This window comes from Aplidium turbinatum, chromosome 1 (assembly GCF_918807975.1).
Source record: "Aplidium turbinatum chromosome 1, kaAplTurb1.1, whole genome shotgun sequence".
In the NCBI taxonomy this organism is placed as follows: Eukaryota; Metazoa; Chordata; class Ascidiacea; order Aplousobranchia; family Polyclinidae; genus Aplidium; species Aplidium turbinatum.
Genome location: NC_137472.1, coordinates 47149367 through 47293545, shown reverse-complemented (window position 1 = coordinate 47293545; position 144179 = coordinate 47149367). Strand labels below are relative to the sequence as shown.

Genomic DNA, 144179 nt, shown 5'->3' with positions numbered 1-144179 from the left:
TGCTTTATTTATGTGTTGCAAACTGATACCTGATTTAGACTGTGACAGAAATTCATCCCAAAGTTATCAAATGTTATTATTATTATGAAGAAAGGTCTTTAAAAGTGATTTGCATGCATCATTGCACGGCCACATGTATACTATAGTAGCAGCTGTATAGCATCAGCTCAAACAAAACTTCTTAATGAAAATTTGATACTTCAATAGTTAAATTCTCTAACACACGCAAGTGAGATAAAATTCATGAATAATATGAAGCTGGAAGTAATAAAACATACCAAATAATGTAAACTTGAAATGAGGGTTGCAATTACTGTTTTTGCTAATTCTTTCTTCTACATGTTTTTCTCCAAAAATGCTTGCCAAACCAATGAAATTTTTTTAACAGTTGCAGATGATAGCTGATATTGACCTCGTGCTGTTGTAACTTTTGGTGTCTCAATCGGACATAAAATATGATCCACTGGAACCCAACAAGTGTCTTGCTGTTTTGGGAAATGAAATGACGTAGCTGGGCCTTTTGGATGCAAGAAATCCACTTTAACATCTCCATTGTCCCGATCCACTTCAGCTACCACCCCCACATACCACTCTCTATCATAAACAGCCACTACATATCCACACTGCTTGATAATCTCTCTTTCAAGGTTTGGTTTACAAAAATCAGCAATGTATGTGAAGTGTTCATCATTTCTTATTCTTTTTGTGGCAATAACCGATTTTGACAAGGGTTTAAAGTGATGGAAACTTCTTGTGCCTTTTATTGTATTTGCCTGTTTAAACCTTGACTGAAGCATCTCTCTTGTTGTTGCCAAGCACTGTTCATCTAATTCTTCGAAATGAATACTCGGCATCGATGTCTTGCAGTGTGATAACATATCCTTCACATTTAGAATTTGGTTTTGATACGGTCTTCTTAGGCTTTCTAGTGCTGTGGAACACTTTACTGTCCCACCAATACCATCACACGCGGACTTCCCGTGGCTAGTGGCAAAGAAAGACCATATTGCATCAACATCAAAATCTTCTTTGTGATAACACAAGTTGAGGAAGTTCTTGCTGTTTTTGTACTGAGCAGCACAACCATCTGTGAAATATTCTAGTCTTTTTATGTGCTCAAACTTCTGTTTTAAGTAAGCAATTGTTTGATTTTGAATTTGATACACCAAACTGGGTTTTTTTTTTCGCTCATTTATCGGTCATTGACGGATTTTTTAGCAAAATGTCTGAAAAAAATATAGTCAATTCGGTCAAAATGTCCGAAAAAATATATAGTCAATTCACTATATATGACCAAAAATGACTAAAAATGACCGAAATAAATAAAATTGACCGAATTTTTTCAAGTCAATTCGGACAAATGACCGAAAAGTCTCAGCGAAAAAAAAAACCCAGTACACCATACAAACATCATGACTTAAATTTTCAGACAAAAAGCACAAGCTCACATGAGACAGTTCTTCCATTTCCCTGTAGTAGCATACCACTGGATGCACGGTGCAGTTGTTGTGCGTCCAGTGGTAGCCTTGCGCCTCGTCCTGGACATGAAATGAATAATTTTCGCTGAAATCCATTAAGCATAGAACATCTCCGTTTTCCAGTGTGTCTTTTCTGTTTTTAAGATATATTGACTGCTGTTTTGCAATAAACGAATGAGGTAGAAGCTTGTGAAGTTTGGCTACAAGCAGGTTGAGATATTCAGTGACTGACAGTGTTTGTTGGATCATTTCTGTTCGGTCTACTGTTACCCATTGATTGAAAGTAATATTTTCATTTAAATCATCAAACTTGCTTTCCAGGAAATTCGTGACAATACTATCACCAGGACAACTTTCACATCGTTGCAGCATGCAATTTGTACTGCCTAGATCACACACCATCATTGCCAGTAGATCATGATATTTCTCTTCAATTTTGGTGGCATTTAGCATTAAAACAACATTTTGATGGATGGTGCATACACAAACTGAATGTGTTCCAGATGATCCCGCAAGCACACACCATTTTGGTCTTAATGTAGCAAAGGTCGAAAACCCAATTTGAACATCTGGATATCTCCGTTTAAACAATTGATAGAGTTCTTTGAGTGTACACAAAATCAACCTTTTTTGTTCATATACATTGGGGGCTACACTTACTCTGTCATGAGCACCAGGCATGATCCTTGCATTTTCGTTATCGCAATAAAAATCTTTAACAACCTTCTTGACATGTTCACTTAAATTTTTACCTTTTCTTGGTTGTGGCATGCTGCAAATACCGTGGGTTTTAACCACTGATTTAGCTGCTCTGACCATATAAACAGGAACTTGAAAATAATCAGCTATTTTATCTCGTGGCCATGAATCCGGAGAGAAAGTCAGCAGCTGTATTTTTTCTGAGCGAGTATATAGCTCTTTCTTTGTGTATTTTTTCCTTTATCTTTCCCATTAATATGTCAAACTCATTAGCTTTCCTTTGAATATCATCGAAGTCACACTCTTCTTCATCATCAGCTTCAACAACACCAAGTGCAATGGCAACTCTTTTTTTCATTTCTTCTTGAACGAAGGAAAGCTTGCGCTTGGCATAGATAGGTCTGCTACTGGAGGCGACACCATGTACTTTTATTGGAGACTGCCCAATCTTCATCAAGCTTGTATTTAGGGCACTAGTGGACAATTCAGCATCATAATTGCTTGCTTCGCTGTCGGTACTGTGACCTGTCAATTCAGCGGAAGATGAACTTGAAGCCTCACATATCTGATTTAACCGAATTTTGCAGTTGCCACAAACTTTTTTTCCAGGGATTATTGCATAATGTTTTTCTCGTAAAAGCTTGGCAAATTTTGTAGAGATTACTTGTAGCCTTACTGTGATATCTCTCTTGTGGGCTTTAAACGGATCACAGCACTTTCGTTGCTGCATTTCATATTTTTCAATAAATTGTGCTTTGTGGTGTGCACAAACAGTTACAATGTCATCCTTTTTGTTTTCCAGTTGCGTCCGATAGAGAAGTTTTTCTTTATCTTCTTCTTTTATTAAGACACTCTGTTTCCTTATTGATGAGGATTCCAATACTGCAGCTCTCCAGATCCATGTTTATTTCAAATCAAGTTAGGTAATGTAGTTTAGGCTGTTAGTATTAGGAAAGTTTATCTGCAAGGTCGAAAAAGAAAGCTGATAAATTATACATGGACAGTAGACAGCAACTTCACTAAAGTGTCATACACTATACGAAGGACCCTATAAAAACTGAAGTTTTAGGCAGTGTGTGACAATTCAACTTTTGGCATTCATGTACAATTTTCAGTTTTGGGATGAATTTCTGTTACAGTCTAAATCAGGTATCAGTTTGCAACACATAAATAAAGCAGAAAAACTGCTTGGTGCAATTTCAGTGTACCGAGGAAAATTTTTGTCGAAATTTTGGTAGCTTGTGTTTTAACCCTCATATGATCATCATAACATTTGATATGAGCAATGGGACCAGTGTGAGCAGAAAGTACATGAAAAAAGCTTTCCAATGAAACCTTACTCAAAAAAATTGAAAGATATACTTTTGAGAAATTAGACGTTGAACTTGTGTTCCACATGAGTGATTTTGAAAATCACATGAACTTTGCAGCCATGTATGACCTTTGACCTCAATTAAATATGCATAAAAGTTGTTCCTAAGTACAGTTTAGAGACTAACCTATTCAAAAAGCTAAGTTTCAGGTTTCACCTCCAACTCAAAATAAAGTTGTGGCAGTTTGTAAACAACATCTCAAAAAACTACTACTTTTCACGGTTCACTGAGCACAAAAACTAAGTATTTTTAAAAAACCGTAACATCGCAACCACTTATACGATTTTGATAAAACAAAGTTTATTTTGCTCAGAATTAAATTCTCTTTTAAATAAGCATAAATTCAGCAAAATCTGAGACTTTGGGTTGAATGGCCTGGTTGAGTTGACAGAGAATGACCCAGGTTTGATGTTTGCTTTCTTGCGCCTTGCGATCATATGAGCGCTGCTAAGCTAAACAAACTTCTTTTATATTATCCTTTGCGACCTAAAAAGCGAGTGACTCGTGACCTATTATCTTTAAAGTGGCGCCTTCGGATTTGCCGCAAAATGTTCGGACATGTGACTGCTGACTGTACGGATATTGCGGTTTTGTACCGCGCCAACTTCCGTTGGTCTGCGGCAGATAACCGATTGTTTCCGAGGCCCACAAACAGCAGCTACAGTAACAAGCACCATCAGGGTTAAGACGCATCCACTGAAATTCGGAAAAAAAGCTTCCTTTGCAACACACGACCTTCCCGAGCCGGAAGCTGATCCGGCAGCATGCTAACGTCAAATGGAACAGGTAGAGACCCATGGCTCATGCTGTCTTCTACAACTACCGGTGCATTGCCTGAGACATTGATTTCACCAGTGTCCATCCTTGAAGCATTGCTTTCTTCATCAATGTCATCTCTACGTTCGTGCTGGACGTGGCTTCTTCAGCGTTATCATCTCGACGCCTTTTGGAAGCTGGTTTTAAGAATGCGCGAATAGATGTTTGACATTGCTTCATGTTTAACTTTTCAATAATGAAATGACAACGTCGCGCGATGCCCCCATTTATACCCAGCAACAAGTTTGGGGGAAAAGATTTGTAAAAAGCGATTGTTTCAGTACGTCTTTAGCTTGTATCGGTTATTTTATTGCCATGTTCATTATGATGTCATATTCATATTCCCTTACGCTGACCCGGAACTGAAGTTTGATTATGACGTAACGAAAGTGAGACCATTCCGAGAAAAGATCAAACGTGGCTTTCTCTCACCAGGAATTGCCAGCGTGTGGCAGTTACCATAAGCGCCAACTTTTCGAAAAACTTTGGTGGGCGAGAAAGGTGATGACGTCATAACCATAACGCTATTTTAATCAATTAAAATAGTCTTTGATTCAGCTTACCGTCTTGTTTATATTGACACCTAGGTCGTAAACCGAATTTATTAGAAGCGCTGCTTGAAACGATTAGTTTTACGCATGCAGTAGGGCTAGTCACAAAAAAAATTGATATTATTAGCTCATAATCGAAAGAGTTGGAATTTGGAAAACAAGCCGATTCATTTTCTTTTGTGCGAGTGAATAACAACGATCAAGACAGTGAAGTTATCCAAATAAAACGCAAAAAAATCATGATCTTAAGCAGAGTGGAAACCCGCTAATCCGCTATCAGTTTTATTAACCTAATTTCGCTTGTTTTGCTAATTACTTACCTTCAGAGCGTTAACAACGGCAAAGCGTTTTCTCTTCTGTTTTTTATCCATTAAGTCTAATGTCTTTATAGTCTTTTATCGAATACCGTACACACGAGATCGACCTATACTGGAGTAGGCCTATACGGTAGTGCAGGAGTAAATATACTGTAGATGATGAATGTATATTGATGAGTGTATGAGATGTATATATTTTCATAATCAATGCAGTGCTTATTGAAGTAAAACCCGGATGACAGTTTCGAAAAATGCATTTTTTCTTTAAGTATTCACGTAATTATTCATTGTGTCGTAGTTTCAACTCGATAAAGTTTGCTATAAAATCGATTTCATGTTTGAAGGCACAAAAAATCTAACGGACGTTTGGATAACTCGTGAAATGAGAATAAACATTTAACCTCGCATTCGCTTTTTCGCTACCACGCGTTTTGACTTTAAAGTTGTTCCTCACGCGCGGGAAGATAAGCAGCATGTGACTGTGAGCGTACGTGCCGTGCGCATCTCAGTAGTAATTCACGTTCCAGAAAAAGCCATGCGATCAGCTGCTGTTTTGCGGGCAAGAGCAACGTAGGCTGTTTTTCGCTTTCGGCATTCTTTAAGTCCGTTTAAATGATCTAAATCTCTTTTGCGAAGTATTTTATCTTTGAAACACCACTTGTAATGACCATTTTTGTTGCCCCTCAACCATAAATTTGCGGGGGGCGCCGACCTCCCTGGAATTCGGCGCGTATGGCAGTTACCACAGGAACAACAGTACCGAAAAAACAGTACCACAGGAACAACAGTACCGAAAACGGTTTGCAGATGCTGATTTTTGTTTCTAACCACGACGATATTCAATATGTAAATAGAGGAAACACATGTCTTTTTAGAAGAGAGGAGTGCGGTAAACGCGCGCATCCGATTTAGCGTTTCAAGTACAGACAATCTTGTCAGCGCAATTTCGATTACCACGAAAAGCTAGTCCACCCGGATTCTAATTGTCTTGGCTTTCTGCTCTAGACAGGTTTTCGACGTGCGACATCCCAAGAGAGAAATGAGTTCGACGGTTTTACAGCGTATTGGCATGATATCAAATCGTGCCCAAACGCCTTTTTTCAACGCAGCGTTGTTGTGGAATTGCTTTGTTCTGTCGCATACCTAGCGAGAGACATAGCGTAAAACAAGTAGTTGCGCTACAATTGGTTGGATAATTCAGCTTTTAACAAAAACGGAAATAATTGTAACGAAGACTTCATAAGTGTCATGAAAACAGGGTGGGCAAAACATATTTTGCCCACCCTTGTTTCACGGCAGGGTGGGCGTCGCCCACCCTGCCCACCCTATTTCGACGCCTATGTATATATATGTTAATACTCATTTCACCCCACCCTATTCAATATTGTGGCTTTGTGGAGACTCTGATTTGGAGATATCCCAATTAGGAGACAGTCTTTTTAAACATTTTGTACAATGACTAAAAAGTCTTAGCAAAAAAAAAAAAAAAACAGCTGTAAAACAGCATCAAATAGCGTTTCATGATTAACATGCAAAAAAGGCTGACTTCGAATTGGGTTTTCTCCAAATCGGAGTCTCTGAATACTGTGAATAGTCCCAGAAATATATATTACAATTAAAACAGCACAAAAATGTAAGCAGTATGCTGTAGGCTATCCATTTTTTTAAATTGAAACAATTGAACAGTAAATCCAGATTAGCCTATAAGCAATGTAAAATCCAAATCCGGTTAAATTCCACATGAAACTAACACTATAAGTGTGAAAGTGGGGAATTACAATTTGTTTTTATTTCTGACAATCACAATTATAATTGGGGTTAGGCTTAAGATTATGATTCAATAACCCATAAAAATGCTGACAATGTGAGGCGATACCTGACATTTTTCAAAGGTTGCTAAATCCGCAAGCTTTGCCTGCAAAACTTGGTTAGTTTGGCTTTCCAGTTATGAGACATTTTTAGCAGTAGCAATTTGTCGTATCATTGACTTAGAACTATGATTTATTATATATATTTCAAAATCAAATGGACTTCAACAAAATAATTACTATTTTGCATTCAAAACAGTATTGCCAGACTCCAGTTTGCTCACTACCATTTCAACACCAAAATTACACTGTAGCAAATCTGTAGCAAGCAATCAACTAACACACAGAGGAACTAAGACCAGGAGTGAAATAAAACAATCAATAAGAAATAAGCCATTTGAATTAGGCCTATTCAAAAAGCTTTACTAAAATACAATTTTGGTAAAGAAGTGACTTTCTTCAACCATAAACAGATGAAACCAAGTAACCACACGGCATTCAACATAATATATTAAACTGAACATAAACTATCTACGAACGTTTTCGTCCATACACATGTTAGCCCTTTTCAAGTAACAAAAAAATAACTGATTTTACTGTTTGCCTCGCGGAATTAACCGCCATGTGATGTGCCTTTCTTCTCTGCTTTGCTGTTTCATTCTTATGCACACTGGTGCTGACTTACGGAGTTACGGGGTGGCCACGCCATCCCGTAACCGCTGTGGCGGGTGGCAGCCACCTTGTTTAGGTTACATTACTTACTGCAAATAAATGTAATTTGAACAGACGTTTAAATCTTTTTTTGATCGTTGGTTTTTGCTTCAAGTTAACGTAAAGCAAGAGATGAACCAATACAGTATTGCGAAGAAAATGATTGTTTTTGTCACAAGCAAGATACTCGCGTAACATCAAGCAAGCTACATGAAGATTACGCAACACGTGGCTACGAGTTTTTTTCCTTGATAGTTCCACCCCCTTAATGAATAAATTCTTCTCTCGTGTTGTTGCTATATGTCAGGGCATCCGTTGGTTAGCCACTGCCTGGTGTCGTCATCGATGGAAACTAGGCCTTCCATACCATGAGGTGGTCTGTATAGCCGGCAATCCTTGATAATGTGGGCTGCCGTCTGCATTTCACCACACTCACAAACAGCACTTTACGGACGAAAGCAAGTAGCTACCTCCACGTGGTCGTCCCCGCAAGTACCAACTCTGGGAAACTAAACTTGCAACAACTGTCGCTATAAATGAATATCTATTTTCAAATTTCATTAAAAAAATGCAATTTTTAAAACTTTTTGAGTTTTATTTAAAAAGTGCACAGTTTAGTAAAGTAGCAGTTTTAACGTTCTGCAAATTTACACGTTTACATGATTTTATTCGAGGAAAGCTACACCCCCTGCCAATTCCCAATGATAAAAGAAACCTTTTTTAATTACCCAAAATTTTGCATTTTGAATTATTTTCCAATTTCAATTGGAGTGTACTGTCATCTACTTCATGTTTTAATTTCTACTTTGTTAACTACTTCATGCAGTAATATTGCGTGTCAATGCGTGACAAACTGTGAGGCGGGAATTTATGAGTTGCTTGTTACATCATAGAAAAAATTACAAAAGTTGTCCAGTAAAAGTTTTTGCCGACATTCCAGTTTTATTCAGCTTGCAGATGCCACCGAAAAAGCGTTCAAAATTGCACTCCTCCATTGAGTCATTTTTTGTTGCGTCTAGTCAGGATTTCAGCCAGCATGAAAATGACCAAACGCCTGAACGAAACGAAAGTGTGCCACTGCCAAAAGGTGTTAGCACGATCAGAGAGGTGGAAGAACCGAGCACGAGCAAGATAATCGCTGTTGAAGGGAGGAGCTATCAAAAATTGTGGGAAAGCAAATTCTCGTCGCTAGAATACGATAGATGCAAAGATAGAGCATTCTATCCGATTTGCAAATGGGCAATTTCGCACAAGAAAATAAATGTGGCGTCGTTAACTCCATTAATTCAGAACTCTGTAAAAGTTTGTACAGAAACCGGGTATTTGTTTCAACTATGTCGCAACTGCTTGATCTATTGCAAGCAATGAAACAATTTCATTAATGCTTCCAAACGTGGTCTGCATTGTGAAAATATACTTATCGTTGCCTTCCCCCGCCTGCGAGGTGGAGGGATCGTTTAGTGCACTCAGGCGCATAAAAACCTACTTGCGATCTACCATGACGCAACAGCGATTGAACCACGTCCTAATTTTAAATGTGTATCAAGCTCAAGCTTCACGGTTATAACTTGACCAGCTGATTAACAGTTGGATTGACAGAGCTGCTGTTCGCAAAAATACTTTTGCCAAATGTTAAGTGTCAGAGCAGCAACGTAACAATAAAATTCACGACATACTTCCTGTGCTTTGTTTTAAAGTTGCTTTGTAAATTATCGAGCTACAAATCAGGTACGTGAAAAGACAATTGCATCTACCAAACACGCTTAGTAAAAATCAAACAAAAACATACAGTTTGAAAGTTTTTAGGTTGCCATATTGTGCTATCCGCCACCCCGTGCAAAAATAAAAGTTGGCGCCTATGCTTATGCATTTCGTTTTCAATTTAGTGTGAAGATCAGTTATTTGTTTCAATGTAGATGTAAAATCAGTTGTTTTTTCGTTACTTAAAAAGGGCTAACATGTGTATGGCTGAAAACGTTCGTAGATAGTTTATGTTCAGTTTAATATATTATGTTAAATGCCGTGTGGTCGCTTACTTTCATCTGTTTATTAAAATATTCTGATAAATTCTGCATCAAACTAATTTACCTGTTTAAATAACGTCCAAATAATTAACTGTTCAACTTGTTTAATGTCATATTTAACAGTTTGTATTTGTTGCTTTAGTGCAGTGATTCCCAAACTTTTTCTATTAGTGTACCATTTAATAGTTTCACACAGTGTTCGGCGTTCGCGTACCAATTACGCTACAACCAGAAAGTCTCAAAAATATAATATACAATAAAAGGCAAGAAAGTTTAATAAATTTTAGCAAAGCGCTTCAAGATAAAAGGATTTTAACATTAGACTGAATATCATAGGCGCCAACTTTTCAAAAAACCTTGGGGGGCGAGAAAGGTGATGACATCATAACGAGAACGCTATTTTACTCAATTAAAATAGCCTTTGATTAAGCTTACTGTCTTGTTTATATTGACACCTAGATCGCAAACCGAATTTATTAGAATCGCTGCTTGAAACGATTAGTTTTACTTTTACGCATGCAGTATGCCTAGTCGCAAAAATTTTGATATTGTTAGCTCATAATTGGAACAGTTGGAAAACAAGCCGATTCATTTCCTTTTCGTGCGAGTGAATAACGATCAAGACAGTGAAGCTATCGAAATAAAACGCAAAAAAATCATAATCTCAAGCAGAGTGGAAACCCGCTATCAGTTTTATTACCTCGTTTCGCTCGTTTTGCTAATTACTTACCTTCAAAGCGTTAACAACGGCGAAGTGTTTTCTCTTTTGTTTTTTATCTAAAGTCTTAATAAGTTAGTCTTTTATCGAATGACCGTATATACTCGAGATGTTAGCAAGTAATTTTTACCTCAAAGACAGGTTGGTTCAACTTATACATGGGACAAGCTGTTGTCTCCAGCTCTGCAGTTTACAAAATGAACACATTTTTGCTGCAGAAAAATCATTGCGGACGTAGATTACGGAGTAAAAGGCTGAAGTAAAAGTTTTGAATACCTGTATTGGCAGTGGTTCAAACTTAATTTTCATATTCAATGATTTCTTGTCAATTCTAAACTTTATGCACTTGTTGAGCATTGAGCAATATATGCAAAGCCCACGAGACAAAACAGCAGAAAGAGCTGTTTGAAAAGATCAATTTTTTTATTATTGCGTGTAGGATATACAGTAATTGTTTTTATTACGTAACATTCCATGATCGTTGAAGTCGATGTCTAACCTTAGCGACCGCATAAAACAATGATGTCAGGTTGGCTAGGTGATAATAGCAGTAAGAGACGACGTTAATGCAGGCAATATCTGCGACCAAGACCATAAAACACCTTTTCTTTTATCGATTTAATTCTCACACATTGTGAACAAAAAAATGCGTTCTGTTAAATCATAATTGATCTCACAGCGGGAAGACCTCGTTGAAAATAGCATGTCTAATTTAGCTGGTTTACTTGATATTGCCCTGAATAGTTACGTGACTATTCCAGCAGCATAAGTTACTCTAAGATCTACTTTGAAATGTCCTCCAAGTATGTTAATGCCAATACTTAGATGAACCATCGAATGGTAGTGTCGGAAGCTATTCGACTTATACACTGGAGAAGGAAATATCACCGATTTTCAGCTCAAAAGTAGGGGTTCGACCTATACTCGAGTACTATAGGCTACTACATGGTAGTGCAGGAGTGTATATTGATGAGTGTATGGCAATGAATGAGATGTATATATTTTCACAATATTAACATCAATACAGTGTTTATTGAAGCAAAACACGGATGACAGTTTTAAAAAATGCATTTTTCTTTAAGCTGTATTGACGTAATTGTTCGTTGCGTCGATGTTTCAACTCGATAAAGTTTACTAAAATCGATTTCATATTTGAAGTCACCAAAAATCCAACGGCCGTTTGGATAACTCGTGAAATGAGAATAAACATGCAACCTCGCATTTGCTTTTTCGCTACCACGCGTTTTGACTTTAAAGTTGCTCCTCACGCGCGGGAAGATAAGCAGTGTGTGACTGTGAGCGTGCATGCCGTGCGCATCTCGGTAGTAATTCACGTTCCAGAGAAAGTCATGCGATCAGCTGCTGTTTTGCGGGCGAGAGCAACGTAGGCTGTTTTTCGCTTTTGGCATTCTTTAAGTCCGATTAAATGATCAAAATCTCTTTCGTATATATAGTATTTTATCTTTGAAACACCACTTGTAATAGCGATTTTTGTTGCCCCTCAATCATAAATTCACGGGGGGCGCAGTCCCCCGGAAGTCGGCGCGTATGCTGAATATAACTACAGTAAGCTGTTGAGCTTTCAGATTAGTAGAAGACCAATAAATAGGGTGCACTACTACTGCTGCTATTATTCATCGCAAGAAACACAAATAAATAAAAATGACTGAAATTCCAAGTCCAACAAAATTTTTCAAAAATGTTACAATGAAAATAGTTTAAGAGCCACTGACCTAGATGTTGGTTGGGTCATAGGCTTATAGCCTATTAATTGTTTGAATCTCCTACGAATAAAATGAATTATGATACAATATATTATAATGCACTTGTGCAAATTGCATTGTTCTATTTTAACTACTGTCAATTGTGGACGTCCAGTCGTCCACGTGTCAACCAAAGGCCAAGTGGTACCAAAATGGCCCGTTTCGGCGAGTCCGATTCGGCGAGTCCAATTCGGCTAGTTCAATTCGGCGAGAGCCCTTTTTGGCGAGTTCCCTATTCGGCGATTTTTTGAATTTTTTTTTAAATTATCGGGTACCGTAGCCTAATTATCATTGCCGTTTTAGGGTTAGGGGTTAGAGGTTAGAGTCTTATTTCAACGTTTAGTAACGTTAAAATGATGTAAAAGCGGCAATGATAATTAGGCTACAGTACCCGATAATTTTTTTTTTTTAAATTCAAAAATCGCCGAATACGGAACTCGCCAAAAAGGGCACTCGCCGAATAGGACTAGCCGAATTGGACTCGCCGAATAGTAGCAGACCCAAGTGGTACGCAGAGCATAGTTTGGGATCCACTGCTTTAGTGTCTAGGGCAGGGGTCACCAAACTTTTTTCTCTGAGGGCCTGATTTCTGTGAGATTAACAGCTGCGGGCCGGATGTAAATTGCGAAAAGATATACAACTATTTAGAATCTCCATTGACTTGAATTGAGCACAATAAATAACAAAGTCAACGATGGAATAGCAAAGTCGTGATGAAAATCGAAAGGTTGCTAGAAAAGTTATCCCCTGCTGTGATACACTACAGGGCATTGTGCTCTTGAAAAACATTACATCTTTCCAAATTTGGCCTAGGCTGTCCCTATTTGTGGTGGCCTAATGATAAACAGCAACGTCAGTTCTTTACAAAAGGTTTGGTAACTTTTTTCATTAACAGTTGTAGTGCAGCTGTTATTTCCGCAGAACGTGGTGGGCCGGATGAAATCAGTTCCGGCGGCCCGTGGGCCATAGTTTGGTGACCCCTGGTCTAGGGCTAGGCTATCCGTACATAACTTTTTCACTGTTTAGTATATTTAACGTTCAACAATTTGTGTGTTTTTGTATACAAGAAGCACTTTGACCAGAAAACTGCAAGGTTTGTTGATACTTCTTGCCAGGTGCAACCTATTTTATCCCCTGCACACTCTGTCCGCCGATTTCGTCCCATGAAAAGATTGAGAAAACAAAATACTACAGAGCCGAAATCGCTGATCAGAGTCGCAATCATTTTAAAATTTTTCCCTTAAAAAGATCGCGAAAAAAAAAATACAGAGAGAGAGAGAAGTTCATTTATTTGCTTCTCTCTCTCTCTGTATTTTTTTAGCCGCGCCGAAAATCGCCGAAATCGCTGATTGGACCTGCCGTTGCCGGAGATGCCGAAACAGTTTATCACAATACCACGCTAAGTAGTATGTATCCTGAAATAATACGTAGTTGATAAACCAAATTTCAGGTTAGGGTTGGGGTTATTTTGATAAACCAAACCTCACTTTCAGGTTAGGGTTAACGAATTAAGCTTGTAGCCCCTCCATAACAAACGATCACGAGCTGCCACACTGGAATGATCTATTTACTTCCAACTAACATTTCTAGCAGTGCTTCCACTTCTGACAATTGATAAATCCTCTTCAGTTTCCTTTTTTATCTGGAAAATCCTTTTTTTCTCAGTCGGAAAGCCTTTAAAATTTTCTTCATAGGCGAGGTTATTTTTGACGTTATTTACGTTAAAAAAGGTGCTAATACAACTTTAAAGTTATTAGAATCTCAATTTTTTTAGTAGCACTGGTAGGGCTATGTCGAAGCAACGTTGTTTTTATCGGAACAGTAGGCTGCACAAAAGCAGCACATATTTTACAATAACATGGTTTACTTCCTTTGTTCACTGTCCAGCCAAAAAACTGCTTGTCAGTTAGTCGGTTCTGGGACATTTACCACCTGGAGTCCTGGACATCATTTACCAATTACCACTCTCATCTTTTCTACCCGGACTCCTAACAGGCTATTCCTAACACCAAAAAATGTATAGGTGGTAAATGTCCAGAAATGAATTAGGCTGTGGATATATTTACACTATATAGTAGCCTATAATAATAGCCTCAATAGTGTTGCCAGATAAGGAATACTGCCCTAATTTGAGAAAAGTTTAAAGCTGTTGAAAAAAACTTGTTTTTTGTTTTTGCACTTTTGAGTGGGGCCCATTTTTAGTACTAAAGTAAAAATGTACCAACTAAATAATCAACAAATTCTTAAATGAAGTGCGTAGTTCCAAGTATTTCTTAAGCATTGTAAATGTCACTCTCGATGCTTCTCATCAAGAACAAATCATTTTCGTGCTAAGGTAGGCGATGTTGAACAGCTTTAAGACGTGAAATCTGAAGCTGAAATGATTTCTGTATCACTGAACAGTTTCGATTGTATTGATAGTTTCAACTTGAAAACTGGTGCTGTTTTAGCTAAGCGGAAACTATTTTTGCTTGACAACTGAACCTTAACTTCAAAATCTGCGTTGGCCAGGCATAGGATGTTGTATCCAACATAAGTTATCTGGGAAAGTTAAAGGTATCAGTCCAAGCACGATTAAAGAAAGTAAATCCTGTATATTTTTTGTTTATGGACCATCATCAGTCATCATCTCCGCCTGCAGCAGATTGCGCATCAACATGAGTTATTTGCTTTCAAGAGTGGCGATTTTGAGCCAGCTCGCCCAGTGTCTCCAAGTTGAGTCTGGTCCATGATTGGATGTTGTCTTGCCATCGTTTTGGTTGTCTGCAGGGCCGGATTTACCAATAGGCTAGGCAGGCTGAAGCCTAGGGCCTCAACGTCCAGGGGCCACGAAATTCGGTTTCGAATTTTGAAATTCTTTTAAAAACTTGACAAGTTTAAACCCTACCTAAAGTATCAGCCTTATAACAAGCTTTTTAGAGTAGAAAATTTTATACACAACTGGTTTGACAAAATTTCTAAGCGAAATTAGAGATGAGATTGACGAGTTTGATCAGCAAGCAAAAGCAACCTTTCCGAATATTAACTAGTAGCCTACACAGCTGTCACTAGGAGACAAAGAAATGCACCTGACGCTTTAAGAGAACTCTCTTCAAAGGAAAGGTTTAAAATAAATTCCTTTATCCCTATGCTCGACGCACTTGAAGCCAATTTAAAAAGAGCTAATGTGTACAGTGACATTGCAGAAATGTTCCTCTTTTTTGCTAATCTGAAAGCAACTAAGGTAGAAATTGTACGAGGAGTAGAACTTTTAAAGGAAGCGTATCCTGAAGATGTTGACCCGAAACTTACTGATGAATTTCTACATTTTCATTTGTACGCGAGACAAACACAAAACCAAGGGCTTGCCGGTACAGAAGAGCAATCTATTTCCTTGTCTGATGGAGACCTTTATGAAATTATGTGCAAGGAAAAAATTAACACTGCCTTTCCTAATGTGGAAGCAATATTAAGACTGTTTCTACGCTTAATGGTCACTAACTGCTCAGGAGAGAGATCTTTCTCAAGGCTCAAAAGCATCAAAAATAAACCGAGATCGACAATGTCTCAAGAAAGGTTGTCCGCACTGAGCATTGAGAGTGACAAACTTAAACAGATAAATTTTGATGAACTTTTGCATGGTTTTGCTTTGACGAAAGCTAGAAAAAAAATTTGTAGCCTAGTCTTACTCTATTTGATGGCTGTAACTATTTCTTATATCTTCGTAACTAAATAAACTTTACAATTATTGTAACGGTTGTTTGATCAAATAAATTAAAAGCAAAACTGCCTTAACTAAATTTTTATTCTTTTAACTAAAAATTTGCACCCATGAAGGTGGAAAATGAAAAGAACGAAGAGTTTAATGCACTCATATTTTTAACATTAAGCAATGACATGTGATGTTGTTTAGAGAGAAATTCTGAGCTCAAAAATAGGGATGGGCCTCACAAATGGAATAGCCTAGGGCCTCTCATGGTCTAAATCCGGCCCTGGTTGTCTGCCACGTTTTCTTTTTCTTTCTACTTTTCCTTCTGTCTAAACTTTGCTGATTCCGAATTGTGATATTTTAGTGTGGCCGAACAGTTTTAAAACTTTTGATTTTATTATTGCTGCAATTGGATGTAATTTTGTCATGGTTAAAAGATCTTCTGTTTTCGTATAGTCAAGTAGCCTTTTGTTGGTCATGCTTCTCATGATGTGATTTTGGAAGGTAGTGAGTGTTTTCTTTATTTGAGTTTTTTGTTTATGGATGATGTGATGTTGTTTGTTGCTTAAATCTAGTTGGAATTCATAATGTTGCCTACAGACAGCGTTGTTCAAATGTCTTATCATTTTTGGAGTAATTGATTATCTGTAAGCTTGTAGCATCCTAAAGTTATAGCCCAGTCAGAGGGAAAATTCTGAAAAATCTAAAGAAAGCTGTCCTATCATCTTGCCAATAAAATTGACTTCGAGAGGGTAATCAAGGCGTGGTGCAGTCAAACCCAATGCTTTGCATTACCTTTTTGCAATTGAAGCTCTAAAGACGTTTCTTAAATGCATCAAGTTGAAACCAACAAGAGCTTGATCGGAAGCTGAGTCAATGCTAAAGTAGCCTACAACTAGCAGTTTTAAGTTTGTGACTGCTTTGCATTAGCCTATATGGATTACAGTCCTCAACAAGATTCACTGATGGTTTTAATGAAATTAAAGGAAGGTGTAATCTAAGTAAGAGCTGAGAAGAGTAGGCTACTGCTCGCAAGCTAAAGTTGCAGTGGCGATTATAAATTTAAAAGAAAAGGATTTTCTTTTCCTGAAGACAGAACGCTTTTATAACTCCACTTAACTAGCTGAAGCATTCGAAGAAAATGTATTCTACCGTAGCCTACATTGCAAAGAATTCGATGGTTGTTGGAATTGACAAATGTAACCTATCAACAAACTCAAACATATCGTCGATGAGTTTGAAGTTCCATGAAAATTTCATCGTATGTCTGTTGTGCAGTTGTGGGCATGTGGGACAAATTTAAACCATTTGTAGGCTACAACAATGACATTTTTCAAGACATTTTGGATGAGTTGGTAGGCCTACTTTTGACAGAAAGCCACACAGCAAACTTCACCTGCAAACCAGAACGAACCACCCCATAATCAATACAAGAAATCATTGATTGCAACTTTCGAAAGTTTTTTTCCAAATAGTTTTGTTATGATTTTTTTTGTGTTCCGGTAGCTACCTCCAACGGTTGCGCTTTGAGAACGTGGTTTTAGCAATTAGCCTACTGAAATTTGTAAAGAATTGTTTGCGCTCCAGTAGGCCTATGACTCAAAACCGATTGAAAAGCCTAACTATACATGTTGTGCATCAATTCAGACGTCGCAAAATTTTATCATTTGATGCTGTAATCCGCAACTTTGCATTGCAAAAAGTCCAGAAAGGGTTGGATTAAATCAGGGATGTCCAAAGTCCGGCCCGCGGGCCAACTCCGGCCCACGAGACGTTTTTGCATTGCACGCGCGTGTTGTTGTACAATGTGTTATTTTTGGCCTGCAGACACACAAAAATCATATAAATTCAACTTGCAGTTTTCAGAACAATTATTGTGGCTGTTGGCCCGCGAACGTTCATTATCAAATCTTGCTCGCGTGGGAAAAAGTTTGGACACTCCTGAATTAAATGCTTGGTTGAACTATTTTCGTTGCCTGTAGGCTAAGCCTATTGTGTGTTTACAAAGCTTTCTAGACAAAATAGTTAGCCTCAATGGCATTTTTGCTGCAAGTATAATCCAGTGATTATTTGATGATTTTTACATTGAACGAAGTTCTTTTCATGGTGACACGAACATGCAACGCAAGATACAAATTAGTTGTATATTTGCTAAAAAATATTATGGGGCCCATTTTTCGTATTGTTTCTCGAGCAGTGCTGAATTCTCTCGGAGGCCCTGAGGGTGAAACTACTTTACCTTTGCTTTACTGTTCACACACTTTAATCCACATGTTTTGGTCAATTCCTGTTGTCATGATTTACCAGGGGGGGCCCCATAAACATTGGCTCGTAAAAACACGAGAAATATACGTGTATTACGGTACACGAGTTTCCTCAGAATTTCACGTGTTTTTCACGACCAATGTTTATGGGGGGGGACTTGTAAATCAGCTCCCTTTTTTCTCCTTGTCAGTAACGTCTTGACGATCATCTGACACTGCTGAAAAACTTCAGGATACTAGTAGGGGGGTATGTTAAAATACGAATTTTGAGTACAAACTCTGAGTACCCCCCAAAAATTATGTCACTTGGAGTAAAAAAAACATATTCGGAAAAAAAATTGGATTGTCCCTCCGGGAACTCCCCGCTACCGTTTTTTTTATGAGCGATTGTCAAAATATATGGGATTTGATTGATTGAATCTTTATCCTCGGACAGGAAAAGCTTCTTGCAGAGCTTAATCCTGGCAGTTTCGCATAGGCTACTTGTAGAGGCTTTGAATCACTGACGCAGGCCCGGTCACCGAGATTGACATAGTGAAGTTTCCGATTGTTGAAGTCTTGTTGGCTGGGAACTATTCCATCCATTAGATGCCGCTGAATGGAGAGCAGTCCTTAACGTGCGTTGCTCAAGCGCACACCCCGAGAGTCGAACCAGCGCCGCTTAATCTTGAAGCTTCTTCGTTCCAGAAGTGACGCGCTAACCAATTGAGCTATCGTGGCAATTTGATACCTAAAATTTGAACTGGCTGTCATAGAAGGCTGGGACCAGTCTCAAAAGTTTCGCTTTGAAAAGTTCACATAGGAATCGTCGTCGTCGTCTGAGCTTCTGGGGCCGAGGGTCTATCCTTTTACCACCCCAGATTCACGATGTTCCAGAACTACACTGGAAGGCTGCTAGAGAGCAGCCAGTCTTTAGTTTCATCATCCATGACCCGCAGACCTTCCACTCCGTTAGGTGGCTTGAAGATAGTAGAGTCATTGATGATGTGGTCTGCGGTCTGTTCCTCGGCACCACATTCGCAAGAGGAGGAAGAAGCCATTCCCCATTGGTGTATGGTTGAGCGAAAAAGCCCGACGCCCCTACAGAGACGGTTGAGGCGCACCCATGCCTGTCTCTGTAGTGTCAGGCCGATGGGGCGTGTGTCGGCGTCGGGGATGAATGAATGGAGTTTGGTGGTGCTTGACCTCCATTCAGAATTCCATTTATGGTCCGCCCAAGTAGCCGCAGAGATGTCTTGTTCATCAGCTTCGTTGATCAGAAGCCGAGCGGCTTGCACGAAGGGGTGCCCGTTTGGGAAGGCAGAGATCTTGTGGTGGAGAAGATGTTTGGGCTCCAGTGCCCGTTGACCGAGGGACAGAGTGGCTTCTTCGCGACGAAGCTCAGCAGGTTGGATGCCAGCGAGAATGGGGAGATTGTCCAATGGTGTGGGACGCAGGCATCCGGTCACTGTGCGCAGGGCGCTGTTTATGGCAGTGTCGATGTTGTGGCAGTGAGCACTGCGGCACCAGACAGGTGCACAGTACTCTGCAGAAGAGTAGACAAGGGCTAAAGCTGCTATTCGCAAAGTGTCAGCCCTCGCCCCCCAGCTAGAGCCTGCTAGGCGCTTCAGTAGTGCAGCGCGGGATGTCAGTTACTTGCGCAGTGACACCAAATGGTGGCGGTAGGCTATGTGAGCGATCTGCCTAGTGTCACCCTAAGATACCTTGGCTCGAGGCAGAAGGTTAGAGGTTTTCCGTTGTTGTGGACATGTAGCTCACGATCAGCTTCCCGATTGTGGAGGTGGAAAGCTGCTGCCACAGTTTTAGTTTCGCTGAGTTTCAGTCGCCAGTTCTGGAGATACGCTGAGATGGTTTGCATGTCCTGGCTCAAGGTGTCTTCTAGATTTTCCCACGACTTTGTGGAGTGGAGAATTGCCAGATCGTCCGCATATCGTATTTTGCGGAGACCGTGGTTGGCAGGTCGTGGGTGTAGATGTTGAAAAGAAGCGGAGCCAGGACCGATCCCTGTGGGACGCCGTTTTTCAGGCGTCTCAGTCTGCTTCGCCGTGAGCTACCGGTGGTGAGGGTGAAGCTTCGATTCCTGACAAGTTCCATAATCATATGGACCATATGTCGGTCAGGAAGCAGCTTGTAAGTAAGGCGCGATGCCATACAGTAGGCCTATCGTAGGCAGCTGTGAGATCTAGAAAGATAGCGCCGGCCTTCTTTTTTGCCTCAAAGCAGTCTTCGATGTCTTGGGTCAACAGTGTGACCTGATCTACAGTGGATTTTCCGCGCCGAAACCCAGCTTGCTCTTTTGGAAGGAGCGGGTCGATGATTGGGTTGACGCGAGCATAGATCAGCCTTTCGAGGATTTTGAAAGGAACGCAGAGGAGGGATATCTGACGATAACTTGGGTCCTCTGGTGGCTTGTGAGGCTTAGGGATCGCAACTGCTAGAGCTCTTCTCCAGATTTTTGGAATTGTGAGGTTGGTGCAGGCAGGAAGAGAGGAATCTATGTAACCAGGACTTGAGGGCAGGGCCAGCATGTAGCACAAGCTCAGGGCAGATCTTATCCGGCCCTGGAGACTTGTGTGGTTTCACTAGGCGGAGGGTGGTGGCAAACTCCTCTGGAGGGAAATCTCCAGAGATTGTTTCTTCTTGTGGTGTTACCACTCGCCACAGGGCAGACACTTCCTTGGCGACAAGGCGGGGTGTCTCGCGGTCCTTCGTCTTGTAGACCCCGTTCTGCACTAGCTGGGAAGCGATGGCATTTGCAGAAACGGGGCACTGGCGAGCAGGGGCGGCGCCAGCCAAAAATGGGTGGGGTGGACAAAAATATTTCGAGGTAATATGCTACCGTAAAGTATGGTCACTAATATTACCGATTGCGATGTGATTCACTGCAGCTCGGTTGTGAAATTTATTGAAAAATAAACAAAATAAATTGCAAGGGGGCAAAATCTCGTTTTCCATTGAGAGCACTCTGAATTATGTACAATAGAATAGATAAAACGGAAATGATCCGTTTTATAAAGTACGAAGGTATCAAAAATTACCAAAATCTTGGTGACATATCAAAATTCAGTTTTCGCTGGTTATAACCAGTGTTTTATAAGGCGTTTTATGGGCCCAAACGCTGCCATACATTTCCTCTGCGGTCTATAGAATTGCCGACTTTTCGATGTTGATGTTAGCAAGCATTTCTTTATTTCATGTGATAGAGCTGCTGCAATGATAGACGGCCTCATAAAAAATTATTGGGTGGCCCCTTAAACAGAATTTAAAAAAGCTTCGCTATTACCCAATAATACCTATAGCCATAGGTTAAGAATCACTGCATTCGCACTTAGGTCTACTGAATTCGCACTTAGGTCTACTACTGCTACTACTTTATATGTGAGTAATAATAGCAATATTAAACCATTTAAATTAGGCTGACATGTGCAAGGTTTAAATTTCTCCGACGACTAAAATAAAACTTTCCAGCTTCGCTTTCATGACTTTTAAAATGTTAAATGCATTTATACGCTATTCGAATATTATAATGCTTTACAGTTTCCTATCATTAGTTTGTTCTATTAAATTTCAGGTAGGGAGGTTGACCTACCGATAAATTGAAACTCGAGCAAAAAAATGCTGCTACATAAACTGTAACATTACTGTAGGCAGTGTTGGGGGCGATAACTCATTTTTCACTTAAGCGATAACGATAATCGATAAACGAAAAATGCCTAAAGCGATAACGATAAACGATAAATCAAAAAAAAGTTAAGCAATAACGATAAACGATAAATTATCGTCGATAATGTCCGATAACGATAATTTTTTTTTTCTTGATTAGCGCTGCCCCATCCCATGCAGCACGAACTGTTTTCATCAACATGACGAAAAATCGAACATAATGTACTGTAAAGGGACAAAACTTTTTGTAAGTTATGCATGAATAGAATCGCAACAGCGGCAGTAGGTATCGAATCTTCAACCTCTTGATCCAGAATCAAACCACTGAGGTAACCGCCGTGCTTATAATTATACCTTTAGATACCAGTTGGATGCTTTTATCAATTGAGTTACACTGCCGCTTACGTGCAGTAGGCAAAATAATTAAATCAAATGAAAATACCATAAACAATTCCAAACTTTGTATTTTGCTTTCTACGGGCTGTTTACAGCAAAGTCAGAAATAATTGAAAAAATTCCAAAAAACGCAAAATGCTTGAAAATTTATCAGTAATCTGAAGCGGTATTGGTAGTAAAAATGTGCATACTGTGAAATCCATCAAGCTTGTCAAATTAGTCATGTTTGTTCAACAACAATAACATAATTATCGTAATTTACTGATAATTTCAGATAAATTTTTCTGTTTTCTTTGTGAACAACATCATTAAAGCAATGGCAGAACGCTGAGTTGTTGAGATAAGAATTACAATATAGGCACTGTATTATTAGTGGGAATAAAAATATTTGATTGAGCGTTGGCTATGTCGCATAGGTAAATCGGCGTCGTATCCAGGCTTACGCCCGGTGGTTGAAGATTTAGATTAAGTGGACGGGAAGGCAAGGAAGCCAATCTTCATGTCCACCTTCAGGCATGCCTTTAAGTGTCCTGCCCTTTCGATTGTCGTTCCAGCGCTCTCACCACTCGGCTATGCAGCATAGGTAAATGAGAAAGGTTATAGCCTACTGTATTTAGCATAATTTTACCACGCAACTCGATGCGCCTATTGTCATGCAAAAACTACTACAAGATGCAAAAAGTGTGATGTCGGTCTGCATGTCAAATGCTTCAAGCAATATCATATTCTGCAATGACTTGTTTCAGTGATGGTGGCGCGAAAGACCATGTTTCCGATGTAAAAGCGGCCTCGTATTGCGACACTTTCATAAACCACTTGCCAATTTCTTTCGCTTCGCTTCAAAGGAATCTGTACCGCCTGTGCGCTTACATTTTACTTGTAAAATTCACTCGCGATTGCCGATTGCAGAAAAACAACAAGAGACTTGTTGCATGCATGTCATTGCATTGCAATTTGCAACTCTAAAAATTATTGTGTTATCAGGGTCGTCGCTGCAGGGGGCGTGCCCCTCCCATGACAACGACCTGTGCACACACACTTCAGGCACTGAAGAAGAACTGGTTTTAATTTTAGTTTCATGAACTAGGTGGCTAGTAAAAATATTACTTTTCATGTTTTTCCACTTGTGTGTTGATCCGAAATAAAATTTATCGGCGATTAATTATCGGCGATAATCAAATATTGCCTTTGGCGATAACGATAAACGATAACTAAAAAAATAATTAAGCGATAACGACAAGCGATGAAAATTTATCGCCGATAATTATCGCCGATAATGCCCATCACTGACTGTAGGTAGCCTATAGCCTAACTGGGATAACTCAATGCCATAGCGATCAGAAAGCGATAAACTTACCAAGCGTGCCAAAACATCGGCAAATAAAACAAAATGCAGCATCTTTCGAAGTCGAGTAGGCTACTCCACCCACCCAAACCCTGAGTCTGAATACCATTTCTTTTGAAATCGGTTATTCTTTTTGCACTGCTCCGACTGCGGAAAAACTATCAGTGGCTGAATCGGGCCAGATTTAACAACAAATTCGCGATTATCGCTGTGTGTCACTTCAGACGCCGGATTCCTTTCAGACATTTCCATAAATAACAAGACAGCAATATTCCAATTAGGCCTACCTCTTCGAGCCAAATAAAATTGCCCTTCACTTAAACTTTAACTCATGAATGATTACTGATTTAAGATTTTGACTTCTGAGGGTGGCCAGCATCGACTCTTTTCATTAATTCTATATTTTGATTGTTACACCACAATTATGGAACAAAAAAAAAAACGTGGTGAACTAGCAAATACCACAAAAGCTTGTGTCTCAGCTGTGACGTGACAAAAGCCATCACCTCCAAATGGTAAAATTAAACTATACAATCATCAATCAATACAACATAGCGATAACAACGAAGATTCTTCATTTCTTCGTATAAGTCAATGCTGCAAAAGTAATAGTAATTCATACGTAAGAAGTTGAAATTAATTCATGACGCTGTCACTAGGCTCCCCTAACCCCCCGCATATACCCCCCAAGTTTTCTCATCGGATCTCGACGAATTAGAAAATGACTCTAAACATGAGTGGGGTGGACATGTCCACCCCAGTCCACCCCGTGGCGCCGCTACTGCTGGCGAGGGGAGTTTGCTGAGCGCCCAGTGAAGTTGTTGATGATGCTCCATCCTTTGCGGCTTGAGTGTGAGAAGTCGATGGTTTGGACAGCTTCATTCCATCGCTCAAGCTTCTTTGTATCCAGCCGCTCAAGTAGTCTGGTGGCGGCGGTGTTAGAAGCAGTACCCGGGGTGGCGTTTAGGTAGGAGCGATAGAGAGCTTCACACTCAGAGTCCCAGCATGTTGTATAGCTTATGGTTCGATGGCCACGTGGTATTGTGGCCTTTGTTGCAATTATTATAGCATTGCAGATAAGTCCTGGTATGCCTCGTCTGCGTTGCATGTTTCAGGTGGTGGTAACTTTGCAGTATAGACTCATTGGTCAAGAGGCTGTATTGATTTCAATCGGCTTTTTTGAAGTTCCATCGCTTCACCGGTGAACTCGGGACAGGAGCCACAAGTTTTGGAGCGATGATGAGGGACGTCCGGTGTTGGGACCACGGGAACTTCTCAAGCACACGTCTGTCTGGAAGAGAGCTGTCAACACTCGCGAAGGCCAAGTCAGGGTTTGTCCCTGTTCCCCAGCGGCCGGAGTGGAAACTGGCTGGTTCCTTGGATTGAATAGGAGGGCAAGATGGTTTGTAGAGGCCCAGTCAGCCAGCAATTCTCCGTCGCTGCTTGTGTTGTTGTAGCCCCAGTCGATGTGCTGGCAGTTAAAATCGCCAGCATAGAGACTGGGGGAGGGGAACGTTGGAAGGGTTGATGGCAGCATTCGCGAGGATGGGGGCTTGCAGATGTTGACGATGTTGTAGTCTGAGATACATAAGTTATGCACACCCACTCAATCTCGGCATCAGTTGGAGATTGATCGACAAAGGTCCACTTCAGGCTCTCATGCACAAACGTGGCAATGCCGTGCTTCCTGCTTAAGGTAGACCCGGCTAGCGTGTAGTTGGGAATAGCTAGCCTATCTGCAGAAGTGCAGTGGGTCTCCTGGAGGAGAATGACGAGTGCCCGGTTGGTATGGGCAAGCTGCTCCACAACTTTGGTCTTGCTTGTTGTGTAGCCTTCTATGTTGAGCTGCAGAATGGTGGGGCATCTGAACTTATCAATTGCCCCTTGCAGCTGTGCGTCCGGGAGGAGGCTCTTTGTTGACAAATTTCGTTTCTCATCTGGTTGAAAGCAGATGGTACTCACAGATGGGGCACGAAGAGCCATTTGTCGTCCATCCCAATAGGAATGTAGCAGTTTCAGAAGTGTCAGGTGTATGGACAGGCCCATTTTGTCCCAAAACGGCCTATCGTGATTGTATGAAATTCAAAATTTTGCCTTAATAAGTTTGAAACCGGGATAATTTTTTGTTTAAAACGTTATGATTCGAATTAGTACTTTCAAATGAATCATATGCATGTCTAGTTGTAGAAAATTGATTGATTATATGACGTCATTACGTTTAGAATCAGAGACGTTTTGGGTAATGTCGTAAAAATTGAAATATAGGCATAGCCTACAGCTAGTCATTATAAAGCATTTTCAATTTTCTTGCCCATGTTCGCTCTTTTGAAATATATAGCATATATATAGGCTACATAGGCGTCGATTTTTTCTTAGAAGAAAGGAATTCTGGGTGGGCGAGAGTTTTCAATCAAATTTCATTGAATGTGTATGTTTGCAAATTCGCAATGGTTCAGTCTTTGAAATTAGCATATTTTTACTTCGGCAAAAACGTTGCCCAGGCCAAACGGCCTCGGCAATTGCTGTGAACATTAAGTAGGAAAAGATTGTAGCCTACTAAAACTTGTAAAACGAGAAGCGAAAAATATACTAGAGTAGTCTATCACATTCAAAGTAATTTTTCAAAATTTTCTGGCGGAGACCCCCCAGACCCCTCGCAGCTGGGTGTCGTCTTAGGATAAAACGCCGTCGGGCTTCGCCCGCCGGTCGTCAAAACCCCCCCTTTCAAAATTCCTGGCCACACTACTGTCAATGCCCCCCCCCCCCCCTTGAGAAAATCCTGCGTACGCCACTACCTGTGCATATGTTAAAACTTTCTAGCCTACAAGAGCAAAATTTTCTGGCATTTCATGCCGATTTTCTTCGTTTAAATTTTATTTTTGACAATTGGTAAACTTGTGAAATTAATACAGTACGGTACAGGATAGGCTATATTTAATTTCACTACCGTATAAAACCGTTTTGGAATGATACTGATAAGCTGCTACCTATAAATAACTTCTTCTCTGGCTGTCCTCGATGTAGCCTATACATCTTCAAGCTGGAGAGATGAATGAACAATTTGATGATAATTTTAACAATTCAATAATAAATTTAACGGCCGTGTGACACACGATGAAGAATTTATTGATCTCTGATAACATGCCTTATTAGGCTACAAGCTTTGGAAGCAGCTGATATGATCTCAATCAATGTCTGCAAAGTTTCAATCAATACAAAAATGATTAATTTGCATTTTGTTATTATTTCATAAAATGTTCTTTTCTAATTTGCCAAAAATATTTCCAGCTTAAAAAACAATTTTTTAACATCGTTTTAACATAGCTAAGCCTTGAAACGTTATACAAAAAGTGGCAACTTTTATTGTCTGGTTAGCTGGATTTTTACTTGTCTGTGACAAAATATAGCTCATCAATTTTTTTCTCATAGATTTTAAATTCACAATAGCCTACTAGCGTAGTGCTACGTGCAAAAACAATTTCTTCTAGCCTACCGTAGGCTACTGGAAAAGTAACTCATGTAAAAATTATTTTGTTTGCCAGTCCAAGGTTTGAGGGTATCTCTGCTTTTATTATTATTATTTATTTACGTCAGACAAAGCTGTCCATATCAAAAACAAAACAACGATATAATACACAAACTGCAAATGCACAAAGGTCACAGAGAGCCACTTTGGATGCCGTCGGTTTAAAGAGCTCACTAAATAGGCTATCTACTGTAGCCTCCTTTTACAAATTTACATACAACGAGCGTTGGAAGAATTGAAAGTATTCAGAACGATAAAAACAATCAATTTATCATTCTTGAAACAGTGGCAGTGACGGTTTTTACCACTCGAGTCTATATGTAGCCTAGCCAAATATTTCAAAACCAATCTGAGGCGGATTTTTTGTCCCTTCCATTGCCACATAGGCCTAGGCTACAGTTAAGTCTGAAAAGAGGTTAGGTCTATTTGTGTTTAAAGCATTATTTGTTTTGAGAAACAGTAGCTTACAACAAAAGCTTTTAAGAAAAAATTGCCTCCAAAGACCTGATGGCTTTGTATCTGCACTGTGTCATGCAGTGACGATCGGTGAGGGAAAGCAAGGAGAGCAGTGCTTACCTTAGCAAAAACTAAGCAAAATATAATGACTGAATTCTAGGTTTAACTTCTTATTTTTATCACGTCTATTTTAACTTGAAAATTACTGTATTCGTGACTAGAATTACTCGTAACGCTTGTGAGTAGTCTAAGTCCTCACCAAACCGCATGTCTTGCCTATAAATGCCAATTGACGCAAACGCTTCTGTCAGAAACAATCACTGAGGCTCCAGGTAAACAACTATCAAACTTGCTTTCCCAGATTCAAAAATGTAAAAAAACGCTTTCGTTTTAACCAATCCTCACCCGTTTTGCAAAACGTCACTAGCTGCTTAGCCAATCAGATGTGTTATGGTTATGGTAGGTTAGTTGTGCTTTCCCAGTGACGTCAATGCGTACATTCGCTAGAGCGACTAGACTAACTCGTCAGAATGGTCTCTCGTCACGGTAAACGCACAGCATCATAATGCCAAAAAGCTTGTTGCTGTTTTTCGATGTCTCCTCGCCATGTACTTTAGCCTACTGTACTAGCTTTCATAGTCATGCCTTTGCCCTTTTTACAGCGTTGATATAACGTTACTTCGCCAATGAACGTTCAGGTGCGGATGCAATATTTAGTTCGTTAAGCTTCTATAGGCTACGCAGGAGGCAAACTTATCCAGCTTTTTGTACAAATTGCTTGCGGTTGTAATGTTTAAGCCTAAGTGTTAGTTTTTGTAGTGTAGGCTTAACTGAATATCTGAGAATGAACATTCATGACGAATTAAACATTTAGACAACTATTATTCCATGTCTAACACAGGATTTTGGTCCTGCAACGTTAAAATTAAGATTGTTCATGACTTCTAAACATTAAATGGATGTATGATCACGACATAGGGGAAGCACAATTTGACAGATTTTTATTTTTGATTTGTTTTGGAAATGCTCTCAGAGCGCACCAAATTGGAAGTGTTTTTTCAAAAATTTCTGGGGAGGCCCCCCAGACCCCCCGCTGGAAGTGTTGCCTTCGACAACACGCTTTCGGGCTTCGCCCGACGGTTACGCCCTTCGTGCCTACTACCTTGCTGCAGCATGTTTTTTTTTGTTTGTTTATCTTTATCCTGCATTGCGGGAAAGCGGACTTGAGCGCTATGCATCGGTGTACGCCTTCCGACGTACACCTGACCCACGCTGCAGCCGACGGCAATGTCTGTTTCCGGTTGTCTACTTTACTTATGACTTAAATTTGGTACTACCCATTACTCGAAATCGATCACTGGGTAGAGGCAATTATCGTAATATAAGCATATTTCCAAGTTGCTTTCCCAACGGTAGCTCAATTGGTTAGCGCGTCACTTCTGGAACGAAGAAACTTCAAGATCAATAGCGGCGCTGGTTCGACTCTCGGGGTGTGCGCTTGAGCAACGCACGTTAAGGGCTGCTCTCCATTCAGCGGCATCTAATGGATGGAATAATTCCCCGACAACAAGCCTTCAACAATCGAAAACTTCACTCTGTCAATCTCGGTGACCGGGCCTGCATCAGTGATTCAAAGCCTCTACAAGTATGCGAAACTGCCAGGATTAAGCTCTGCAAGAAGCTTTCCCAGTCCGAGGATAAAGATTCAATCAATCAATTAATCAATCAACGGTTTAAGCCACGGAACGTCACTGGTGTCATGGTATGGCCGTGTGATCGCGATGGGGATTCGAACCAAGTACCTACAACCTCGGTCGGATGTCTCATAATTGGAACAAGCAGTCGCAGAAAAAAACGAAACATCGTTTCCAATGCAATTAACAAGAAAAATGCAGTTTAAGGCAAAACGTATCCAGGCCAAACGTTTAACCCAAGAAGTGTAAAAACATGAATAGTCTATATAGTCCAGTCGTTGAAGGGTTTTACCTTGACTTAATTGGTGTAAAGCTGAAATTTTGTACATTGGTTCTTTTCATTGTGTACAATGACCAAAAAAAAATCCCCGTGAAAATTTTTTGGTGAAAAAAAGTTATCCGCTTTTTTCGAAATTCCGCCATTTTTTTCAAAATGGCGGATGTCCAAATACTGAATTATTCAATTTTTGTGAAATTATTGTTAGTGTTGGTGCTCATTTAAAAGTAAATTTCATACTGCAAATATTTCACATTTGCAAAGTTGTGGTCCGCCGTGATTGCCGGAGGAAGTTTACGGATACACGGAAAAAGAGTTCAGGGAAAATGCCTGCAAAGAAATTACGATCTGTGACAAGGAAATTCAAGCTTCTGAAGCCTCCAGTATACTGCGTCAAAAGGGTGCTGATGGGATTAATGCTGCCAATACTAATAGAAGGGACAACACTGTTGCGACAGCTGGTCGAAAAGTACACATAGACTGTCGTAAACGTTATAGGCCTACTAAGCCAATCGATGTACAGCTTAAGAAGAACAGATAGGAAAGTGGGTCCTGCGTCACGAGGAAACAAAGTGTTCGAATTCTTGATGGCAATTTCCACAGTAAGACTCATTGTTTGTTTTGTGGGACTCGAGTTCTCACGGATAGACCTGGCTTTAGTTTTGTTAAAACAGATGTTTTTGCAAGGACTATATTAGAGTGTTGTGAGAGACGTTCTGACGATTGGTCATGCGCCGTGAAAGGTCGTATTGAATACTACGGTAGCGATTTGCATGCTGCAGACTGTTTATACCATCATTTTTGTAGTGTTACTTTTATATATGGATTTAACGTACCCTTGCAATGCGGCGAAGTACCTGAGGCAAAACGTCGAAAATTTGGGCGACCGAAGGATGAGGAACAGGACCAGGCATCTCTAAAGATGTGTTCCCATGTTGAACAGAATGATGAAGAACAGTTAACGATATCAGACCTCAGATCTAAAATGAAGGAGTTTTTAGCAAATGATGATTGCCTTCCTTATGGATCAAAATATCTGAAGACCCAATTATAGAAATAGTGCGGTGAATCTATTTATGTAAATGAAGGTCAGGGCCTTCATTGCTTTGTCACTATGAGAGAGAAGACATCCGAAATCTTCCGATCTCATTTCCTAAAAACAAGGCATGAGGATGATGAAGAGTCACAAAGGAGAGAAATAATTAAAACTGCGGCAAAGCTCATCAAAAATGGTGTTCCATCTGTTAATGATCACTATCCAAGCACAGACGCACTCAATAATAATAATAATCGTGTTTTATTTGCCCCCATTGCAATACATAACATACAGTAACACTGCGATCACAGATGCGATAGCCTACAACAGACGACAGGAAGCAGCGAAGTGACATATAGGCCTAGTCTTCGAGTCAGCTGCTCCCCTTATTTTGGCTTGCCATTAGGCCTAAGTGTCTGTGCCGAGACACAGCCGCGTGCTCTGGAGCAGTGTCGAACGTCGCGCAGACGTTTTCACCACTCGGCTACGCAACCGACTCTCAATCTCGGTCCTGCTCTAATGTAGCCCACTTGCCTGAAACTTTACAAACACTGTTAGAGTTCCTTATTAGTAGGAAAAGACACAAAGCAAAATGTTGCAAGTAGGCCTATTGGCCAAGTTGTCAGACCACGAGCGGTGATTGCACCATTGCAAATTGGTCTTGCTGTTCAAGGACATCATTTGTACAGGTCGAGATTGCTTGTTGATACTTTACAGTTTACACAGTAGCCTATGGGATATTGTTCTTCTTACGCAGAAGTCCTGAGGTTTGAAAAGAATGCAGCTGATTGTGTAGCGTCAGAATCCATTGTTCTAGAGAACATAGACCTACTCGAAAGTACAATGTTATTTGCAGCTGATAATGTTGATCATAATATTATCACCCTGGATGGGAAGGGGACTTTCCACGGGATGGGAATGATTGCTGCCTTGACACTGGGTCAGAAAGCAAACCGTGTGATTCCAAGGCACAACATATCACAACTCAACATCACAAAGAAGACTAGGATTGAAATCATGCAACTCCGCTTTGCCAATGAAGCGCAGAAGACATCACTGGCTGGTTATGTAGCCTACCTTTTTCTCAGGATCAAACCATGAGCAATATTGTGAATGGTGTGGCCGAGGATGACGTTAATGTGCATGAACATAAACAAACGAAAAAATGATCGACTTGATCAGTAAAACATTTCGGGGTAGTCTAAAGGCTGCAAAGTGATCAATGCCCCAGGGGATGCTGATGTGCCGATTGTGAAGGCTACTATTCTTAATGCAGTGTCACACTTGACAACGTTGATTGGAGAAGACACAGTTCTGTTGGTCCTGCTTCTTCATTATGCGCAACAAGCAAACAAAGATCTATATTTCCGTTTCGACAAGGAAAATGCTGACAAAGTGTATCAAAAATGGTGATGGGTGAAGAATTATGTTCCCAATTACTTTTTCTATATGCCTACACTGGATGTGACACAACATCAAGAATCTTTGGTGTGGGTAAGAAAATCTGTGCTTCACAAGCTGGTAAAGGGGGATGCTACTCTGAAAGACTGTGCCAATTACTCCCTTCTTCCGAAGCAGGCAGCAGCATCCATTGTGAACAAAGATTGTCAAGCGATGGCTGTGATTTTTGGGGGCACGCGGACGAATTCTCTCTCGTCAGCACTACAGAGTACTAAGAAAAAAAGTAGTCTCTTCCCAATCATTTGTGACACCAGAACGCCTACCACCTGCTGAGTCATCGACAAAATTTCACCGTCTATGGGTTTACTACCACTACCAAATAATGGTCTGGCTAGGACAAAAGAGTGATATGGAAACTTACGGGTGGGGTTGGAAACTGAAAGGCAGTCAGTTTGTAACAACAGAGTCGGACATAAATGCGGCCCCAGATTCCCTTTTATAGATTATCCACTGCAACTGCCTGTAGCACTGCCAGGTGTAGCTGTAGGCAGAATAATCTACCCTGTACCTCAGCATGTGGACAGTGCAACTTGATGCCTGTGACAATACGTACAATGAGTCATTACTGGATGAAGATGATGACCAGGACTTATTAAGCAACTGAATGTAAATAACTTAATAAGTGGTCTGCGATTCTTGTACTGCCAGTGTTTCACTATTGGTTTTGTTTCATATAAGTCTTTCCATTAAACTAATTAGTTAATTTCATTTTGAATTGTCTTATTGAATTCCTTACCTTTGAATTGTCTTATTGAATTGAATTCAAAATCTTAAACCTAGGGATAGACGCCAGAATTAGAGCTCTAGGATGAATATTAAGTGAAATATTGTCATTATACTGTTTTGGCGGCCATCTTGAAAATGACAACTTTCCGGTGCTCTGATGCTCCTATATTTTTAATATATTATTCTTGATGAAATATACTAGAAAAAAACTTTGGAAAACCTTTTGTAGCAATTTTTTGGGGTCAAACTATATATTTACCTGACTGTAAGTGAACAAAATAATCGTTTTTGGAACAATTATACATTATCGTACCGGCAGGCTATTATATAATATTTTGTTAATGTCACTTCGTTTAAAGTCAAATATAAATGTTATTGAGTACCTACTTGCTTATTAATTGTGACAATGATAATATCATATTTTAAAGAAGCCATAGTATGACGATACTTCAAAAAAATATTCAAATTTTGTTTATCCGCCAATTTGAAAAAAAAATGGCGGATTTTCAAAAAAGGCGGATAACTTTTTTTCACCAAAAGATTTTCATGGGGATTTTTTTTTGGTCAATGTACATAATCAACAGAAACAATGTGCAAAGTTTCAGCTTTACACCAATTAAGTCAAGGTTCGGCCCTTTTTTTCGCTTCAACGACTGGACTAATAAATTAACAAGCCAATAGATAGATTTTCTTGATTCCCTCCGAAAAAATTTCACCGATCCGATCTGGGTTTGATGTATTTTGTGCAAATTTAGAAAACATTAACGTTTCGTGATCATGACGCACATTTTGGATTTGATCAAATTTATCAAAACTGGATTTCCTTAGAAGTTTGAGTTACAAAGTTTGGTTTAAAATCGAAGTTACGTGACTACAGATAGATTTCAATAATTCATTTTTTGAAGGTTTTGTAGTAGGCTACCGCAGGTTATATGAGCTAATGTTTTGTCGTTTTTCAGTAAAACTTCGTAAATTTGTTAAAGTAACCAGAGCCTTTTGGTTGGTTTTGAATCTTTGTCTCGGACAGGGAAACCCTTTGATATGTTATTTATAATTTCACATACTTGTAGAGGCTTTTGACGCTGGGCCGGTTACCGAAATTGGTAAGTTACAGTGAAGTTTCCGATAGTTTTCGAAATGGAGTTGCTGAGGAATTATTCCACCCACTGGCACTATGTGCCGCTGAATGGAAAGCAGTCCTGAAATGCGTTGCTCAAACGCAAACCCGGAGCCAAACCAGCTCAGCTTGATTTTAAGTCGGGGACGTAACCACTGAGACATAGCCGTACGAGACCTAACCATTTTTTTTGGGGGGGGGGGGGGGGGGCAGAACGTAAATTTCCCAAATCTGCTCGCTTTTATAGAAATTGCCCAAATATAATGTATGTGGTGCATGATAACAGTGAAAAACTAACATAACAAGATCACCAGCTAGCTAGAATTTCTTACCAAAGTAATCAAGATAGAACAACTGAATTCATCTTTGAATATACCTTGCTTGTGCATTGCTCGATGCTTCTGCACTTTGGCATGGTAGGTAGAAGTAACATATTTCAGCAGTAGCATTTTAAATGTTGGTGAAATTAACATGACACAGTTGCATATACAAACTAAATATTTATTTTTTATTTTGGGGCGCAACTGCATCATTTTAATTTGGGTAGTTTTATAAGAGTAACCAAACAAAGCTAAGCAACACCACCACATTAACATTACATTTAACAGGTACGCTGGTACAGTATAACATTTTTTTGTTAAATGTTGTGGTGTTGCTTATAGCTATGTCCGTTTATGGTTGAAAAAGTACTGTAACCTCTCCACCCGAATTGTTTTATAAAAGTATTCACCAGATTTAGCCTATATAAATTTATATTTTGTAGTTGCCCAAATCAAGATGATGCATTTATGGATATTATGAAAAAAATTAAAGACTTTGTAAATTTTGATGCCGAGGCAACTGCATCATGCCAATTTGGGCAGTTTTATAAATAGGCAGTGTTGTACGTTGACGCCGTCAATTTGACGGCGTCATTTGACGGCGTCAACTTTTTGTTGACGCTGAGGCTAGCGCCGTCAATTTATTTTTCAGTTGACGGAAGTGATAGCGCCGTCAACTATTTTGCCGATTTTAAGCGTCAAGCGCTATGCGTCATTTTTTTTCATGGAAAATCTCGTTACACAATAAGAGTTTCACAATGTATTCTGGCCAACGCGACTCATCCGAATTACCGGCTTTTGCGTTGGTTGGAATGGCTCCCTGGAATACACGCGGAAGAAGTTTGCCAAATGGTGATCTACTGATCACACATGTATTGAGAACGAGGGATCAGAGACAAAAAGCGAAAAATCCATGAATGGCATCGCAGACGTTGAAGATACTTTATTTCAAGAGCTTTATGCCCCTGAAAAGAGCGATATTGGTGCAGTGGACCTCGCTAAAATATTTATACATGCTAAACTATCACAGCACGCTTGGAACAGTGATACCTTTTCGAGTAGCCTAAACGTTTTCAGCTTGTTTTTGAAATACAACACACCAATACCAACCAGCGCTGCTATGGAACGCATGTTTTCACTTGGAAAGGACAATACGCGTCCCAAACGCAGCAGATTGTCAGACAAACGTTTTGAAATGCTTGTTTTTCTGCAAGGAAATAACTAATAGCCTAAGCAGGGCCCGCAAAAGTCAAAATTTTTTAAGGACTTCGTTTATCCACAAATCAAAGAGTAAAGTTGTTTTCAGCACCTAAGGGACTGTTTCTAAGAAGTTTATAGGTCAAAATAAAGTCAAAATTGATAATAAAGTCGAAATTTGTCAAATTATGGCTTTTAACAAACTTAATTCTGTGTTTCTAGAGAGTAATTACGTTTGGGTCTGAAATCGACACATCATTATGCTTTGGTAAGTGGTATCAATTCAAGAAAGAACTGTACCCTCTATAAATAAGCAATTTCGTTAGTTCAAAATAAAGTCAAATTTTGATAAAAATAAAGTCAGAAAATTTTTTTTTAGGCTGGGTCAAATTAAAATGGCCCTACTAATAAGTTAAGTAGCTAATTACAATACAGTCTCAAAACATAATAGGCCTACCTGCTCTTTATTTATAGCTATTGTTAGCCTAAACTTGGTTGAGATATTTCCGTTTTATAAGACGCTGGCAAAAAATAGCGCTAGAAATTAGCGCTGACGCTGACGCCGTCAATTTCTTTAAGAGCTTACGCAGTACTTTACGCCGTCAAGTTTTTAGGCAATTCGCGCTGACGCTGACGCCGTCAATATATTTCAATGACGCGTACAACACTGTAAATAGGCTATGATCAGATAATTAATTTCATATTTTTTTTGTTGCCCAAATCCAAACGATACAGTTATGTAGCCTAAATGGGAAAAATTAATGAATTTGTTCCTTTTGGGGAAACTGCCTCACGCTAATTCGGGCAGTTGCATAAACAGACTAATCAGTTTCATCAGATAATGTCATGTTTTCAGCTGCCCAAATCAACGCGATGTATTTGTGAAAATTAATAAAATTAGCTATAGGCAGAGATGGGCGTGATCTTGATCTTGAAGATCACTTTTTTTTTGGTGATCTTGATCTTGATCTAAGATCACTTTTTTTGTGTGATCTTGATCTTGAAAAACAATAAGATCAAGATCACTTTAAAATTGAATTTTACTTCCTACATAGAGGCATTTTTGTAGAACTCGTACTGTACAAAGTAGTTAGTGGCAACTACTAACATTAAGCCACTTTTAACATGATATGTGCCCAACAAAAGACGATTTACTGTATAGTCTCCATCTAATCTGGTCAGTGTTGCCATTTTAAAATTAAAAAAGTTTTCTGCATTGGTCATAATAAAGAAGTCAACTTCGGTGTACTTTATGTTGACGTATAATAAAAAATGATTTAATGTGAATTTTAAAGAAATGTTTGCTTTTATTGACCCAATTTTAGATGTTTCAAAAGTCTAGAATGGCGGTGTTAAAAAATCTGGATTCTAGCCGACTTTGGTCATGTAAAGTGGTTTATTGCAGCAAATCAACCAGACCAAGACTTGTTTAGGGTCTGAGTATGGAGCGGTTTGTCGGACCGCAAACTTCTGAACTTTTTTAATAGCAGACAACAGTATCAATGTTGCCATGTGGGCAAATGGTGCAATAAACATTGACATAATGCAATGAAAGTTAAAACTACTTAGTAACACGAATAAAAACTCCCACATGAACCAGACAAAAATTTGGTAAAAAATGTTGCGGTTCAAAATTTATTTTTATTTATTTATTTTTTATAAATATAAAGTATAAAACTAATTGCAAATTTTGCGACTTTTTCAGAACTACTGTAATTAACCTCGGCCTTGGGGGGTGACGTTGCGATTCTAAGCAAACTACGCCAACAATTATTGATAGGCCTATAATAGAAACAGTCACTAACTTATTACAATTCTTAGGCCAGCGATCGAGTAGTTAAAAGTAAAAGTTAGCAATACCAGCTATATACCTTTACTGAGATTGCTTATAGTTATTATTTTTTACTACATCATTGATCATTGATCAAAAACTTCATTTTTTTCAAGTAGCCTACACAAAAAGTGATCTTGAAAGTGATCTTGATCTTCAAGATCACGATCTTGATCTTCAAGATTACATAGTTTGGTGATCTTGATCTTCAAGATCACCAATACTGGTGATCTTGCCCATCTCTGGCTATAGGCTATAGCAAATTTTGTGTTTTGATTTGGGCAGTTTCACAAAAATATTAGATTAGAGACATATTTTGGTGGCTGCCCAAATTGGCATGATGCAGTTGGTTAAATGCATTTCGTACTACAGTTTGATCACCATACAATACATCAATACGGGTGTGCCAAATGAAAATTTTGCGGCACATTTCTTGTGCAAATAGGCTAAGAGGCTGTACCCAGAGGTGGGCAGTAACTAGTTAAAAAAGTAACTAGTTACATAACTAGTTACTTTTTGAGTAACTGTAACTTCGTTACTTTTTTGAAAAAGTAACGATAAGCAGTAACTAGCTACTATTTTAGCGTTTTTCAACAGTTACTAGTTACAGTTACTTGATTTCCCAAACAAAAATTGGTCGTTTGTTTTTCAGTTTATGGCAGTTTTTTTGTAGTGGTCAAATTATTTGTTTGGAAGAGATTATAGGCATTCGAGACAAGCAGCGAGGTTGTGTACAGAAAGGAGCTGTGTAAACTGCAACATAGAATTTTGCGGTGTACGATCGACAAAAAGAAGGTCGCGTAAACTGCGAGGTAAGATTTCGCAGTGTTCTATAAGGATTGATGTCTGTGACGCCACAATCCTTTGTTTGTTCCCCCACTAAGCTGTCTGTTTTTAGAAATTTCAGGTTCTCCTTTTTTGTAAAGCGATTCTTTTTTTGTAGATTGTGGTTATATAGCTTTGAGCACAGGTAGACGAAATAGTCAGTACTCAGTAGACGAAAGTCGAAATGGATAAGTTTCTGTCTAAAGTATCCGAGACTGAAACAAACCCCACTGGTTATGCGACTAATATGCCAATCTCTGGATATTCTGCAATCAGAAGAGAAGGCATATATGGGTATACTGCTACCAACCTTGGGCATGACGCGGAAAAGACTACAAGAAATTCGAAACTGCAACAAGGTGGCTGTTTGGCTGCCATTACTTACCCGATTGTTGGAATCTTTGCAAAACAGATTTGGCCATGTCTTTGATGATAGCGACTGCCAGTTAGCTGCTGCGTTTCACCCACAATTCCGACTGTCTTGGCTTTACAAGGGTGAAGAAATTAAGACGGCTCTACATCTCAAAATTGTTAACTTATTACAGAACCATAGCAATTTCAACATCGACGATGCAACAAGTAACCGTGACACTGATGTTGACAGGAATGAAGCAGATGACTTTTTTGCTTCGTTATTTGAAAACACAAAAAAGAAAGCGAGTGCGGCAAAAATTTTAAATGAATTTCTCGAACGTAACCCAACAAAGGCGGTTACGTCTGATGCATTTCCCAATGACGCCATGAGGCGTTTGTTATTGCGATACAATACCCCTATCCCCTCCAGTGCTGCTGTTGAAAGACTGCTCTCCCTTGGAAAGGACATTTTAAAGCCAAAGCAAGCTGGACTTAGCAATCAACATTTTGAAATACTGATGTTTGTAAAAAGAAATTGATGTTGTGCCTCTTCGTTCATTTTAGATACGTTATACGTACCCGTATAAAAATATTGACACCCCCTACTGCTTATCACGGAATGTCCAGTGCAGTGCCGGTCTTTGGAGTGTGCAAACTGTGCGATAGCACAGGGTGGCCCGCAATTTAGGTGGCCCGGCCCAATTTAGGTGGATAGCCAGCAAATTAGGTGGCCCGCAATTTAGAAAATGCGGAAAACATAGAGACTCAGCTTTATTTCCGAAAAATGCCAAAGAAAACATGATCTTATCCTTTTGCTATGCCACCGGACAGCATCATTTTACAGTAATATTCATACCCAAATTTTTGTTGAACATGCTCTCCAATTGCACCAAATTCAAAGTAACTTTTCAAAATTTTCTGCGGGAGGCCCCCCAGACCCTCTGCCGCTGGGGGTCACCTTCGGCAAACACGCCGTCAGCCTTCGCACGCCGGCCGTCAACTCCCTCTCTCCTTTCAAAATACCTAGCTACGCTACAGAATTGGATGATTTGGATAAGTGTCATTGGGGCCCGCAAAGCATATTCCGCACAGGGCTCGAAATACCCTAAGACCGGCACTGGTCCTGTGCATGTTATTTTTTCAATTATTTATTGTTTCAAATTTGGTAGGCGGGCGTTTTGGAGTTAGATTATGGGATCTTAGAAGCATTACCGTATAGTAGCCTATGTGGACAGCTAGAAGAGTGGTCGCTGTTTTGTAGTTAGGCAACAGCTACGAACAAAGTATCATTTTGCCCTTTATCATGTATTTTTCATCTTGTATTATACTTCATGCAAAGAAGAGTAGTTGTAGATCAGTACTCATATGCAACCATTTTCTTTGAAAAGTAACTGTAACCAGTAACTGTAACTGTAACTAGTTACTTTTTAAAAAACGGTAACTGTAACTGAAACTAGTTACTTTTTGAGCGAAGTAACTGTAACTGTAACTCAGTTACTTTCAAAGTAACTAGTGCCCACCACTGGCTGTACCGTACTTAGTTTGATAGGTAAAAGATATTAATTTGTAGTTTTTCTTAATTCATGCCATTTTGAAGCTTTTCATATAGCAATTTTTGCCCTAATAATTGCAAGATTTTGCCCGAATTCACGACGTTTTGAAACAACAGGAGAAGCAGCTGCCCCCCTGGCTCGTACGGCTATGCACTGAGATAACGGGGCAAACATAACGTAACCACTTTTCCCAATAGTAGGCCTATACAAGCTAAGCAGTGGTGAGATTCAGCCAGTTCGCGCGAATTGCTTCCTGAAAATAAAAAAAGTTTGCAAAATCGGTTTTTGGCCAGCTTTTTCGAGTGGATCTATCGCTCAAAAAAAAGCTACGCAAGGTTGCCAGATGTGGCTTATTTTAGTCAAAGCAAACCGGTCGATAACTAAATTCAATCTGCGACTGTTCTGTAGGCCCACTGTATAAATCACAATTTCAGTTAGCCTACTTGTCAGTTGGCCTACTTGTTAATTAGTTGAATGAGCAAAGTGTATATCTCACAATATTAGGCTACATTATGTTCTTTGGTTTTGAAAGGCAAAAGAAGTAGACCACCCCTTATATTCAATTACTGAAACCATGCGTACTCAATGCCACCGACTTGGTTAATAGCGAGCATAAAAAGCGAGCATAAAAATTTTTTAAAAAGCAAGAAAAAATCCATTGTTCTCACCAATCAGAAGGAGGTGTGACAAAGTGCCCCCCCCTGGATCCGCTACTGGTACGGTAGGCTATAAGCTTATATATTTTTTTATATATTTCTTTTTTAACGCAAACATGCGTTATCAAAACTAATAAGCGACAATTTTACGAAATTACATTTTCTTTGTTGTTTTGTTTCAATTCGGCTAATTGTCTGTAAAAACGCTTCTTTACAAACTCATAAAACTCAATTTCGTATCGAAGATGTTTTCGTAACATTGGCTTTGATTCTTCTTTCAATGGAAGGCGATTATAGGTCTTAAACTTCTTTGTTGCTGAAAAGTAAAAAAACATCATGTAGTCCGTGATTGATTACTGTACTGTAGGCTACCTGCTTTTAAACTGTTTATTGTTGGTCTGTTTTTGCCTCGTGATTCCGGCTACTCGTTTTTTTTTTCATAATTGTGTCAATTTCGACACAAATTTCCTAAAACGACCAACAGTGCGAAATACACATTTGTGATATTTATTGAAAAGCTTAAATCTAACGAAAACCAAAAACAATTTATTGTTCTCAGTTCAGTTTGTTTTTATTTATTATTATTTCTAACCATAACAACGAAGCCTAAGGGCAGCCTACTTGGTCACAGCGGTAAACCATAATATTTTCGTGAGAAAGTTGTGACATAAAATTCCCGGATCCGTTCGTCTGTATGCGATAACCCCGAAAAAGAATACTCTTCTGAAACGTCTTTTTCGAGAATTGTATTTCAGCAAAAAATAGCTACCGGATGTCGAAAATTAGTGCAACGCGTATGCACTAGCCTACGCAGTAGAAAACTTGTCACCACTAAACAAATTGCTAAGATAAAGACGGAAATTTCGTCTAGTTTGTAAGTACCAAGCAAACAGTTAAATCTTCGACCAACTTTTCAAAACGACAATTCTAAATGACGAAACCAGGGATGCCAGCGACAAATTTCCAATAAACTTAGATTGTGTGCTAAAAAAAACCCAGATGAGGCAAAAAAACCCAGGTCCAGAAAATATGTAGTAAAGCGGTTAAAAAAACCTGCGTGTGCTTTCAGCACCATTTTAAATCATTACACAGAAGCCTCAGAAAGCTACAAATAGTAACACGTATATATATATAATTATACAATATAGTGAATATACAATACATGCTTATGTTAGCATGTATATTCACGTATATAATTATGTATAAGCATGTATATTCACTATATTGTATAATTATATATACGTGTTACTACTTGTAGCTTTCTGAGGCTTCTGTGTAATGATTTAAAATGATAAGTTAATAGTATGTAATATTACTATATACAAAAACAAGAGCTTGGTAGGCCTATATGGGCTCACAGCAAAGATTTTGGTTCAAAATTACCTTTATGGTAAAGCGTCTAGCTAGCAAGGTTCAGTGTGTGTTTAACCAAAATTTCTAAAACTGACTAGATGTATGAGTGTATGTATAATAGACTAGCCATTACTTCAAGGTTAGTTTTGAGTTTTGAACTAAACTTTTTGCTGTGTGAGTTGTAGACTGGGGCTGAGGAGAATCATCATGCCTGCTTACTGCTTACAGTTTGGTGTACAACTACGATAACTTGGTTCTTAGCAATAAACCCTGCATAGCCTTTTTCATTTGAACATAACGTTGAAAAGAATAACTCAAACTCATAACAAATAAATGTTCAATTGTTCAGTAACACAAATAGTTGTACTACTCTAATTTTTAGTAATCCACATTTTCATAAAGTTGGATCATTTCTTCAGCATCCTGTACCTCACTGACTGCAGTAGCTGATGCAAAAAACATTACCGGTACCTTATCATTTTTGTGTTGCAGTGTGGACCATTTATGGAAGATCCCAGTGCCTTAATACCATGCAAGCTCTGTACAAAGTTAAAAACCAAAAAAACCTAGATTTACCTAAATTTGAAATAAAAAAACTTAAAACCCAGATGTAGTCAAAAAAACCCAGATCTAGGTGGAAAAACCAAGCTCTGGCATCCTTGGACGAAACTGATTTGAGATATTTCAAACGCACGTAACCAGCTTCTGTGACGTAATAGTCCATATGCATTGTTAAGCAATTTCACAGGTGTTGAAACGGTTTGTGCAATGTTATGCTACAGGTGCAATGTTTTACAGGTCTTACGAAATATGTTGCAATCTCGGCTCATTTTTTAGCAATTTCCATGACGTAAGACGCCAGTTAGGTTAAGTGGACCATAACGGTTTTATATGACGTTTGATTTGGTGAACGATTGTTCGTAACACTACTGGAAACAAAACAAAAAAGCAAACACATTTATTCAGTGTGATGGGTGTGACTGCTTTCTGCCACAAAGCAAGTCAAGCCGTGGCTCAGTATTTGTTAATGCAGGTCTCAAGGCGGTTTCAATATTGTTGACTGGAACGGTAGGCGAAGTGAGAACATTTCAGAAATCATTTTGAAATATTTGTTTCCAGATGTTCAATCTTTTGATGAATGCATTAAATTTACATTTCAATGCAAAATATTGATGTCTTCTTTTAGAAGGGACAAATTAAATTCGTTCAGTTTTTCAAGCAAATCTGACATTTGGCATAGGTAATTCCAAAAGCTATAGATGTTATTGCGAAAATGGTGGACCAAGACTGAATTTTATTCCGTTGGAAAAATCACGATTTCGGTTTTCGACGTTTATTGAATAGCCATTTTAAAGCTTTACCCTTTGAAAGCCACCTCACTTCACGATGCAGTAAAAGAGTTTTTAACTCCGATTCCATTTCACCTCATAAATTTTCAAAAATACGAGCAGCCTATTGAGTGCGCGACTCATAATAAAGTTAATAACCGTCACAGCATCTCGCACAGAAGTGTTAAAACGCATTAGCTTGTGCAAATTGGTAGCCTATAGGCTACTTTCTGCGACCCCCGAAGTTCGTTACGCGACCCCCAGTTTGGGAAATCCTGCCTTAGAAAATCTTCATTTTTCTTAAAGAAAGATGACAAATCCTCTAAAAGAGCACATATGGTGGCGCCAGTTTTTGGTAATGCTTTGATTGAAAATCGTAGACTAAATCTTAATATTTAATGTTGTGTAGTGTAGCCTACTAGACTAGGCTATATCTTATTTGTCACTACTTTTCTTTCTTTGAGCAGTTGGACCAAAAGCGCAGGAGGCTAGTTGTCCCAGACATGTCTTGTTTATCACCATCATTGAAATTTTTTTGTCATTTTGCATCATGGTGTGTCCTGGTCACCAATTTTTAGTGTGGCACCAATCTATTGTTGCGGCTTTGTGATGCTAATGTCTGTATAAGTCAGTGTTTCTCAACCTTTTTTGGCCCAATAGTAACCTTGATTTGTAAATTTGAAAACAAAAAAAAAACAGTTGCAATATTAAAAAAAAAAAAAATCCTAGCCTAATTTTTGACCTTCTCTGTACCAATATTGTCGCTTAGTTTTTACCAATTTCAATAATTTTAGTTAATTTGTATAACCAGCCTGTTGTGTCTTCAAATTTTTGTAAAAATAAGTTATTTTTCCCATTTAATTAGGCTACCCAAGTTCCACCCATTTTGATTATTTCTTCACCATAGCTTTTTAGCACCAATTTAAAAAAAAGACCTAGTGTTGCCAGTGCTCCCCAAATTCCATTTCATATTCTCTATTTTTAAGCTTGAATTACGTGTCGCTTTTAATTGTTTTATACTGAATCCTTAATCGTTGATCCGAAACCATTTAACTGATTTATTTCCAATCAATTGTAACAACTTTTGGCGTATTATATTATATTTAATTGTTGTATTTTATGCTAGCTGGAGTAAAGTTTACGAACTGACGTCACAATTGTACATTCATTCAATTGCTCTTAAAGCTTTATCATTTTCTTCTTATTCCTCCCACCAATTCGTAATTAAAATTTTTTTTTAGTTTATTTATCTGTCACTAATATTTTCACATTCTAATATTATCCTGTAACGTTAATTCAAGGTAAATTGCTTTTTATCAGTCAAATCTTTAGTAAATCGTTGGTTTTTAAATTCATTTCATCACAATCTGCTACCAGTTCTTATATTGTCACTTTTAAATCTCTAAATTTAGAAACGTCGCCGCAAACTTTAAATCTTTGTAATAACCAGCTTTTTATAATTATTTCATTTGAATTATGTCTCGCTTTTCAAGTAGTGCAGGTTTGAAGACTTCTAGAGATAACCTGGCCGGTGTTGGTTTCTCCTTCCCACCTTCTCAGTCCACTAGCTTAGGCTGGCCGACGAGGAAGCAGGTTCCTGTGAGTGGTCACTCATTCAACCCAGATGGTGAAGCCTCCCCGGTAGATTCACTGCTTTTTGCGAACTTGTCACTTCGTCACGGTGACGAGTGTCCGATCAGCAATTCCGCACCACATCGTGGCTACCCCACCCATTTCGAGTCACCCTTCCCGAGGTCGAATAGACTGCAGTCCGTCTGCCCTATTCGCCTCACCCTCCCGAATCTATACCCCCTTCTCTGTCCTTTCTCCACTTGCAGGAGGGCATCTCAACCTTACCGAGATGTGCAGGCGTATCAGGACCATATGCGAGCAGTTCATGGTTCGCGCGCTGAGTTCCTAATCACTTGCAGCAGGTGCTGCCGTGTTCTCCCTCGAGCTTACAAGCTGGATGGGGCCCAAGAGCACTGGCGATCCTGCCCCGAGGGCCTTCAATTGCCAACCTGCCTGCCCTGGCCGAACAATGACCCGACACCTTCGGAGAGCCAAACCAGACCCCCTATGATGACCAAGCCTGGGCTTTCCTACGCCTCTGTTGTCAGGCGTGGAAGGCGCCGGCCCTCGACTGCAGGCGCATCGGTCGAGGGGTCATCCCCTCTTCCCCCTTCCTCTGTCATCAGTTCTCAAGTCTTCTGCTGCCAAGGCCTAGACAGCACTTCCACTTTGCCCCCCCCCACCTGACTTTATGCCTGAACTTTTCCGTACTGTTCTATCTCATCCAGGCAAGACTTCGCTCAGCCCTGCTGACACTGACAGCTTGCCTGACCTAGATGTGTTGTTTTTTCCTCATCTGTCTTCGGCCGGACCTGGGTCGGAAAGTGGGGACTCTTCCGACTCGTCTGACTCGTCGAACAGCGAATCTCTTTCCTCTTCCTCCAATTCTTCGCCCGATAGCCCGACCACGGACTGTTACGGCCCTACTGTTAGCGCGAACCCTTTTCTACATGTACCTCTGAGCAAGCCGACCTCCACCGGAGCCGTGGCAATGGACTCGCTCGGTTTATCCAAGCCGGCTTCGCGCCCTTCTTCTTCTCTGCCCCTGACGGCTACCACCGGAGCTGAAGCTGGGGACCCCATCAGCTCCTCCAAGCCGCCCATGCAAACCTTTTCTCCTAATTCTCTTCAGCGCTATTCATCTCACTCCTCCTTACCCTTTAATCCTGCTCCCATCTGTCCTATACAACCTTGTACCTCGACGCTGTCTGCTGAAGCCCAACCTTTTATCCCACCTACCCAAACCACCCACTCTAAATTCCTGCCAACTATCTCTTCCCAAACCTTGACTCGACCCCGAAGTGACACCATGACATGCAACCAAGCCACGATTGACTCCGGACTCCCACAGACTACCCCAGGGATGTCCATCTCACCCAACATTCAACGATCCATCCAAGACCCTGTTGAACCAGTCAGGGAAAGTAAGACGAAAAGCTCCAGGCGGGCTCTTTGCAGTTCAGTGAACCTTACTTTAGCGGGTGGCATAAATTTCGACCGGTTCTGCATTGAATTGGAAGAGTGGACCGCTGGCACTTCGCCGCCTAAGAGGACACGTCCTCGCAAACCACGCTTCAATCGTGGCGCCCGGGCTCGCGCGGCTCGCCGTCGTTCGAACGGGGGTTCTCCTCGGTCGGACGGCGGGGGTTCGCGCGGGAACGGAGCCCGATATCGTAGGGGCGTGGAGTTGCGAGCCGCCTTCTCGCGGGACGCGAAGGGAACAGTCCGCCGGATCGTTGAAGGAAAAAACAGTGACCGTCGTTGCGAAATCCTACCTCAAGAAATTGAGGAGATATTTCGACGCGACATGACCGCTCCTGAAGCTGGGAGTTGCTCGCAGATGCCCGAGTGGATGAACTCCCACCGTTACGAGCATGATAGTGTGAATCTCTTCCCCGTCGATGACGGTGAAGGTCCCATTACGGCCGGGAGGTGGAGGCGGTCCTCCAGTCGCTTGATGTCGGTTCCGCCCCTGGTTCTGACGGATTGTCCTACGGTTTCTGGAAGACCCTGGACCCAAGAGGGGGACTCTTGGCCAGCCTTTTCGAGACCTGCCGGATTAACCGTCGTGTACCGGACCAGTGGAGAACCAGCAGGATCACACTCATATGTAAAGACCCTGAGGGTGACCTGCACGACGTCAGCAACTAGCGGCCCATCTCCATCTGCCGAAATATTTATAAAATCTACGCCGCCGTATTGGCCCGGCGCCTGCAGCGATGGGCGGTGGAGGGGAATGTTATCAGCCGAGAGCAAAAGGGATTCATGCCCACAGAGGGCGTCTATGAGCATGTGTTTATGCCCGACACCATCCTCTCGGATGCACAGTCACGCAAAAGGCCTGTGTCGGTTGCGTTTCTGGACATTCGAAACGCCTTTGGCAGTGTCCGGCACGAATGCATAGCCGAGGTCCTGCGTCATTTTGACGCCCCCACAGACCTTATTGAGTGCATCTCCGACATATACGTCGACAACATCTGCACCGTCCGCTGCGGCAATGGTGAAACCGAACGTATCCCTGTGGGGCGGGGAGTCCGTCAGGGCTGCCCGTTGTCGGGGCTGCTATTCAATTTGGTCATCGAGGTGCTCCTCAGGGGCGTCCGTGACAAAACGGATTGCGGCTAAAACCTTCCTGCCAAAGAAGATATTAAAGTACGTTGTATGTCCTATGCGGACGACATCTGTCTCGTTTCTTCCGATCGCCAGCAGATGATCTCTCTCCTATCTGCTACTGAACCCTTCTCCTCCTGGTCCGGGCTACGGTTCAACCCACGCAAGTGTGGCACCCTGTCATATGGGAAAGTGTCGGCGTCCCGTCTGCGGGTCGACCCGAAACCTTTCTCCCTTGCCGGGGAGGAAATTCGAGTCATCTCCAAAGGCGAGACGTATAAATACCTCGGCGCTCGAACCGGTTACGCCTCGGACGCATCCTTAACCCAACCCTTCATCTCCACTCTGGAGAAACACATTTCTTCTTTAATGCGATCTTTTCTCACCCCAAGCCAGAAACTTCTGGCACTCACTTCTATAATTCTCCCGTCCGCGTCATACCATCTGCGAGTGCGGCGCTTTAGACAGTATGAGCTTCTGAAGCTTGACCAACTGGTTTTGTGGTGTTTGAAGGTGGCGAGGCGTCTTCCCAAGTGGGCCTGCAGCGCGTTCTTTTACTGTAAGCCTGCATTGGGAGGTTTGGGCATCACGAACTTGTGTCGCGAAAGTGACACGCTTTCGGTAGCTCATGCTTTCAAGATACTGACGTCACCTGACAGCATTGTCTCTGGCGTCGCTCTCGGGCAGCTTGGGCGTCATGCCTGTCTGAGGTTCGGCACTCCAGATCCCACGACTGACCACCTGGCCAGTTATCTGAATAGTGACCCCCCTCCTGACGGCGCCCGTTCTAGACCGTGCTCTACAGGCGAGAGCTTGTGGGGCCGTGTCCCGGCGGCCACCCGTCGCCTGAACGTACGTTGGTCCGCCCGCTCGGATGGCGGCCTTGAGTTGCCCGCGGGGAGCTCCACAATCACCCCTCCTATAAGGAAAAAAGTGGTGCCGACCATCCATCAACACAATGACTTGTGGTGGAAGAGACAGTGGGAATCCAAACCTGACCAAGGCAAGACGGTCAGTGCCCACTGCCTGTCCGGATTTTCAAATTCCTGGACCCGGCGCCCGGAGCTCCTGGATCACGCGGACCGAGTATTTGCGTACAAAGCTAGATTGAATCTAATGCCACTTAAATGAAAACCAAGCCATGGCCGCCGTTACCTACCTGCCATGTGTCGTGCTTGTGGGAAAGCGGAAGAGACTCTCCCCCACATATTGAATCACTGCCCTACCGTGATGACTGTCGTCAAGGAACGACACAATTCAGTATTGAGGGAGATCATGGGGCACGTGCCTGCCGAATGGCAACCCGGGCTTTCCATAGATAGTACGGTTCCACAGCACGTGGAAGCGGGCGGTGCCGATCTGCGTCCTGACATCGTCTTGCAACGCCCTGACGGTGTCACGGTCGTATGTGACGTCACATGTCCGTTCGACAACGGCGCGGATTCTCTTCGAAAAGCCGCCGACAGGAAACACGACAAGTACGGCGAGTTATGTGTCAACATAAAGGAAGACAGGAAGCGCCCTTGCAGGGACGTCCTGTCACTTCCGTTCGTCGTAGGCTCCCTCGGGAGCTATGCCCCGACGAGCTCTCGAGCTCTGACGGCCTTGGGCGTTCCTTCTCGTGGGGTAGCAGAGGTGGCTAGAAAAGTGGCTTCCCTCTCAATCAAAGGATCCTTCCGCGTCTGGAAAGCTTGGAACGCCGGGCTCACTTGTGGAGGGGCTACGTCATAGAAAAGACGACTTCAGCGATCAGAAACTTATTCCCCAATAACAGAAACGTTGCAGTAAGTATCCGAGCGCGCAAGACAGAAAACCGTTTAGACGTCATAACCTTATATCAATTGTCTTAAAATTCATCACCTTATATCATCAACTTATGTCCATAAACCAGTGTCATCTTTTTTATAACGCTCCAGTCTCATCAAACCCAAGCATTCAAAAATGAACAAAGGAAAGGAATAAAATGTCTAATGTACATTGTGAATCGAGACTGGTTTAACAGCAATTAAGTAACTTCAATCATCACTATATCTCTATGTATTAATCAATCAATTGTTTCGAATTATCTTACGCTGCCTTCGCCTTGTAACGCTGTTCTTGCCCGCTCGGATCAACCTCGCTCTGCTTTCAACGCATTGATCAACACGATCCCCTGATCAACTCGATGCAGCCTCAAAATTTCCACCCCAATTTTCTACTTTTTCCTGGTAATGTAGCCTATCAGTGCCTCTGGTTTCAATCGCTAGCCTCCCCGACCCAGCTGGGCGAACCTGCGTCAACGTCTGGCCAGTGCACATCCGTGCTCGCCGAATCAAAGCTTACTCTTCTCCAGTGAGTATGTATTACAATCCCACCTATATTTTTTGTTTCTATTGATTAATCGAGCCTCTGCTCCACATTTTTATTTGAATTTTGTTTGCCACGAGAGCCAAATTATCCTTAAATAGTTGACTCTCTTTCTCGTGGTAGACCCCAATTTTATCCGCTCTGCCTACTGGCAGACCGGGTATAAGAGTCAAGTACCTGCGCCGAGGTCGCGTGAGGGAGACGTGGGCGCCGCCCGGCGGTCAATTACTGCCGGTTCCAGCGTCCACACGCGACGGGTCGCCCGGCCCGTCGCAGGCCATCTTTCTGGGCAATGCAGAAAGAGCCTGTCTCCCTGGCCCGCTCCGCCATTCTAAATTTGCGGACGGGTCATGTAACGTTTTCGATCCACACTCTCCCTCCACAGGTACCTCGACTCCCCAGCCTGGCCCCCGCGACCTAAGCTGGTGAACTTACCCCTCCGGGTGCATCGTCACCCCTAAATCACGCCGCTCCCCGCCGCCGCGGGGTGTGGCAGGCCGGTTTCTGAAAGTCTTCGACCTGGCTATGTTTGTTTGTGCTCTCTCGCCGTGTCATTTATTTGTACCCGTGCGCTGTTGATGCGAATAAAACAGTTTAACACAAAATACGGTGCGATACTGATGAGCCCAGCCTCATGGGCGAAACACGTGTCTATCGCTGTCTATTCAAATTGTTTAATGTTACTATTTTAAACTATTTGTTTTTTGGATAGGCTATGTATGAAATCATAGACAAGACACACAAGATAACTAATTGTACTATTGTAGTACACAGTTTATGAAACAATGGTTTATTACAAACTAATCATTGATTCAGTGTGATTGATGAAACTGAAATTTCTCCTTCATAATATCTTCGATGCACGGCTCTATTTTACTGAGTGCAATGCGCATATCGTTACCAGGATCGAGAGGATTGCGAGCCTTGGTTTTAAATAGTCAGTGCCAAAAACCTTTGCTCGCACAGGTGATGATGATGGCTATCTCTCGTCTTGAAGGATAATGGTGTACGCAATAAGGAAAAAAACTGTTAACGATGAGTTTTTAAATGGTTAATGAGTCCAATCCTGGCTTTAAAAGTTCAGTTACATTAGCTCAGTGCCCCATTAGCTCAGTGTTTGCACTGTTAGCTCACTGATTACGCTCCGGGCTCAAGATCACGCGACTCAAGTTCGACAAGTTGCACTTAAACAACGCACTTTCAGGACTGCTCTCCATTCAGCGGCACCTAGTGAATGGAATAATTTCCCAGCAACAACACTTCAACAATCGGAAAACTTCACTCTGCCAATCTCGGTAACCGGCCCTGCGTCAAGAGCCTCTGCAAGTATGCGAAACTACCAGGAATAACCTATCAAGGCTTTGTCAGTCCGAGGATAAAGATTCAAAACCAACCAAACCAACATTTAAGATACTTTGGAAGAACTGGTTGTGGGTGTATCTGTCGCTCTTTTCTTTGTATTTTTTTTTCTTTTAACCTTTAAGGTCTGCTTTTCTCAAACGTGGCAACATCTTCATGAGTGGCAGATCTCCAAAGCAGCCTATCCTCTGCGGTTCCTTCCAGTTTGTGTAACTGATATTGCACTTTTTAAGACTACTCTTTAGTGAGTCTTTTTGTCGCTTCTTCTGTCCATCTATCGAACGCTTACCTTTAGTCAATTCTGAGTAAAACGTTTGCTTAGGAAGACGCTGATCTGGCATTCGCACTTCATACCCGCACCATGCTTGTTGTTTCAGCCTCTTCTAGCACGATCAAATTTGTTCTTTCTTCTTCTCTGTTGATATTTAGAATTTTGAGCAGGCAGCGTTCTTAAAATCTTTCAAGAGTTGTAACATGGTTTCGGTAAGTGGTCCAGGTTTCGGAAGCATACAGATACAGTAGTGTTGTGATAACTACAGCATTGTAGACGGCGAGCTGTGCACTTTTTCGTTTGTTTTGATTGTCAAATATTCGTGAGCGAAGTTTTCCAAAAGCTGCGCTAGAACATTTTAAACGATGTTGTGTTTCATCCTGAAGGCCAACGTTGTTTGAAATTTCCCTTCCTAGATATCAAAAGTGTCTCACCATCTTTAGAGGTGAACTATTGAAAAGGATTTCTGGCAAAGTAGGCTACTGTTACGATCTTTGAATAGTGGTTAAAAGAGAACTTGAGTCTTATTGAAAAAGTTTGGTATTTGACGTTGACACTGTTCTTTTTATATCACAAAATTTTCTAGTCAAAGTATCATGTTTTTAAGGTTTTACTTTCCTACAAATGTTTATGTTAGCAACAGTTTAGGAAAGGCTGTTATCATACCTTTTGCAAGTGAAATGTCTTCCCATCTAGTAAAATGCGAAGGAAGTAATGCTTGAAACAGTCTGAATGTATTGTTGAAATCTTCTGTCAATCCAATTGCAAGATAATATTTTTCAACATTTTCTTTTGCTCTCTCCAAAGCGTTTTGGGATTTAAAAGATCTAAACAAACCACAATTAGTTAATTAATGTGAGCCTACTTTTACTGTAGCTCAAAGATCAAAACTGTAAAAAAAATTTACATTTCAAAATGTGAAAACAAAGCTTAGAAGAAGTTCCATGGCCTGGAGGTCGGCATGAATTGTTACATTTGACATATTTTGAATACTGCTGTTGGTATTGTCTGATTAAAATTTTCTGGAATGTTTTTACTTTTGCTTGCTGTACGCGAATTTGTAAATTGTGGGTGGCTACACACAAGGTCGAGAGAATTTGACCTAAAATAAAAAATATCTTTTTCAAAAAGCTGTTTTTTTTTCTCCCGGCTTCTCTTGTATGCTACATTAGTACGCCTTTAAACTCTCTTTTACAAATACTATTTCATATCGTTGCAACGTCTCTTGTTGTTAAAACGATGTCAAAATAGAGTTTAGCAATTATATCTGTACTTTGAACATCTCTACTGCTTTCATTATAAATCAAGTAACAAAGCAATATCAATTAGGTGTGGTGACTGTGCAAATTTAAACTTAATTTTCAAAAGTAGTTTTATCGATGCTTACTTTAAACCTTTTGGTTTTGCCATATTTTTCTTTTGTTTGTGCCAATCTCCTGTGTTTACTTTGACGTTCTTTTCACGTTCTCGCCAACAAGATAAAATTAATTGAATTGAGACGTTTGTATAATTTGGAAACTAAAACTCAACATAGCTTGTCATTTCCTTGTTATTGCGTTGATACAACATCAGCTTATAAACAAAAACAACTCAAAACTATTCGCTCAGAATGTAAAATAAAAGTGTTTTCTGTTGTATTTTAACTAGACTTGTATTTATCAAAAGACAGAATAAATCAAAACAGGCAAAATAAATCGAAGTGAAATATTGTAGTCGATTGCACTAAAGCAGGGGTCACCAAACCACGGCCCGCGAGCCGGAACCGGCCAGCGAACTGTTTTCATCCGACCCGCCACGTGCTGTGGAAATTGCAGCTGCACTACAATTATGTACATGTGCTTCCCTTGGCATTAGCAATCGTCTTTGGCTTTGCCTCTTTGTGTAATTGAGACTTCTTTGTTGAAAGTGTTCGTTCTTATAGAACTTCGTTGTTAAATGTTGAACATTTTTTCACCAGGCAGCCAACATGTTGGTGTTCTGTTTTTATCATTAGGCCACCACAAATGAGGACAGCCTAGGCCAAATTTGGAAAGATGTAATGTTTTTTCAAGAGCACGATGCCCTGTAGTCAAGGCCGGATTTAGCTGATGGGGGGCCGGAGCACTTTTAGATCGGGGGGCCCCCCGTGCAAAAACCACCTCTACGTCTACAGTAGCATTAATTCAGCACTGCATAGCATTTGGTAGAAACTTCAAAGGCTAAAATAAAAATAAAAAAAAACACAAAAATCACATTTTTTCCACGTAGGGGGGCCCTTTAAAAGTCGGGGGGCCCGGGGTACCTGCACCCTCTGCCCCCCCCCCCTAAATCCTGGCCTGCCTGTAGTGTATCACAGCAGGGGATAACTTTTCCTGCAACCTTTCGATTTTCATCACAACTTTGTTATTCCACCGCTGACTTTGTTATTTATTGTGCTCAATTCAAGTCAATGGAGATTGTAAATAGTTGTATATCTTTTCGCAATTTGCATCTGACCCGCAGCTGTAAATCTCGCAGCAATCAGGTCCTCAGAAAAAAAATTTGGTGACTCCTGCACTAAAGTGATGTTAAACGCCACGCAATTTATACTGAGAAAAGAACGCAAGAATGTAATTGAGGGAAAGAGAACAAAGGCGCTGATTTGGTTGGAACGCCTTACGAGCAATCAAATCAGACGTTTGTACCCTGTACGTTTAACTAACAAAAGACCGACCAAAACACCTCTCCGATAAATTTTATACACAAGAAAAAATGAAAACACCGTCGTTTTTGTGAATTGTATGGCCGTATTCCGGCACAGTAGATGTCTGGTCGGAATTGGTTCGAGCTGAGAAAGATACGATGGAGAAGTCGATCGTTGGTGTAGGAGTTTCACCCGGTTCCTGGTCCTTTGAGATTGCGTGGCAAGGTTGCAGTTGGTCCATATGGCGTCTCCAGATCTGACAATGTGGTAACAGACGTACTGGGAAGATTCGGCTGCCATGGCGCTTAATTGCTTTGGCTGGAACCCAGCGTGGGTCCTGGCTCCAACGTGGAGTGAGCAGAAATGCAGTTGTAAATGACTGCTTCGAGCGTGGTGTCAAGCTGGCCACAGATTTTCGATCATCAGCTCAAAATATTCAAAACTTTGAAAACATTCTTCAGGCGGTTGAACAAACCAGATTTAAGAGACCAAATTTCTCCCATGGTTTCTATTCACCTGTAATTTACAAATTCACTTACTTTACGGTACCCGTAATGACATAAAAGCTTTCTGTTGCTTTTAGAAGCAATCAAAATAAGAAAAAATAAACTAAATTAAAAAAGTCCAATTAGACCAGGTGTTCTTAACCAGGGGTGCAAGCTGGTACTTCTTCAGTGTTATCTACAAATATACAATATTGAGATGAAAGCAGACAAAATAGAGTTGACTAATTGATGGAAATACAGCCATAGTTATTTAATAGTAATTAGTGTAAAACTACTGCAGCACCATGATATTCAGCTAATGGCAATATTGTACAATCAACTTACCGATTTGAGGAAAATGCTTGGTCTGGGAGTGGGACCAGAAGCTGGAGAAAGCTGAGATGCATCTTTTTCATCTACTTCTAATACATGCTTTTTAGAATGAGGTTCCTCTGAGTTTGTTCGAAACTGGACTAAAACCGTTTGGCGAAAAACGATATAACTTTTTTTCATTTCAGGTGGCAGATAGATACAAACGATTTAGTACCATACAGTAGGCCTACTGCCCTACTGTATTAATTTCAGTGAGACTAAAAATCACTTCATTGATATAAACAACGATATCATTGTTTCAACTATAGAGACCATAGAAAATAATTATATTGATTGATAGATTGCTCCACCAATCACACGCAACCACACTCACACGTGCTGTCCATCAATAGTGGGCTCAACAGAAAAGTTTGAAGATTGGATTTCATCATTGAGCTATCAAAGATAATTATTCAAACTAGTGTGTATCAAATGAGTGAAGGCCTTTTTTTGGAACTTCCTCTCTGATTTGCCATTTTCGCTACTATTTCAGAGAAATTTAGCTTTCAAAAGTGGGTGGGCCAGGCCCACCTAGAAAATAAATTAGGTGGGCCCAGGCCCACGAGGCCCACGTGGTTCCTCTATACCTGACGCATATAATGCGGCGGTTCTTTCAAATGTAGCCTACCGGCAGGGAATGGGATAGAATAGAAGGTAGGCTACATTTTGGGATGGAAAATTTAGATGATGGGATGGAAGACAATCTTCCATCATTACATCTCAATTCCATCATTCAGTTTGCACCGCCATATCACGACAGACAATAATTGCAAAATAAATTGAGTAAAAGTTTCTGTTTGATTAAGTTTTTGAACAGAAATATGCCAATTTTTTTGTATTGAACGAGCGCGGCTGTTGGAGGGCGATTGTTCAAGGAAGTGAAGTCGACAATACTCACACTTTGCAAGTATGTTTCTCTTAAGTTTAGACATTTAAATGCACTACATTGAAAAAAATCGCTCTTCAATTATTTTATTTCTGTAAATACTTGAACAATTAATCAAAGAGTGAGAAACAATCAGTGATGTACGCGCATACAAAAAATATTGACGCCGTCAGCTTTAACGCAAACGTTTGAAAAACCATGCGCCCTGTAAAAAAAGTTGGCGGCGTCAGCGCATACACTAGCGTAAACTAATTTTGTTTGCTAGGTGCCAAACATTCACACGGTATAAACCACTCAAAATAAACAAGTTTTATTTTGAATTTTTACGAAAAAACACAAGCATCTGAAAGTGTTCATCCGATATTTTGCTGTGTTTTGATTCAAATATGTCTTTGCCCATTGAAAACATTCTTTCAACTGCAGCGCTGGAAGGTATTGGCGTGTTGTAGCGAAAAAAAAGACATTAAAAAGTATGCAATGACGCTATGCGCTAAAAAACCGCGAAAACTTTACGGCGTAGCCTCAAGCGCAAACTATCCAAAAAAATGTGGCCGCAAGCGTTAGCGTAAACAAAAAGTCTACGCCGCAAGTATGCGGCGTAGAATTTGCGGAGTATAGCCTACGTACATCTCTGGAAACAATGACAGCTTTGGCTAAGTGGCAGCATCCAAAGCTCTTTGAAAACTAAAATGTAACCTGTGATAGTAACAATAGCCTAAAGTAAATCAATCAATCAAGTTTATTTCAATATAGCTTCACAAGTTCACATACCAGTGCAGTAGGCCTACAAAGTAGAAAATTAATACATCAAACTCATAACTTTTAACTATTTATATGAAAGCTACAACGTGGAGTAACCAAAATAAAGCATAAGGTTTTTTAAGTCAAAGTTCTTTTCCAAGTTTACATAGAACTTAAACAATAGAAGAGTGAGGAAGCTTGCATGAACATTGGACAGTAATCACCGCGAAAACAAAAAAGCAGCCACTCATACGCTACCTCATCCCGCAAAAACTTGTTGACAATACACCTGCAATAAGAGTCGAAGATACAAACAATTCTCTACGTCATACCTACAGTACAGTATATGTCTGATGTTTCAAATAAATTGACAGAACATAAACAACAGCCACTTCAGCGCATTCCACCTCGCTGTGCTCCGTGCACAACAGGTTTTGAAGTTGGGACGAAACAAGACCACAGACTCTTTCAGGGCTGTGCAGTCGAAGTTATGAAGTCAGCGGATTTTGGTGTGGTCGGAGTCGGCCAGGTATAAGCTGAGATGTCGGAGTCGTATATATTTTTCCGGACATCACAGCTCTGGATTTTTTTGTAGTTGTAAGCTAACTTCTAACACCAAACGGTACGTCGCCTAATTCTCAGAAAATTTTTGCTGAAAGTTTTTAAGCTACGAAAATTTGCAGATGGAAGATGAAATGGAAGATTTTATGATGGAATAGAAGAAAATCTCAGAATGGAAGATGTAAAAAACGTCTTCTATCCCATTAGGCTACCTGCCTACCGGTAGGCTAAGTGAAAGTGTTTAAGGGCATAATACCATAATGTTCAACACTTGCCTAGTTAACTCTTTAGTCAAAGTTGACATTGGAAAGATATGCTAAGAGAACATAGTAACCTAGGCTATTGCAGATATAAAAATATCATTATGAGTAGGCTAAGTTGATTGCAAAAATTGTTCAGACTTTCTCATTTTCAGTATTACTCCATGTCTCCATAACATTTATACGCAAAAGTATAAAGCAAAACTTCAATGAGTTGTCAGCCACAAGAATACAACATGCAGATGTGGCCAGCGATCAAATCCAGTTAAGTAGGCTACTATACAGTATTTGGCCCTTAGATAGCGAAAAATTGCATCCTCTCTCATTTAGGCTAGTCTTAAATTTCCATAAAACCTTCCATAAATTTTCCATCTTACCAGTTGCTTATTAGGTTTTTTTGTAGCGGGTCAAACGAAAACAACACGCATTTGTTTGATTGCATGTTTGGTCATATCTGGTCATGCATATCACATATGCACAGTGTTTGACAGTAGATTTACTGGCGCATTCCGCTTATGGAATGCGCCAGTATGGGTGTTGTGTTTGGTCATGTAGTCGTGTGGGCTTCGGGGGCGGAGGGTCTATCTTTTACCACTCCAGATTCACGATGTTCCCGGACTGTTAGGTTATTTACAACAACTGGAATAGCAAAGTCCGCCCCGATAGATCAGTTGGTTAGCGCGTGACCTCTGGAACGAAGAAGCTTCAAGATCAAGCGGCGCTGGTTCGACTCTCGGGGTGTGCGCTTGAGCAACGCACGTTAAGGACTGCTCTCCATTCAGCGGCATCTAATGGAGGGAATAATTCCCCGGCAACACGACTTCAACAATCGGAAAACTTCACTCTGTCAATCTCGGTGACCGGGCTTGCATCAGTGATTCAAAGCCTCTACACGTATGCGAAACTGCCAGGATTAAGCTCTGCAAGAAGCTTTCCCAGTCCGAGGATAAAGATTCAATCAATCAATCAAACCTGGTATTCTGTCAAAACAAGACTGGATATTTTCTTGGTGGGCTTATAGGCTACGGCACAATTAATATTTTCTACGTCTTTTGAAGCTTTTTTTTTAATCAAAATTGTTTGCCTTTGAAACAAATATTGTAGTTATGTTTGTTCGTACATGCATTCTTCTTCATTTCCACAGAAGAAAGCAAGCGTGGAGGTTCTTGGATTTGCACTTTCAAGACACTTCATACCTTGTTGTTTTATGCATTCATCCAAACTCTGTGAATCAAAACACAATTTGAGGCTTTAATTGTCCGTGTGCCATGCTTTTAGGCCTAAGCATTTCTTTTAACTGCACTTTTTTAGCTGTAAAACTGAACAGGTATTATAGGCTTTGATTATCAAAAAGACAACTACGTCACCACACCATGGTCTCATAAATTAATTTGATGAGTGTAGGTATACTATTGGTTAGATTTCGAGAGAAACTATTGAATTTTAGACTATATGAAAAATATTCATGATAACAACAACATTGGTTCACCATCACATTCAAACATAACCATGCTTTGAGGCGCTGTAGCCTACATGGCAATGACAAAGCTTAGTGAAAGAAAAATTCTTGAGGCGAATCATTAATGTTTTTCTCACTCCTATCAACACTCTTACAAATAATAATGAGTGTTTTTATATTGCGCTGTTACCTATACATCGTTGTGTCAGTAGCCTAAAGCTTTAGAGTAGTAGCTTACAGTAACACAACATGGCCGATTTCATCATTATCAATTCATCTTATTCATACAAATTTCCTTATTTATTTTTTTCGTTTATAATTTTTTTTGGTAAGTCTTACGATCGTGCTAATTGTTTAAACTTGTTATTCTGTTTCAGTTTCATGCACGCCTTAACATTTGCGCTTTGTGGCATCACCATGGCATCTATTGTTTTTAGGCCTCTAGGCTACTTTGTTATTGGCATGCCATGGTTATGGTAGGCTATTGTATTGTTTTTCCTGTCATTATAAAAAGAAGCAAATTAAACTGAACCGTCGGAAAAAAAACAAACTTTACAAGGTGTTCGCGGGCCGTAACTTAGGCTACTAATTTTCCCCAACAACTCTGTTCTCTTCATTGTTTATGATGTTGTAAAAGCATTCGAATTTATGGAATTTTAATCAGATTAAGTCTTGATTTTGTTAACAAAAACACAACATACATACTTAGCCTATTGCTAGCAGGGATGGAGGAACCACGTGGGCCTCGTGGGCCTAGGCCCACCTACTTTATTTTCTGGGTGAGCCTGGCCCACCCACTTTTGAAAGCCAAATTTCTTTGAAAAAGTAGCGAAAACGGCAAATCAGAGAGTGGAGTTCCAAAAAAAGGTCTTCACTCGTTTGATACACACTAGTTTGATTATCTTTGATAGCTCAATGATGTGGTTGCACGTGTGGGTGTGGTTGCGTGTGACTGGTGGAGCAATCTGTCAATCAATATAATTATTCTCTATGCTCTCTATGGTTAGAACAGTGATATCATTATTTACTGCATGCTCGTACTGTATAATGCTGCATATTATTACTCCCTGGTGGTATTATATATATGTGTGTATTGTTGCCTTTTTGTTTGTGTGTACCGGTACATTTCCACATTTTGTAGGCCTACAGCGCTATAGGCTAGAGCAATTCAACAATTTTGTAATTTTTTTGACCAAATCCGGATCAAAAATGGAAAATTTTGCCTGTTGGCACAAAAGGCAAATATGAAAACGCAACCGTAACAGGGATCGGCAAACTTTTTCTAACAGCTGGCCAAAGCCAAAATTTACATGGTCTTGGCGGGCCGTAGCCTATTAATACCAGTTTTGATAGATTCAGAGGCATGATTTCAAGGCGTTGACGTAGCCTAATGCTTTCAGAATATCGGCTAGTAATATCCTTGACGGAAATCAGCTGAACAAATTCTTAAACATCAAAATCTTTGTTTACTGCACGCACAAATACTGCCAGCTCAGCTGTAGGCTTATCTATCGAGTCTGTGCTCTCATCTATTGCCACTGCGAAGAACTGTAGATAGGCTACACATCACACAATAACTTTTTGCTAGTTGTTACGTTCTCCGATATCTCTCCTTTTCGTCGAGTTACGGTTCCTGTTGAAAAACTTAGGCCTATATCTGAAACGTAGTTTTTTTTTTCTGGACATGTTTTCAATAACATCCATCTTACACCTTTTCCCAAATCCTCCATCACTATAAGATTTCTTGCCTTTTTCTATTGATTGTGCTACCTTGTAGCTAGCAAAAGAATTTTCTGATTCATTGGTTTTCCTTTCCTTTGTAACAGAGAAATTTGCTGTTTTAAAGCTATTTTTGAGTAGATTAACTTTGCGTTCCTTGTTTGACCCATTGACTTGGAAAAAATTATGTGTTTTGTATCATAGTGGCGCTTTATGTTGAGTTCTTTGTTTATACAAACAGAAACGATGCAAACCAAAGACGTGGGCGTACTAAAATGATTAATGAAAAGTATTTGTTCCTTCATTCGATTATACTGTAATAAACCACTGGCCTTGCCACATATTATTATAATTTGTAAAGGAGCGGCGGGCCGGTGATGTTTCTTGGCGGGCTGTAGGCTGCCGACTCCTGGTTTAAACGATTTCAAATACTAGGAAGGCAACAATGTTATGGGGGTCTGGGGGGCGAAGCCCCCCGGAAGTTGGATTGACTTTTACTGCTGCGCTTCTGGGTCCACCTACTTTAAAAATGGTTCCTCCATCCCTGATTGCTAGCACAGCATTAATGCTTTGTTTGATGTTGTTTTGGGTTTAAATGTTTCTGAAGTTCAAGCGGTAGGCCTAAATTGGATGAGGAATGAAGCATGACATCTTGCAAGTTGTCATCAGTAAATTTTGTTCTCAACTTGTTCTTCGTGAGTTTCATTGACGACAAATAGATGTTAACTAGCGTAAGTGCTGTCAAATTTTGATGCAAATGTTTTGGCATGATTAAAATAAGTTGATATAGCTTTCATTCAAGGTATTTTTTATAGAAGGCAAGCAGTTATATACCCTCAGCGTGAAATTTTGATTTTAACTTGTTCGCTATACTTCACTGCAGCTCAGCTAGCTTACTTTTATGTGCTACTTCTCTTGTACAGCATCCAACTGGGGGGGGAGGCTGGGGTGCATTGGAACACAGGGACGTATGGAACAGTCGATCTCCCCTTTCTTTCTTTGACTTTTAAAACCATTCAAACATGACACTGGGTTCATTGCTAAGTTACTCATCACATGTTCTGTTTTGGGAGCTGACATGCGCTGAGGTAGGGATCAGTAGAACAAAACGTGTTTCTGACTAGTTCAAGTAGGCCTACATTTCAGTTTATTCAAAATGCACTTAGTTACAGAATATTCAGCGAAGGAAAAATTGTCCTACCTGTGAAATTAAGAACGTAGGGATACTAACAAGCTTGTGCGAAACAGTTTTCTCAACAGGTTAGAAAACAAGTGAGCTACCGTCATTTTTGTTAAAAAATTTGCCTTGAGGTGGATTGGAACAAAAAGGTTTGCCTGGATTGGAACACGTTCCAATGCACCCCAACATATTGTATTGTATATTTTAGTTATATAAATAAAACAGCCTGCTTGCAGGAAGCTTATAAAGATATTAAGCCAGGTTCATATTATTCTCAAAGGTTACACTCAAGTAGGCTACGAGTAGCCTACGGACTTCATTGTAGGTGTAAAAGTAGTTTTGCCAACACCTCGTCCATGCTGTTCAACACGGAGGCCTCAGAAGTCATTTAAATTCGCTTTTGACTTTTCCCTACTTAATATGTGAAATGCAGTTGTTCTGAACGCCTATTATTGTTTTCCTTGGCTACCGTAATATATTTGTTGTCAAAAACGCTTGACGTGCTGTAGCCTACACTGTTTTATTTCTTTGGTAGTGACCATTTGTGTTGCAGGGTGCTGGTAATAGCATTCAAAGTGACTGAAAAGCCACTGGAGACTTAATTTGTATGGTAGGTCTACATAATATTTTTATGGACAAATAGATGCTTTAAAAAACGCGTGATTTTTATTTTGATATGCTGCAGGTGTGTGGGTCTAGTTCTGTACCATGATTAATTGTTCTTGTTGTAGTGTGTGAGATAGAGTTAGCGTAAAACTGACTGTATGCATGGCTGGAGTATTCCTGATGATGATGTTCGCCCTTCGTTTCCGAAGATGGCCAATGAGACTGAGATCAAGTTTCGGAGTATTCCTACACCATGTTTGTATAACGAAGCACAGCCTATTTCTTTTTGTTGTTTATCTTCGTTGAAAAGGAAGTTTTTTCGTCAATTTTTCTTTTTAATAAACATGTTTTTGTGATGTTTTTCGGCAGCAGATTTGTAGCAAGAACGCCTCTTTCTTCACAACGTTTTTGTGATGTTATGTCTGTGTTCCATTGTACCCCAATCGCTGTTTCAATCCACCCAGTCATGTGTTCCACTTGACCCCGGAAAAAATCCACGAGGCGCATTCGAACACCAAATATTCAGCTCGAAATACTCGGCAAGTATAAAAGTTTGGAGAAAGTGGAATAATTTAAAATATAGAGCTACATTTATACTATCAACTAGCGTGACATCAGTATGTTTAGACAAAACCTGATAAACCTAGAAACAAAAACGTGATTGGTGTTCCAATGCACCCCAGCCTCCCCCTCTACATCAAATTGAGTACTAAAAAATGTATTGTTGTTTTTGAAAGAACGAATGTCACCAAAGTGAGATAAAAATTGATTCCTTATAAGTAGGGCAATTTTTTTGTAAAAAACTCAAAAAGTGACTTTAATTTTGCAAAAAGGAACCAAAAAGTAACTTTATTCAACGAAAACAAGAAAGCGAAAGAAACGGCAGCAATTCAACATAAAAAAGTATCTAAATTAGTTTCAATTTGTACTCAAATCACAATTACACATTCAAATTACACATATGTAATGTTTTACGTTCTATGGCAGGAAGTTTCTGTCAATCAAACACTTTAGCTGTTGCAGGAAAACAAGAGGCTAAATATAGTTAACGCAATTTGTTTCATCGAAAAAATTGCTTTACGAATTTTCGAGAATACACGAGGTACGAGCAAGCATAGGCTCGTGCAAACCTAAAGTCCGTACCATAGTAGAAGATATATTAAAGTTCTTGGCATTACATAGAATGTAAATCCATCTCTCCAGTAGCAATGAAAGATAAAGAAATAGGGGAATTAGGCAAAAAGTATGTAAAAAAAAGTGACCTAACAAATGAAAAGTAACCTAAAAACACAAAAAGTTACTTTTGGTAACTTTATAACTTCTTAAATATTGACTCCACAATCATGAAATTTTGATTCTATATTTCTTTTGTTAATTAGTACAACTAAAAAAATGTAACTTTAGTGACAAAAAATCGCCCTACTTATAAGCCGTTAGGCTATCTACTTATAAATCGCATCTACTTATATATAACCTACTTATATCAAATGTAGTTATTACTATCTGAAGCCTTTACAAATTGTTTCACCTAACGGATCATCAGAAGGTCTGTAAAAACATGTAAACAGTAAAGAATCGATAATTCTGAAAAGATATTAAATATTACAACTGTAATTTAATCTGCCAAAAAAAATCTCTAAACCTGTACTTCCTGAGGAGATATTAAATATTACAACTGTAATTTAATCTGCAAAAAAAACCTCTAAACCTGAATTCCTGAAAAGATATTAAATATTATAACCGTAATCCAATCTGCAAAAAAAAACTCCAGAATTACTAAGGACAGCCTCCATCCGCCACGATAAAGTTTCAATCAATTTGTCCCAATGGAAACCAAGCAACATGATGGCAACATCTATGACATCACAAAGAAGCAAAATGCTTGTTATGATCGGCGCATCCTGTAGTAATCTGAACAGAATGAACAAAAATTGTTTTTAAACCTGTAAAAATTAAATGAGATTTACAACCTGTAAAAATAAAATGAAATTCAATTTTTTCAAAATTATAACCTGTAAAAATCCCAAGGAATTGTGACAATGTAACCTGTAGTGTCCTGAACAAATGAAATAAAATCTGTTTATAAACCTGTAAAAATTAAATGAGATTTATAGCCTGTAAAAATCAAATGAAATTTTAAAAACCTGTGAAAATCAAAAGGAATTTATTTTATTTTGAAGTACTTGAGTTTAAATTTGTTTCTATGACGACATTTGCCGACCAGTTCCGAACGCTTGTTCAAAAGGTGGCCACTATCAGCCTTCAGAATGGCCAGCTTTTCAGCCAAACATAGGCCACAATTGTTACGACCACCACCACTATAAGGCCGAGCACAGCTGTGGATGGACCAAGTTATTTGAGGATCAACACCCTTGTCCTTAAGGTCCCAAACTGCCTTAGATAGTTCGGTACTGTTTCGTTTAGACCTATCCATGAAGGTACATTTATGGTTGGAAACACGTTTTTTAAAAGTAGTTTCGCAACAACCAATGTAATTAAGAACCTTTGGGCTGTTATCAATGGTAGCTTTGTAAACAATGGCCTTCTGCAAGCATTGCCCAATGGGCAATGCCCATTCAAAGGACATTCTGGCCTCACCCTACAATTGCAACCAGGCTGCGATGGTATATTATCAGCCTGCAATATTGCTTTATTGTGGGAGGATATGACGCTTGCAACATTCGGAGTACAACTGTAGCTCAGCTTAATAGTATTACGGTTGAATATTTTGTGCAATCTATGATGGGGTGGAAAGTGTATGGAAACAAGTTTGAAAAATTCCTTACCAATATTGCTATCAACCTGCAAGCTGAAAGGAGGGTTAAACCATAAAATTTTCCGGCTCCTTTTCCTAGATGTTCGTAAGTTATTAGCAGGGTTGTAGCAAACTCTCTCCGCAAAACCACTTTTCAAAAGGGCATCGTTATAAACAGATGCGGTCTTACCAAATTCATTTTGGCCAAATGATGTGGCGGACAATCGCTTTGAAATCATAGTCGGGATTTGTCTCTTAATGTTGGGTGGGTGATTGGACTGGGCATGGATGTAAATTGGATCATTATTGGGTTTTCTATAAGGCCAGAATTTACCAGATAGCAAATTCAAAGTGACGTCAAGAAAATCAGTTTCAATTAGACCAGTCTCCACAGTAATATTTAAGCCATGTTGTTTAAATAATTGAATGACATTCTTTCTCAAACGATCAATCTTAGGGCCGGATAAATTACGCAAAATAGCCAGACCATCATCACGATATAAGCCAAGCATGTCTCTGTCAACAATAGCAGAAAGTTCGTTCAAAAGAAACAAGCCGACCAACTCACAAATCTCAGCACCATCAAATGAGCCCATTGTAACGTCAAACAAACCATCTTTCTTAGCCCAAGTTTCACCACCATCAAAAAGCAACGATTTCCTAGCATGGAAAATTGTTTGTATGATACAATCATCCAAATCCATAAATGGTTTGGCAAACTCAATTGCTTTACACAAAAGTTCCTCCGTAATGGATGGATAAAAATCAACAATGTCAAATAAAAATTTGCTTAATGATAATGTATCGGCAAAATACAAAAAGGTGAATCCTGCTATCAGTGACACGATCAATACTGAGGCTAAAAAGATTGCCAAGGCGTTAAAGGTTGATGATCGGGTTGAAAAAGTATCAAGCAACCCAGCGTTTATTACGCTAAAAGATCATAAACCAAATTTTACATCGAACCCTAAATGCAGGTTGATTAACCCTTCCAAGTCCCAGATTGGCCGTATAAGTAAACAATACTTAGACTCTATTAACGTAACCATCCGTGATGCATCACGACTGAATCAATGGAAAAACACAGACTCTGTGTTATCCTGTTTTAAGGCTATTCCATCTAAACGTCAATGCACCTTTATGAAATTTGACATTGTTGATTTTTATCCATCCATTACGGAGGAACTTTTGTGTAAAGCAATTGAGTTTGCCAAACCATTTATGGATTTGGATGATTGTATCATACAAACAATTTTCCATGCTAGGAAATCGTTGCTTTTTGATGGTGGTGAAACTTGGGCTAAGAAAGATGGTTTGTTTGACGTTACAATGGGCTCATTTGATGGTGCTGAGATTTGTGAGTTGGTCGGCTTGTTTCTTTTGAACGAACTTTCTGCTATTGTTGACAGAGACATGCTTGGCTTATATCGTGATGATCGTCTGGCTATTTTGCGTAATTTATCCGGCCCTAAGATTGATCGTTTGAGAAAGAATGTCATTCAATTATTTAAACAACATGGCTTAAATATTACTGTGGAGACTGGTCTAATTGAAACTGATTTTCTTGACGTCACTTTGAATTTGCTATCTGGTAAATTCTGGCCTTATAGAAAACCCAATAATGATCCAATTTACATCCATGCCCAGTCCAATCACCCACCCAACATTAAGAGACAAATCCCGACTATGATTTCAAAGCGATTGTCCGCCACATCATTTGGCCAAAATGAATTTGATAAGACCGCATCTGTTTATAACGATGCCCTTTTGAAAAGTGGTTTTGCGGAGAGAGTTTGCTACAACCCTGCTAATAACTTACGAACATCTAGGAAAAGGAGCCGGAAAATTTTATGGTTTAACCCTCCTTTCAGCTTGCAGGTTGATAGCAATATTGGTAAGGAATTTTTCAAACTTGTTTCCATACACTTTCCACCCCATCATAGATTGCACAAAATATTCAACCGTAATACTATTAAGCTGAGCTACAGTTGTACTCCGAATGTTGCAAGCGTCATATCCTCCCACAATAAAGCAATATTGCAGGCTGATAATATACCATCGCAGCCTGGTTGCAATTGTAGGGTGAGGCCAGAATGTCCTTTGAATGGGCATTGCCCATTGGGCAATGCTTGCAGAAGGCCATTGTTTACAAAGCTACCATTGATAACAGCCCAAAGGTTCTTAATTACATTGGTTGTTGCGAAACTACTTTTAAAAAACGTGTTTCCAACCATAAATGTACCTTCATGGATAGGTCTAAACGAAACAGTACCGAACTATCTAAGGCAGTTTGGGACCTTAAGGACAAGGGTGTTGATCCTCAAATAACTTGGTCCATCCACAGCTGTGCTCGGCCTTATAGTGGTGGTGGTCGTAACAATTGTGGCCTATGTTTGGCTGAAAAGCTGGCCATTCTGAAGGCTGATAGTGGCCACCTTTTGAACAAGCGTTCGGAACTGGTCGGCAAATGTCGTCATAGAAACAAATTTAAACTCAAGTACTTCAAAATAAAATAAATTCCTTTTGATTTTCACAGGTTTTTAAAATTTCATTTGATTTTTACAGGCTATAAATCTCATTTAATTTTTACAGGTTTATAAACAGATTTTATTTCATTTGTTCAGGACACTACAGGTTACATTATCACAATTCCTTGGGATTTTTACAGGTTATAATTTTGAAAAAATTGAATTTTATTTTATTTTTACAGGTTGTAAATCTCATTTAATTTTTACAGGTTTAAAAACAATTTTTGTTCATTCTGTTCAGATTACTACAGGATGCGCCGATCATAACAAGCATTTTGCTTCTTTGTGATGTCATAGATGTTGCCATCATGTTGCTTGGTTTCCATTGGGACAAATTGATTGAAACTTTATCGTGGCGGATGGAGGCTGTCTTTAGTAATTCTGGAGTTTTTTTCTGCAGATTGGATTACGGTTATAATATTTAATATCATTTCAGGAATTCAGGTTTAGAGGTTTTTTTTGCAGATTAAATTACAGTTGTAATATTTAATATCTCCTCAGGAAGTACAGGTTTAGAGATTTTTTTTGGCAGATTAAATTACAGTTGTAATATTTAATATCTTTTCAGAATTATCGATTCTTTACTGTTTATATGTTTTTACAGACCTTCTGATGATCCGTTAGGTGAAACAATTTGTAAAGGCTTCAGATAGTAATAACTACATTTGATTTAATTCGCTCTGCTTTGCCCTTTTGCTTGGCATTGAGCACTTTTTGTAATATTAATAGTTTTCATTGTTTTAACCTACTTATAAATTCCCATCAATTGGATGATGAGAAACCTCCTTTTGAGCCCTTTTTCTAAATGACGTCACAATCCATTTGTGTCCAAAATATGAAAATTTCAGGTTTTTTAAGATAAGACAAATTATAGGCTACATCATTTTTTAGCATTTTTCAAGGAGAACAACTTTTTCCATTAACCAGAACCTTGAAAATGTACAGAAAAATAGCTAAAGAGAGTTAAACCTTGCAAATTTCTGTTAAAACTGAGATAAATTGATGAAATTTAGTAGGAATACCATCAAACATGAAAGAACCCATTCCATTGCAAAAAAAAAAAAATAGTGAAGAAACATGCAAATTGTATTTTTGTTTTGTTTTCATAGATATTACTAAACAATATAACGAAATATGGGCCATAGATACAATAGCTCATACAGCGTTGTAGCCTATAGAAAAAGCTTTGTCAATGGACTTAAGCGAACATCTCTGATTACGATTGTAAATTTGGTGACAATAAAGTAAGTGCTCTAACACATTTTTTAAGTAATAACAGTGAAGTAAAATTTCTACTTGAAGAATGAAGATGGATATTTATTATTGTGCTATCGGTACCAAACTAAAAGAATGACATTATAATTCAATGAAAGTACAATAGAATTCTATTTGAATAAGACCTTCTGATGATCCGTTAGGTGAAACAATTTGTAAAGGCTTCAGATAGTAATAACTACATTTGATTTAATTCGCTCTGCTTTGCCTTTTTGCTTGGCATTGAGCACTTTTTGTAGTATTAATAGTTTTCATTGTTTTAACCTACTTATAAATTCCCATCAATTAGATGATGAGAAACCTCCTTTTGAGCCCTTTTTCTAAATGACGTCACAATCCATTTGTGTCCAAAATATGAAAATTTCAGGTTTTTTAAGATAAGACAAATTATAGGCTACATCATTTTTTAGCATTTTTCAAGGAGAACAACTTTTTCCATTAACCAGAACCTTGAAAATGTACAGAAAAATAGCTAAAGGGAGTTAAACCTTGCAAATTTCTGTTAAAACTGAGATAAATTGATGAAATTTAGTAGGAATACCATCAAACATGAAAGAACCCATTAAATTGCAAAAAAAAAAAAAATAGTGAAGAAACATGCAAATTGTATTTTTGTTTTGTTTTCATAGATATTACTAAACAATATAACGAAATATGGGCCATAGATACAATAGCTCATACAGCGTTGTAGCCTATAGAAAAAGCTTTGTCAATGGACTTAAACGAACATCTCTGATTACGATTGTAAATTTGGTGACAATAAAGTAAGTGCTCTAACACATTTTTTAAGTAATAACAGTGAAGTAAAATTTCTACTTGAAGAATGAAGATGGATATTTATTATTGTGCTATCGGTACCAAACTAAAAGAATGACATTATAATTCAATGAAAGTACAATAGAATTCTATTTGAATAAGACCTTCTGATGATCCGTTAGGTGAAACAATTTGTAAAGGCTTCAGATAGTAATAACTACATTTGATTTAATTCGCTCTGCTTTGCTTTTTTGCTTAGCATTGAGCACTTTTTGTAGTATTAATAGTTTTCATTGTTTTTTATATTTTTTTAAAAATGTAAGAAGTCTGGAAATTAGTTTTGTTGGATGTAACTTAATTAGCTTTTTGAAATAATTCTTTTGTCAAATGACTAACTTTTGCTTTATCATTTTGTCGTAGAACTAACATTTGTATTTTTTATTTAAAAAAATGCTAAACAATCAAAATTCCTCTTTTTTGTGCCCACACCACACACACACAATTCTGATTTATTAAATGTCGTTTCTTGCTGTTACTTACTGAGATGAGCTACAGTAGCCTAAGTCAAAACTTTAATAGGCTATTATAAAAACTAATTATTTTTTAAGAAAAGCTTAGCCTACAAGTAGGCTTAATAAGAAAGGGTCCATACAATGTTTGAAACTGAAGTTTTCAGCTCTTAGGTTAAATTAGATTGATATTTCAAACCTTTGTTTGAAATTATGTCACTTATTAATTCACATATAAACTCACCACTTTACTTTGTTTTTCTTTTGAGTATGGGTTATGGACAAATCCATTTTGCACGAAGTAGTAGTGGGTGGTGAATCTCTCAAGGGGGTCTCTTATGACGTTGATGTATGCCGGATATTTAGAATTAAATCTGAAAAATGCAATATCATCTCATCTTACACAAAGCTGGAAAAATCTTTAGCCTACATTAAATTGTCAAAATTGTTTTCCAAAATTTCATTGTGAACAACTTCAGTATAATATTGTTTACAAATATTGCATGAAAAATACTCCACATGCTTGCCTTTATTTTTGATCAAAACTATGTGCAGGCTGTACCCTATGTTATGTAATGAAGGGCGCTCAATTCACTCTTTAATATTATCACTTCGTATGCTTGATCCCAGATACATTACCACGGGATTGGGGGTTGAAAAAGCAATCGCTCGCCCAAAACTATATCTTGCTCCCCAAAAGATTATTTTGATGCTATTACAGCGTTTTAATACCATCGTAATTCATGTTGAATGATGTAGCCGACGTAGAGCGTTGCGGTTTGCTGATATATAGCCGTTAGTATTACGGCGACATCCCGAGCATTGCAGTGGTGGCTAGTGGTGGGGATGATCCGAACACAAAGTCTGCAATGCTTCATACGCGAGTTTATTTTAAGTATAAGCGGGCAGGTAAGATGCAGTATAGCTTCAAAAAAAGCAATTAAACCCACAGAAATATTGTCACCATCAAAACATAACCAGAATAAAAGCAGAGGTCGGCTGACCCATAGGGTACCTACACCAAAACTAAACTGAAAAGTGTCTTCAACTGAACGTAAAACACTACCGGTAGGCTACTGTCAATAATAATAATATGTTATGGTTTTATTTATTGTCGCTCTACAACAACTAAGGTCTTAAGCATTGAATTATGCTAATTGCAAGCTAAAAATAGATCGGAATAAGATGTTCAATAACAGTAACAAGGAATATTCTCCAATAAAATTTTGGCTCGGTATGGCCTTTTCGCATTCAACGCTAGCTACGAATGCTGTTCCACAGCTACTATTTTTCCCTTCCACGTGGAAATGAGAGCAGGGATTTTCAGTCATGATAAACATCACGTCAAAAAATTGAAACCGACTAGGTGCGCCCGGAAATGACTTTCGATGCGCTGTTAGCAAATTTACACCGCGCATCTCCCAGTTGGTGGACAGTAAACAAAAACAAAAATCTAATTAAATTTAGTTGTGGTGCTTTAGTGTCACTTTAGTACGCCAATATTATTCTTCTGAATAAAACATGATTTGATCAAATTAGTTGTTCTGCAAGAAGTGGTACGCTTGGCAGTACAGAGCGTCCAAGTGGTACGAGATCGTAAAAAGGTTGGGAACCCCTGCGGCCTAATGAAATCACTGTGTAGAATCCGCTTGAGGATTTTCCCTTTTTCGACATATTGTGTTGCTTTGCTGACGCGACTTAAATCATAACAATTCTGACATGCAGAGACAAGGCCGCGCAAGACTATTTTGCACCCTAGGCAAACTTCAATTTCTGCGCCCCATAGCTCAAAATTTTACTGTAGTAAAAGTAGACGAAAAAAAAGTCATAAATTTTTTCAGTTTTTGTAACTCAAACTGTTATTCATTAAAGTTATAAAACAGCAACGTACGTTTTTATACCCAAACTTCGTGTAATGTTTTTTTTGCCGGATTATCTTCTTTTTTTTTGTCAAAAAGCTCTTTCTTTTTTCTTATGACTGGTTCTTGTTCAAATTGTGAAAGATGTGCCAGTTTCTTAGACTTTACTTAGACAACTTTTGTAGCTTCTTTTTCTTGAGGCATTATTCCCGCTTCAAATGGGGTCGCAGGTGCAGACTGCAGTCACCCACATCACTCTGCCAGTAGTATCTTCTTCTTTCACTCTTTCTGCTTCCGTGTTTTCTGCTACACAGTCTCTCCGCCTTGTTTTCGGCCTTCCTAAGCATAAACTAAAATTTGATGAAAGTCTTCATCAGATTGGCAGTTCTAAGTGATATTTTTCATACAGCGTGTAGGGGAGACCGGTGAAAAAAGTAACATTTTTAGTCAAATCGTGCCTAGATAAGTGCTATAAGTTATTTAAAAAAAGAAACACCTGCAACTGGTAATATAAGCATTGAGCTAGTTAGCAGCATTGGCTTGGTCACTTTATATTTTGCAATTAGCTCGTAGGAAACAGTAGAAAACTGAGATTTTTTTACATTTGCCTCATGGTGTGGGGCAAATGTAACAAGCATATGGGGCAATTGTAACATTCGTTGCCAGATGTAGGCTACCTACGTTTGTAAGAACCCAAATTGTTAATGAAAATGAATAGTAGGCTATATATACATCCAGTGGCTCCGAGAGGGGAGGAAGTCGGGCTACTTTCCCCCCTAGCATAACATTGTAAAGGAAAAACGAGTAGTTTTTCGTTTTGTCACTTTTGAGGGGGGCCCATTTTTACTACTAAAATAAAAATTTATCAACCTAAAAGTAAACAAACTTTTGAATGAAATGTGTACGGTAGTTACAACTTTACAAGTCGATCATTGTTATGTTGTTTTAACTTGAAAACTAGTGCTGCTTTGGCTAAGCGTGTATTATGTTTGCTTGACCAACTGTACCTTGACATGAAAAACTGCGTTTGCCAGGCATATGATAGTGGATCCAACATATTTGGAAAAATGTCCAAGCAAGATTGAAAAAGGTAAACCCTTCTTGCCTATTTTCTGCTTATGGATGTCATTGCTTAAATGCACTAGAGTTGGATTTCATGGTGTGCAGTGTTGTCCAAATATTATATCATTTTTGATCGACTAAGCTTATGTCATTTTCAATTGCAGCCAAGTCAGATAGGAAATTCTAAAGAAAGCTATAGCCTACCGTTTCCAAGCAGCCTACTTCAGCAGTTTCAAACCTGTGCTTCTCTGCATTATGTAGATCACAGTCCTAAGCGAGATTCACTCTAACTTATTTATGCAGCGATAAAGAACTGTTCAATGTTTTTCGGCCCCAGAGGAGGCTCGCACGACGACGACGAATGAACAATAAGCTGATGAATTTAATGAAGTTAAAGGAAGATGTAATCAAAGTTACAGAAAGCTGGAAAGTAGGCTACTCGCAAACTTAAGTTGTTATAGGAACTATGAATTGGAAAAAAAAAATTTTCTAGCGACGGAACGCTTCAACAACTTCGCTTCACCAGCTCAATCTTACAAACGAAATTTATTCTACCGTAGGCTACGCTATGTTGCAAAGGATTCGCTAGCTGTGGGTGGTTTATTCACAAATGTATCAACAAACTCAGATATCATCGATAAGTTTGAAGTCCTATGGAAATATCATTGTATGTCTGATGTGTAGTTGTAGGCATGTGGAACAAATTTAAACAAGTTGTACAACAATGACGTTTTGGATGAGTTGGTAAGCTACTTTTGAAAGAAAGCTACCCAGCAAACTTGAGCTGCAAACCAGAACGCATCACCTCATGATATCTACACAAGGAAATCATTGATTGCAACTTTCGAAACACTTTTCCAAATATTTTGTTGCTTTGAAAATTTGTTACCTAAACCAGTAGCCTACTTCCAACGGTTGCGAGTTCAAAACGTGGTTTTAGCACACAGAAATTTGTAAGATTTGTTTACGCACCACCACGACTCAAAACCGAGTGAACAGTTTATGCATGTTGTGCATCAAATTAGACCTTGCCAAATCTTTATTATTTGATGCTGTGATCCGTAACTTTGCATGGCAAAAGGTTCGGAATGGATTGAATGCTTTGTTAAGCTATTTTCATTGCCCGCATTGGGTGTTAACAATTTTTCCTTTATCTACTGTAGGTTATACTAAAATTACCACCTATAGCAATTTTGATTCACAACATGACTGGAACCAAGTAACAACGCGATGCAGACTTGTTAAGGGAGGAGACGTTATCACCGACCCAAAAGCGGCTCTTGCAGGATTCCACACAACGAACAGACAAGAATTCATCAGAAAACATGCCTGCACTGCCTTAACCATAGAGAGTTTGAACAAACTATACTGCATTCTTTGGATACGGTGCATTTTTCTTGAAAGTGTTTTTATTGGGGGCCGGAAAATCGTTTTGGTACCGGACCAAAATTCTCCTCTCAACGGCCGTGGCCAAAGGCACCATGTATGGGGTGTGCATGTGCACATCGTATAACTTTACTGCAATTCTTTCTTAGAGAAAATATTGAGTAACAATAGCAAATTTGCTGCAAGTGTAATCAAGTGATTTTTGTTGATTTTCATAATTATTGAAAGAAGTTTTTTCATATAGATATATAGGCTACGTTGTTTAAAATCGAAACTTTAAAGGAATTCAACTTCACGATGAGGAAAGTAGCTAAGTTTGGCTTAAGACACATGATGCAACGCATGATACAAATTCGTTACTTGTGTTTGTGCTAAAAAATGTTTTTTTGAGGCCCACTTTTAGTATTGTTTCCCGACCAGTAACGATTTCTCTCGGAGGCCCTGTATACATCAAAATAGAAATGCGGTAACGACAAGTTCAAAACAAAAACATTTGGAAAGTAAAGCATTTTATGTATTTATTCACAATCACAGTTTTGACACACAAAACTCTGCTAAATGCCGTGCATTTTTCATCGGCCCAATATCCACATGACACACATTGAACCCATTTCTCTCCTGGAAGGCTATTTCTGAAGTTGTCCCAGCAAACCAAACAAATGTTCATATCTTCTCCGTCTTCCTCACTGCTGGATTCCATACAAACGTTATGGGCTTTTACTCTGTGAGAGATCTTTGACTTGCTTGAAGATGGCATATCTCATACTGTTTTGCAATGCTTCGCACAAATTTTCCTTCTGCCAAGGCTTTTAGAGCTGTATCCTATAAATGCAAGTGTTTCCCTCTATCAGTCTTTCGCTTTCTTTCTCGTACCATTCTGAAAAATAAAGTATACCATGTCACATCAGGGGCAATTGTAACATACAAGGGGCAACTGTAACTTGTTGTTACAATTGCCCCGTAACCTAGTCGCCATGTTTAAAAGCAAGTTTAACCAATTTCCGATTCTTACTAGCTGTAAGTGATGGAAGAAACTTAAGCTATTGTCGTGTATTTTATGACAAACAAAGCACATGCAAGTAATTCAAATGTTTCATACCCTAAACCAGGGCTTCCCGATTCGTTTATCACCCCACACCCCATAGGATTGATGAAGTCAATCTCGCACCCCCTGTTTTGAAGCGTTGTGGTTCTGAGAAAAAAAATTCAGAATACGTACGAAAACTACGCAGAAACGCAGCTCACTGACCTTTATGTGGCTAACGAATAGGGAAAGGGGCAGCCTTCAACAACACAGTCACACAAAATGCAAAAGCGAATAAATAAAGAAATAACACAAACTGAGAACACGATGGCGTTAATTAAGATCCTTGACTTTTCTCCAGCCTCTTCTTTGCAATTATCTGTTAGAAACGTGGAACCTTGTGGGACAATGCAATGTGCAAATCATTTTCGGGATCCATGGCGTTGCGGTATTTATTCTTAATGTAAAGTAGAGATAAAAATCTCGATTCACACAGCCAAGTAGTAGCAAATGGAACGCAAACTTGCAGTGCTTTCTTAGCCAGAGTTGGATACCCAGTTTGAACGCTGCACTAGAAAGTTTCGACTGAGCTGGATTGGCATATTTGCAATTCTATCAGATGTTCCTAATCTTCATATCCCATCTTCTCTAATTTGAAGGCAAAGGGGTTGATGATCCAAGTTTCCGGTTCTTCCAGGTCTCCTGGGGAGAAATCCTTCAAATGACTCTCTCAGGCTTTCCAAATGCTGACTGATTTCTGCCTTGACACTTTCTTTCAAGCCTAAGTTGCTGTGTTTCAGGATGATTTTTCCCTGTATCGAACAATTTAGGTCATTTAAATGTTGGAAAACATCCGCCAGGTATGCCAACATAAGAGCAAAGTTAGGAGATTCAAAAGTATGCACAAGAGCACTTTTTCGTCCTCCATCCTGTGCTTAAAAAAACTTTTCAAAACCTTTCCTCTGAAGAGCCACCTAACGTCTGCATGAAACAGCAGAACAGAAGAACCGTCATCAAGATCACTGCAAAATGCTTTAAACAACCTGTGATTCAAAGCTCTTCCTCGAATATAATTTACAATTTTAACACACGAATCCATCACATTTTTCAAAGTAACGGGAAAAGTCTTTGATACAAGAGCTTGACGATGAAGAATACAATGAGTATTCATCACCTCTGGAATGTCAATTGCCAACAATGAGCAATTGCAAACAATAAGCAAATTTCTGACACAATATTATCGCATTATCCCGCCACCAATCACGTGACGTTCGGACAACAGCCTTTTTGTTATCAGTAACTTGTCGGCTGGTAATTTCTTGTTGTTGTGCATTGTGCTGTAGTCTATAGGCCAGTTGTTGTGCATTGTGCTGTATAGGCCAACATAGAATGCTCTGATGATGATGATGGCGTATGAGCGATCTTTCCAGGCTAGATTGGAGGGCAGGAAATCTTCAGCCGCTCAGCAGTCTCGTCGTCCAGGACCCTCAGACCATACGCACCGTGTGGAGGCAGGTGGGTTAGACAGTGGTGGATGACATGGTCTGCAGTCTGTTCCGTGGCACCACACTTGCATTCTGATGAAGGAGCCAGGCCCCACTTGTGCATGTCCGAACGAAAGCGGCCGACGCCAGTTCGCAGGCGGTTAAGCTTGACCCACACAAGCCTTGCGAGGGACATCCCTGGTGGACGGGGATCGGCGTCGGGTATGAAGTCACGAAGCGTGGAGATGTGGTTTTGCCACTCCGTGTTTCACATGTGGTTCGTCCATTGTGCCGCACTTAAACCAAGTTCTTCTGTGTTCTTAAGTAGTTGTTGTGCGGCAGGCACAAAGGGGCGTCTTGATTTCAGCCGCTGCTTTATAGGTGGTGGTCGCTTGAATGTTGCATGGAGGAGATGGTCGGGGTCCAGAGCGCGGCGAACGAGATAAATCGTGGCTCCTTTACGGCGTAGCTCAGCGGGTTGGATGCCTGCTAGGATGGGTAGGCACTAGGCAGTCCGTTGGAGTGGGACGCAGGCATCCAGTCACAGTACGCAGTTCGTCGTTGATGGCGATATCAATCTGGTGGGTGTGAGAACTACGACACCAGACCGGCGCGCAGTACTCAGCGGTGGAATGAACAAGGGCTAGGGTAGCTGTACGAAGAGTTTTAGCACTAGTTCCCCAGCCGGAACCCGCCAATCGCCTCAAAAGTGCGACGCGTGTAGATATTTTTTTGCGGAGTGACTTCAAGTGCCGGCGGTACGTGAGTGACCTGTCCAGGGTTATGCCGAGGTATGTAGGTTCGGTACAGTAGAGCAGGCGTTCCCCATCAATGTTGATGTTTATCTCACGCTGTGCCTCCCGGTTGTTAAGGTGGAAGGCCGCCGACACTGTCTTTGACTTGCTGAGCTGTAGCTTCTATTTCTGAAGGTATGCTGATTGTGTTTGCATGTCTTGGCTGAGGTTCCTCTCCACTGACTGCCAGTTTCCTGCTAAGTGCAGGAGTGCCAGGTCGTCTGCGTAAGCACATTTCCTGGAGATGGTGGGGGGCAAGTCGTAGGTGTATATGTTGAACAGGAGAGGGGGCAAGACTGAGTCCTGTGGGACGCCGTTTTTAAGTCGGCGTGGTCTGCTTCGACGACCGCTACCGGTTGTGAGGGTAAAACTGCGGTTTTGCACAAGGTCCATCATCATATGGACCACGTGTCTGTCAGGGAGCAGACAGAGTAACTTGCAGGTAACTTGCATAGAATGCTCTGAGAGATAATCACCACCTCCCTCGTTAAACAAAATCCGTCTCTATATACGGTATAGCTCTTCTTCCTCGGTGGATTCTCGCACCACCAGCAACAACCACTCGCACCCCCAATCGGGAAGCCCTGCCCTAAACCAAAATTAACGAGAAAAATAAAAAAAGTTACTTACCTTCACCCAATTTATCTTTTTCCAGTTAACTCTCTTTAGTTTCTACGCAGGCTAACACTACTTTTCTAGCATGTCAATTGTCAATGGCTAAAAGACACGTGACCAGTAACAATGGTAGACCTATACAGTGTTGCCAATATCAATTATCGTTAAGACGTTAATGTTACAATTGCCCCTATGTTACATTTGTCTCCGGTATCCCTATAATTAAATTGCAGATGTCTTCAAATCAACACCACGTTTCTGAAGCATTTTATTATTAAAGGTTACTTAAAAATGAATATTGTAGTCTACCAGTAAGCAAATACGCCGCAAACTCAAATTTGATGATTGCAAATGCAAGTTTGGTTTTCCAGATGAGCCCAGCAAACTTGTATCTTCGAAGATTTTATGCGAGAGTCATGCACTTTAGAAATTACTGTAAGATTTACAGTATTTTAATCAGGGTTAGAAGTACCGACTAGTTGTCACTATTCGACTGCGTTATTTGTTGCTTTCTGAATATCGAATGCTTATACCCATTCCTTTTAAAAATAAATATCGAATGCGCGTTATTTACTGCTTTTTTATGCAAGCAACAAAATCATTATTCGTTTTTCACTAATCGATATTTAGGAGAATTGCTGAAATATTTTTTGTTGTTCACTTGCTTCGTCGTCAAAACGAATTTACGAGAATTGCTGAAATATTTTTTGTTGTTCACTTGCTTCGTCGTCAAAACGAATTTACGAGATTTGGTTTTCGGATTACTATCCGACCTAGTCCCCTTCCGGTTTTCGAACTTTGATGGGTTAAGGAAAATTTTGCGGCAACACAGTTCAGAAAAACCATGCCAGTCAGAGTGGTAACGACTAGAACATCACACGCCCAGGGCGAAAGAGAAAATTGAATTGAGTCCTGTCTTTATCATGAGTTACCATGGGGGTTGGGGGGGACAGGTTATACCTGGAACTGGTATATAAGTCCCCCTACCCCCCTTGGTAACTCATGACAAAGACAGGACTCAATTCAATTTTCTCTTTCGCCCTGGACGTGTGATGTTCTAGCCTTTTCCAGTCAGAGTCGTTAACACTGTTGCCAACCTTGCGTTTTTTTTTAATTTGTTTTTGACACTGGAATTGCGAGGTTTTTATTGTAGTTAACATTGTATCTCTACTTTTCATGATAATTATTGCTTGGAATGGCGTAAACAAATGTCATTCTTGAAATAAACGTAATGTGTGGACCGCAAAGGTTGTATTGAAAATTTGAACTGCTAAATTGCGTGCTTTATGCTAATTGGTATTGGTTGCAAATTATAGGGCTTGTTTTGTGTTAATTTGCCTGTTTTGGGCTTGTTATTTTCAAAAAACAACCTGGCATCACTGGTCGTTAAATACGCAAATGCAATTTATTAATTGCTATTCATTGCTTTTTTTAAGTATCGATAGCGGAAAGTCATTGCTTCTTTGGGCACTATCGAATAGTGAAATAGTCATTGCATTTTGACTAACGACTCCCAACCCTGATTTTAATGGGTTCAAAACGAATGCGCTCTCTCGTTAGGCTATGTATCTTTTAAAGTGCCGGTGTAGGCTGAAAGTTTGTGCCACAATATTTGGAACACAAACAAACTGTTTTAGTTAAAAAAAAATTAAAAAAGTTACAAAATTGCAAGAAAAAAAAGTTTTAAACTGATTGTCCTGCTTTTAAACTGATTGTCCTGCTTTGGTAGGCCTATCATGCACGTTTTAACGTTCGCGTTTTGTCGCTTCTACCTTTTTCTAGACCTCCGCTATATTTGTCATATATTGTTTTTTCGTTGTAATGGTCAGAAATATAACAAACTGAACTGAAGCTACCTATTCTAGTGTAAGGAAATGTGTGCTCTTGTTCGCTGCATAGGTAGTAGCCTACTTCTACTCCCAGCGTGACTCCATCCAACAAAGGTTGGTGTTAACTATCTTTTGTTTATTTTACAACACTTGACCTTAACGTATAGAAGTCAGACTTACAAATTGTTGGACCATTGGGCTTATTGACTTGCAAGCTCACAAATAATCTCGTCGTCGTCGTCGTCTTCGTCGGAGCCATTTGTCGTCCATCTGTTGCCCTCGAAGATGAGGGATAGCCATCAATTGTCTGTTAGCCTCACCTAATTTCTCTTTTTGCTGACGCAGTTTTATTGTAGGGTGGCCAATTCCTTTGAATGCTATCTTAAAAGCGGTTATTCGTTCAACGTCCGGTTATGCTGAGTAGCGTTTAGCTAACAGGGGAGTCAAATTCAGGGGAAATAAAATTTGGGATGGACGACAAATGGCTCCTCGTGCCCCATCCTGTGAGTACCATCTGCTTTCAACCAGATGAGAAACGAAATTTGTCAACAAAGAGCCTCCACCCGGACGGCACAGCTGCAAGGGGCAATTGATAGCAAGTTCAGACGCCCCACCATTCTGCAGCTCAACATAGAAGGCTACACAACAAGCAAGACCAAAGTTGTGGAGCAGCTTGCCCATACCAACCGGGCACTCGTCATCCTCCTCCAGGAGACCCACTGCACTTCTGCAGATAGGCTAGCCATTCCCAACTACACGCTAGCCGGGTCTACCTTAAGCAGGAAGCACGGCATTGCCACGTTTGTGCATGAGAGCCTGAAGTGGACGTTTGTCGACCAATCTCCAACTGATGCCGAGATTGAGTGGGTGTGCATATGTATCTCAGACTACAACATCGTCAACATCTACAAGCCCCCACCCTCGCGAATGTTGCCATCATCCCTTCCAACGTTCCCCTCCCCCAGTCTCTACGCTGGCGACTTCAACTGCCAGCACATCGACTGGGGCTACAACAACACAAGCAGCGACGGAGAATTGCTGGCTGACTGGGCCTCTACAAACCATCTCGCCCTCCTATTCAATCCAAAGGAACCAGCCAGTTTTCACTACGGCCGCTGGGGAACAGGGACAAACCCTGACTTGGCCTTCGCGAGTGTCGACAGCTCTCTTCCAGACAGACGTGTGCTTGAGAAGTTCCCGCGGTCCCAACACCGGCCGTCCCTCATCACCGCCCCAAAACTTGTGGCTCCTGTCCCGAGTTCACAGGTGAAGCGATGGAACTTCAAAAAAGCCGATTGGAATCAATACAGCCTCCTGACCAATGAGTCTGCTGCAAAGTTACCACCGACTGAAACATGCAACGCAGACGAGGCATACCAGGACTTCTGCAATGCCATAATAACTGCGGCAAAGGCCACAATACCACGTGGCCATCGAACCAGCTATAAACCATGCTGGGACTCTGAGTGTGAAACTCTCTACCGCTCATACCTAGCCGCCTCAAGTGGTGCTGCTTCAAACACCGCCGCCACCAGACTACTTGAGCGGCTGGACACAAAGAAGCTTGAGCGGTGGAACGAAGCTGTCCAAACCATCGACTTCTCACACTCAAGCCGCAAAGCATGGAGCATCATCAACAACCTCACTGGGCGCTCAGCAAACTCCCCTCGTCAGTGCCCCGTTTCTGCTAATGCCATCGCTTCCCAGCTAGTGCAGAACGGGGTGTACAAGACAAAGGACCGCAAGGCATCCCGCCTTGTTGCCAAGGAAGTGTCTGCCCTATGGCGAGTGGAAACACCACCAGAAGAAACAATCTCTGGAGACTTCACTCCAGAGGAATTTGCCACCGCCCTCCGCCTAGTGAAACCACACAAGTCTCCAGGGCCCGATAAGATCTGCCCTGAGCTCGTGCTCCATGCTGGCCATGCCCTAAAGTCCTGGTTACGTAGATTCCTCTCTTCCTGCCTGCACCACCTCACAATCCCAAAAATCTGGAGAAGAGCTTTAGTAGTTGCGATCCCTAAGCCTCACAAGCCACCAGAGGACCCAAGGAGTTATCGTCCGACATCCCTCCTCTGTGTTCCTTTCAAGATCCTCGAAAGACTGATCTATGCCCGCGTCAACCCAATCATCGACCCGCTCCTTCCAAAAGAGCAAGCTGGGTTTCGGCGCGGAAAATCCACTGTAGATCAGGTCACACTGTTGACCCAAGACATCGAGGACTGCTTTGAGGCAAAAAAGAAGGCCGCGCTGTCTTTCTAGATCTCACAGCTGCCTACGATACCGTATGGCATCGCGGCCTTACTTACAAGCTGCTTCGCCTGCTTCCTGACCGACATATGGTCCATATGATTATGGAACTTGTCAGGAATCGAAGCTTCACCCTCACCACCGGCAACCCACGGCGAAGCAGACTGAGACGCCTGAAAAACGGCGTCCCACAGGGATCGGTCCTGGCTCCACTTCTTTTCAACATCTACACCCACGACCTGCCAACCACGGTCACGCTTATGCGGACGATCTGGCAATTCTCCACTCCACAAAGTCGTGGGAAAATCTAGAAGACACCTTGAGCCAGGACATGCAAACCATCTCAGCTTATCTCCAGAACTGGCGACTGAAACTCAGCGAAACCAAAACTGTGGCGGCAGCTTTCCACCTACACAATCGGGAAGCTGATCGTGAGCTACATGTCCACAACAACGGAAAACCTCTGTCCTTCTGCCCCGAGCCAAGGTACCTTGGGGTGACACTAGACAGATCGCTCACATACCGCCACCATTTGGTGTCACTGCGCAAGAAACTCACATCCCGCGCTGCATTGCTGAAGCGCCTGGCAGGCTCTAGCTGGGGGGCGAGGGCTGACACTTTGCGAATAGCAGCCTTAGCCCTTGTCTACTCTTCAGCAGAGTACTGTGCACCTGTCTGGTGTCGCAGTGCTCACCGCCGCAACATCGACACTGCCATAAACAGCGCCCTGCGCACAGTGACCGGATGCCTGCGTCCCACACCATTGGACAATCTCCCCATTCTCGCTGGCATCCAACCTGCTGAGCTTCGTCGCGAAGAAGCCACTCTGTCCCTCGGTCGACGGGCACTGGAGCCTAATCATCTTCTCCACCACAAGATCTCTGCCTTCCCAAACGGGCACCCCCGCCGACTGAAATCAAGACACCCATTCGTGCCAGCCGCTCGGCTTCTGATCAACGAAGCTGATGAACAAGACATCTCTGCGGCTACTTGGGCGGACCATAAATGGAATTCTGAATGGAGGTCAAGCACCACCAGACTCCATTCATTCATCCCCGACGCCGACACACGCCCAATCGGCCTGACACTACAGAGACAGGCGTGGGTGCGCCTCAACCGTCTCCGTACGGGCGTCAGGCTTTTCCGCTCAACCATGCACCAATGGGGAATGGCTTCTTCCTCCTCCTGTGAATGTGGTGCCGAGGAACAGACCGCAGACCACATCATCATGACTGTACCATCTTCAAGCCACCTAACGGAGTGGAAGGTCTGCGCGTCATGGATGATGAAACTAAAGACTGTCTGCTCTCTAGCAGCCTTCCAGTGTAGTCCGGGAACATCGTGAATCTGGGGTGGTAAAAGGATAGACCCTCGGCCCCAGAAGCTCAGACGACGACGACGACAATTAATCTGATGATGGCACATGAAACTCTAAATTGGAGCTGCTATTGTTTCCTCTCTTTTTCTTCTGAGCTGGCCTGGGTTTTACTTTGTTAGCTCTGTTCTTTGTAGTATTTGGGTGAGTTGGGGCTTGTTCACTACTTGGGACTATTTGTTTTGGCACTCACGTGTGCTATTGTCGGTTACTCTACAAAGTATAGGCTGCTTCCTTTGTATTAGTGTCGTAGCCTAACTGTTCATATTTTTTATGTTATTTTTTTAGTGCTTTACTATTTAATAAGAAGTTACCTTCCAAAGTCCAAAAAGAACAAATGGCGTATAACGATCGTATTTTGAGGAAGAGCATTCATGTATAGGACAGTTTCCTCCTGAAAGATATTGAAATAATTAGAATTTGTTTAATTGGCTGCAACACACCAGTGGCAGCCAGACAAATCAACGACGCAGCCGTTAAATCAACGCAGCCAGTTAAACAAAAAGAATTGAAAACAAACAATGATAAAACACTGTTGACGTCGCATACAATGTTTTACGTAGACGACGTAGTTAGCTTACTCAACCGAATAAATCACGCACGTTGAAGGTACGTTCAATGGTGTAGCCTACGCAAGATTTTTTTACTGGGGTAGGGGAGAGTTCGATATAGCCTACTATAATTTGACTTTTTTTTATCAAGAGTAGCCCAATGCTACTTTATAGTCTGACCAAGGTTTAAGGTAGTCGAGGCTGTCTGTTGGTGAAATGTAAACTCTAACGATCTTTGCATATAGGCCTATGTCATTGTAGGCTACCATTGGAATAAATTATTAGATAGGTTATGTGAATATGAAAAGCAGGATAGATTGATAATAGGCATAAACGAATAAGTAAAAACTGTAATAGTTCGATTAATAAGCAATGTTCTTAGATCAGGGGTTCCCAACCTGAGGGTCATGGCCCCCTAGTGGGCCATGAGCTTTTTTCAAGGGGGCCATGGAAAAAATTAAAAATTATAATTTTTTTAAATTATCATCTCTAAGACCACTCCAACACTATATACATAAAGAAATAAATTAAAACTTAATAATAAACTAGTACATTTTGCCCAAATCTTCATGAAATGTTCTTCAATCCGGTTGTTTCAAAAATAATAATATAATATTTCTATGTAAAGTTGTAAACAGTTGCGGCTGCTGTGAGACTAATAAACATCACTGAACTTCTGAAGACAAAGCAGCGCAGTGTCTTCGATATTCAATATGACATGCGGCTTGCTCTTTCCACCATCAAACCAGCAATTAAGACATTGGCAGCAAAAACAAGCTCAACCATCACATTAACTGCATATGTAATAACTAATTAATGTACTATCATGTTTATTGTGTGTTATATTTATATCAGTTTAAACTACCGGTTACTGTAAAAACAAGTTTTTTAATTAAAATCACGTTTCTTAATGTTTTCAAAAGATTAAAAAAAACAAGGCGGCCATTGATTTTTCAAAATTGTCAAAGGGGGCCAGGGTGTAAAAAAGGTTGAGAGCCCCTGCCTTAGATTAAAGCATAAATCAAACCTCTTTGTAAAAATTTAAATATTGAGTGCAATTTATTACTGTAGCCTACTTCAAATAAAAAATGATCTCAATCTAAACATATATAAAGAAAAAGAAGGCCTACTCTAAAGGGCCGTGTTAGCACCATCTCGCCTCCTTTCCATCCGAAATATACTTGTGGGCCTCTACTTTTTAGTAAATGTGCCTAAAATGTTTTCAAACCATAAGTTGTAAATTTGTATTAAAAACATCAGACTGACTCGGAGTCTCAATAATCTGATGGGACTCCATTTTTGACTACATAACAATGCAAAGGGCTATGGATTTTAACTACTGTAAAATAACAAGAAGATTTTAAAAGGCCGTTTTTAGAAAAGAATTTGGCAATATAAAAGGTCGTCTCTAAAACATGCAATTGCATCACTCTTGAAATACAAAAACTAAAAACTAGGAAAAAGAATGACGCAGTGTCTGTCTTGAAAAAATATGACGCTGGATTGAATACAAAACAGAAAACAGCCTACTTATTACAAAAATTTGGCGACGTGAAGTTTTCGTCTGTATGCAAGCCTCCTAAAAAGTTTTTTTTTTTTAAATCATCTCGAATGCAAAAGTATACGCTGATTGATCCCTGTCAAAACCAACTATTGAACATCTTCGTCATTTCACGAGGTTTACTTTTGGACAAGTTTAATGTTATCAACCGTTAAATTTTCCAAGAATGCGAGAGCGTATTATTTCTTTTGTAAACTCCAACAAAATACAGTAGCATAAAATCACTAGTTTCGGTGATTTAAAATAGTCATTCTAAATGATGGTCAACAGTACAAAACCGATGGATGCAGCCTAAGTTATAAAATGTCTGGTTTTTGTAGCAGCATTGTCATATTGTTTATAAAAAAATTGCCGAAAAACGCTGCACCAACTAAATATGATTATGGGTGGGCCCCTAAACAAAGATGTAGGCCCACTAGCCGAAGTTTTGGAAGCGGTAAATAGGGCCTTGCGTAGCTATTGAATCTCGAGCTTCTGTAGCAATATTTGCAACATTTTTCACTTTAACTTGCCAAAAAAAACATTAAACAAATTAAACAAATTGAAATGATTGGATCCCTAAACAGCCGTGTCCCTCACCTTCCCCCCTCCGGGAATACGAGGAGCGGCTAATACGGCACTGCTACCCAAAACCACTCTTAAATCAATCCATCCAATTCAGTGGAGTTAAAGTGTGGAACGATCTCCCCAAAAACGTTACTGAAATCGAAACATTTTCATTATTCTGCAGCAAACTGAAATTCAAGCTGATTAGCATGCGTCAACTTTTGTATATTTAATCTTTCAAGTACTACTGTTTGACACCAAGTGTCTGCTTAGCTTATTTCAGCAGTCACTGTCGTGTGTCTGCCACCACCGCCTAAAATTATTCAATTTCAATAGGCTGCTATTAGATGCTAATATGTTACAACGATTTAATATGTTACCAACGCAATACGCCCTTAATTAGGCGAACTACGTATATTGTACTTGTTCAAAGAACCTTTTGACTCTCTGTTAGTTTGTTGTATAGATTCGTTTGTCAAGAGCACGGTACTTCAACAATGAAGCTGCCTCACTCTCCAACAGTTGGGTTGGAAATTCATTTGAAAAACGCCAAGAAACTCCATCCCTCTCCGATACCGAAGTTACCCGCAAGCCATCAAGACCATTTTCATATCTTCTTAACCACATTTTTCATCATTCATGATCATCACTTTAATATCATGTTCAAATAATAATTAGTGTAAATTCCTGAACACATCAGTTATCGATTCCCATTTTAAAACTGCACCACTGTCGTTGCTGCGAACACTTCATTTTATTTTATTCAAAAGCGAAGCACTATACATAGTTTTTTGTATAATAAGCTCACCGTACGTTTATTCTTAAATACTCGTGTTTTTGATTTTTCTTTTTTGTATTGGTTGTAAGGTTCAGTCGTCTCCGCATGGCTTCATCAACTGTCAGACCTCCAGTTGCTTTAGGTATGTAGATGCAACTGATTCTTTCAACTAATTCATCTATTCTAAACTGTTAGGTTTGGTGGCCGTGCTTAAATTTACTTTTATCGACGTATCCTTTAAATTTAGATCGCATGCACGTTTTAAACTTGTTTGGTTTTGCCGCCGTTTCCTTTTGTTGGTTTTATTCCCATAAACTGTTGGTAACTTTATCATTGCTGTTGTTTTCCAACAAAGAAAAATAAATTGAATTATACGCCACTGAACGAAGTAGCCTAATAATTGCAAAAATGAAAATGACTTTTGATTCGGTATCAACATACAAGTTCCCTCATAGAAAATGAGAGAGCCAAACACAAACATTAGGGGAAAGCAAGGCAAAACGGACATTGCTTAAATAATAAACTTTTCTCTATCTTCTGAAATTATTTGAATAAATACTCTACAAAACAAGTTGAAAATTTTCGTGCCACACTCGTTGGCAAATATATGTTAAGTAATTTTCTCAGCTCTTTGTTATAAAAAGTTGTCAACTTAAATATTTAGGTAATTTTTGAAAATTTTAGCTTCTTTTTTAGTTTTGAACATTGGTGGACAACGGAGCACCATCCTTCAAATAATGAGCTTTATGCATATTTTGTTTGCTGATAATTACATACTTTCTTGGATAGTTTGTTTGGAGCAAAACGGATATCTCTTGCAGTTATTATCGATATCACTTGCAGAACAGCCTAAAGGAAATAGTAGTTTTTTTAGAGAGAGCATTGTATTCAAACAGATCGCTTGTCTGCGTCACGTAGTCTGTTTTAAAGACTTGTAAGTGACAAAGATGCATTTACCAAACATCGTTTGACCAACGGTTAGATTGATTCTATTTGCAAAAAAATACTGAAGAAGCTACCTGCGTAGCAGCAAAAGCTTTATAATAAATTTAATGGTTATCAAATTTGACTGTTTTTATTTTATGAACATTCATTCTAACAAGTTTACAAAAAATCGCTCGATTCCGACAACTAATTAACAAAATAAATTGCGAGTCAATGCAGTCATAGTCACAGCCTACTATGTTTGTTTTGCGTCACGGTTGGGGCAAAACGGACACTTGAAATAAAAATCATTTTTTGTAAATAAACACAAAAAAAAAACACATTAGGTTTCATACTCTGGGCATGCCCTAAAGTTGCTCCTCCTCCAAAATACCAAATCTGCATATCTCAAAAACTGCTTGAGCTACAGACAGTGGCGTAGCCAGAAAAAAAATTTGGGGAGGGCCAAATATTTGATGAATTGAAGAGAACGACAAAGTGTTTGATTTAAGACATCGCCACCTGATGTGCAGTGGCGTATCTTGGTAGGTTAAGCAAGAAAAGCAATAAAGCTGGTGGGCGGTTAAAGCGTGCCGAAGGCACGCGTATTCTAGGGGGTCCGGGGGCATGCTCCCACGGAAAATTTTGCAAAATTACACTCAAATAATGGATTATAGCGCTTTCTGGAAACACTTTCAGGGTAATATTTGTATGAAATTTATTAGCAGATAAACAGCTATTAACTTATTAAAGGTAGCTGTTACACACGAACGGGAAAAAACTGCGGCTAAAATTAGAGAACACAAAAAACTCAGCTACACAAAAATTAACTTACACAAAAACCCAACAGAGTAAGCTATTCTGAAATTGCTTCCACAGATAAGTTAAAAGAAGCGTAAATCGTGTAAACTTTGCGCGATTTACGATTTGCAAAATTTATTGGTGTCTTTCTGTGTGTCTAAAACAAGTCCTGGGGGGGTGTTAATAGCCGGATGTCTTGGAAAACGATATAAATTTATACAAATTATATTATATTTTCAACGAAGGGTTCAACTTCGAAATCCAAACTTTGAAAATTTGGAGGGGCCATGGCCCTTTTCGCCCCCCCTGGCTACGCTTATGGCCACTGATACGGTTTTGTGTCAAAGGATGCAGAAAGCATGATTTCCTATCTGCTTTCTGATCAGTGATTGTGTCTATCTTGAGTAGAAAAGCGGTTATTTGGAAAAAATCTGTTTTAGAAATTCTAGCACAAAACAGCGCTGAACAAATATTGTGGCCCAAGCTATTCAATAAACAAAGTTCATAAACTAACCTGTAAAACTGGTAAAGCGTTCCTAAACTTTTTTGCATTTATTCATAGCTAAGATGCCCGTTTTTTGTCATATTCCTTGGAGAAACTCCTGAGGTGGAATTCGCTTTCAAGCTTCAGGTGCCATGCATCGCGTTTGTTGGATGGCGAAGGCGATTCATGCCATCAAACTTTGGATGTTTTGTCATCAGTTTAATAGTGATGATGATGATGTTCGCCCTTCGTTTCCGAAGATGGCCAATGAGACTGAGATCAAGCTTTTTTTTTCAAAAAAGAAGTTTAATAATATGTTAAAGGAAGAAGCACAAGGCATTCTAGAATTAACCACCTATTCTGTTGCGATTCATCTGAAAGCATGGATAACATCACCCAATGTTATAGAAGAACCACTAAGTGATTTCGAACTCATGGATCAACTTTCTAATTATCTGCATACAACTATTTCTGCTGCAAATAGCAAAAGCTTGGTCTGCATTCATCGTATCTGCTTGCCCAAAGAAATGGTTGTACTTGCCGGTTATAGGTGAATTGTTCGTAAACAGTTGTTCGTAAAGCAATTGTTCGTAAACAATTGTTCGTAAACTCAATTCTTCTTAAAGCAATTCTTCGTAAAGCAATTCTTCGTATACATCAATTCTTCGTATAGGTGAATTGTTCGTGCACAATTTTTCGCAACAGCAAGGTTTGTCTTGCAATTTCCGATGAAGGTGCATAATGCAAATTTTCGTGAATAACCAAGTTACGACGACACAAAGAAATAAGCACAATGAAAAAGCGCATTTTTTGTTATTTATTGGAATACAACAATTGTCTGTGTTTAGCAATTCTTTGCTTACACTACCAATACTATTTTGAGTAACTTCGTACAAATTGTCCACGAGCCAAGTTTAGTATGAAGTATTGTGTGCAATTCCACGCAAGTAATCACAAATTTCATCATCTTAAAAGTCTTGACGCCAAGTTCGGACGACTCTAGTTAGTCTTTCTGCACTGTCCTTGTACTTCTTCTTTGGAGGGGGTCCTGTCTGGCCACTGACATACTGTTCAATGCGAACCTCATTTAGGTTTTGCTCTCGCTTGATTGCAGATATGAACTTCCAAATATCTGGATGATTTGCATCAGTGCCGGTCTTTGGGGTGTGCAAACCGTGCGATCGCACAGGGCCCGCAAATTAGGGGGCCCGCAATTTACTCAGAAAATGCAGTAATTTTTGTCATTTCCAATGAAAAAATTCAACGAAGGAATTAGCAAACAAGAAAACATAGAAAAACAACCTATTTCGTAAACTGAAAATTTCGTACCCTGAAAAGATCGAGAAAAAAAACAACTTTTAGCCGAAGTTGCTGATCGGAGTTGCCGCAAACATTTCAAAATTTCTCTCGATCTTTTTAGGGGACGAAATAGGTCGAAATTCGATTTTGTTGACAGCGGACAAACGTGTCCAGTCTGAGCAGCTATCTCGGCGGACAAATTAAGTCTCACGGCGGACACAGGGCCGGATTTAGCTGATGGGGGGTCCGGGGCACTTTTAGATCGGGGGGCCCCCTGCAAAAATTTTTTTCGCACCTGAGGCGTGAAAAACCACCTCTGCGTCTATAGTAGCATCAATCCAGCGCTGCACAGCATTTTGCAGAAACTTCAAAGGCTGAAAGGAAGAAAAAATAACACAAAATCACATTTTTTCCACGTAGAGGGCCCTTCAAAAGTCGGGGGCCCGGGGCACCTGCCCCCTCTGCTCCCCCCCCCTAAATCCGGGCCTGCGGACATACGAGAGTTAACTTCGATCGTCATGCTTAATCACTTTATGTTGATAATTCTTCACTCTGAAAGGTCTTCATCAGACCAGACCATTGAAGCCCAATGCACAAGATAAAGATAACTGATTAACTTACACCGAACCAGGTCATGTGGCTTCTTGCGTCACAATGCTCTGGGCAGGAGTCGGAAAACTTCTGCACTAACATTATATACTGTTTTCTGCTGTGCAAAGTTTCACTATAGGCTTTTATCCTTAGATTTATTTTTGCGTGTCATGTGAGCGAAAGTGATGGAGAGCAAGTAGGCTACTGTAGGTTCATCGTATTTATTCTCACTTATACACATTTTCCTGGGCCTTTTCTTTCTTACTGTGATACCAAAACTTAGCCTACTCATATGATTTAATTTTGTAACCAACCTTGCCTTATCAATATTACTCGGAGATCAAAGCCAGACATTGTGATGTAACACTTGAACTAAATTGCGCTGATTTGTGTAGAAGTAGAAGTAGGTAGCCTACTCCCAACCATTCTTAGCGAAGAATTCACCGTTATTATGCTGATTCAATGTCATCAAACGTTGAAGCAACCTAAAAATCCAAAGCTATTCTGCTTAAATTGAAGCTAAGGGATACAATATTAATATTTTCTAGATGCGCCCTAGAATGTGCTGGAAATTATATTCTCTCAACAATTGTTCGTGCTATGCAATCACGTCAGGGTTAGAAATGTTTAAGGATTCAACCTATTTCGTACCAGGGTTAGGGGACGAAATAGGTTGCATCCAGACACAACATAGCTTTATTTCCGAATAATGCCAAAAAAAACTTGATCTAATCCTTTTGCTATGCCACCGGACAGCACCATTTAACAGTAATTTCATACCCAAATATTTGTTAAACATGCTCTCAGAATGCCCCAAATTCAAAGTAATTTTTCAAAATTTTCTGGGGGAGGCCCCCCAGACCCTCCGCCGCTACGTGTCGCCTTCGGAAAACACACCGCCAGGCTTCGCCCACCGACCGTCAAACCACCGTCCTTTCTCCTTTCTAAATACCTAGCTATGCTACTGAATTGGATCATTGTCTTTGGGGCGCGCAAAGCATTTTCTGCACAGGGCCCGAAATATCCTAAGACCGGCACTGATTTGCATATACGGGAACATGAACCCTCTGTGCCATCCTTCAATGCTATTACTAGTTTTGGGAAGGGTACTGAGGACGCCATCATAGAAGTTCCAGATTTGAATTGCAAACATTGGAGGACGGCGCCCTTGACGACGATCTAGGCGCCCAACCCAAGTGTCTTCAAAGTAGTCAATTACTGCCTGAGCAACATCTGGTAATACATTCCCATCAATGAGAATGTCAAAGGCCCGGCTGACTTCATCAATAGGCACAAAGGCCAGAGACGACAACATGCGCAGCCTCAGAGCAAACTCTGCACTTGTCTCGTGCTGCTCCTTCAGGCCACTTGATTGCGTCTTTCTCCAAATGCACTGGCACAAATGGAAGAAACAGCCACGGTGAGTTGAAAGTGGGTACTCTCTACTCACTGCATTAACCATGGCCTTCTCAAAGTCACTCATGATTGTCTCTGGAACAGCAACAGCAGGTAACAACTCGTTGATCTTTTGCAGCAGATGAATGTATGTCCCTCTCCTTTTGTCCCCCAGCAGGGCATACACCAGAGGTACTGAAGTGTTTTCCTTCAGTCCGTGTATTGTGTAAAGCTGTTCAAACGGTGAAGGCACTGTCTTGAAGGTGCCGTCAGCATACCAGTGCTTTGAACGGGCAAGGAGCTGCAGATATCTTTCAGTGGCAAAGAGGACCATACAGTTATATCCAGGCCCAGAATCATAGGCCAAGAATGTTACACCAGCAAACGTTTGCTTGTACTCTACTGGAAGCACAATGTCACGGAGAGAATGTGGGATTGCCGGGCCTGCATTTTCCTTCAATCGCACTTGGGTGACTGCCCTTTTCATGCTCTGCACACTTGGCAGTTTTGCTGCCATGGCTTGACTGAGTCCAATAGATTTTGCTGAGACGAGGTAACTTGGGGCATCACGACTGTCCTTTGCTGCACAACGAATATTTTCCATCACCTTTGCTGCTTCGACATGACCAGCATCTCCAGCATGATTGTGCTCACCTCTGGATTGTACAATGGCTGCCATAGCAGTTGTTACTCGTGCAGGACATTTCTTATTAAAATGCTCACATTTCCAATAAGTAGTTTCTTGCCCTTGTGCGTTAAGTGCACTATAATCTTTGTAATAAAACTGGCCACCATACAAAAGCTTTGGCTTTCCTTTTTCGCTGCTTGCAAACTGTAATGCCATTCTGAATCAGGAACTCTACACTCTGTCTGCTCGTCTACACTCTACAGGTACAGCAGGTCTTTAAGCACAATTAGCACATTTCTAGCATATAGGCTACCCTAATTGATTGTTCGTAAACAATTGTAGCTTTTTTTTTGAAAAAAAAGCTGTAGCCTAACTTTTATGAACATTTGTTTACGAACAATTAGTATTACGGTCAAATGCATGCCCGAAGAATTGCTTTAGGAAGAATTGATTTTACGAACAATTGCTTACGAACAATTGTTTTACGAAAAACTGTTTACGAAAAAAACGTCGGACACCGTACTTGCCTTGTTTAGTAAAACGCTAATGGTGGCAACCATATTAGATGAAACAGCAAAACGTCCACCAAGGCGACCAAGCATCAAACGAGATACGTTTCTCGGCAATAAGAGTCTAGAACAGTTTTGCACCTGTAGGCCTAATTCAAAACAGCATTTTCAGTTGTTGGGTCAAAATGAAGCAATAGCCTACTTATACTTTCAAAGAATCCTGCTCATTGGACTGAAAATGGTGTATTTTTAGGGGGGTATTTTAAAATTAAAAACATCTCAGTACCCTCCAAAATAGTGCCACTTAGAGTAAACAAATATACTATCAACAAATTTTTGGGTTACCCCTCTGGGAACTCCCCGCTACCGGGGGGTCTAACGAGCTAGCTCCAAAATGCATGGGATTTGACATCTAACTTTTGGACCGGTGGTTATAGGGAGTTGGGACTAGTCTCAAACGTTTCGTCTTGAATAGTTAAGGTAGGAATGTAACAGTTTCAGAAGTGTTGGTCAAATAGTGTGGCATGGACAGGCCCATTTTGTCCCAAAATGATCTATTTAGCCTACCGCGATAGTACAAAATTGAAAATTTGGCAGTAATTGGCCTTAATGAGTTGGAAATGGGCCTAACATTTTTGATTAATAAGCTATTATAGGGTTGCAATATTAGTGTATATAAGTCATATTATACGGTATGTCCTCATGTTCAAATCGAAGTTACCTAAACCAACAATTTTCAGCTCGATTGATGCTTGCTTGCAAGAAAACTGTAATGAAGTTAAGAGCTTACTTGCTCTTTTCCTTCAATCTTTTGCTAAAGGTTTGGCCACTCAAAAAGGGTCTCTGTTTGGTTTTGGTCCTGCTGCAAATCAGAGTTGGATCAATTGTAATTGGTAATTGTAATTGATGTAATTAATTACAATTTTTCATGTACGGTAGCCTAATTGTAATGTAATTGAGGCATTTTCAATCTGTGTAATTGTAATTGTAATTTGCTAAAATTTTGGCTCAATTACACTTTCAATTACATTAAGTGGTGTTCCGCCTCAGCTACCACCTTATCCAGTCCTTTTTTTCCAAAACCCCTTCTATTGTAAGAAACGCCAATTAGTTTATTGTGCATTATTTTGCCTGGTGAAAGGCGTTTTGTTTTCGTTTTGTTTACGAGTAATTGTAATTATTAAGTGATTTTTAAACACGTGGCCGTTGGCTTGACTGTAGTGTGTATGTGTAGTCTATGCCATGCCGAAAGGCATCCCTTCATTGAAATTGTAATTTGACATTTTTAGCACTGAGTAATTGTAATTGTAATGCAATTGAAACATTCAAGGGAGTAGCCTAATTGTAATTGTAATTGAACTAAATTAATGTAATTGATCCAACTCTGCAGTGCAAATGAGGACACAGGATCGCTGTTGAAAATTGCATCGGAAAGTGATGACACAAAACTCGTTAATCTGCCAGTTCACAACCAGGGTGAAGAACGTAGTGTCGGATTAGTGAACTACAAGATAAATATTTATGGTAAAAGAAATCTTGATACAGTCTTCAGAAGTGTAGTTCTCAATAAAAGCACGGATTTACTTGAAAATATTCACAAGATTGAAAAAATAAATGGGAAAAATTTGTAGCCTACAAGACATCAAAGAAATTAGACTGCAACTCTAGCCTTGCCACTGTTTCATCTTGCAGTTGTACTGGCACCAGCTCAGTGGCCGAGTGGTTTCGCCTTCGGCTCTGGTGCTGGTAGATCTGAGATCGATTCCAGGTCGGGTCAAACCGCAGACTTTAAAAGCGGTACCGATTGTGTTCTATCTTGCATAGCGCAGTGAGAATGAGTCGGGTAATAATGTGATAACATCTTAAACCTGATATGAATTAAAAATGAGCCCTGTCGCTAAAAGACCTTAGCTGTTGTAGAGCGACAATAAATAAAACCATAACATTATTATTATTAATGAAAAAATGAAACCCTATGAAGAAAAAGGTTACTCTGAAAAATAAGCTCTTATTATGAGAGCAGAGCAAAGTAAACTTGCTGATTTAGATTTCTTGAAATCACAAAATCCACCAGGGCCTTTTACCACCTCTGAGGAAGTGACTGCTTACCTTCAAAGTGATGCTGTAACAGATCATAAAAACAAAAGACTTTACACTGAAGTTCGCTATGCAAAGAAGACATGCCTTTCCCTAAAACCAAGTGCTTCAATATTCCGACTGAAAAAGAGACTATAAAAATTTCAGATCTGAAGACTATACCAACAACCTTATCAGCTACTTAGATAATTCACGTTCATGTGCAACTATAACAATGTCAGACCTCCAAAGTGCAAATTCAAGCTCCACATTAAATGACCAGGAATCTGATTCTGCAGCACCAGCCTATCAAGTTGGTGAGTTCGTAGCTGCCATCTGGATTGAAGGAAGCGAATATCACTGGTACCTTGCCAACATTATTGAAGTTGTGAATGATGATGCCTTAGGGGAAGGGAAGGTAATTTGATACGGAAGGTAATTTGATACACCCCCCCTACAGAAATGTACAAAAAATATTAGTCAAAAATATTGTCATTAGGTGGAAGATCTGTGAAAATAATGCCTACAAAAATTGCACCATGCAGCTAACTCGTGCTTTTTTGGCATAAAATTGTGAAAGTGTGTTTTTTGAGTATTTTCGTAAAATTTTTAACTCATGATTATTTTCGTCTGGAAAATTAAAGAAAAGTTCCTGAAAGATGAAACCAAACTCATTTGACAGTTCATTGATAAGGCTTCAAGGGCATGTCACGTTTTTTCTGCAATGTGCATCCAACCATACAAAAATCAATATTCTATAACTTTTTTTGAAAAAGGTAAATTGATACATGTGGAGAAGGTAAATTGATACAGTATATTAAATTCTTTTTTGTGACTGGAATAAATGTTGACATTGATCTACTTGATTTAAATAAGTTATTCTTTATTAACACGACCTGCTACTTTGGGAAACAACTATTATATAGGCTTTCGTAGGCCTACACGCTATCTGCTGTCAAAAAATGAGAAAAGTGCAAAGCACCCCCCTTGAATAAGAACTCCAGCCAATGATCCTTCCCATGACCATCCCGCTGCAGAAGCTTCGCCGCACACATGGGCCTCAACAGTCATCTTTGCACCCAAGCACGCCAACCACATATTAAATTTTCATTTATTGCTTTGCTGTCAAAGGGGATTTCTGTATTAGTTTTACTGTATCAAATTACCTTCCGGGTGTATCAATTTACCTTCCGTGGAAGGTAATTTGATACATTTGAGTGACGTTTTTAAAATTTCAATTAAAAAAAAAGTAACAAAAATAAAAAAGTGAAAATGTTTTTAAAAAGCGTATAAGGGATCAGACTTTCATTTCAGCTTAAAACCAATACTTTGTGTCACGTAATTTTCAGTTAACAGGCAAAAATGTTAAAAGTGTATCAAATTACCTTCCCTTCCCCTACTACTTACATCTAGGCTACTTCAAAAAGGTTGGCGACAGTAGAGATGGAGAAATATATTTAGATTTTCCATGAAAATCCTCAACTTCTTGTTACTGATACTTATCAGATCCAATTTTGGTAGAGGGGTGATTTTTTAACTAGGCTATAGACAAATAAAACCAAACAACCAAAACCAAACCAAAACCATTTCACATGATAACATGAAAATAAACTAAAAACTATGAACGTTTTCAGCAATACTCATGTTAGCCCTTTTCAAGTAACCAACTGATGTTCTTCATGAATTGAAATAACAGATCTGATCAGCATATACACATACACTTATCTGATCATTCATAATAGCTTGGATGTGTCGTATGTCAGATCTGCCCGAATCAAATGCTGTAGCCTACGTGTCAAATGAAACTGTTCAACTATCGAATGAAGCTCTTAATGAAAAGATAAAAAACACTGACTAATTTGATATCTGGAACTACACATAACTTCCATAACATTGGACCTTTGGAATATAATTAATAACTACGGATTAACAAACTATCATTTAATTTTACATAGCATCCTTTTCTTATTATTTTATCAGTAGCCTAACTAACTGAATACCGTATATAGGCTATATCACGTCGCATTGGTAACTGACACGTAGGCCTACATATATTTATATTTCAAAAGAACAAATATCAGCAAGAAAATTGAAAGTGCTTTATAATGACTGGTTGCATGCCTATATTTCAATTTTTATGATATTACGGTATCCAAAACGTCCCTGATTTTAAACGTAATGACAAACTAGATGTGCATAATGCATAAATTATGATTCATTTGAAACTTCTAAAACTGTTACATTGCTATCTTAACTTTTCAAGACGAAACTTTTGAGACTAGTCCGGCAGCCTTCTATGACCACCGGTTCAAATTTCTAGTATCAAATCCCATGTATTTTGACAATCACTCGTAAAACCCCCCCCGGTAGTGAGGAGTTCCTGCAGGGGCAACCCATAAAATTTTTCATGACATGTTTTTTACTCCCAGTGGCATTATTTTGGGGTTACTCAGAGTTTGTAATCCAATTTGTATTTTAACATACCCCTCTACATTAATTCAAGTTTTACATATAGCCAAGGAACTTTCAGCAGTCAATGACAGAGCAGAGAGAGGAGTTTCTCTAATCCAGGATTTTAACAGACTTTTAAGTGAAGATAAGGACCAACTTTAGCTTCTTTTGCAACTTGTTACTGAACACAGGAAACTGTTTCCAAATTGCAACAAGAACAATATTGTCTATTCTTCTTCTTCGTTTGAACCTTCTCCTCCACTCCAGGAGTAGAAGGGCTTTGCCTTTTACCACCCTTGGGCAGTGGTGGCGACGCGGTTTAGATGCTAGGGCAGGTGTCGAGAAGCCATTGAATTGATTGGTCATCCAGTTCACGCAGACCACGCACATCATTTGGCGCTGTTAAAGATGGTGCGGTTTGTTCCTTCATGACACACTCACAGATTGTGGATAGAGACATCCCCTATTTGTGCATGTTGGAGCGGAATAGTCCAACGCCCAGTACGCAAGCGGTTGAGCCGCACCCAGGCCTTCCTTGGCAAATGTATTTCGGTTGGGTAGGGGCTGGTGTCGAAGATGAAGCTTTGGAGTCTCGAGGAGTTCTTCTTCTACTTCGAGCTTCATTGGTGGTCCGCCCAGGTAGCCGCGCTGATGGATTGGTCTTCAACAGTTTTTATCAGGAGTTGTGCGGCACGTACAAATGGGTGTCTCGATTTCAGTCGCCGAGGATGCTCGCTCACAGACTCGTAGAGACTTGACTAGAGAAAGTGGTTGGGGTTCGTAGTGCGGAGAGAAAGAGACAAGATAGCTTTTTCGTGACGAAGCTAAGCTGGTTAGATGCTTGCAAGGACAGGGAAATTGTCCTATGGTGTAGGTCGCAGGCATCCTGTCACGATACGCAAGACAATATGTAAAATATTGTTGATAATATCGCTTCTGGCAATACTGACCAGAATTACATTTTGAGATGAATATCGTCACCAGTGTTCCCTCTAAGGTGCAAAAATTGAGAAAAAAACACGAAAATCTGTAGACGGTTTCTTAGTCACAAAAAAATTGTAAAATCAAGATTTGGACAGATTTCACGAGTCCTACTTTCTTAGAGGGAACACTGATCGTCACATATTTTTTCATAAAGCTACCGCCTACCCTACCTACCTTTTGTGCTAAAATCTGTTTTTTTCTAAAAAACTACTTTTCTACTCAAGATAGATGGATGGTTGGTTGGTTTGGTTTAATAGATGCATTCAATGTTCAGAAAGCAGGTAGAAAACCACATTTTCTGCATCTTTTGACACAAAAACCGCATCTCCAGCTCAAGTGCTTTTCGAAATACGCAGATTATGTATTTCGAGGGAGGGCACAGGACTTTAGGGGGGAGGGCCACTCCTAAATCAACTTTAAATTTTAAACAAAAGTTGCAGGAGTTATTTTTTCTGACAACCATTGGAAACATTGGAAAAGGTATTCCAAGCAAAATTCATAAACTCATGGGCTACATAGAAATTTATGAAAAATAATCACAAGTTTAGCCTACGTTAGTTTTGAACTTAAATATTTTACAATGAAATGTGGTAATGTGGGACCCTTTGCTCTGGGGCTCCGATGCCTTGCAGCGACAGAACCGGTGATAGTTACGACTCTGCTTGCAGTTCCTATGAACCACTTTGGAGGATGCTAAATTTTTTGCTCTAGGAACTTTCGCTTCCGCCGGAACATGCCAAAAGTCCGTTTAAGCATGGAGACCGTTAAAAGATAAATAATAGGCTATGTAAACTTTGAGACAGATCTTACACATCAAATAAAAAATAGATAAGATACTTTTCAAAATCTACTCGTAGGTCCAGCCCTTTCCCTACATTAGTATGCCTACTCTAATTTTTTAGAAACCGTTGCCGAAAAGTCAAATGAAGAGCTTAATAGGCTAGTAGGGGAGAGTGGGGGAAGTTGGGCCGTTTTTCACATTTTTGAATGTAGATCACTCAACTCTAATTCGATTGTAGAACGCTATGCATCATTATGATCTTGATCCTTCGAGTAATTTTTTCTGAATTTTGAATTTATTCTAAGTCTTTCAGGCAAAAAGGTATTAAGGTTTAAAAAACGATAACTTTTCGGCCCAATGTACCCCCACCCCTGGGGTATATTAGGCCGTGCATGGGGCACGTTGGGCCAGTGTGCAGAACAATAAAGAAATAACCATACTAAATCAGTGTTAACTGCAAATGATGAATTAATATCATAAATGGACACTTTCCCAAAAGGACACTTTCCTAACAGGACACTTGCCCGAAAATAAAGTGTATTTTATGCAATGTTCTTTCAGGGAAGTGCAATTGCTGGTAAGGGTCTTTTCGGGCAAGTATCATTTTGGACAAGTGTCCTTTTGGGTAAGTGTCCTTTCGGGCAAGCGTCTTTCTGATAATTGTGTACAGGTTCCCATAATTACAACAAAACATTTTTAAACAAACAATGCAGAAATAGGTCGAAAATTAATGTTTTTTAAAGTGGCCCAACTTACCCCAACATCAGCCATATTGTTTTGTACAACTTGCCAGACTGACCTGTGAAAGATTCGACAAAATTGAGTACCATAAACTGACACTTATCCTCTGGCAATATAAATATATATGAGCCACAAGTATAGCACTTTCAGTTACAGTTTTGCATGCTTACGTTTCAAGCAGATAATTTTTCAAAAAAACACTAAAAACTAAACTTTCTTACTTCACTCATAAACGGTGACTGCAATCAACTTCACCTCACCATTGTATGATCTGAGAACGAAACGGCATTACATGACGCCATCACGTGACATGCAGTGATTGTGTATCGCAAGATATATGGGTGGCCCAACGTGCCTCACCGGCCCAACTTCCCCCACTCTCCCCTAAAAGTACTTAAGTCACATAATGCCAGTTTTGAGTTATCAGCGTTCAAACATTTTCTACGACCTTTGAAATCAGGAAAAAAATATTTTTCAACTTTGAATTGTCAATTGTGATAGATTATGTCGCAATACGTTTCAGAACAAAAAATTATCTTTGAACTCACTTTCCTAAAGAAATAACAGCCAAGAAATATTTTGGACTTAAGTACTTTTATGTCAAAATTGTGACTTAGGTACTTTTTCCTTCAACCTGTATGATCGCAAATGTGATTTAGGTACTTTTTCTACTAAACTTAAATAACAGGAGCACACAAAACTGCTGTTGAAACACTGTATTTTTGAAATTTACAACTCAAATGTGACAGAATAGTCGTGTTTGGTGTTATTTTTATCACATATATTAGTATGAATATTACGGTTTTCAGATACGTATCTTGATCAAATTTGAAGAGGTTTTAGGGAATTTCTTTGAGATATTTTCACTGGAAAAAAATCTAAACAGTATTTTTTTAACAATCTCGTGTTACACCCCAAAATATGCAAGAGGCAAACACATCATACAATATACACACATTTACAAAGACAGAGAAAAGATGGCGTGCACAACAGTACAAAATTTTTGTTTTCACCGCTCAATACGTTACTCAGTTTATTCCAGTTCTTCCTCATCGACCTCGTTTGCATCAACGGTAGCCTATCTGCTGTGAGCATGTTATAAAAGGTAACATTGGGAGTGGGCTAATAATGGCATGTTTTAAAAGTTCCTTAGCATCATCTAGCTTTTCTTTTTTGATTGGAAGAAACGATGCATACGCAGAATGAAGTGTTGGTGACCCACCTAGACTACCTACAACTAGGGTTGCCAGAGGTTAATATAAAAAAGAGCCCAAGCTTATGCAAAAAGTAGCCCAAAAGTAGCCCAATTTTTTTGGGGGTTCTAAAATGGAGCCCAAATTGGAGCCCAAGCAAAGAGATAGGCTATTATACAAAATTCTTCAAGAACGCTTGAACATCAGTCCCAAATTATAAGTGTTTTTCCAGTTCTTCACATCTTTCAGACAGATTGGCAACCATGCATTCACTTAACTGTTCGTTAAAATAACTACAAACAAGTACCGGTTCCACACCAAGCAACACAAAAAATGGTTTAATTACTTTTCGTGATGAGCTAAAGCATCAAGAGTGTTCCCTTCAAGACCATCAACAGTTTTGATAACCCATCTTGGTCGATCAACGTAGAAACTATCTTTTTTTTTACTCATATAAATTGTTAAAAAAAATTTCACTAGCCTTTCTTTTCTCATTTTTCTACATTTGTAAAAACTTTATTAAGGTGTTGCGACCATGCCATAACTGATTGTCCTGCTTTGGCGTCATGCACATAGCGTCCATGTTTTGTTGCTTCTACCTTTTTCTAGACCCTTGCTATGTTTAAAATATAGGCTATTGTTTTTCGTTGTGATCGTCAGAAATAAAAACAAACTGAACTGATGTCCACTGCATTTTCAAGAAAACCTGGATCCACTGTTACCACTCTCTTGTCATGGAAAAGTACTATATTTGAATAAAATGACAGCCACTGGCGTTAGTGACAGTGAGTGCTAAAAGTTCTTAAAATTCCAAAATAGAACTAAATTTTCTTGAAAGTGGGAGCCCTGAAGTCATAGCCATAGGAGGGTAAAATATTTTGAGGGGGCGAACAAAATTTTCCCAAACTTTTCAAATTTTTCCCAAATTTGGCCTTTGCAAATTTATTGTCAAAAACGCAATATTACTCACAATCATCTCTGAGGTAGTGTAGTCCATAAGAACTCCACACTCATCAAATGTAAGCTGACGAAATGTAAGCCTAACCTATTATGGTAGGCTACACCACTTACTTTAGTCTACTTTGAACACTTTTCACAGTCATTTGTGTGTATTTTTTAAAGTATTTATGCTAAATATCTCAAATTTGGTCATCAATAGGTGTAACCAGACAAAAACTCGTGTCCACTTTGAAAAGCACTACAAAGACATCGATGCAGTCAAACAAAAAATAGGTAGGCTACTTTGAACACTGTCCAAACTTATGCACACAACATAGCGGTAAATCGCTAAAAAACACTAGATAGCAAAAAAAACACTAGATGCAATCCAAAAACACTAGATCTAGTGGAAAAACACTAGGAGAGACACCACTGCCTGGATCACTTAAGTTGCCAGGATTGCCAGATATTAAAGCCTATAAACATGCACATTTTTGAAAATTGGCATCTTTTTACGTACCAAATTGGTAACCCTGACTGACTGAGGCCTCCAAAAACGCTGCTCCTCAATGAAATAACTACGAATTAGGTAGGGTATAATGGGGTAATTCCGGACATGAGGTAATTCCGGACAGCCTGGTGTAATTCTTGTTCTAATCGTATTATCAGTTTATTTTATTTCAAAACAGAAGTATAAAGAATAAATGCACACGGAAATACAAAATAACAAAGTAAGTAAACAACACAACGCAAACAAAATACATTAATGCGTTCATAAAGTGACTTCCCCAGTCCGAGGATAAAAAAAACATTCAAACACAATCTTTTTCACAGTGAGCAAAATGTTCCTTTTTTATATACATATAATTTAGCTTTCGAGCACCAAATGTGGTGAAATACTGAAAAAATAAAGTTTCTGTGCTGTCCGGAATTACTTGTAACGGTAAGGCTATGGGGAAATTCCGTTTTTTGCATTAAAAGTGTGCATGTCCGGAATTACCCCACAGACGGGGTAATTCCGAACAGTTAGGCACTGGAAATGTAGGCCTCATCTTGTGGCCATCTTAAAATAATTTTAGAAAATTGCTGTAGCATACTATTAACATATGCGTGAATGTCTTAAATTTGCATTGGGGTCGATTTAAAAGCAACACGTGAGCAATGGTAATCCGAAAACGGAAATTCTGTCCGTATTTACCCCGTTATGCCCTAAACATCTTAAACATGATATAATTTTTACATAAAAAATTATATTATATTTTAAAAAAAAGTAGCCCAATTTGGCGCCAACTAAAAAAGCGCGCCCAACGCGAATTTTTGGCGCCTGGAGAAATCAAAAGTAGCCCAATTGGGCGTAAAAGCGCCCAATCTGGCAACCCTACCTACAACTCTACAAGCAATGTTGCCAGACTCCAGTTTGCTCACGACACCATTTCAGCCTCCAAATTACACCATTTCACCAAGAATTACACCAACGCCCTGAATTTTCTCTTTGATACAGAAGTGTTAAAAAAGTATTGAAAATAACAAAAATTTACATAGCAAAGAACAAAGATCACACAGTTACATGTACAACACAGCCAATACAGTATGATAGTTAGGTGGAGAAGCTAGAAGAATGAAATAAAAATAGTTTTTTAACAAATTGTCATTTAATTGTTCTTCCAATAAAAACAGTGCAACAGCAAAAAATAATGTCTAGGACCTTAACTTTTTGCATAAAGAAGTTTACGATTAATTAATTGGTTGGTTTTGAATCTTTATCCTCAGACTGACAGAGCCTTGATAGGTTATTTTTGGTAGTTTCGCATACTTGTAGAGGCTCTTGACCAGTGGTGCCGAAATTAGTTGAGGATTGGGGGGGATAATTCAACAATTTATCAAATTTTAGATGATTTTTGAACATTGGGAGGGATGCAAATTTTTGTACACAATTTTGGTGGTACCGGTTATAAGTTTATTAAAAAAATCACCGGACCTCGTTAATTAGCTGCTAACAGCATAATAGGGGAAGGTCGGGTTAGTTGAGCCACTTTTTGCATTTTTGCAATTTTTTTTTATATGAGTTGCTTTAATTTCTTCATTCACAGTGCTTTACCTTCTGCGTATATTAAACAATATTTGTAGGAAGCAGTGGCGTATCCTGGTTGGTTGAGCAAGGGAAGCAATAAAACTCGTAAGGGAATAGAGCGTGCCGAAGGCACGTGTTTTCTAGAAGGGTCCGGGGGCATGCTCCCCCGGAAAATTTTTGCAAAATTACACTCAAATAATGAATTATACTGCTTTCTGGAAACACTTTTAGGGTAATTTTTGTATGAAATTTATTAGCAGATAAACAGCTATTAACTTATTAAAGGCAGCTCTTACACACGAACGGGCAATCAATCAATCAATCAAGTTTATTTTCGGCATAGCTCCACATTCATTTTCAAAGTACACATCAGGAGATATAACAAATAGCTTTTTTTTTATATGGAAACTACACCATGGAGGCACCGAAAAAACCATGCGGTTATCTAAGTCAAGGTGCCCCCACATGGGATGTTTTACTGGATACAATATATAATTGGATTAATAGCACAGAAAAAACAAACAAACACAAAGAAAAACAACAACAACAAAAAAGGAAAAAAAAAAAAGTTATCAACAACAGTAGCCTAAAGCAACAATATAATCACAAAATGACACTTAAATGGGTCAGTAACTAGTAGCCTAGGACAGTTTATCAATGCCAATAATGTAAATAATGCCAAAAATCAGCTTTAGTAATTTGAAATGAGTTGTTTTTTATATTCCTTTTTGAAAGAAGAAAACGACAACATTGTGATTTGCTTTGGGATATTATTCCACAAGGTTGCTCCAGCATATTTAATGCATTTTTTCCCAGAATTGGAATTTATTTGCTGAATATATATAGACTCTTTCTTAGCACTTCTGGTTGAATACTTGTGAATGTCTTTAGATTTTGTGAACATGTTTTCAAAATGATTTGGTAATATATTATGGTGGATTTTAAACATAAATTTTCCTAGTTCTAGTCGATGAATATCCTCTATCTTGAGTATATCAAACTCCTTGTATTTGGGGGAAAGTTTTGTGTAGTAGTCACAGTTGGCTATACATCTCAGTGCATTGTTTTGCAAGGTGTTCAGAATTTTAAGATTGGAAGAGTCAGCTGTGCCCCAGCTTGTGATGCCATATTGGAGATGAGTATATATAAGAGCATAGTATAACATCATTAGTGTTTTTTCATCTACATAATGCTTAATCTTATACATAAGACCAATAGATTTTCGCAATTGTTTTGTCAGTTTTTCTATGTGATGTGTCCATTTCATTTTGTCATCAACTACAACACCTAAGTATTTTACATTGTCTGTGCGATCGATTTGGGTTCCATTGATAGATATTGCAAAGTTTTCATTTATATTATTTCCTCCTTTCTTAATTAGCATATACATAGTTTTACAATAATTCAAAGAAAGCTTGTTGTATCGAAGCCAATTATCAACTTGCAGAAGTTCTTGGTTAACATTACTTTGGAGATCATTTAGTGTATTTGCTGACATGGATAACAAGGTGTCATCTGCAAAGAGGGTGGTTTGAAAAGAAGAAGCCAATGGCATATCATTTACGTACAGTAAAAATAGTAAAGGTCCAAGTATTGAGCCTTGTGGGACTCCGCATAATATATGTTCAGGGTTAGATATAGTATTGTTTATGCATGTATATTGTGAACGGTTATTTAGATAACTTCTTAATAAACATAAAGGAACCCCTCTGATACCATAACAGTTTTCAAGTTTTTTTAACAGTAGAGCATGATCCACGGTATCGAAGGCTTTTGACAAATCCAAGAATACACTACATGTATGAAGTCCCTTATCCTTATTGGATAATATAGATTACTACAGACATCAGAAACAGCAAGAGATGTAGAGAGGCCATTTCGGAAACCATATTGACACTCTGATAGTAAGTTGTATTTTTCTACATATTCATTGATACGTAACGAAATAATTTTTTCAACAATTTTTGATATAGGAGGGAGAAGTGAGATGGGACGGTAATTGCTACAATCAGTCTTTGAACCTTTCTTATAAATAGGTACTACTTGAGCAACTTTCAGGCAGTGTGGAAAAATCCCTTGATTTATGCACTTGTTTATCATTTGGCTTAATATGGGGGAAATTATGCAGCTTGCCAACTTGAGAAATCTTATTGGAATATCATCTTTTCTCACAGATTTTTTTGGATTTAATTCACTGATGTATTGCTGGACTTCATTTGGATTTGTTTCCTTTAAATAGAAGGAATGAAGAGGACTTTTCATTTGCTCAGGTGGTGACATGTTTGGTGGATTGATTTTGGATGCCATGATAGGTCCAACAGTGCTAAAGAACTTGTTAAACATGTGTGCTATTTCATTGTTATCAGTGATAATCTGTTTCTGTTCGTTTTCTAATGAATGATTTGAAATATTATCTTTCTGTTTCGTTTGTAATATTGTGTTTATAGTCTTCCATAGTTTTGCTGGATTATTTTTGTTTGTTTTTACACGGTCTTGATAGTGTTTTTGTTTAGCTATTTCAATAAGATGATTTAATTTATTTCTATATTTTTTGTACTTCAAGAAAGAGTTTTCAAGTCTGTTCTTGATACACACTCTGTAAAGTTTATTTTTATTCTTAATGGATTTTAAGATGCCTTTTGAAATCCATGGTTTTTGAATTAACTTTCTGTGTTTCCTTGATATGGTTTTTAAAGGTGCATGTTTATCTAAAACTGATTTAAATTTGTGCATAAAGACATTGAAATCATGATCCACTGTGTTGTTGTATGTTCCCCAGTCATGAAATGAGTTGTGCAGTTCAGTGAGAAATTGTTCAGAATCAAAATTACTCATATTTCTAGTAGTTATTTTAGTGCCCGAGTTACATTTTGCTGAAATTTTAGTTTCTACCATTATAAAGATTGGCAAGTGGTCACTAATGTCATTCACTAAAATTCCAGGTGTTACATTGTCTTTGAAATTGTTTGAATACATATGATCAATTAATGTAGCACTGTGATCTGTGATTCGAGTTGGTTTATTAATAAAATTTTCACATCCATTGCTAATAAGCTCATTAATGTCATTTTTAACTTTATCACATGAATTATACAAAAGTTGGTTAATATTGAAGTCTCCGCATATATAGTAGTTAAGCTTGCTTTTATTTATTTTACTTAAAACATTCATAAATTTGTTCTGAAACTCACCAAATACATGAGTAGGGTGTCTATATATAACACCAATGACAAAGGGCAAAAATGCGACTATAATTAGAGAACACCAAAAACTCAGCTACAAAGTCAAGTCTAGCTTAGACCTCACATATCCTGTCTTATTCCAAAGTCTATCCAGCCAGGATAACAGTGTAAAGCCAACATTTGGCTCAAACTTTTGCTTACAAGGCCGATATTATAACCATAACAGTGCCCTAGATTTTCTCATTACACAGCTCACTGGCACAACATCCAACAGAGCAGAGTTGCCAGACTATGAAAAAGTCTTAAAGCCAAAATAATACAAAGAAAAGGCCAAAACAAGGAAAATATTTGACAAAAAAGGCCAAATGGATATATTTACCTGTTTCTATCAAAAATAATAAAATTTACATATATATTTTATAACTTGTAGTGGATTTTAATAAATTGTAGCAAAAATAATTCTGAAAGTAGCCCAAAAAATAGCAAGTTAGCCTATAAAAGTAGCGGATGAGTTTTGATCCGCCACATTACGAGTATTAAACAAGTATAGAACATGTATTGAACAATGTTGAATATGGTTTCATCTGGTAAGGTTACAATATTAGAAAAATATTGATTATCATGCATTTTGAAAAGTTATTTAAAAAAAAACTAATTCGCGGAATTTGGCTAATCTGGCAACTTCGCGACTGGAAGCAATTTTTAAATCGCTTCCAGCGATTAGTTAAAAGAAACGTAAATTGCGAAAACTTTGCGCTGCTTTTTTCCTTTCTTTCAAACTTGTTTCTTCTTATTGCAAAAACGAGAGCAACGGATGCAATACGAATCTTCGCTTCCGTTGGCTTCCAACTTTTTTAAAATTAAAACCGAGTTCAAAATCATACGTGGGGCATGAGTTAAAAACCGTTCTAAATTGCATTTAGGTAAAGAAATTACGAAATCGTTTTACTGAAAAATATCAGCTTCTCTTTTTTCAATTTTGACAGGGGAAGCAATGCTTCCCTTGCTTCCATTGAGGATACGCCCCTGGTAGGAAGTACAAGCCTTATCGAACAACGACAACCGGGTCCACAGGTGTTTAAAAACTAGTAGTCAAATGGCTCAACTAACACCACGGTAAGGGTTAGTTGAGCCACAGCCTGGGGTTAGTTGAGCCTCATTTATTATTTTTGAAAACACAAATTTAATCACGTTTCTTTTCCAAGCCTTAGTTTATATTTAAAGTAATAATATCAATGTATGAAAACAGGTTAACAATTGTTCCAAGAGTCGCTCGTAACTCAATTTGCAGATAAAATAATGAAGGTATTGCTGGCATCCAAATAACACCATTTCATTATAGCTTGACCACGTTTATGAGCTTTTGTTGAGTTCTATGTAGTTCAAAGAGATTTATTGGACCGTAAACAGACTTATCCAACGGCTGCAATCTATGTAAGGTGTTTGAAGGTATTGTAAGCATTATAACGCCTTTTATACACTGGCTCAACTAACACCGAAAGCAGTGGCTCAACTAACACCTTAACTATACCGCCATGAAAATGTTAAAACTACAGCAAAACTTCATGGCACACCATGCCGCTTTTTATTCAGAACGTAGCTTGTTTGGTAAGCTACCAAACAAATTAAATGAAACTGTCTCAGTAAACAAGCAAAAAAAATATTATTGGACATAGGGCCTACCTCTATTTTTAAAATCTACTTTCCAAGGTCAAAACACAACTTTTTAACTTCAGCACCACAAATAGAGTTGTAAATGCAAAAAAAACAAACCGTTTTTTTTTAAAAAAACGTGTTTTTTTTCAAAAAAAACTTGGGCCAAAAAAAACACGCGTTTTTTGTTTTTTTTTGTTTTTTTTCATATTTTTCTGGAAAAGTTGCAAATTTTTTACAATTTGCAGCTTAGTTTCATTATAGTGCTCTTGAAAAACATTAAACTAGTAAAATTGGTTTTATTGGTGTGCTGAAATTCCAAAGTGTGTGTGCTTGGCAGCAGCATATGTTTTTTGCATAGCCCTATAACCTTCGTTGTTTCACTTTCTTCTTCATTCTCAGGCATGTTTGTGGCAGTAGACCTGACAAACATTGAATTAATGCAATTTGATACATGACATAATGTAGATGAGTTAATTTATTTTTCCTTTTATGGAAGTGCCCTTTATGGAAGGTAGCCTACGATGTTAGTATACCGGTAGGCCTACTGGTTATTTTTGTACACACTCAATGGGTTGACGAAATTTTGGCAAAAACAAGATGGCAGTATTCAGAACACACATTACCTTGTTTGTGGTAATTTACTAATGCAAGCTATTGCCAATAGCTTGTTTAAACATGTTTTTAAACTGATAGCTTAACAACGATGTATATGCTTTATAAATGTTGAAACAGAAGTATTCTTTTCGTGTGTTGTAAGGTCTTAGACACTTTGTTATTGATGCTTCTTGCAGATCATTTGTGACATAATGCAAGAGATCTTATCACTGATATTTTTAGCTGTCAAAAGTAAGTGAATTTGTCAGAAAAGGTTTAGGTTAATGTTCCTTTCAAATGCCCACCACCCATGTTAACTATTGCTAGTAACTACCAACCATGAATGAAGAAAATTTCCCTTTAAAGTGAAGTTTTTCAGCACTGCTCAGTGTTCACATAGTGAATAAATGCTTCATAATACTTTTCCTGACAAGAATAAAGTTTTACCCATATTAGGCTACCGCAATGCAGAATAAAGATACAAAACAAACATCAAAGATGAAAACTTATTTTATTTGGGAACTACGCTGGAGTAAAAAGGAGAATTGACCTTTTGTCGTTACCCACCAATAAAACCATGATGCGTAACTTTAATTTTTTTTCTATTGGGCAGAGGAAAGATTGATAAAAAGTTTGGCAAAAACAGAAAAGTGATAAAGTCTCAAAGTCCTGAAAACTACAGTAGTTCAATTTGGATGGATAAGTGCAACCATACTTCTTTTAAAAATGTCTATGACAGCACAATGGTGTGATTAAGGGAAAAAAAACATGACTATGACATTACAAAGGAGTATTGAACCTCTTCAGGGAAAATAAAAAACATCAAAATGCTTCCATCTTTCACTACATTTAAATGTGATTTGGGCTGAAAGTTGGGGTTTTAGCACAACACTGCTTTTGCCAAACTTTTCATCAATCTTTCCTCTACCCGATTAAAAAAAAATTTTTTTTAAAGTTTTGCATCATGGTTTTATTGGTGCGTAACGACAAGAGGTTAATTTCTTTTTACCTGAAAAAGTAGTCGCCAAAACTTGTTTTAATGTTCATAAACAGATAGCCCACCCCAGAAAACATGGGGTAGAGGTAAAAAATATCCAAATATGTTGAGCGGTTCTTGAGATATTGCCATTTTTCTATTGCTCCTTATCTATGAAGCCACCTAGTGGCTAAGGTTACTTCACTTATAACTCGAGAACCGCTTGTGTGATTTTCATCAAGTTTGCACCAAATGCACATCAACTGGAACAACCTCTTGGCGTTGCACTGGAAAAGGTGTGGAGTGCAGGTCAAAAGTGCCTTTGTTAAGTAGAAAAACAGGACACTGACCACCTAGTCTTAACATGCCCATTAACCAAAATCCCAGGTGGCTTCGAAACTGTACACGAGTGTGGTACTGCATTTAACAACTGGCTCGACCAAATTACAGACAATACTTGAGATGTGCCAACCATAGGACACTGTTACTACTATTTGAGACAGTGAGAAATCTTTATGGCTCGTGTGTTGAGACTTGGGATCTACAAAATTGCAATGAAAAAATAGGCCTATACCAGACATATAGTCTGATTTAAAGTAAGTTATACGAGTTATGAGACTGCTTCTTTGTTGAAAGAGACGCTATTGCAATGAGTTTACCCTAACTGCTGCATATTGTGACGTTTAATGTCAAAATAGGTAAAAAAAACAAAAAAAACGAATAAAAAACAAAAAAAAACGATAAAAAACAAAAAAAACGAGCTCGTTTTTTTTAAAAACAAAAAAAAAACGTTTTTTTACATCTCTAACCACAAATAATATCAATCGTCAACTCAAACCAGACGGGAGACCACGCGATGAAAAACTTTAAGATCACATGACGATAAAATATGGTTACCTCACCACATTTAAGAATTAAAAGGGGTGGATCAACTAACCCAGTGGCTCAACTAACCCAAGCTTCCCCTATAGGCTACAGATAAGAAATCATGGAGATAAAAGTGCTACCAGTGCGCTTGTTAATGCTTGTTTCTTTTTCTTGCAGCAGTCAAAGAAAAATTGGTACCCCCAGCAGGATTCAAACTTAATGACCTGCCAACGAATACTTAGTTTTTCAAAAAAAAAAAAAAGAAGTTATACTTTTCTGCTTGTCCTCTCTCTCCTTCACTAGAATCACTACACTTAGTGCACTATAACACAAAGTCACTAGTCTGGATACTGAAAACAATCGAAGCTACAGAAGACCATCTGCAAAATTATGACAAAAATAATAACTTTCAAACACTTAACAAGAACTTGTTACAACCGAACATGTTGCGTCTTACGGTCGTCGTGGTCGTCGTGTGAGCCTCTGGGGCCGAGGGTCTATCCTTTTACCACCCCAGATTCACGATGTTCCCGGACTACACTGGAAGCCTGCCAGAGAGCAGCCAGTCTTTGGTTTCATCATCCATGACACGCAGACCTTCCACTCCGTTAGGTGGCTTGAAGATGGAACAGTCATTGATGATATGATCTGCGGTCTGTTCCTCGGCACCACATTCACAGGAGGAGGAAGACGCCATTCCCCATTGGTGCATGGTTGAGCGGAAAATCCCGACGCCCGTACGAGACGGTTGAAGCGCACCCATGCCTGTCTAGGTAGTGTTAGGCCGATGGGGCGTGTGTCGGCGTCGGGGATGAACGAATAGAGTCTGGTGGCGTTTGACTTCCATTCAGAATTCCATTTATGGTCCGCCCAAGCAGCCGCAGAGATGTCTTGTACATCAGCTTCATTGATAAGAAGTTGAGCGGCTGGCACGATGGGTGTCTTGATTTCAGTCGACGGGGGTGCTCATTTGGGAGAGCAGAGATCTTGTGGTAAAGAAGGTGGTTAGGCTCCAGTCCCCGTCGACCGAGCGACAGAGTGGCTTCTTCGCGACGAAGCTCAGCGGGTTGGATGCCAGCGAGAATGGGGAGATTGTCCAATGGTGTGGGACGCAGGCATCCGGTCACTGTGCGCAGAGTGCTGTTTATGGCAGTGTCGATGTTGTGGCAGTGAGCACTGCGACACCAAGCAGGTGCACAGTACTCTGCAGAAGAGTAGACAAGGGCTAAGGCTGCTATACGCAAAGTGTCAGCCCTCGCTCCCAGCTAGAACCTGCCAGGCGCTTGAGTAGCGCAGCGCGGGATGTGAGTTTCTTGCGCAGTGACACCAAATGGTGGCGGTATGTGAGCGATCTGTCCAGTGTTACCCCAAGATATCTTGGTTCGGGGCAGAAGAACAGAGATTTTCCGTTGTTCTGGACGTGTAGCTCACGATCAGCTTCCCGATTGTGGAGGTGGAAAGCTGCTGCCACAGTTTTGGTTTCACTGAGTTTCAGTCGCCAGTTCTGGAGATACGCTGTGAGAGTTTTCATGTCCTGGCTCAAGGTGTCTTCTAGATTTTCCCACGACTTTGTGGAGTGGAGAATTGCCAGGTCGTTCGCATAAGCGTATTTTGCGGAGACCGTAGTTGGCAGGTCGTGGGTGTAAATGTTGAAAAGAAGTGGAGCCAGGACCAATCCCTGTGGGACGCCGTTTTTCAGGCGTCTCAGTCTGGTTCGCCGTGAGCTACCGGAGGTGAGGGTGAAGCTTCGATTCCTGACAAGTTCCATAATCATATGAACCATATGTCGGTCAGGAAGCAGGTGAAGCAGCTTGCAAGTAAGGCCGCGATGCCATACGGTGTCATAGGTGTTCCAGCCAATTGTTCACCAAATCAAACGTCATATAAAAACCGTTATGGTCTACTTAACCTAGCTGGCATCTTACGTCATGGAAATTGCTAGAAAATGTCCAAATATTGCACCATCGTTCGTAAGACCTGATGAAATATTGCATCAGCCGCTTTGAACACGGGTTTGAATTGCGTGACAATGTCTTTCATTATTGCGTCACAGTTACTGTGTACGTGCATTTGAGATATCGCAAATTATTCTAGTCATTTGTAAAATTGTTTGTTGGAAGTCAGTCGCAAGTTTAACTGTTTGCTTGGTGCTTGCTAGCTGGACAAATTTTCCGTCTTTTATCTAAGTAGTTTGTTCTGTAGTGACAGTTTTTTAGAGGTGTACGGCGTTGCATCTCGATTTTGATAGCCGCGGGCTAATTTTACAGAAATACAAGTTTGAATAGACGTTTCAAAGGAGTGTTTCTTGTTCGGTCATTATATTCAGACGAACGGATTCGGGAATCTTATGTTACAATTTTCCCACAAAGAGATTATGGTTTACCGCTGTGACCATAAAAAATAAAAGACGTTTTTGTTAGCTAGTAGGCCAAGAAGCACTTGAAGGCATAAAAAAAATAAAAGACGAGTTCTTGTCGGTTGGTAGGTCAAGAAGAAATTAAAGCAAAATAATAAAAGAAGATCTTGTTGGTTGGTAGTCTACAGAAGCAAAAGAAAATTAAAGACATTTCTTCTCAATTGGTACTGAAGAACTTCAAGTTAAAAATTAAAGGCGTTTCTTTGTTGGTTCTGAAGAAAAAACAACATTGACATTCATTTGAAGAAAAAAGATTAAAGACAATCGATCTGTGCTTGAAGATTCAAATGAACGAACCCAAGCAAGTTTTGTGGAACTCTAGGACTTCATATACCCGTACAACTACGGTTTCGTGCATTTAAATTCTTTTTGTATTTTTACGGTATTTGCAGTTAAGTTTTTTATAACTTAATTTTGTGTGTTTGTGTAACTTAATTTTTTTAATTGTTAAATTTAGCCCCAACATTTAATATGTCTACACTCGGTGGCGACAGGGACTCGACCGCCGTCGACTCGACTGAGTTTAAGCCTGATGGTGTTCTTTGCGGTCGGGCAGGTCATTCTGGGGAGGGACCCAGTAACGATGAGGCTAAGTCAGTTCGAGAGGCCCGGCATCTTAGACGGGATATTTTGACTCAAATTGGGGAACTTTCTGTAGCCCTAGGTTCTTTGAGTGATAAGCAGGAACTGTTAATTTTTAGATCTAAGTTCTCTACTTTGGAAGAGGAATTACGGCATTTCCATGCTCTTTTGACTAAAATTTTTAACTCTGCAATCTTGGCAGAACTTCGTGATAGGGTAGATCCCGAATTTAACTCGTTAAAAAATAACTTCGAACAAAAAGAAAGTGAGTTCTCAGATAGGTTGGATGCTGACATACATCCTGAGGATAGCGCCTCAAATGTAAGCACTAGGATGTCTGTGAGCTCGTCACGGATAGTTGCACAAATTAACCTGCAGCTAAGACGAGAGGAGCTCCAGATACAAGCTGACGCCGAAGCGAGAGCTGCTGAGGCCGCCATGAGAGCTGAGACCATACGAGTTGAGGCCGAAGCGAGAGCTGCTGAGGCCGCCGCGAGAGCTGAGGCCGTACGAGCTGAGGCTGCCGCGAAAGCCGAAGCGAGAGCTGCTGAGTTCGCACTCAAAGACGCACAGTTGAGGGCTGAACAACGTAAAGAGGTAGCTTTGGGTGAATATCGATCAGATGTGGGCTCCCGGCGTAGCTCTAAGAAGGGATCTTCTAGGCATTCCAGAAGTGAACATCAATCGCGGTTAAGTTTAGATAACCTTTTCCAGACACCTGTCCAATCCGTAAGTGGTCCAGTAAAATCCACACGTTTTCCAGCTGTTTCAGGAGGTCTCGGGGCCGCGGCTAAGGGTCTTCCGAATGCTGTAGAGCCAAGGCCTGTGAATTATAACCGAACTCCTCCCCCAGAGCGTACAGGTCACGGGGCCACCATTAGCAGTAATGCTTTGCCCCCTTCACAGTTTTCTGCGCCGCTAGGTTTTGATCGCCCAGCAACACGTAATTTGGGTGGTTGTGAGAGGCGTATCGCGTCTCCCGACTTTAATGTGTGTAAGGAGCGTGATCGGGTTGTGCATGTGACTGAGCCCCCTCAACTCCTTAAGGGATATAGTTTGTCTTCTTCCGCTAAATCGAGTTCTCAACAACAGGATTGCTTTTTTGAATACCAAAATAGTAGGACGTTTTTCGATAAGGCGGCCTTGATTGGTTACGATGGTAATAATATGCCATTTATCTTCTTTAAAAATCGTGTTACGGCCTTAATGGCAGCTTCACCCTTTAAAGGAACTCGTTTGACTTTGTTACAAGCAGCTTGTGTTAGAACAGCTGCGCAAACGATTGCTAATTTGGTTTCCGACACTCCTGGCTTGTCAGAAGAAGACAGGATAGAAATGTCGTTAGCTCGCTTGTCCCAGCGTTTTGGGGTTCGTGGAGGTCTTTTCGCCGAACCGGAAATTAGAAAGTATCGCTATGGTAGCAAATTGACTTCGATCTTTTCCAGTGATTTGAAAGAGTTTAAAGATGAATTGTCGCAGTGTCTGCTTTACGCGCAAACTTATGGTCAGCGTGACAAATTGGAAGGAGGTTTTGTTTTGGATTTAGCTAAGCGACTCCCGTTTGACGCTAAGCAGCGTTATCTTGACTTTTTAGGTGATCAGTATGGTGGTACTGATGAGCCTACTTTTCAGAGTTTGTTTGAATTTGTAGTACGGGAGGAAACGCGTAAGTCGACTGATTTTAGCATTATGCTAATGGGCGATTCTGGTGAGTCGCAGCATTTTAAAAAGTTTGGCAAAGGAAAATTGCCTTCTTGTCCGGTTAGGCAGACGTCGGTAAAACCCCACGATGATGTGATGTCAGGGAGTTCGCAGTACTCGACTGCTGTTGGCGCAGTAGCGGCGCCACGGGGTGGACTGGGGTGGACATGTCCACCCCAGTCCTATTTAGGGTCAATTTTGTAATTCGTCGAGATCCGATGAGAAAACTTGGGGGGTGTATGCAGGGGGTTAGGGGGGCCTAGTGACTGCGTCATAAATTAATTTCAACTTCTTACGTACCGTATGAATTACTTTTGCAGCATTAACATACGAAGAAATGAAGAATCTTCATTGTTATCGCTCTGTTGTATTGATTGATTGCAGTCTAATTTTACCATTTTGAGGTGATGGCTTTTATCACAGATGAGACACAAGCTTTGTAAGGCCCAATAGGCAAAGGTTTTGATGGGGCCATCAACATGTCAGGCAAGGATGAAGGTGCACAGCAACACCTAGTTGCAGCGGGTCCCAAACTGTCGGTATACTTTCATTGTTTTGCACAACCATTAAATCTTGTGCTTGGGCACAGTGTTGAAAACGTAGCGACAGTAAAAACAATTTTTGAAACAATTGGTAACATCTACCACTTTATGGATTGTCTCCTAAGAGACATTTTTTGTATAAAGAGCATTTGAAAAAGGAGGGAATCACGTCTGGAAAAATTGCATTGCACTCGTTATCTGATAGGTTACTTTATAGATGGTCTGCACGTTCAGATGATCTGGATGTTATTACTAATGTAGCCTATATCAAGCACTGCTGTCAATGTTCCAACAAATGTCAAGCGAAGGTGATGGTGTAGCCAGGCGCGAATCTAAAAGTTTTTTCGCGGGGGGGGGCCAGAAAATTTGAAAATCAATTAAAAAGAAAGAAAAAGCTAAACAGATATGAACAATGATACTACGACATATACGATATGCTAGAAAATAGACATTAAAACAACCATTTTCATCAATTGTGATGCCGAGGGACTAATATCAGCTGTTTAGAAGCATATCAAACCATTTGATGCGGAAACATACAATTTTTCACAAAATTTCGGGGGGGCCCGGGTCCCCTGCCCCCCCCCCCCCCCCCCCCATAAATCCACGCCTGGGTGTAGCTACTGGTTTGTTGTTCCGCATCAAGCAAACTGAATTTGTTACTGCTAGTCTTATTCCTCATAAATGCTTTTCGTTAAGTATACAGGTTTCAGATTATTTAAAAAGTGAAGAAATGGATCTCACCACTGGAGTTGCTGCTATCAACGACTTGACAAGAGCATTTGACTCACTGCATTCAGAGGAAGGGTTTTACAAATTGGATTTCAACTCATCGCTGTTTGCGGATAGAAATCAAATTACCAGTGAAACCACCACGACGGCTATAAGCGCTGCCGCTACACCCAAAGCCATTTCTGAGATGGTCAGATATTATTGATAGGCTGCAACAGTCTTCCGTGGAGTGAATCTTAATCCTTTTCAGAAAAGTTAAGAAGAAATTTTTCTTTATCCTTTGACAGAATGCTAAATGAACTTAAAAAGCGTTAATCGGATCAAGCATCTGAATTAATGTCAAATGCAGCTGCATTTTAGTTCATGCACATGTCTCCATCAGATTTGCCTAAAGTTGAATATTTTGTCAAATTCTATAATTTCGATGAAAATCAGGTTGGGCAGCATTAGGATCTTCTTTTTTTGAGGTCAGCTAATTGTCACAAGTGGAAACTAGAATTTTAAAAGCACCAAAGTAGATTGACCAAGACCGCGTGGTTGTGTTTGCCTTCACTTTTGAAACTGTGTGGACAAAACGATCTTAAATCATTTGTACAGCGAATTGTTTCATATTATTACCACTATTGCTACTTTGCCCATGACTGTGGCATCTTGTGAACGTGTCCACAGCAAAGTTAAGACGGTAAACAATTATCTGCAACCTGCCATGTCATCACAAAGACTTGAACATCTGGTTCAGATCAGTAGTGAGTGAGACATTGCCGACAACACTAGTCCTCATAAATTGGTGAAAGCTTTTAAACTGACCTGCGAGCGCAAGAAAACTTTAATGCAGTGATTCTTAACCTATGGCTATGGGTATTATTGGGTAATAGCCAGGTTTTTTTAAATTCTGTTTATGGGGCCACCAAATAAATTTTTATGAGGCCGCCTATCATTGCAGTTTGCAGCAGCTCCATGACATAAAATAAGGACAAGCTTGCTAACACCAAGATCGTAGTCGGCAATTCTAGGGACTGCAGAGGAAATGTATGGGAGCGTTTGGCCCCATTCTATTCTTTTGTTCATAATTTATAGTCTGCTCAATGGAAAACGAACTTTTGCCCCCTTTCAATTTCCATTGTTTATTTTTCAATAAATTTCACAACCGAGCTGCAGTGAATCACATCGCAATCGGTAATCTTAGTGACCATACTTTACGGTAGTGTATTACCTTGAAATATTTTTGTCCACCCCACTCATTTTTGGCTGGCGCCGCCCCTGTTAGTTGGCGCACCGCGCGGTGGTGTGGCCAGACGTAGTGACATGCTGGCATGCATTTGTTGTTCGTCACGTGGTCAAGTTGAATATCATTTTTTGTCTAATTGTAAAGAATTTTTGCGCTTGACACCTAAAGATCGGAGAGATGTCATTGTGAAAGCTGGCAAATGCTTGAATTGTTTGCGCCAGCATATGGTTAGGGATTGCGTTCATGCAAATAACTGTCGTAAGTGTGGCCCTAACAACGATAGGAAACACTAGTTTCTTCTGCATGATTTTTATGTGACGTCACGTGATTCTCTGGTTCGATCGGCAAAGGTGATGCTGGTGCCAGAGTTCCTGTGCGTAATGTTAAGATTGGAAATGTTAAAGCAGCCTTTAATCGCGTTACTGCTGCTCGTGTTTTGAATCCAATGACTGGCAAATCGAAGTTGGTGTATTGTCAGCATGATCCTGGTTCGCAGTTGACGTTTGTTTCGAGTGATTTGGTGTGCAAACTTGGCCTTAAACCGTATGATAAAGCGTCGTTTAAAATGAATACTCTGGCTGGTCAGAAACCTACTTGTGCTAACCTTGTTAAACTCAACATCCAGTCGTTAGAGACAGATGAACTGTTTTGTGATATAACCTCGGTGGTTAACCCAGCTTGGGCTGACGATGTTAAAACTTTACCGCATAAACAGGATTTAAGTGGTTTCCGTCATTTTCATGACGTGAATATGTTTCATTTGAATGATTGTAGTACTGTAGATGTACTAATTGGCAACGACAACGCTTATTTGATGTGGGCAAAAGAAGAACGTGTTGGTGAAAATCGTAGTGAACCGCATGCTTTACTCACTCCTCTCGGTTGGTTGGCTTGTGGTGGTAAGTCACCCTTAGATGAAAGCGTTGCAAATGTGTGCAGAGTGCAGACGTCTTCAGAGTCGGATGTCATCTCTGGCTTTCAGCGTAAAATTGAGTCTCGTGATATGGAAATAGCAGACCTGAATAAAGTCATTCAGGATTTGACCTTGCAAAATGAAACCTGTGAATTGTCTCGCAATGATATTTTGGCTAGAGAACTTGTCGAACCGAATATTGAGTTGAAAGATGGTCGATTTGAGATACCTGTTTCGTTGAAGGAAGATATGATCTACCTAACAATTTTGTGTTGGCGTCAGATAGAGCTGCTGCTTTAAGGAAGAAGGCTTTAAAACAACCTGAACTTTGTGATTTCCTTACTGACACCATGAAGGATCTTAAATCTAATGGCTATATTGAGCGTGCTGGTGAAGCAGAAAATGTAAAGGGATTTGAATGGTATTTACCATACTTTGTGACGTCACAATTAAAAAAGCGTATGGTTTACGATGGCAAGTCTAAATTTCGAGGAACTTGTGTTAATGATGTAATGTTTTTGGGTCCTGACTTGTTAAACTCTCTGGCAGATCTCTTGGCTAGATTTCGGCTTGAAAGGTTTGGTTTCGTGGCCGATATGACCAAATACTTTTTTCACATTTTGGACTCTTCAATTCGTAAGCCTAATTTTATTGAACTGCTTACGTACACCAGTAGTGCTGTTCTGGTCAACTTGTAGTGGTAAGTTCTCTCCAAGACATTGGTAAACGTGGGAAGTATCAACTTGGGAGGGTGCATGAGGTAGTTCCACAAATTAGGAAAGGGAAGCCTGGTTTTGTCTGCGGTGGCCGACACTTGTCTGAGCCCAAAACACAAAACAATCGGTTATTATCGCAACCATTGTACATAGCGTCATTTTAGCGTGTACCTATGGTACCAATTTCATGTATCGTCGTGTATTATTCGTATTGTTGTTCATTCTTTGCATGCCCTTTGTATTTACGTATTAACTTAAACGTGAGTGATTCAAACAATTTGTGTATCGTGTGTTTTTATTCATTGGCTCACAATTGTCGTCAATTCTTTTTTAGTTATGCCATGTCAGACTGTTATAACTAGGGGCCGCTATGTTCCAGCCGATTGTTCACCAAATCAAACGTCATATAAAAACCGTTATGGTCTACTTAACCTAGCTGGCATCTTACGTCATGGAAATTGCTAGAAAATGTCCAAATATTGCACCATCGTTCGTAAGACCTGATGAAATATTGCATCAGCCGCTTTGAACACGGGTTTGAATTGCGTGACAATGTCTTTCATTATTGCGTCACAGTTACTGTGTACGTGCATTTGAGATATCGCAAATTATTCTAGTCATTCGTAAAATTGTTTGTTGGAAGTCAGTCGCAAGTTTAACTGTTTGCTTGGTGCTTGCTAGCTGGACAAATTTTCCGTCTTTTATCTAAGTAGTTTGTTCTGTAGTGACAGTTTTTTAGAGGTGTACGGCGTTGCATCTCGATTTCGATAGCCGCGGGCTAATTTTACAGAAATACAAGTTTGAATAGACGTTTCAAAGGAGTGTTTCTTGTTCGGTCATTACATTCAGACGAACGGATTCGGGAATCTTATGTTACAATTTTCCCACAAAGAGATTATGGTTTACCGCTGTGACCAATAGGCAGCTGTGAGATCTAGAAAGACAGCGCCGGCCTTCTTTTTTGCCTTAAAACAATCCTTGATGTCTTGGGTTAAGAGTGTGACGTGATCTACGGTGGATTTTCCGCCCCGAAACCCAGCTTGCTCTTTTGGAAGGAGCGGGTCGATGATTGGGTTGACGCGGGCATGGATCAGTCTTTCGAGGATCTTAAAAGGAACACAGAGGAGGGATATCGGACGATAACTCCTTGGGTCCTCTGGTGGCTTGTGAGGCTTAGGGATCGCAACTACTAGAGCTCTCCTCCAGATTTTTGGGATTGTGAGGTGGTGCAGGCAGGAAGAGAGGAATCTACGTAACCAGGACTTTAGGGCAGGGCCAGCATGTAGCACAAGCTCAGGGCAGATCTTATCGGGCCCTGGAGACTTGTGTGGTCTCACTAGGCGGAGGGCGGTGGCAAATTCCTCTGGAGTGAAGTCTCCAGAGATTGTTTCTTCTTGTGGTGTTTCCACTCGCCACAGGAAAGATACTTCCTTGGCAACAAGGCGGGATGCCTTGCGGTCCTTTGTCTTGTAGACCCCGTTCTGCACTAGCTGAGAAGCGATGGCATTTGCAGAAACGGGGCACTGACGAGGGGAGTTTGCTGTGTGCCCAGTGAGGTTGTTGATGATGCTCCATGCTTTGCGGATTGAGTGTGAGAAGTCGATGGTTTGGACAGCTTCATTCCATCGCTCAAGCTTCTTTGTGTCCAGCCGCTCAAGTAGTCTAGTGGCGGCGGTGTTAGAAGCAGTGTGGCGTTCCCCTTTACAATTCTGCCTGCGTCTGAATAGTTCTGTCCGCTAGAGGTCGCCAAGGCTGGAACGTGGCTCGCGCCGCGGATGAATACTAAACAGGGACTTTTGAAAACAACAACTCAGCGATCGGACGTGGAATGAAGTGAAGGAAAGCGATGCACAAAAGACAATAAAGAAATGACATTCGGAAATCGGAACATGGCTACAAGGTTGAACCCGGACTATTGATTAAGGACATTTATTCTATTAAGTAGTATTGCTGTGTGTGTAACCTGGCCTACCCTGGTGACCTTAATTTGTATTAGCTTCTACCATTGTCAATTAATGTTAAATTGTGTGTACTTTGAATTATTATACTACTTCTACAATGCTTACACTATTCGACCACCTACAACCCATACGCCAAAGCAGCACCACTTGTGGCGGCTAGGTATGAGCGATAGAGAGCTTCACACTCAGAGTCCCAGCATGGTGTATAACTGGTTCGATGGCCACGTGGTATTGCGGCCTTTGCCGCAGTTATTATGGCATTGCAGAAGTCCTGGTATGCCTCGTCTGCGTTGCATGTTTCAGTCGATGGTAACTTTGCAGCAGACTCATTGGTCAGGAGGCTGTATTGATTCCAATCGGCTTTTTTGAAGTTCCATCGCTTCACCGGTGAACTCGGGACAGGAGCCACAAGTTTTGGGGCGATGATGAGGGACGGCCGGTGTTGGGACCGCGGGAACTTCTCAAGCACACGTCTGTCTGGAAGAGAGCTGTCGACGCTCGAGAAGACCAAGTCAGGGTTTGTCCTTGTTCCCCAGCGGCCGGAGTGGAAACTGGCTGGTTCCTTTGGATTGAATAGGAGGGCAAGATGGTTTGTAGAGGCCCAGTCAGCCAGCAATTCTCCGTCGCTGCTTGTGTTGCTGTAGCCCCAGTCGATGTGCTGGCAATTGAAATCGCCAGCGTAGAGAGTGGGGGAGGGGAACGTTGGAAGGGATGGTGGCAACATTCGCGTGGGTAGGGGCTTGTAGATGTTGACGATGTTGTTGTCTGAGATACAAATGCACACCCACTCAATCTCGGCATCAGTTGGAGATTGGTCGACAAAGGTCCACTTCAGGCTCTCATGCACAAACGTGGCAATGCCGTGCTTCCTGCTTAAGGTAGACAGGGCTAGCGTGTAGTTGGGAATAGCTAGCCTATCTGCAGAGGTGCAGTGGGTCTCTTGGAGGAGGATGACGAGTGCCCGGTTGGTATGGGCAAGCTGCTCCACAACTTTGATCTTGCTTGTTGTGTAGCCTTCTATGTTGAGCTGCAGAATGGTGGGGCGTCTGAACTTATCAATTGCCCCTTGCAGCTGTGCCGTCCGGGTGGAGGCTCTTGGTTGACAAGTTTCGTTCGGCATCTGCTTGGGTGCAGATGTTACTCACAGGATGGGGGCACGAGAAGCCACTTGTCGTCCATTCCACTTGTCGTCTTACGGTATTGCACATTGAAAACTCATCAGCAATGTCATTTATGCTGATGTCATTAAGAATATTTTGGTGAATGTTGCAAATAATATTAGCATTCAACCTCTCCTGTCCCAAAGTATTTCTCAGAAAGGTTTGCAATCTACGAAGATTGAAAGATGACATCTTACAAGCACCATGCTTACCGGGCAATCCAAGAGGATCTTAATCAGCTGAAGCATTTGAGAATAAAGAGGTTTTTCCAACTCGGACAATGCCTGGTAAGCTCTTTTAGATTAGAACAGCAGACACTATAGTTAGGAGCTGCGATTAAACGCAGGAGATTAATCCATTGCATACCAGAGACACAAGGCCTGCACAGGAGATTAAAACAATGAGTCTCCTCATAAGCATTACTGCAGTGCCGTGCCCGGTGGCCCTTTGTCCAACTCGTCCTTAATACCTTCAATGAAGGTCCTTCATTGTCTAGCGTCAAATCCAAGACAATTTAGAACTGTGATCAAACATCAATATAAGAAAAACAACAGCAATGCAAGATGCTTGCAAACAACTAAATCGAAGTACAACTTCATAGCAAATATTTTTTCTATATTATTGGGAGATGCTGCCAAAATATTGGGGGGATATATTCCCCCCATCCCCCTACTTCGGCACCACTGCTCTTGACGCAGGGCCGGTTACCAAGATTGACAAAGTGAAGATTACGATTGTTGAAGTGTTATTGCGGGGAAATTATTCCATGCATTAGGTGCCGCTGAATGGAGAGCAGTCCTTAGAATGCGTTGCTAAAGCGCACACCCCGAAAGTCGAACCAGTGCCGCTTGATCTTGAAGCTTCTTCGTTCCAGAAGTCAGGCACTAACCAACTGAGCTATCGGGGCGGACTACTCATGGTGTAGCATATGCCATTAGCCGATAAACGTACTTCAGAAATAAACAAACCCTCAGAACTCAGCAGTTTTAAATTACACCATTTTTTTTCAAAATTGGTGTGTCGTAGAACACCATCTGGCAACGCTGTTTACAAGCTTCTGCAGCATCAGCTGTTGTCTCGGAAGTGCACGTGATAAAATGGCTTCATCTCATTGGTCAAAAAGGACTTAGGTACTTTTTCCACAAACTCAAGTGACTTAAGTACTTTTAGCACAAAAAATCCGTTTGCCGCATTGGTTGCAACCTGTCGCACAGGGACTTTGCCACTTTTTCTAGCTCCAGTTTTGCTCGGGTGGACTTACGCGACTGCAAGCATTTCTTAGCAATGCTCAACTCGATTTTTGCAAAATGTGACTTAGATACTTTTAGAACTAAGCTCTTCAAATACAAATAAAATCCTGTTGAAAAAAATGTAAGAGCAAGAAACCTCAAAATGCAGAAAAGGAGGATTTTTCTTGCAAAAAGTAAACAAATCATTTACAGTAAAATGGGATGGCATATGGCAGTGATGTACGCGCACACAAAAAATATTAACGCCGTCAGCGTTAACGCAAACGTTCGAAAAATCATACGCCGTATGCGTCAACGCAACTTGTAAAAAAAGTTGGCGTCAGCGTCAGCGCATACACTAGCGTAAATTAATTTTGTTTGCTAGGTGCCAAACATTCACACGGTATAAACCACTCGAAACAAACAAGTTTTATTTTGAATTTCCACGAAGAAACACAAGCATCTGAAAGTGTTCATCTGACATTTTGCTGTGTTTTGGTTCCAATATGTCTTTGTTCATTGAAAACATTCTTTCAACTGCAGCGCTGGAAGGTATTGGCGTGTTGTAGCGAAAAGAATACATTAAAAAGTATGCGTTGACGCTATGCGCTAAAAAACCGCGAAAACTTTACGGCGTAGCCTCAAGCGCAAACTATTCAAAAAAATGTGGCCGCAAGCGTTAGCACAAACAAAAATTCTACGCCGCAGGTCTGCGGCGTATACGTACATCTCTGGCATATGGTAACCATAACCTAACGTGTCTGCTTGACTACATAGGCTATATAAAGCTAGGCCAAACGCGTTACCGTAGATAGTCTAATCATAAATCTACCTGGAATTGTTCGGAAATGGAGGGGTGTAAATGCAGCATGTTGATGTTAAGCACGGTGAAGTTCAATTTAGCAGCGAGGGATTTCATCATCACAAACGTCGTTGAACTTCCACATTTCGGTACTCTGTTGTAGAATACGACTGGTAGTTTATTGTGCTTCCAATCTTCCTCCAATATTGCTGACTTTGTCTCTTTGATTGTGCTTCGAGACTGTTTCGCGTGATCTGTAATTAGATTCTGAAAATTTCAGTCAGACTGTTAGCAGTATTGGTACCCCAGTCAAAATTTGCTAAATGTGACAAATCAGGCCGCACCTCCTGGAAGCCATGATAGCAATACCATATCTTGAAAGTCATTGGACAGATAATAATTAATAGAATGACGATAAGGCTAATTTACCTTCACATGTACATGGTTGTGGTGATTCATCATTTTTTCCAAAATAATACAACAATAATATAAATGCAATGCTGCAGTTAAACATTAAAAAAACTATTCTAAGATAGTTTGGACTAAAGGCTTTCATGTCTTAGAACTTGTGACGTTATATCAATGTTATTTATTCAATGCAAGCATTTCTATTTTCCTAAATAAGTTAGTAGGCTACTTATTAGTACATTTTGTATGTTTACTTTGCCGTTCTATAGGCTACATGTTTGCGCCAGCAGCAAAAAATAAATTGAATTGTGAATAGAATACCAAAACTGTAAACTCGCACCAAATGACTCAAAAAGCAGTCTTTTTTATCTAATCCGTATGAACTGAGAAAAAATCGTTCAAGCAAAACTTATCTGAAGCAATCACATTCCGAGAAAATAGGCTACAATTTGTCAAAACGAACTGGAACAAAAGTGTGCTACGAAATCGCCTTGCTTACACCAGCTTAGCTTGAAACACTGAAATTTATCTTCAGACATGACATTTCTATACTTTAGTAGCTTATGTAGCCTATTGATGCAAATAGGCTACTGATATTTGCCACGCAAAGATGTTTGAAACACTGAAGTGTTTGTTGCCTAAGGCATATTTGTTTTAGACGTACTGGTATGCTTTCTATTTGGGTTGTCATACAAGTTTTAACCGCAACGAGTTGCCAAGATAGATGTTTTTGCATCGAATGTGCACTAGCTCAATAAAAGGTGTAGCTTATGTCAGTGGTTTTCTAACTTTTTTGGACTAAAGCACACCAAAGAATTTCGGAATCTTCGGAACAGTGTCACATTGACTTAGGGGTTGTTCATAAAAGATGTCATCATAAGATTGCAAAAAAAATTACTCCTCCTTCATTTTCACAAACTATCCCACTGTGTCAACATCTTTGCCCCCTTTGTCCTTGCGGACAAGTTAACGCTCTATAGTTCACTATAGCATTTCAGATCCCCATTAAGTGTCTAGGAAGGTCGGATTAGTAGAGCCACTTTTCGTGTTTTTGCAAATTGTTTTCGTATGAGTTGTTTTTATTTCTTCATTCACAGTGCTTTGCATCCGTCGTATATCAAACAACGTCTGTAGGAAGCATGGGCCTTGTCGAACGACCGCAACCAGACCCACACAACAGACGTTCAAAAGTGAGCAGTCAAATGGGCCAACTAACACCATAGTGAGGGTTAGTTGAGCCACAAGTATCATTTATTGAAAACACAAATTTGAGCATAGGAATTTCAATTATAGCAGTAGGAATTTCAATTATATTCATAAATAAAATGAATTACTATATTTGGCAACCTTGGTAACTCTTGGACTGCAGTTACTCCTGGACCGTTACACTGGAAACAAAAGAATAAACACTTGATTGCAAATATCGAACAAATAAAACAAAAATAACATAACATCAACTTCATGAAGAGTCAGCCAGAAAACGTAATAAACCTTGTAGTCCAGTCGCTGAACGTAAAATATGATCAAACCCAGTGGCTCCGAGAGGGGGAAAGTCGGGCTAGTTTCCCCCCTACCAAAACATTGTAAAGGAAAAACGAGTAGTTTTTTGTTTTTGCACTTTTGAGGGGGCCCATTTTTAGTAGGCTACTAAATTAAAAATGTACCAACTAAATAATCAACAAATTCTTAAATGAAGTGCGTAGTTCCAAGTATTTCTCAATCATCGTAAATGTCACTCTCGATGCTTCTCATCAAGAACAAATCATTTTCGTGTTAAGGTAGACGATGTTGAACAGCTTCAAGACGTAAAATCTGACGCTGAAATGATTTCTGTATCACTGAACGGTTTCGATTGTATTGATAGTATCAACTTGAAAACTGGTGCTGTTTTAGCTAAGCTTGAACAATTTTTGCTTGGCAACTGAACCTTAACTTCAAAATCTGCGTTGGCCAGGCATAGGATGTTGTATCCAACATAACTTATCTGGGAAAGTTAAAGGTATCAGTCCAAGCACGATTAAAGAAAGTAAATCCTGTATATTTTTTGTTTATGGATCATCATCATCAAATTCATCATCAGTCATCATCTCCGCCTGTAGCAGATTGCGCATCAACATGAGTTATTTGCTTCCAAGAGTGGCGATTTTGAGCCAGCTCGCCCAGTTTCGCCAAGTTGAGTCCGGTCCATGATTGGATGTTGTCTTGCCATCGTTTTGGTTGTCTGCCACGTTTTCTTTTTCCTTCTACTGTTCCTTCTGTGCAAACTTTGCTGATGCCGAATTGTGATCTTTTAGTGCGGCCGAACAGTTTTAAAACTTTTGATTTTATTATTGCTGCAACTGGATGTAATTTTGTCTTCGTGTGCTCAAGTAGCCTTTTGTTGGTCATGCTTCTCATGATGTGATTTTGGAAGGTAGTGTGTTTTTTTTTTATTTGAGTTTTTTTTATGAATGTTGTTGCTTAGGCTAAATCTAGTTGGAATTCATAATGTTGCCTACAGACAGCGTTGTTCAAATGTCTTATCATTTTGGAGTAATTGATTATCTGTAAGCTTGTGGCATCTTTAAAGTTGTAGCCCAGTCAGAAGAAAAATGCTGAAAAATCTAAAGCAAGCTGTCCTAGCCCATCATCTTGCAAAGAAAATTGACTTCGAGAGGGTAATCAAGGCGTGGTGCAGTCAAACTCAATGCTTTGCATTACCTTTTTGCAATTGAAGCTCTAAAGACGTTTCTTAAATGCATCAAGTTAATTTGGAACCAACAATAGCTTGATCGGAAGCTGAGTCAATGCTAAAGTAGCCTACAACTAGCAGCTTTAAACTTGTGACTGCTTTGCATTGTGTGGATTACGGTCCTCAACAAGATTCACTGATGAATTGAATGAAATTAAAGGAATATGTAATCTAAGTAAGAGCTGAGAAGAGTAGGCTACTACTCGCAAGCTAAAGTTGCAGTGGCAATTATAAATTTAAAAGAAAATGATTTTCTTTTCCTGAAGACAGAACGCTTTTATAACTCCACTTAACTAGCTGAATCATTTGAAGGAAATGTATTCTACCGTACATTGCAAAGGATTCGATAGTTGTTGGAATTGACAAATGTATCAACAAACTCAAACATATCGTCGATGAGTTTGAAGTTCCATGAAAATTTTATCGTATGTCTGTTGTGCAGTTGCGGGCATGTGGACAAATTTAAACCATTTGTAGGCTACAACAATGACATTTTTCAAGACATTTTGGATGAGTTGGTACTTTTGACAGAAAGCCACACAGCAAACTTCAGCTGCAAACCAGAACGAACCACCCCATAGGCCTAATCTTTACACAAGGAATCATTGATTGCAACTTTCAAAAGGTTTTTCCAAATAGTTTTGTTTTGATTTTTTTTTGTGTTCCGGTAGCTACCTCCAACGGTTGCGCTTTGAGAACGTGGTTTTAGCAATTACTGAAATTTGTAAAGAATTGTATTGCGCTCCAGTAGGCCTATGACTCAAAACCGATTGAAAAGCCTAACTATAGCCTACATGTTGTGCATCAATTCAGACGTCGCAAAATTTTATCATTTGATGCTGTAATCCGCAACTTTGCATTGCAAAAAGTCCAGAAAGGGTTGAATTAAATCAAGGATGTCCAAAGTCCGGCCCGCGGGCCAACTCCGGCCCATGACACGTTTTTGTATGGCCCGCGCCTGTTGTTGTACAATGTGTTATTTTTGGCCTGCAGACACACAAAAATCATATAAATTCAACTTGCTGTTTTCAGAAAAACTATTGTGGCTGTTGGCCCGCGAACACTTATTATCAAATCTGGCTCGCGTGGGAAAAAGTTTTGACACTCCTCAATTAAATGCTTGGTTGCCTGTGTGCCTATTGTGTGTTTACAAAGCCTTCTAGACAAAATAGTTTGCCTCAATGGCATTTTTGCTGCAAGTGTAATCAAGTGTTTAATTATTATTGATGATTTTTACATTGAACAAAGTTCTTTTCATGCTGAGAAAAGTAGGCTAATTTCAGCTTAACACGAACATACAACGCAAGATACAAATTAGTTCTATATTTGCTAAAAAATATTATGGGGCCCATTATTCGTATTGTTTCCCGACCAGAGCTGACTTCTCTCGGAGGCCCTGGTCAAACCAGGAAAAAAATAATATTAAGCTGAAACTTTGCCAGGTGGTTCTATTGGTGATGTGAAGTTACTAAAAAAAGCCCCATGTTTCCCTTTTGGAAATAATAAGTTTTGGCCATTTTTCCATAATGGTATCAGGTCCCATGGGCCAAAAATTTGAAACCGTCTAAAATTGATCTTTTGTACCTCATTAGAAAGATAATTTAATGTTGAATCGCTTTCACATAAGCACTATGGTCAAAAATACACTTATTTAAAACTATTAGGTCTATAAGACGTGTCGTCGTCGTCGCCTGAGCTTCTGGGGCCGAGGGTCTATCCTTTTACCACCCCAGATTCACGATGTTCCCGGACTACACTGGAAGGCTGCTAGAGAGCAGCCAGTCTTTAGTTTCATCATCCATGACGCGCAGACCTTCCACTCCGTTAGGTGGCTTGAAGATGGTACAGTCATTGATGATGTGGTCTGCGGTCTGTTCCTCGGCACCACATTCACAGGAGGAGGAAGAAGCCATTCCCCATTGGTGCATGGTTGAGCGGAAAAGGCCGACGCCCGTACGGAGACGGTTGAAGCGCACCCACGCCTGTCTCTGTAGTGTCAGGCCGATTGGGCGTGTGTCGGCGTCGGGGATGAATGAATGGAGTCTGGTGGTGCTTGACCTCCATTCAGAATTCCATTTATGGTCCGCCCAAGTAGCCGCAGAGATGTCTTGTTCATCAGCTTCGTTGATCAGAAGCCGAGCGGCTGGCACGAATGGGTGTCTTGATTTCAGTCGACGGGGGTGCCCGTTTGGGAAGGCAGAGATCTTGTGGTGGAGAAGATGATTAGGCTCCAGTGCCCGTCGACCGAGGGACAGAGTGGCTTCTTCGCGACGAAGCTCAGCAGGTTGGATGCCAGCGAGAATGGGGAGATTGTCCAATGGTGTGGGACGCAGGCATCCGGTCACTGTGCGCAGGGCGCTGTTTATGGCAGTGTCGATGTTGTGGCGGTGAGCACTGCGGCACCAGACAGGTGCACAGTACTCTGCTGGAGAGTAGACAAGGGCTAAGGCTGCTATTCGCAAAGTGAATATTCCCTATAAGACGTGTTACTCAATGCAACAAACAGTGTGCCAGCCTCATTTTTTATCATAGATCGATTTCGCTATAGCGAAATGCCATAGATGTATCACGTTCCCTGAGGTGCAAATTTTTTGTAGTTATTTATGTAGTTGCATTTTCTTAATGTAATTTTACTTTTGAAGTTGAAATTTATTGCATTTTTATAAATATTTTCAGATTCTTAATGAGGGCTTAAGTTAAGCCGAAAACGTTAGACTGTTAAAACTATTTGTAAATATGTAAAATATATTGTTATAATGCTCAGCCCTGTTGTATTGTTGTGTCTTATTCTTATCTAACCTGTAAGCAAAAGATATAAATGGTGAACATACAAAAAGTTCATTTTTGGTGGCGTGGGCTTGATCCTCTTAGCCCGATGCTGGGTGCGCTATAGGTAACATGTAGCCTAAGCTCAGAGGCTCCGAGAAGGAGAAGTTGGGCAACTTTCCCTCCTAGCATAATATTGTAAAGGAAAAACGAGTAGTTTTTCATTTTTTCACGTTTGAGGAGGGCCTATTTTTGCCACTAAAATAATAGTGTAGGCCTACCAACTTGAAAAATAAACATAGCCTATCTTTGAATGAAATAGGTAGGCTAGGCCTACTTCCAAGTATTTTTTGATCATGGCAAATGCTACTTCAAATGTTTCTCACCAAGAACAAATCATTTTTGTATTAACGTAGGCTATGTTAAACTGCTTTAAGACGAAAAATGTGATACTATCAAGTCTACTGATTTGTGTGCAGGTGCCCCGGCCCCCCCAACTTTTGAAGGGCCCCCCTACGTGGAAAAAATATGATTTTGTATTATTTTCTTTCCTTTCAGCTTTTAAAGTTTCTACAAAAATGCTGTGCAGTGTTGGATTAATGCTACTGTAGACGTAGAGGTGGTTTTTCGCGCCTTTGGCGCGAAAAATTTTTTTTGCACGGGGGTCTCCCGATCTAAAAGTGCTCCGGGCCCCCCATCATCTAAATCCGGCCCTGGTCCAGATGTCATATCATTTTTGAATTAATTAATCGACTGTAGGCTAAGCTTGTGTCATTTTCAATTGTGACCAGGCCAGATAGGAAATTCCAAAGAAAGCTGTCTCATCCAAGCAGCCTACTTGAGCAGTTTCAAATCTATGCTTCTTTGCATTTTGTGGTTTGCAGCTCTAAACAATGTTCACTCGACTAACCTATTCATACAGCGGTAAAGAACTTTTCAATGGATAGCTAGACACAGGCTTGGAAGTCGTTAGTCAAAAAGCAATGACTATTTCACTATTCGATAGTGCCCAAAAAAGCAATGATTTTCCGCTATCGATACTTAAAAATAGCAACGAATAGCAATTACTAAAATTGACTGGTCAAAAAAAGCCCAAAAACAAGCAACCCGCAAACTCAAAAAAAAAAAAAAAACTCTAAAAAAAAACAATCCCAAACTTGCGGAAAAACCGCAAGGTTTGCAACACTGTTAACGGCTCTCACTGGCATGGTTTTTCTGAACTGTGTTGCCGCAAAATTTTCCTTAATCCTTTAAAGTTCGAAAACCGGAAGGGGACTAGGTCGGATAGTAATCCGAAAACCAAATCTCGTAAATTCGTTTTGATAACAAAGTAGGCTAAGTGAACAACAAAAAATGATTCAGCAGCTCTCCTAAATATCGATTAGTGAAAAACGAATAATGATTTCGTTGCTTGCATAAAAAAGCAGTAAATAACGCGCATTCGATATTTATTTTTAAAAGGAATGGGTATAAGCATTCGATATTCAGAAAGCAACGAATAACGCTATCGAATAGTGACAACTAGTCGTTACTTCCAACCCTGGCTAGACATTAAATGAATAGATGTCCACCCCGATAGCTCAGTTGGTTGGCGAGTGTGACTTTGTGAACGAAGAAGCTTCAAGATCAAGCGGCGCTAGTCCAACTCTCTGAGTGTTCGCTTGACCAACGCATTCTGAGGATTGCTTTCAATTCAGTGGCACCTAATGAAATGGATAATTCCCTGCCAACAACACTTCAAAAATCGGAAACTTCACTCTGTCAATCTTGGTAATCGGCGCCCTGCGTCAAAAGCCTCTACAAGTGTGCGAAACTACCAGGAATAACCTATTCAAAGCTTTGTCAGTCCAAGGATAAAAATTCAAAACCAAACTAACAGCATCCACACAGCAAACCTGAGCTGCAAACCGGAACACACGGTAGCCTACACAGTAGCCTACACACCACCCCATGATCTCTACTAAAAAAAATTATTGAATGCAACTTTCTAAACATTTTTCCAAATATTTGTGTTGTTTTGAAAATTTTTGACATAAATTAATATCATGGCCACCTGGAGATGCGGCCTGATTTGTCACATTTTGCAGATTTTGATTACAGCTACTGCTTGACTGACATTTTTTTAGATGTTTTTACTTTTTGCGGTTTTGTTATTTTTGTACCTTGGGGAAAAAAAGTTACGACCAAAAACGTGCCAGGGGGTGAAACACTAATTTGCCCCCTGTAGAATTTTTGGTCAACATAGAAAAAATTCTTATAAAAACGTATTAGGCTATATACTGTTGGAAAGATAATTTTATCAGCTTTTCAATGATGGGTTTTGTTATTTTTTTACTTTGGGGGAAAAAAGCTACGACCGTTAAACGTGCTAGGAGGTAAAACACTAATTTGCCCAACATTATAATACAATTATAAGCTAAAATACGATACCTTCGTAACAGAATACAACATCATAAATTGGAATATTTCTATCAGCAAAGCAAACTAACAATCGGAAAGCAAAAAATAAAAACATATATAACTTAATTAAGAGGTATTTAATCACACGTTTAATGGGGTAAAAGCTGACCTAGACGGAGGTAATAGGAGAGATTTCACCAAAATAAAAGTTTTTTCTTGTATAAGCAAGGACATGTAAGCAACAAATAAAAAGCTATCTAAGAGGTAGTGAAGAAGTTTTTAATTAAAATGCTCTTTCATAGGGTATTTTGTTACAAAAATACAAAAACTATCTGTTCTCCCCTTCCCCCCAGTCTTGGAGTGCCAAAAATCCCGGTCTTGCTAGGGTTGAACCAGCTGTAGCTTAGGCCTAAAGATGTAAAAACGACATTTAAAGTTTTAAGTTCTAATAAAATATAGCCTCAACACTAGGGTGTTTCATTTTTTCACCATTTATAAAATTCAAATGCCTGGGGCCCCATCTGGTGGTATTTGGGGTAAAAAGTTTACACCCCAATTTTTTTTAATTATGACGTCATATTGAGGTGGTCTTTAAGGTTTGAAATTTTTTGGGCCTCAAAATCTTGAAATTTGGCCGTATCTCTGGAACCATTCATCATAGATCGACAAAATTAGTGTCAAAATGCGCAGAAGGGTCGGTTTCCTATAGATACCTGATGTAGAGAATATTAAGGTTTACATTCTTCAGAAAAAAAGGTATTTAAAAATACTAAATTATCGGCTTTTTTACGTAGCCTGCCGTACCGTAGGCTAACTGCAAGCCTTAATGTATCTGTATTTCTGGCGATTGTGCTTTTTAGCTAAAATATCAACAATAAATTTTGCTGCGAGAACCATTCCAGCTTAGCTTTTAAATGCACAGCAGCTATTCTTGTTACCGAAACGTTTAACTGATCAATTAGTGTGGTTTCAGTACTTGGCTTGTCTAATGTCTCGTCTTGCTATCTGGTTAAGCAAAGTCCCATCTTGCATTGCTCCAGGACCCTTTTGGCGCCGTTCATAAAAGAAATGACATGGGAAAGATATATTTTGTTTATGTGGAACATGCATTCAAGGGTATGAATATCATGACCAACTTCATCATTAAAATAATTGACGTCGAGTATTGACTCCGGACTTTTTTCCTGTGTTGAGAGCAGTCGTATCAGCCATGACTAGAAATGTAAAAAAACGTTGTTTTTGTTTTTTAAAAAAACGAGCTCGTTTTTTTGTTTTTTATCGTTTTTTTGTTTTTTATTCGTTTTTTTTTTTGTTTTTTTTTACCTATTTTGACATTAAACGTCACAATATGCAGCATTTAGGGTAAACTCATTGCAATAGAGTCTCTTTCAACAAACAAACAGTCTCATAACTCGTATAACTTATTTCAAATCAGACTATATGTCTGGTATATTGTTTCATAGCAATTTTGTAGATCTCAAGTCTCAACACACGAGCCATAAAGATTTCTCATCGTCTCAAATAGTAGTAACAGTGTCCTATGGTTGGCACATCTCAAGTATTGTCTGTAATTTAGTCCAGCCAGTTGTTAAATGCAGTACCATACTCGTGTACAGTTTCGAAGCCACCTGGGATTTTGGTTAATGGGCATGATAGGACCAGGTGGTCAGTGTCCTGTTTTTCTGCTTCATAAAGGCACTTTTGACCAGCACACCACACCTTTTCCAGTAGGCTACAACGTCAAGAGTTGTTCCAGTTGATGTGCATTTGGTGCAAACTTAATGAAAACCACACAAGCGGTTCTCGAGTTATAAGTGAAGTAACCTTAGCCACTAGGTGGCTTCATAGATAAGAAGCAATAGACAAACGGCAATATCTCAAAAACCGTTCAACATATTTGGATAATTTTTAGCTCTACCCCCATGTTTTCTGGGTGGGCTTTCTGTTTATGAACATTAAAACAAGTTGTGGCTACTACTTTTTGAGATAAAAAGAAATTAACCTTTTTTCGTTACGTACCGAAAAAACCATGATGCGTATCTTAAAAAAATAAATTATTGGGTAGAGGAAAGATTGATGAAAAGTTTGGCAAAAGCAATGTAATGCTAAAGTCCCAACTTTTAGCCCAAATTTCATTTAAATGTAGTGAAAGATGGAAAAATTTTGATGTTTTTTATTTTCCCTGAAGAGGTTCAATCTTTGTAGTTTAAAATGGCAACTTAAATTGAATTTAAGATTTTTTTTTTAAATTTTTTTGTTTGTTTATTATAAAACGGTATGGTACATATGTGTACCATTGTCCCTTAGTGGAAATTTTATTGATAACTCTTTTGATTGTAGTTGCTTCATATGAGGAGCCCTATTGTTTTTCATAAGCACTATCACTTTACAATCTTGTGATTTTAAAGATTTTACCCAAATGACTATTCAATGCTAGGTATGTTGGGGGTCAACCCAGCCCCATATTCATCCCTTTTATTATGAAAATGTTGTTTCCACGCAATATAACTTGATGATGGAAATCAGAAATTCCCACATTCATACAGAAACATCTTCCAAGTTTAATGGTGACAGTTCAGTAAAGTTAGCCACACTCATGGTACAATGACAAGCATTTTCTACCATTTACATAGCACCAGTGACGTTCGGTGGCTTAAACCGTTGGGAAAGCAACTTGGAAATATGCTGCAGCAAGGTAGTAGGCACGAAGGGCGTAACCGTCGGGCGAAGCCCGAAAGCGTGTTGCCGAAGGCAACACTTCCAACGGGGGGTCTGGGGGGCCTCCCCAGAAATTTTTGAAAAACGCTTCCAATTTGGTGCGCTCTGAGAGCATTTCCAAAACAAATCAAAAATAAAAATCTGTCAAATTGTGCTTCGCCTATGTCGTGATCATACATCCATTTAATGTTTAGAAGTCATGAACAATCTTAATTTTAACGTTGCAGGACCAAAATCCTGTGTTAGACATGGAATAATAATTGTCTAAATGTTAAATTCGTCATGAATGTTCATTCTCAGATATTCAGTTAGGCCTACACTACAAAAACTAACACTTAGGCCTAAACATTACAACCGCAAGCAATTTGTACAAAAAGCTGGATAAGTTTGCCTCCTGCGTAGCCTATAGAAGCTTAACAAACTAAATATTGCATCCGCACCTGAACGTTCATTGGCGAAGTAACGTTATATCAATGCTGTAAAAAGGGCAAAGGCATGACTATGAAAGCTAGTAGGCTAAAGTACATGGCGAGGAGACATCAAAAAACAGTAACAAGCTTTTTGGCATTATGATGCTGTGGGTGTACCGTGACGAGAGACCATTCTGACAAGTTTGTCTAGTCGCTCTAGCGAATGAACGCATTGACGTCACTGGGTAAGCAAGCCTAACCGTAACACATCTGATTGGCTAAGCAGCTAGTGACGTTTTGCAAAATGAGTGAGAATTGGATAAAACGAAGGCGTTTTTTGACATTTTTTGAACCTGGGAAAGCAATTTTGATAGTTGCTTCCCTGGAGCTTCAGTGGTTGTTTATGACAGAAGCGTTTGCGTCAATTGGCATTTATAGGCAAGACATGCGGTTTGGTGAGGACTTAGACTACTCACAAGCGTTACGAGTAATTCTAGTCACGAATACAGTAATTTTCAAGTTAAAATAGACGTGATAAAAATAATAAAAAGTTAAACCTAGAATTCAGTCATTATATTTTGCATAGTTTTTGCTAAGGTAAGCACTGCTTTCCTTGCTTTCCCTCACCGATCGTCACTGCATAGCACCGGTGGACATTGCACTCAACACACAGAGGGGGTCAACTCAGCCCCATATTCACCACTTTTATTATGAAAGTGTTGTTTCCATGCAAAATAACTTGATGATGGAAATCAGAAATTCCCACATTCATACAGAAACATCTTCCAAGTATAATGGTGACAGTTCAGTAAAGTTAGCCACATTCATGGTACAATGAGAAGCAATTTCTACCATTTACAAAGCACAGGTGGACATTGCACTCAACACATATAGGGGGTCAACTCAGCCCCATATTCATCACTTTTATTATGAAAGTGTTGTTTCCATGCAAAATAACTTGATGATGGAAATCAGAAATTCCCACATTCATACAGAAACATCTTCTAAGTATAATGGTGACAGTTCAGTAAAGTTAGCCACATTCATGGTACAATGAGAAGCAATTTCTACCATTTACATAGCACCGGTGGACATTACACTCAACACATAGCCTATATTGTTTGTTCTGTTTTGGAGTGTTTTTGTGGTGCAATGTTTGCATATTATGTGCATTGGCTATTAACACTTGATAATATTAAAGAGCTACGAATCAGCAACAACTCGAAAACACACTGCCTACAGGCACCTCAATAACATAACATCTGAAAAGTTATCTGATATTTCCCCTAAGGGACAATATGGTACACATATGTACCATCAAATTTATATGACTTTTTTCAATACTAAAATACTTTCAACAATGGTAAAAACGTTTATATATTACAATACAACAACTATCCTTTATGTTTCGGAATGAAATAGAGCAAACTGCTGCTTGTTGTTTCCAGTGCTGTGTTAAACCCTTTGTGGGCCCCGGGGCCAGAATAATTTTGGGCCCTCTATCGACAAGCAGACCTATAATGTTGTGTAGGCTATTCTTTTACTGCACTTATGTGAGAATGTGGTTCACTTAAATAAACGTTTTCACCAGTTTATAAAACAACACAAGTGTAAGTAAACGCAAATTCAGGTCTATCATTTCTTAGCTACACCTTTGCTCGAATTGAAAGCTAAAAGTGTTAACAATTTCTAATAAAAAAATTCTGCTAATGGAGTATGGTCACAACGCGATAATACCACCATACCACGCGTAATTTTGACTGTTTGAACTTTCCCGTGCGGTACCACGCAGATGAAATCTGAGGATGAAACCAAAACTGTAGAAATTATTAATTTTCATTCAGATTTGGTCATCTGGTAACATTATTGTTTTTCACCATTTTTATGATTTATCTGGCAACTCTACTTGTTCTGTGAACCAAGGTAAAAACGGTGGTAGGCACTTTTACGCATTACACTGCCCGAAAAGGTAACCGCAACCACGAGTGACATACGACATCGCTGATGTTGGTAGCGCTATCATGCGTGACATGACTCAACACGTGATTATATGGTCGTCTTTATCGAAAGTAGAAATTTAACTGAATGCATCGCCACAACCAACGTTGCCTAATGGTTAGGGCAGAGGAGTAGTAATTTCGATTGCATGGGTTCGATTCCCACCCTCTCTGTCTATCCATCTACGTCTGCTAATACTATTTTTTCTTCTGCAACTGAACTGAGTGCAAGAAGAATCGTAGTGACTGCAATCAATGGAGTTTATGAGAAAAGTTGTGACTAAAACACCAGTAATGTCATATACGTTACGCATGGTTGCGGTTACCTCTTCGGGCAGTGTAATACGTAAAAGTGTCTACCAAAAACGGTAGCCACTTTAACAAGTGGTAGGCACTTTAACATTACCCACTCGTCGAAACGCGCACTCGCGATTCAGCTAATTTCAGTCATGTGACTCGACACGTGATATTCTGGTCGAAAAATTTTGATACAAAGAAATTTAACTGAATGCTTCGCTACAACCAGCGTTGCTTAATGGTTAGGGCAGAGGAGTAGTAATTTCGATTTCGTGGGTTCGATTCCCACCCTCTGCTAATACTATTTTTTCTTCTGCAACCGAACTGAGTGCAAGAAGGATCTTAATGACTGCAATCAATGGAGTTTATAAGAAAAATTGTGACTAAAACAGAAAGCAATTTCACATTGAAAAGCAAGCACTCTTCTACGAGTGGGTAATGCTAAAGTGCCTACCTTAACAAGTCGAAATTCTGCCACTGCGAATGACTACTATGCAACCGCCAACCAATCAGAACATGTTATAAGAGGCTACCGTCCAACTGTGACCCTTCTAGCACTCATCCAGAGAGTTAATGCTTGTTTTGAACTTTATTTGGTAGTTACAGAAGAAAAAGAGCAATAGCAGTGGTGGGAATCGAACCCGCGTCAATGAAATGACTACTTTCTAGCCCTAACGCTAACCCCTAAGCCAACCAGCTGACAAAAAATCCATCACTTAATTTGCTTTCTATCATCTTCTTTTCGCCATTTTTTACGTCACTTAAACCGTAGCTTATGATTGGTTGGCGGTTTCATTCTAGTCAAGTTTAGTGGCAGAATTTCGACTTGTTAAAGTGGCTACCGGTAAAAACATAGTGATTGTAATTTGTAAACAAAACAATGTAAAGCGTTTTGAGGATCAGGTGTTCAATTATTTTTATTCAGCATTATTTCATTCCAAGACAAAGCTTTCATTATATTATGCACTATGCAGGCATTCAAGTTAATTAAAGCTTTTAGGAATGGTAGCCTAGGTGGATGTCTAGTTTTTTCTCTCGATCTTTTCAGTTTGTTTGTTTGCGGAAACACCCTAACCCTTTTAAAATGTTTGCGGAAACTCCGATCAACCCTAACCCTTTTAAAATGTTTGCTGAAACTGCGATCAGCGACTTCGGCAAACTCTTAGTGATCATTACTGGAAATTTTAAAATGTTTGCGGAAAAACGGAAACTGCGATCAGTGATGTTCTATTTTTTTCTCTCGACCTTACCTAACCGATACTCCGATACCGTAACCCTTTTAAAATGTTTGCGGAAACTGCGATCAGCGGCTTCGGCTTTTTTGAATTTTTTTCTCTCGAGGTACAAACTGATGGTACGAATTGTTCATGGTACGAATTAGGTTGCACCCGTCTAGGTTAGTGGCAAGAATAAACAGGTCACTTGTGATAAGAATGATTTTATTTGGTTGAATCTTTATCCTCGGACTGGGAAAACATCTTGAAGAGCTTGATCCTGGCAGTTTCGCATACTTGTAGAGGCTTTGAATCACTGACGCAGGCCCGGTCACCGAGATTGACGGAATGAAGTGTCCGATTAACATGTAATATGCCAGGCCTATAAAGTATTTGAAGATAAGAGCAATTTCATTATTCAGAAAAAAGTAAATACAGAAGAACGTTTCTGCTAGAAGTACCCAGCATTCGATAAAAGGCAACTCAGATAAGCTATCTGGTCACAGCGGTAAACCATAATCTCTTCGTGGGAAAATTGTAACATAAGATTACCGAATCCGTTCGTCTGTATGTAATGACCGAAGAAACACTCTTTTGAAACCGTCTATTCAAAATTGTATTTCTGTAAAATTAGCCACCTGGCTGTCAAAATTGGGATGCAACACCGTACACCACTCAAACTTGTCACTGCAACAAACTACTTAGATAAAAGACGGAAATTTTGTCCAGCTTATTCAAGCAATAAGCAAAACAGTTAAATATGCGACCAACTTCCAAGTAACAATTTCAAGAATGAGAGAATAAATTTCAATATCTCAAACTCACGTAAACAGCTATGTGACGTAATAGTGAAACATTGTCAAGCAATTCAAACAGGTGTTCAAAGGTGATGATGCAATGTTTCATCAGGTCTTACGAACGATGGTGCAATATTTGGACATTTTCTAGCAATTTCCATGACGTAAGATGCCAGCTAGGTTAAGTAGACCATAACGGTTTTTATATGACGTTTGATTTGGTGAACCATTTGGTGAATCATTTGGTGAACCATAAAGCATATACATCGTTGTTAAGCTATCAGTTGAAAAACATGTTTAAACAAGCTATTGGCAATAGCTTGCATTAGGGGCATTCCATTTATAATCATCAGATTTTTTCAAATTTTGTAACCACTAGTCACAGATTTTGCTTATTTTGACATATTTTATACATACTAAAAAATGATGACAATAGCAAAAAAATTTTTGAAATATCTTTATTGGGGGCCGAGATAGAGCACTTTGAATTTTCGGCCACTAGTAGGATTTTGGGAGCTGAGCACAGCCATTTTTTCATTTTGCGCCTTCATTTTTTTGCAATAACTCTTTACCTTGAACGATTTTCATAATGAAAACATGCATTTTACCAATTTAAGACCCAAGGAATTCATTTTTGCACTTTAAATTATGCTAAGATGAACATTTCAAATGGTAATTTAGGTTTAAAGTTTTTCTTATTTTATTTTTGATACGCTAACTTTGGGGGAATATTTCGGAGCGTTGGGAAAAATATGCAAAAAAAATTTTTTTTCTTTAAACAAAGCAATTGAAGTATAATACTTTTACTAAATTTGGTTGATGTAAGTTTTGCATAAACCAAAATATTCAACTTAGAAAATATCAACCCATATGATCAAAAAAATGAATATAATTGAAACATAACTGATGCTTTGTCACAATATTTGTAGGGTTCCGCCATATTATCGTGCATTTCTCTATGAACTTTTGATGTGTCAAATTACCAATGTTTTATTAGTCAGCTGATATCACACAGCTAGTCTGATCAAAATTTTGTGACACTTGTGCCCTAAATGGTGTATTAACGTCTCACATAGTGGTACACACTCAGTCTGTGTGTGTACACAACACCAGAACACTATCTTACTATGTATTGCTACTAATATGACTCAAAATTACAAAGATTTTATGTCCATGATTGTATGTAACACAGAAAATAAGATGTGCATGGTGCATAGATGTGAAAGTTATCCTGGAAGAGAAGTTTTACACCAATTTTTAACAGAAAAGCTAGGAGGTGAATCTGAAGATGACATTGTTTGTACGCACTGGCAGTCCACTGATCGATCAATTCTAAAAACTTTAGTTTCTTCATCATCTTTCACAGACATTCTAACACAAGCAGTGGACAAGCTTACAGCACACTCTTGCATAGCTAAGTATCTGTCAGAACGCAAACAAACACTAAACTTTGAAAGCTGTACATTGCTATTTTGGATTTTGCAGAAAACTACAAGTTTGTTGCTCAAGATGAAGTGCAATCATTCCACTGAAATCAAAGTCAATGCTCAATACATCCAGTGGCATTTCATTATAAGAATTCTGAAGATAAATTTGTCCAACAGTAGTATTAGTAGTAGTAGTCCAGTTTTAATCCGGTGATGTCCCTATTACCGAGGGTGGCCGGATCCAACAATCCATGTGTTTTATTTCAGATGATTTGTGCCATGATACAGCATGATTTGTCTACAAAGTTTTTCAACAAATTACAACTTTTGTACATCTTCAACTAAACGAAAAAATAAAGAAAATCGAATATTTTGCTTATGGATATGCAGCTCAGTACAAAAACTACAAAAACTTGCTTAACCTCTGTTACGGTATCATAAAACTGATTTTGGAATGGATTGCTCCTAGACTTTTTTTTGCCACCAGTCATGGTAAGTCTCCTTGTGATGGAATAGGAGGCACAGTGAAACGATTGGCCA

At 39.6% G+C, this 144179-nt stretch overlaps 1 protein-coding gene across 4 annotated transcripts; it reads right to left on the bottom strand.

The window, feature by feature from the left end:
- Positions 1-39520: 39520 nt before the first annotated feature.
- LOC145781360 (uronyl 2-sulfotransferase-like) lies at positions 39521-127085 on the bottom strand. Of its 4 annotated transcripts, XM_082593146.1 has the most exons (7): positions 126904-127085; positions 126505-126728; positions 84229-84308; positions 70481-70610; positions 58570-58673; positions 52149-52309; positions 39521-40959 (listed from the first exon to the last, which is right to left on the bottom strand). In XM_082593146.1, exons 1-7 carry the CDS (start codon positions 127028-127030, stop codon positions 40790-40792), a joined length of 996 nt encoding a protein of 331 aa, XP_082449272.1. In that variant the 5' UTR covers positions 127031-127085; the 3' UTR covers positions 39521-40789. The 4 variants fall into 4 exon arrangements, with proteins under 4 accessions (XP_082449272.1, XP_082449286.1, XP_082449279.1 ...); XM_082593160.1 differs by lacking the exons at positions 126505-126728; positions 126904-127085 and adding an exon at positions 101030-101131 and having other exon boundaries at positions 39522-40959; XM_082593153.1 differs by lacking the exons at positions 126505-126728; positions 126904-127085 and adding an exon at positions 85596-85912 and having other exon boundaries at positions 39522-40959.
- Positions 127086-144179: the final 17094 nt, after the last annotated feature.

What these genes read in the sequence shown, in the direction of transcription:
- LOC145781360 (XM_082593146.1), bottom strand. Translation starts at nt 127,030, where the DNA reads ATGAAAGCCTTTAGTCCAAACTATCTTAGAATAGTTTTTTTAATGTTT. An exon ending in CCATTTCCGAACAATTCCAG is followed by an intron (nt 84,309 to 126,504) that starts GTAGATTTATGA and finishes AATATCTTTCAG; the next exon opens with GAGGAAACTGTCCTATACAT. An exon ending in TTCTTTTTGGACTTTGGAAG is followed by an intron (nt 70,611 to 84,228) that starts GTAACTTCTTAT and finishes TGCATTTTTCAG; the next exon opens with ATTTAATTCTAAATATCCGG.